This window comes from Pinus tabuliformis, chromosome J, assembly GCF_031772625.1.
Source record: "Pinus tabuliformis cultivar Carrire ecotype Pingquan chromosome J, CPIR1, whole genome shotgun sequence".
Taxonomy (NCBI): domain Eukaryota; kingdom Viridiplantae; phylum Streptophyta; class Pinopsida; order Pinales; family Pinaceae; genus Pinus; species Pinus tabuliformis.
In genome coordinates this window covers 635,202,102-635,346,280 of record NC_142295.1, presented here as the reverse complement: position 1 = coordinate 635,346,280, position 144,179 = coordinate 635,202,102, and the positions used below count along the sequence as shown (strand labels likewise).

At 39.5% G+C, this 144,179-nt stretch overlaps 1 protein-coding gene and 2 pseudogenes across 3 annotated transcripts; all 3 read right to left on the bottom strand.

Moving 5' to 3' along the window:
* Positions 1–31,793: 31,793 nt before the first annotated feature.
* Positions 31,794–98,540, bottom strand: LOC149228544 (RNA-dependent RNA polymerase 6-like). 3 transcript variants are annotated; one of them, XR_016247876.1, is made up of 6 exons: positions 98,188–98,540; positions 95,306–98,096; positions 67,902–68,762; positions 62,994–63,076; positions 62,799–62,890; positions 31,794–32,118 (listed from the first exon to the last, which is right to left on the bottom strand). XR_016247876.1 is itself a non-coding variant. In XM_089378256.1 (5 exons), the coding sequence occupies exons 2-4, from the start codon at positions 97,997–97,999 to the stop codon at positions 63,041–63,043; spliced, it is 3,591 nt and encodes a 1,196-aa protein (XP_089234382.1). In that variant the 5' UTR covers positions 98,000–98,096; positions 98,188–98,540; the 3' UTR covers positions 62,048–62,890; positions 62,994–63,040. The 3 variants fall into 3 exon arrangements, 2 of the variants coding, with proteins under 2 accessions (XP_089234382.1, XP_089234383.1); XM_089378256.1 differs by lacking the exon at positions 31,794–32,118 and having other exon boundaries at positions 62,048–62,890; XM_089378257.1 differs by lacking the exons at positions 31,794–32,118; positions 62,799–62,890; positions 62,994–63,076 and having other exon boundaries at positions 67,522–68,762.
* Positions 98,541–107,758: 9,218 nt separating this feature from the next.
* On the bottom strand, positions 107,759–110,437 carry LOC149228543 (RNA-dependent RNA polymerase 6 pseudogene; annotated as a pseudogene).
* Positions 110,438–122,580: 12,143 nt separating this feature from the next.
* On the bottom strand, positions 122,581–123,465 carry LOC149228542 (putative pre-mRNA-splicing factor ATP-dependent RNA helicase DEAH2 pseudogene; annotated as a pseudogene).
* Between the last annotated feature and the right edge of the window lie 20,714 nt (positions 123,466–144,179).

Below are 144,179 nucleotides of genomic sequence, written 5' to 3'. Positions count from 1 at the left end.
AGGGATTCCAGATTACGGAAGATTGGCAGACGTGCCCAGAGCGTATCAGAGGCACACGGTGGGAGTATCTACTCGCGTCCATCGTCTGTTGAGACGTTTGGTGCGAGCGGTGACATGCTATCATGAGCATCACCGTGATTAGACGCCTAGGTTTCATTTTTGCATGTTTTTGAGAGACATGTTGTCAGCGGCTGTATGAGTTTTGGACATGTATTATTTTTTGGATTATGTAATGCGCGAGGCGCAAACATTATGACACACACGTATATATATACATATGCCTATGGTTTATTATTGTGTTTTCATGTGCTTGCTTGTATACTGTTTTGGTTACAAATTACGCAAGTGTCTATCTAATACATGATTGGCCAATGCATCAGATAATGTGTTTGATTGTCGTGGAATATGTTGATATGTGATAAAATCAAAGTTCCTTTCTAACAATCTCACTCGTAAATACAACCTTAGAATGTGATGGTCTCTGACAGAATATTGCCCGTTGAGCTGGTGGACGACAAGTTGAGAGTCCAGGTTCACTACCAATGCACGAATGCCGAGATTAATTGCTTCAGCAAGTAGCTCGATTACAGCACAGTATTCGGCGACATTGTTAGTAGTACGACCCAAACACACACCTTGACAATCTATCAGCTCGCCATGAGGATCGTAGATCACCCACGCTGCAGAGGACAAATTGCGAGTACTGCGGCAGGCACCATCAGCGAAACCAACATAGGGTGCATCAGACATCTGCACAAGAAGCGAAAAAACACAATAAGTGGCAGTTACGCCTTTGAAAACTGACACACACACACACACAACACACTTGCTAGAGTACATGTATGTACAAAATAAAATGTACCAGCATCACGCATAGTACTTTTTTAGATATAGCCCATTTCGGGGCTTCCCAAGAGGGTTCCCTTCATAATCAATTAGCTCGTAAGCCCCTTTCTGCAAAACTTTCTTGACAATGTAAGGGCCTAGCCACATCGACTCGAGCTTTCCTGCTCCTAGCTTATCCTTTGCCTGATCGTAGAGCAGGACTAAATCTCCCTCAAAAAAAGAACGTGGACGTACGGTCTGATCGAAGTGAGTCTTGACTCGCTTCTTTTGTGTTTCGATGGCCAAAGAGGCCAGGCGACGAGTCTCATCTAGCCGCTCTAAGTAAAGAAGGCGTTCTTCTAACGGAGTGGTGTTGGGAAGTAATTCGACAGCTAATTTTAATGAAGGGATTTCACATTCAATTGGAAGGGTAGCCTCTAGTCCATAAACTAGTTGAAATGGAGTGAAACCAGTGGCATCCTTCACAGAGATTCGGTAGGCCCACAAGGCAGGGAACAACATCAAATGCCAGTTAGACTTATGCATGCCAACGGTTCGTTGAAGCATCGTAACCAAGATCTTATTGATAGCTTCAACTTGGCCATTGGACTGAGGGTAGTATGGAGTTGAACTATCGTGCTGCAAGCCTAGCTGGGTTGTTAATTCCGACATCATATGATTACGGAAATGCTTCTCGTGATCAGTGACGATGGCTTGAGGGACGCCGAATCGCGAAATAACATGATTAAATAAAAATTGTGCCGCTGTGTGACCGTCTTCAGTTAATGTAGGCATCGCCTCAGCCCATTTAGTAAAGTAATCGATGGCAACGATAATAAACCTATGCCCCCCGGTCGAGCGAGGGTTACAGGTCATATAATCAATGCCCCATTTGGCAAAAGGGCCGACGGAAACAACAGGGTGCAATGGAGCAGGAGGCACTCGCATTTTCCGCTGGTATATCTGGCACTCATGACAAGAGCGGACGGCAAGGATGCAATCCTTGAAAATAGAGGGCCAAAAGTAGCCAGCGCGGAGGATTTTTTGGGCAGTAGCATATCCGGACATATGACCGCCACAGGCACTGGAGTGGCACTCATTCAAGACCCGCTCAGCCTCCTCGAGAGTAAGACAACGGCGGAGAACAGAGTCGGCGCTGAGACGATATAATGTATCGCCAATGATACGGTATGGTTGAGATTGATGACGAATCCTTCACCGAGCGTCTTTGGACACGCCCGGACGAAAGGAGGACGTTTGCAGATATATAAGGATATATCCGTACCATGGATCGAGGGTGCTAATGAGGAATAAGGTCTCATCCAGAATTTGATCCTCTATGTGAGAGGAATTTGATCCGGAAGAAGATGGCAAAGAGCAAATTAACTCAGCAAACACAAGGGATTTCTTGGACTTGGCAGTGGTAAATTCCAAGTCAAACTCTTGGAGGATAACAATCCACTTTGAGTACTTGCCCCCCAGCAACTGGCGTGATAATATATACGTCATGGGGTTGCAGTCAGAAATCACAGTGGTAGTACGCAGCAGAATATAATGACGGCAATGTTGGACAGCACAAACAACGGCCAAAGCCAACTTCTCGACGTAAGCATATCGAGTTTCCGTATCTAAAAGGTTGCGGCTGAGATAATAGATAACATGCTCAGTGTCATCATCGTCAGTTTGGACAAGAACCATGCCGATGGTGGTGTCGGCGGCGACCAAATACAGAGTGTAGTCGCAATAATAATTCGGAGGATGAAGCAATGGAGCAGAAACAAGGAGGTCCTTGAGACGCTTAAAAGATTCCTGAGCAGTGGTATCCCAATGAAAAGGGACATCGTGCTTTAGTAATCGTGTAAAACCTTTGGCCACCTCGGCATAGTTTGGAACGAAACAACGTAAAAAATTTGCTTTACCCTGCAAGCTTTGCAATTGTTGTAAAGAAGCAGGAGGAGGAAGATTCACTATAGCCTCGACTTTAAGGGGATCCAAACGGATGCCCTCTCGAGAAACAACAAACCCGAGAAGTCGGCCAGATTCAACGCAGAAGACACATTTGTGGGGATTAAGCCTAATTCGGTAGTATCGACAGCGAAGAAAGATTTCGCGAAGGTGCTTAGGGTGGTCCTGACGTTTGGTTGAATGAGCAGGGAGATCATCCAGGTAAGGTTGTACAATGTGTCGAATGTCATGGAACGCATAAGACATTGCACGTTGGAAGGTAGCACCGGCATTTTTAAGACCGAAAGGGAGCTTCTTATAGGCAAAAGTGCCCCATGGACAGATAAAGGCAGTTTTGTGTTGATCACCGGGAGCAATATTGATCTGGTTATAGCCAGAAAAATTGTCCATAAAAGAATACATTTCACTTCCGGCACACTCGTCAATAATTTGATCAATGAATGGTGTGGGAAAATTATCTTTAGGACAGGCCCGATTTATATCACGATAATCGACACAAACACGGATTGTACCCTGTTTTTAGTCACAGGGACGATATTTGAAACTCAATCTGTGAGCGGAATAGGATAAATGAAACCGGCTTTAAGAAGCTTCTCTACCTCGGCCTTAATCGCTGCAGCCTTTCGGGGGTGTACAGGGCGTAAACGTTGGCGAACAGGATTAGCACCTGGGTAGGTGATTATCTCATGCACCACTATACTATGATCAATGCCGGGCATTTCTTCATAGGACCACGCGAAGACATCACGAAATTCGCGAAAAAGATTAGAATACAGTTGAATCTCCTCCGGAGTACAAGTGACTCCAATGTGAAGATGCTCGACAATCCCTGGTTTCACAGAGATGTCGATGGGCTGGGTTTGCGTAATATTTTGCCATATTCCCTTCAGAAGACACCTGATAAATCTGAATAGGTGTTTGTAATGGGAGGCAAGGAGCAAACCGCTCAAGGCAAGTGAGAATATCCTGAGGGGCAGGGAGAAATGAGGAACGACGGTGAAAATCATGCCAAGGAAGTTCCTCAAGAGACATAGTCTCAATAATGGCTTCATCGGAAGAGAATGTTTCTTGTAAAGGATCCGAAGAAGTTTTATCTACAAGCCCTGAGGATGGATCAAATGAATGGAGAAGCGTGCTCGAAGGAGCAAATTCAGAAGAAGGAGCCAATGCAGCAATAATTTCAACATAGTTGAGTTCAGCAGGACTCAACGGCATCTGGTCGCCCCAAGAATCTACTTGGTCGGTGGGAGGAATGATCCACAGATCAGAACAAGTAGTAATCATATTAACAGAGGAGACATTAGGAGGTGGGAGCGGAAAAACACCCATACGAGCGGGATCTTTGAAAAGTCCGGCTCCCAAACTCTCAGATAATTGCGAGGTATGCTCCACAAAAGGGATGTTACCTTCGGAAGAGGAAGCGAAGAAAGATAGCTGGTCTAAGCTAACAATCTTCCCTTGATGAGGGAAACGAATGATACGAAACAGAGATGAAGCAATAGCTTTCATCGCGTAGATCCAGCTACGTCCGAGAAGGAGGTTATAGGTAAGAGTAGCGTCAACGACTTCAACTTCCATTTCGACCGTCTTCCCTTCCAAACTGATGGGAAAACGTTGGAGTATACCATAAGGACGGGATGCTCTTCCATCAAAGGCTTCCAAGGTTGTGGGAGACTGGCTCAGTGTCGGAGATCCGATGGCTTTCCAACAGGAAACAGACATGATGCAAGTAGAAGCATCTTCATCAATGACTGTTCGATGAATTGTTTTGGAATCAATGATAACCTGTATAAGGAAAGCAATTTGGGGAGGCAGTCTCTGTGTATGGCGTTCTAAGTCAAAAGTAATTAAATCCGAATCGGCCGGGTCTATGCCACCAATAGCGGATAGCAAGGACTTCCTCTGAGAAGGGCAGCTCTGGAGAACTTCTAAAGCGGACATAGCCGACGGAGTCTGTGCTAAGTCCTCAACGATATTGTAGTGCTGTGCAGCACGAGCATTTGGGTTGTAAGAATATTTCCGGAGTACTCCTTTTGGAGGGGGTCGAAGAGGCGTCTCAGTAGTAGGTCTCTCAATGTGGAGTGGAACCGAACTGAATGGAGGATCACTAGAGGGTATCTCAGGCTCCTTCCCGGCAGATGGCGGATAATCTTTTGTTCGAGTACTGATATTAACAGGTATCGTTCTAGCCATAAACACTTGAGAACCGAAGGAAGAGGGAGGCTGAGAAGGGTCAGCCACCATCTGAGTTTTTTGAGTTTGTTGTGAGGGAAAGGGTTCTTTAAGCACCGCAGGAGTCCCGGGGGTGCCTTTCAACAAACGACTAACTTCGGACCGCCTCGGGCAATCCTTGGTATAGTGATCCTCATCGCAGATAAGACAAGGATACTTGGGTTTGTGTTTAGCACCGTCCTCGGGTGGAAGTTTAGGGGCTTCCTGTTTAGGTGGATCTGGTTTATTTTTCGCTTTCCCTTTCTTCCTTCCTTTCGAGGCTTTGTCTGCCGTGGTGGATTGGACGACATTAACCTCGGAAGTCACATTCGAAATGGGTGCTACCTGGGAAGGTTGTTCATTCGAAGCAGTCGATTTTTGCTTCCGAGGGTTCGCGGGATTCTTTTTTGAGGATGAACTAACCGAACCAATAATACCGTCAACAGTTGGTGTTGGCGGGGCTTTAGATGTTCCTGGTCTTGGGGAATCAGGCAGATAATCATACAATGTACCTGACTGAGAGTAAACCAAGTCAAGGTACTGAGCGCGCGCGATAGCTTGCTCTTCAGTGACACACGCCCCCATGGCAATGTCCCGAGCTATTGGAGGAACGAACGAAGTCGTAAACCAATCGGTAAGAAGTTGGTCGGGAATCCAAAACTTAATCATACGTCTACGCCGTCTCCATTCATGGATATGATCAGAGATATGCGTAGCTGTCGTTTGTCTTAAGGATGTGAGGAGGTGTGTACCCGTTTCATATCGAATGGGTAACTGAAAATGCGTGAGAAATTCCATAGCCAAGGAGTTAAAATCCTAAAAGGATCCGTGATTGAGTTCAATATACCACTTAGCTGCAGAGCCAGTGAGAGTCCGCTGAAAAAGGCGAAGCCGAATTGAATCGTCAAGCCATGAATTGGATGAGCACCAAAGGTGATAAGTCATGACATGGGCTCGTGGATCTTCATTAGCTTTACCATCAAATTTCGGACAGTCACCGGGAATTTTCATTGGAACCGGAGGCCAATATGGGTTATGAAGAATAGGATCATTGGTTAATTTAGACACATCCGGTAATTCTAAAGTTGCTAAGAAAGGTAATTGAGGATTAAAGGACATCTGGGGCTGCTGTTGGGATGGAGCACCAGGGTTCCAACCAGCTGGCGGTTGCCCCCAAGGGCTTGGTCCGGACAGATTTGGCCCCATAGGGTTTTGTCCATAGGGACTTGGGTTCTGCCCCCCAGCGTTCCATGGATTACCAAATGGTCCTGCAGAAGCACCATATGGTTGCGGATAAGTCTGATAAGGATTCGTCTGCAGTTGTTGGTAATTTTGATATGGGGCAAACAACGGTTGCCCTTGAGGTTGCTGGTGACCATAAGATGGCTGGACTCCAAACTGAGTTTGAGAAACAGGCTGAGTTTGATAGGTCTGTTGAGATTGAACTCCAGCTTGCATTTGAAAACCGGATGGGGTATGGGGTCCAGCCTGGGGGAAAAACCCAGGTTGAGCAGTGCTAGAAGGATGTCCTGTAGGTTGGGCTATCTGGCCGGAAGGATAACCTTGTTGATATTGAGGTTGACCTCCCTGCCCAGAAGGTTGTACCTGCTGGGAAAGGAGTTGTTGTTGCCCAACTGAAGGTTGTCCCAACGGACCAGATGGCTGAGTGGGCTGGGCAGTTGGCTGGCCTGATTGGATTTGAGGCTGACCGACTTGCCCAAAAGGTTGACTATACTGGACGGTGGGTTGACCATGTGGTTGAACAGCTTGTCCAGATATTAGACCATACTGGACATTGGGTTGGTTTGGATTAACAGATGATTGACCAATTTGTCCAGTAGGATAACCTTGCTGCATACCAGGTTGGACTTGTTGAACAGAAGATTGACCTGAGTTACCAGAAGGTTGAACATAAGAAGAGAAAAACGGACCACCAGAAGCAAAAGGGTTTCCATGGAAGGACTGCCCTTGTTGGTCTTGAGGAGGTTGTCTGGGAGATTGCGCAGACGACACTTGGCCACCATGAAAAGAGGTGGAACCCCAGTTAATTGACAATGGAACTGATACCTCAACAATCGGTTGAGACGGAAAATACTGATTGTATGGCCCCTCTGTTGGGACATTTGACGTAGGATTAAAGACTCCGAATAAAGAAGCCGAAGGACGACTAAAAATAGGAGTCGAAGAGGCTGCACATACCATTGGAGCGGTTGTTATTGAGGTAACAGACGCACTGCGACTTTGTGGAGTAAAGGGCTCCGTGGTGGGAAAAGTAAGTGGTGACCAAATAGAACCCGTGAAAGGAGTTCCAGAGGGCATAGTATCCCTTATTGCTTTATAAACTGGTGGTAGGTCGCCAGTAGTAGGAGTACTACTGATGGGTTTAGGGTCCGTTGCGGTGGGAATTTCACCGCTCGTCGCAACGGACTCGTCAGTCGTAGTAGGGGAAAAGTCTTCCATGTCAGAGGAAGAAGGTGGGACTGAAACACGAGGAGAAGTATAGTCCCAAAAAGGGACACTGTCCTCAAAAGGTTCCCAAACAGGGTTCCAATGAAACTCGTAAGTCTCGTCGCCGTGGGCACGAGAACTAATTGTTTGTATACTTGGAACCAGAGAAAGAGTTGCACTCACAACCGGTATCTCAGAAGACGAAATTGGTAATTCCACCAGGATGAAACTTCACAAAACTTAGGGAATCTACCGAGACAAAATCCCTACTCAAACTAACGCAAACAAAATCTAATCGGGTAAATGTTATCGTGGCCGAATAAATTTTAGGACGCAAAGACACAACTTGACCTTTTCATGTTTTAAGAGTCAAGAAAAGGACAAAAGATGACTCTAGTCTCCTTTGAATGTTTAATGAGCACGAAGTGACAAGACGCTCACAGGCACCTTTTCTTTTAAGGAGTCCGAAAAGGATCAAAAGTGACTACTCTGGAGACTCTAGGCAAAAGTTTTACCAAACAATCTGTAAAACTGCTTATACACCTTGGCAATCAGATGAAAACCAAGGACTTCCCCTACTGCAATCAATCTTCCCGAATGCTGTGTTCAGTGCATTACGGCTTGTAAGGCGGCAGACTCGGCTTCCTGTGGATAAAGGATGATAACCTAGTGGGGTCTCCCGTATATACGCGACGGTACGTGGGAGCTCAGTCCGTACTGGTACTTATTGTCTCTCAAGAGGAATCACCCAACCATCAGTGAGGCAATAGTTACCAGGTTTTACGACGCCGGAACACATCTCTAGCCTAGACCTCTAGAATGTGTGCGTTAGGTTCCAATGCATTGTTAGATTCATTCGGTTTATTTTACAGTTGATCTTCACTTAAGTTTCAGTTTTTTGGTCCTGCCGTATGTGATCTCTCAAAACTTCCTAAATGCAAACTATATGCCAAAATTATATCATTTCGTTCAATGAATTCTAACTACAGGAGAGTTGAGATTTTCAAACAAACAAAATGAACAATAAACAATCAACAAAGATCCTAATGCAGCTAATAACAAGAAATGAAACTTTTTCTTTTCTTTTCTTTTTAAAAGCAACAAATAACAATAAATGATAACTAATATAATGCAAAAAGATCTTTTGTTTTTTCTCTTTTTAAAATGACATAATGCATTTAAACAAATCTCAAGAGATATTAACAAGCATGAACAAACAAAATTCACTCAATGCAAATAGAACCAACTCTGAAACACCAAGATGAACTGTCAAAACAAAGAAAAACGCAAAGACTTTCAATGAACCATGTGATCTAAGTTCAAATGAAGTCAAGGAAAATCCAAACAAGCTAGAAGTGAATCGCTCGAAGCACAGAATAACAAGCTTTAACAACCACTAGACAGGTGCGGAAAACAACCCAAGAGTTGACTGGACAATCAAATAACCGAAACTTCCCACAGAAGGCTTGACATGCAAAGCCACTAGGTGCTCTAGGGCTGGGATACAAAATCGATAGAAATAAGCAAACAACTGAAGGATAAAGGTAACAACCAGTCAAACAGAGGTCCAACACACTTCCAGAAGCTGCAAAAGATATACAAAGACAAAAATCTGAGTTTGAAGAGCTTCCAACAAACACACTAGCAAAATTCACAGGACTGGCGCGACTGTCAGCCTGCAACTTGCGCTATTCAGGAATTGGCGCGAGTTGCTGTGGTGCAACATGCGCCAACTGGCGCGACTGTCAGAGAGAAAAATGCGCCAACACAGTTTGTTGCCCCAAAAAATAAATAAAACAGCCCAGGGTCTGGTCAATAGTACTCAGATAGATCTAACAGCAAGAAACAACTTTAAAGTTGACCCAGAAAGCTCATTTATGCAAGCAAGCAAGAGAAAACTAACATGCAAGACAAACTCCAAGCCGTTCCGTTCATAAACCAAACCGGAGATCGACTGAAGTGGCGTTGATCTACTCCGCTAATGCAAAGCAATAGCGTTTCAAAGGCTGCCTAGCCGTGCTTCAGACTCCGTCCAAGGTTTATGAATCAAACAACAAATAGCTCCTCCCCAGCGGAGTCGCCAAATTGTTGGAGAGGTAAATCCCCTCTGCGGACAGAGGCGATCCCACTAGCCCAAAATGGGTCTAGCAACAATCAAATCACGCTACTATGCAAGTTCCTAGTTGCATACTGAAAATGGATTACGAGAACCAACCTGGAGTCCAACGCTAATGTCGAAGAAAAGTTGATACTCCCATTCCCTTACTCCGACAGGTCGCAATCCTTGCGATCCCCGCGTATGGATACCTGCACATGCAAAGAACGAAGCGAATACAAGCATAAAATCCACTAAAATACAACTATATTTCAGTCAGAAAGGAAATAAATCAAGCATTATCATGATGAACAATGAGATTGGAACCATAACAGTAGTCGTTTATTAATGAATAACCAACATAGAAAGATACAACCAAGGTTCTGACGTTGAACCTCTCCTCTGGCTGGGCGAGCAACTATGTATATCTTGCCATAGACCTTCTCTCTCTCAGACTTCCGGCAGCATAACCTCCCTATGCTTCAAGACTCTTACTATCACTCAAGACAAGCATAATCACAACTAGCATTACTCAAAAACTAGCTTGTCTAATGCATGAGGACAGACTTTTATAGATGGAGAAGGGAGGAAGATACAATGCATCAGGACACCCATTGTGGATTGGCATTATCTCCGAAAAGCCTCTGTGGATAGATGTCAAGGATAGATGATGACTCTCGACCTCTATCAGATAAACTTTATCCTCAAAAGACTTCGTGATTTGAAGGGAAAAAACATCTGGGCGCGCGTTTGTCAAAAATCATTACCAAACTTGGTTGGCGCGGGTGTTGTTCTAAGACAGAGCGCCAATGGTCGAACCCTCCTTTGAGGATCTCAGTGATTGGCGCGGGTAAGACATGGTGGACCCGCGCTAATGGAAAAAGGGCACTTTTCAAGGATAATTTGCAGAAGGTGTCTTCAGGGAACATGAAGTACATACTCAGGGGAACATAATGCAAGTGTTTTCAGGTTATGTCACTGCTCACAGGTCCCAAAATGCGTCCTCCAACGTACGGAAACAGGGGTAACAGGGACGGTGACCAATGGTGACAAATTACTGTGTAACAGATGGTGTGATGGACCAATGGTGATATGACCAGTGAATGGAACAACCCAACCCGACTTGGATGCGGAGTGAAAGTGTCATGTTCAAGAGCGACTTGCTACCAATAAAGTTTCTTCAAGTTTTCTTCCCAATTTTTCCCCAGTAATTGCTTACCAGTACCTCTTTATTTTTGTCAAGCTTGAGGAGGATAACATATGCTTGTTCTATAATTTGCCCTTCGGGCAAACCCGTCGCTATATTTTAACAAGCCTAACGACAGTGAAACTCGTTCTTGTCTGTATGGACAAGTTTGTCGCTATTCGGTTTTACCGAGTTTAACGACAAAGATAACTCGGTCCTTTTCAATTTTAGAGAGTCTGAAAGGGACGTAAAGAAAACTCCAATAATCCTTTTTCGTCATATAATCCCTTAGGTCCGAAAAAAGTATAAAATAATAGAAAAGGGATGAATTTTCAGTAATTTTAACGAGCCGAACAAAACAAGCGCTCGATCGTTTTGTGTAATAATCTCTCAGGTCCAAAAAGATTAAAATCTAAAGGATGGATAGCACTTCCGGTCACTTTAACGAGCTAGAGAGGCAAATCGCTCGGAAATCTTTTCATATTTTACGAGTCAGATGAAAAGAGCTTAAAGGAGACTCATTTTTTTAGGAATGAGTGATAAATTTGGGTAGCAACTGATTCCAGGTAAGGTTTGGAATTTTCCAATCATGGCAGCGTCACAAGGATGGCTAATAGGATCACTCTTCGCAGCTGCTCCTCAAAAAGGGTAAACAATCAAATGGAGGTGAATGGTCGGTCAAAATGGAGTGGAGGTGATGATGAGAACACGACCAAGGCTCAAAGTCTGATGATAATGCATTCACGATGGTTATTTACCGGGAATTGGTTCATTTTTTAATGAATGAGCTTAAACTCTGGGGGAAACATTTGCTCACTGATTATGTTTAATTTTTAACGAGCTTGAACTCCACATAAAAACTGCTCAAGGCGGGTTTATTTTTTAACGAGCTTTAACCCTGCGGTAACACTGCTTGTGATAAGTTTGCATGCCCCTAGCATAATGACGCAAATCGAGGTGCATGCCCCCCAAGCTTCATTGCATTCAAAACGGTGATTGGAATGAAGGTTTACCTCCGAGATCTTTGAAAGTCTCGACTTGGATTTTACGAGATCATAATCAAAGACTCGATTTCGAATGGGAGTTGTTTCATTTTTTAATGAGGTTGGCACAGTAAAAGAACTATCCTTATGACTCCTTGTTTCATTTTTTAACGAGGTCGACACGAGATAAGAACCATCCTCGTTATCCACCGTATTTACAGTATTTGATAGAAAATCAAAAACTGAAAGATGATTAAGGTTGTTGGAATAATCTTCGTGGTAATCCGGAAGACAGGAACGATGGTGGTGATTTTCCCATGGTGCCTCTCCTATCATCATTGACTGAATGATTCCTTTGTCTGTAGAACATACATGCGACCAAGGATCTAAAGAGGTACCATATTCCTTAGACCTATCTATCCAAACACTCGATGAGCATTGATTTGGGTCTGCCCCTGGGCCAAGAATATTGATTGCTACAATATTTCTAAAATGGTGATGATCCATGCTGTCAAAATGTTCAGGAATCTTCTGAATCCATTAGATATAGAAGATTTCATATTGCAGGTTTCCACTGTGGCCACTTCCGCCAGATTACTCGGAGGCGGTAGGGAAAAAGTACCCATTGAAGCAGGGTCTTTTAGGAGGCCTACTCCGATATTTTGAAGCAAATGATTACTTCCATGGATCATTGGAATGTTTCCCGTAACTTGTGAACTGTTGGGGAGAAGTGTTTTTTGGTCGACGATTGTAATTCCTCCTTGAAAGGGAAAAGCAATCTTTCTGAAGTATGTCGACACAACTGTAGCCATAGCATAAATCCAGGGCCTTCCCAGTAGGATGTTGTAATCGAGGTTTTCATCGATAACCTCAACATCAATTTCTATTGTTTTCCCCCCCAGTTCAACTCGCAAGTTACTTAAAATCTCGTATGGAGTGTATGATCGTCCATCAAATGTTTTAACGTCATTGATGATCTCGACAAGGGTGATGAGCCTAAATTTTTCCAGCAACTCATCGACATAATACATGTAGATGCCCCCTCATCAATAATTGTTCAATGAACAGTTTTGTTGAGGGCTTTCACTTGAATAAGGAAAGCTAGTTGAGCTGGTAACTGAGGGTCATATCCTTTATGATCAAAGGTCCAAGATTGGAATCCATTGGGTCAATCCCACCTATTGCTGATAATAAATCTTGCTTTGGGAGGGGCAATTTTGCGGTACCTCAAGTGTCGACATAGCGGACGGCGATTGGGCCAAGTCCTCTACTATATTATAATGTTGTGCTGCTCTAGCACGAGGATTAAATGTCGATTTGTGTACTACTCCCTTTGGCGGCTTTATCGTTAGCTCAGGAATGATGGGTGGCACAACTTCGGTCGAAGATGTTGTCGAACTACTAGGTTGATCTTTATCCTTGTTGTTCGACAGCTGTGGATTCCCGTAATCTTTATTCCTTGTTGTTATCAAAGCATCATTTTGCTGCTTCGAAACCGACAACATCAACACTTGGGACGGGGAAGCATTGTCACTGGCAACCAGATTTGCTCCTGGATTTGGAAACGGATCAGTTAATACCGCCGAGGTTTTTGAATTCTTGAAGAATTTTTTAAGCTCAGCTTTATATGGACAATCTCTTATCCAATGATCCTCATCACATATAAGACATGGACGATTTGATTTCTTATCTCCATAAGCGTTTGCAGAAGATTTTTCAGGTGATGATTCCTCTTGTTTCTTCTTCTTCCCTTTTTTTTTCTTCTTGCCTCCTGGTTGCTTGGTTTCTTTTCCTTTGTCAGTTGATACGCCATTTATTTCCGAGGTGAGAAGTTCCTCATTTTCATTTTGACTAGAAATATTACGGGCCTTTTTAGATGTAGCCTTTGTTGATTTCGTGTCTGTCGTACCAATCACGCCATCGCCGGCATGAGAGTCATTGTTCGATTTAGGAGGAGGAGGAACGGAAAATTCCGGTCTGGGAGCATCAAGGATTTTATCGTAGAGCGTGCCAGACTGAGTATAAATCAAGTCTAAATATTGCGCACGAGCAATAACTTGCTCTTCAGTGACGACTCCTCCCTTTGCCACATCTTCTGTAATGGAAGGTAATAATGACTTAATAAACCATTCAGCTAAAAGCTTATCAGGAATGTACGTTTTTACCATTCTACGACGACGTCGCCACTCATGAATATGATCGGATATGTGAGTGGTCATCGTTTGCTTGAAATTGGTAAGAAGTTATGTTCCCATTTCATACCTTATGGGTAACTAAAAATGGGTTAAAAAGGTTGTGGCTAGGGTACTGAAGTTATCAAACGAAGCTCTAGGTAATTCGATATACCATTTTGCTACCGGACTAGTCAACGTTCTCTGAAAAATGTGAAGCCCAATCGAATCATCGTTTAGGGTGTTTGATGAACACCACAGATGAAAGGTCATCACATGATTCGACGGGTCTTCACCTGGATTTCCATTAAATTAAAGAATATCTGACGGAAGTTTATGCGGAATCGCTGGCCACCAAGGGGCGTAAGCAATTGGATCATTCGTTAGCCGATTTAGATCCGGTAACTCTAAAGTCGCCACGAAGGGTAACTGTTGATTCAAGTTTGGCGAAGTATACCCAGGATAAGATGGAATTGCCTGAGCAGTTGGTCTTTGCATACTAGCATAATGCAATTGATGTTGGTAACTTTGGTAAGGTTGATGGGCATAACCATTATGGAATGGTTGATATTGACCATTTTGAATATACGGTTGCCCATTATTTGCAAAGATTTGTTGCTCAGATCCTTGGTAAGCTTGTTGGAATTGCGGTTGATATTGCACCAGCCATGGTTGTGAAGCCATATGCTGTTGTCCAATACTAACTCTTTGACCAAGATGAGGGGTAATTGTACCTGTTTGGGCCTGTGTCATTCCACTAGTTGGCGATTATGGTTGAGTCGCAGGGATAAGAGGTTGTTGCATTACGACCTGAGAAACCTGAGGTTGGCATACAATAGGCAATGCTTGTACTTGCGACACCGTCACAATAGCCGGCGTAATTGGTATATTTGACATAGGTAAACATTGTTGCATCGAGTATACAACTCTTGGTTGTTGAAGCAGTATTGGCACCCAACCGCTAGATGTAATTCCAGCATAACCTGAATTTTGTTGTGAACTCTCGTATGGTTGTTCTCCCGGAAGAGACAATGAAAGAGTATATTTCCCCCCATACGGCGGTAATCAGGTACTCAAAGGAATGATTTTCCCTTGAGGACCGGACTACCCAAATTGACACCGTGAAGGATCAATTTGTTGAGACTCAACATAAGAGCTCCTGGATATTATTCTGGATGAACAAACGGGAACAGACCATACTGTCGAAATAGCCCCTGAGTGGGCCCCATCTAGCAATTGAGAGCTAGTTGGGACAGGTGGTATGCCGACGAACATTGTCGGAGTGACAGCAAGAAGTTCTGTCGTCGTTGTGTCAGATGACACAGTCCTAGATGTCGACGATTGTTCAGACATTTCTAGTCTATGCAAAAGATTTCCTAGCGATTCTACAGGAGCTTCCGATAACGGTAGACTAATTTCTGATGAAGAAGGATATAGGGTGATCCCAACTCCAAATTGCGATGAAGTACTAGATAGATGATCCTCCACAATCTCTTCTATAGCAATCAAACCAGGTGGAAGAGGTAGACTGTCAGGTCAGTAAAATATTTATGGTGTCGAAGAAGGTATAGATTCTGCAGCGACAGATGTTTGGGGAATAACACCTTCCAAATCAGTTGTAGATGGAGCTGGTTCAGTAATACAAGTGTTTACCTTCACACTAGGATCAGCTCTACTTTCCTTTGGTGGTTGCGAAACTTCTTCTGTAAAGGCAGGGATACCAGAAATGTTTGGAGTAACCGGAGTCTCCGATGGTGTCGGAACACTTGTTCCAACTTTACCAAGGGATTTTGAACCGGTTAAACGAGTTCGCTTCGTCCGTAACAGTTTTGATTTTGGAGACAAAGACGGTTGACTCATAAGCCTTCGCGAACAACAGGGTTTTAATTGACTTTCTTCCACGATTGCGGATTACTCGATCAACTAAAAATCAAGGGGAAATATGTTTCTAAATTAAATGAATTTTAGATGCTTTGACACAACTTGTTTTTTCAATTTTTAAGAGTCGAGAAAAAACAAAAGATGACTCTAGTCGCCTTCGATTTTTAATGAGCTTGAAGTGACAAGTGCTCAGATGGACCTTTTCCTTTAAGGAGTCTGAAAAGGAACGAAAGAGACTACTCTGGAAGTCTAGACAGAGGGATTACCAAACCAATCGCAAAACTGCAGAATACTTTTTACGGTACGGCAGTCAATCTTCTCGAATTTTGTGTTCAGTGCATTGCGATCGATAGGGCGGTAGACATGGCTTCCTATGGATAAAGGATATAGCCTATTGTGGTCTTCCAATATATACTCGACGGTACGTGGTAGCACAAGTCTGTACTGGCACTTGTCGTCTCAAAGTGGAGGAATCACCCAACCAGCAATGAAAACAACAGTTACCAGGCTTTACGACACCGGAATACATCTCTAGCCTAGACTTCTAAATGTTTTGCGTTAAGTTCCAAAGCATTTTTAGATTCATTAAATTTATTTTACAGTTGATCTTGTTTAAGAAATTTTCCTTTCAAGTTCACCGCGTGATGTAGATATACAATTCCTAAAATGCAATCTAAGATGATAAACAATCATTTAATCTTATTTTTGCAATGAAAATCCTAGCTACTAAAGAAAGAGAGATGATATTCTTTCAACATAGAGCAGAGAGCACACACTATATGCACTATCCTAAATCAAACCAACAAACAGTCTAAATGCAAATGCACATGCATGTATTTTTTTCAGCCTTCTTAATGTGTGAATGATAAAAAGAAAGCTAAGCGCAAATCTGAATTATTTTTTAAAGCGACATTACTAACAAGCTTATTTTCAAGACAAAATGAAGACAATGACGACATTTTGCGGTTTGGAATTGAAAACGTGCTTTCGACACTTGAAAACTACTAATTCAAATCAAATACAAGAGTAACAGTGTAATCGACTATCAAGAACAATCGGATTCTCTTCTATGACTGAAAACGACACTTGCGACACTTCCAAATCAAAAAACGACAGTTCAATTATGCTACTTCTTTGTAAAAGAGAACTGAAAATGGCTCACAATACATAAAACATTTATAGTTCTTTGCACGATGGAGGCGGAATAATGGCAAGGAAGGGGGTTTCCACAGAGGTATACTGACTACAGACAGTAAAACTCCTGAATAGATCTGAAAAGCGTGAAGAATAACCAAAGTCTGGAGGCAAAATTAGCCTTCTCTAACCATTGCACCTGTTACACAGGGATTCCAGTATGCATCCCACCTACAGCACACGGGAAGTGTGATTCATACTGATATCCTTGAAGAGAGGGTGCGATGGTACAATGCGAGACTTTTGATCCAGTTCTTGATCACAGTTTGCAACACAGTTCAGGGATTTAGGCCGAGCAAGTGATAATCAGTAAATAAATCACAGGGGTAGATCTAAGGAGGTTACTAGAGCCACCACAAGGGCAATTAGGATGCTTACAAATAAATTGTTCAGTTTATAAACAAAACCCGGAGATAGACTGAAGCAGCATTGATCTACTTTGCACTTGCATAGCAAATGCAGTTCGAAGGCTAGCTGGCTTGACTTCAGGCTCTGTCTGTAAATTTATAAAATAAACAAGTATAGAAAAGCAAACAAGCTATTCGCTCCCCAGCGGAGTCGCCATTTTGTTATCGGGAAATCTAGTGTCCATGCAGAGCTGCTAGTCCCACTAAGACTGGTAGCTATCTTAGAAACAAACAAACTAAAACTACTTTTGTTTTCCTTTATGAGAAGTAGATAAAAGGGGAACAAAGGAGACCAACCTCTGTCTTGCGCTTGGTTCCTTGCTTGATTCCTCTCCCTTCTGATAGATCTTTGCCACTCGCTTCCTCGTCTACCCAGCTTCAAAGAGCATTTGTGGAATCAAAGCAGCATAACACTATCCAAAAACAGAGATCGACTATCACAAACAATATAGGACCAGATATATATTGACCACACAAATGCATATATCATCAATCATACAAGAATGTGGAGGAAAAGTTGAATAGCTTTATTAATATCAAGAATAGCAAAGAGGATTACAACCAACTGTTCTGACCCAGTGTCATCCTCTCAGCAAGAAAGCCCTTCTTCACCTCATGAAAAGCTTAGATCACCCAACACTATGATGTTACACCAAGAAACCAACAGCACTTCCTTACAAGATACAAAATTCCAGCCTCCAACCCCCTGATCTCTGGGATGAGAGATCTATATATAGATATTTGCAGAGGTGTGAGTCAGCTCTGGGTTTTTTATTAGTGTCTTCTCTCTAATAGTTCTTGATTCCACTTGGAGATCTCATTGATCTCTTACTCATCCTTGGGCGATTTTGAGAGGCAAGTGTCACAGGAGAAGTTTCTGGAAGATTCCATGATCATCCCCCTCGCAAATTGTCTCTGCCACTTGTCTATTCTCGTCTATCGCACCCTATAGAAGGAATTTTCAGTATGCATCGCACCTCCCATGTGTAGTAGGTGCGATGCATCTCACCCTCAGCACTGAGCAAGCAGTGTGGTCCAGTTTTGACCATTTCTTAGTAGTTTTTCATGGAGAACTTCTGGGAGATGATGTAATCAGCTGACCTTGTTCCTTTAGGGTATGAAACAACACTTTTAAGGACTTAGGAGCCCTTTTTTTATGGACACGAATGATTGGGGTTGCAGTGCCCAAAAATGTCTATAACGCGCCCCCCCCCCCCTCCCTACTGTCTCACCCCCCTCCATCCATATGATGGAAAATTTTAACTCTATGTAATCAATGTTATATGTAATGTCTAAAATATTTTACATTTTAATTTTTTATTGTGAAATGAGTTATGTTTTTTGGCATATGTTATTGCTAATCCATGGTGTTGTCCCATGGTATGGAAAACAAGGAGCATCCATAATTCGTACGAAGATACCTCATGCAATACAAAAAACATACAAAGGACCAACTAATCCACAATGTCACCAAAGATGAGAACAACAGACAATCAATTCTCCACAATATAAGCACCAAGATGACAACCAGAATGATCCATCAATTCAACTCCAAATAAAATTATGCCTGCACAAAAACAAAGCGGGGAACACAACCAAGAAACCATACCTTGTTGGTCATATTAGAGACCAACCAAAATGAACTACAAAAAACATGATATCCCACCAACACTAATCATGTTTTGAAGAGGAAAATGTGATCGACACCTTAACACTAGAACCCAGGGGGTCCGTAAGATATCCAGTGTCAGAATCACTCACTATATATCCCTCAACATGACCCAAATGAGAATCAAGACTATCTAGACAAAACATTTGATTACAAAGCATTCTTTTAATGTCCTTCAGTGAGGAGAAGGCATTACAATTCTCCACCTACTTGTTTTCGAGGACCAATCATAACAGGTTTAACATTTTCTAATGTAAAGGTAGTGAATTCAGAAATTGTTTCTTCATGCTTCTAGTTTTCCCAGGGTCAAGAACCCACTTCAAACCTTCAACAAGCAACTCAGAATCTAAATGGTATTGGTGATCCACCCCATCTTGACTCTCCAACACCTGAATTTTCTTTCTTATCTCTCATGGGACCACATTGAAGAAGGTAGCCACTAGATCATAGGAAAAGGGATGAACCCTCCTCTGCCTTGGAGTTGTATTACCACCTCCACCCTGCCTATTACTCATTTGTTGTCTAAGAGGCATCATCACTGCATATAAGAAACACTTTGGGCAGCAACTGAAAACCCCACACCCTACAAAAAAGCAAGAAAAGGGACTGGACACACCACCTTGACAACCAAACCAGAAACCCACTAAGTCATCACCAAATCTCCAAACCAATGGTTCAAAATCCACAGATTTATCAAGTTAGGCGAGAAACTCCCCAAAACCTAGCACCATGAAACACAAGACTCTCAAATGCCCTGGAATAACGTAAGACTCAACTATACTCAGATAGTACACAAAACCCTATATATAATGCACATACAAAGCAGTGCCACCATCAATTAAATGGCCCAACGCAATTCAACATCACCTCAACAATAAGAATCTTCTCTTTCTCAAAACAACAAAATATTTACAACTCATGGCCTCCCATAGACCAAAACTTTGTAAACAAATACCCCAAAGAACAAGGATAGCCCGACAACCATTAAACGCGTCCAAGAACTGAGTTGTAAGGGACTGGAAAACTAACCCCAACAACACAAAATGACACAGATATTGAAAAGACAAACCAAACAAATAACACAATACTATCAAACTGGAAAATTATACAACATACCATATATATCTTTCTCACTAACCCATTATTTAATCCGAGACTACGCACTAGACAACAATCTAAGCACCAATATTGCTCCTCTGCAACGAACACCCATTCCAAAATACCATCAACACACTCTCCATGAAATAGATTGTAAGACAACAATTGGAGGTCAAGGGCCTACCCTCACTTCCACTCTCACATGCTCCTACAAACCCCAAACCCTTCATAAGGGCAGCCATTCAAAAACACCAATGCCACTTGTATTCTTGCATGCTTCTTCAATCTGGCACCTACTACGAACATAAAGCCATTAATGCTCAATACACTTGGGAGGTGGTGGGCATATCCTCCAACGATCTTGTCGCATCAACTATAACACCCCCATCTGGGACTACCCTATCTTTCTCCAGCAAACTCTGAAAAGACTCTACCCATTCCAACTGAGAAGAGAGAGGCCAACTCGCATCTAACTATATTTCTCAAGATTGACATCCCAAATTAGCCATAAAATTCGCAACCATGTTTCCCAATCTCCTATAATGAAGGATTATTATGTATTACAAATTTCTGAGCAATCCATGAATACTTCCAACTATACACACCAACCTCCAACTTTTTGCTGACTTACACAGGGCGTTGACCATTTATTAGCTTTTCGGCACAACGGATAACAATCTAGGAGTCCATGTTGACCTATAATGATTTATAACCTTCTCGAATGGTTACCTGAAGTCCTTTTTCCAACGCAAGAAACATTGCCACATTATTGTTGGTCGATCCACAGCTCTGCGCAAATATCCTCAAGGTTGAAGAATTAGAATCTCTAAATACACCTCTGAAGCCAACAAGCTCAAGGTTACCTTTCGACGCTCCATCAAATAATTTGATGAAACCTCTCAGTGGTGGAGTGAAATAAAGTTGTGATTGAGTACTTAGATCTCTGAACGATTCCTTTTGTGAGAAACACATCCAGCTCCAATTTCCTCAGAATCTCTGCCTCAATGTTATCTACCTTCCAATCGACAGTCGACCATGATACTGCTAATATTGATTCTCTTATATTCTGTGTGATCGCATATTTGATTACTGCTACATTCCTTCTTTTCGCCTTAAATATTCTGGCATTTCCCTCCTTCCACAAATTCCAAAGAATTAAGCCTCCCACCAAGATCTAAGCCCTATTGGTGATGGGATTCACAAACAAGGATGAATTCCATTGAGCAAAGGATGACACTAAATCTTCTTTATTCAAATTGTCTTGTCCAAGAATGAATGAGAGAAGAGACCATACTTCCTCAGCGAACGAGCAAGAGTTAAGAAAGTGCTCCATGGTCTCTTCTGTCGAATTACAAAGAAATCATAGGGAAGGGCCTTCAAAACCTTTTTTCCTTATACAATCCCAGGTGAGTATTTTGTGCCTCCCCACCAACCATAGAAAAAGCGATACTTTAGGCCAAAGTATTCCAGACTAGACCTTTCGCCAAATTAATTCCTTTTCTAGGCTTATAGGACCTACAAAAAGGGAATATGTTACATTTAGAGTGAACATCCTGATAGGATTCAAGCCCCATCTCAGCTTATCCTAGTCTTGTGTAATTCTTATCTTTCTTTCCAACAACTCCTGCTTCAGACTTTCCCACGGCAACTCCAGGAGCAATGAAGGCCAATCTTCTTTGAATTTCCACGACCACCATAACATTGAGTCCTGTGTTATTTTCCAACAATCCACTACCCTAATATCTCCCAAACCAGTGGTAAAAGATTTCAGATTTTGAATATCTTCCCTTTTTGACAGACTTGGGAGTTGTTTCCAAGCATCGTCCCAAAATAGTGAAATTTCTTTGTTCCTTATCTCCCAAAAAGCATACTTTTTCATAACATCTCGATTTTCCTGAGCCCACAACCATAGGGCCAACCCTAATATGTTCGAATTATATTTGAGCCTTTCCTCCTGAGACATGAGAGGAGCATATTTCCTTGACGATATTTGCTTCCATAGTTCATCTCCCGCTAACACCCATCTCCTCCATAATTTAGCTCCTAAGCATTGGAAAATGTAACTAGTTTCGATCTTCATAATTGTCATTGTACTCGTGTCAATATGTATATCTTATCTAATAAGCAAAACAAGAAAGAAAAATTATTAGTTTAAAGCATGGGTTTCATGCTTCTTTTGATTGGTCTTCTAGGTAAAGCATGTTCTTCATGCTTCTAGGGTTTGTCGAGCCATAATATTTATTGGCATGAGTCAAGAGAGTCAATGTTATTTTTATTTTTGTGGAAAAACCTGTGAACAATTTTGAAACCAACGTTTTGGACTAGCTTAGTGAGTCCATCATCAGGGCAATGGGATTTGTATTTTGAGAAGAGAGAGCGCGAAATTATGGAGCTTATTAATAGTTAATTGAAAAAAAATTGATGTCTTCTTTTATTGTCAGCTTACAAATGACTAACTGATTAATAATTATTTATTTATTTATATAAGTATTTATTTATTTATTTATATATATATATATTATATATTTATATATATATATATATATATATATATATTTAATTTTTTTTTTTGAAATCTATGTTATATATTAAATGTTTTATTAGAATGTATATAATTTTAAAGTAAAGGATTTTTTATGTTAACTTATTAAATTTTACTTAAAGGAGAGTTAGATAGGGTGCTAGCTATGATAGGTTATATTTATTTATTTATTAATTAAATAACTTTATTTATTTATTTTATTATTATTATTATTATTATTTTTATTTTTTTAATGAATGTTTATAAATCTGTGTTTATTGCTTTTTTATTTTATTTAATAAGGGTTTCCAGGTGTTACTTAATTTTAGTCCGTCGTCTCTATTCATGTTGTTGGAGGATTTTTTTGATTTCAATTGCCTCTTTCACCCTTCTTTTTAAATAATGGTCTTTTTTGTGAATTAATTTTGCTTGTTCCATGCAAATATAGTGTGAGGAAGAACATGCATGCTCTATCAAACCTGATTTTTCCGACCTGTTTCTTGAAATATCATTAATGTGTTCTTTTAACCTTATGCCAAAGGATCTCCCTGTTTCACCTATGTATACTTTGCCACATGAGCAGGGAATCGAGAATACTCCTTTGTGATTTTTTGGGTCTATTAGGTCTTTAGCAGAATCTAGCATGTTTTTGATGGTGTTAGGGGTGTGAAGGCAACCATGATGTTATGCTTGGTGAGAATTCTGGAAATTTTGTCTGTGGTTCCTTTTATATAGGGTAAGGAGATTCTAGGGTTTTCAAGAGTTTTTCTTTTTTGGGTATTGGTTGTGGATTCTTTAATTATTTTTTGGATAATGTTTTTCTGATAGCCATTGTTTATAAAGACCTTGTAGAGATGGTTAAGTTCTTCTTCTAAATGTTCAGGGTCAAAGATTCTAGAAGCTCTGGTAGCTAGGGTTTTGATGACACCGACTTTTTGCTTCGGATGGTGGTGGGAAAGAAGCCATCAAAAAATTTTCAATTAACTATTAATAAGCTCCATAATCTCCCGCTCTCTCTTCTCAAAATAAGAGTCAATGTTATGATTATAAGACCCATCTAGGCAAGATGTACCTTCTAAAAGAATTTATTTTGAGTCTAGAAAGTCTTGGAAACCTCCAAAGTACAAGTCAGCGCTGGCAGCTACAAGTCGGCCTAAAGAAGGGAATTCAACCCCTTAGAAACCCTATAAATAGAAGCAGATTTGACCTCAATTGATACACTCACTCATCAAGTTCGATCTGAAGCTAGGAGAAGCAAGAAAGACATAGCGAAGATAAAGGAAGCAAGAGAATTTTTGAAAGATCTATTTTCAACCTTATTCTCTGATACGAGCAAAGGTTAGGATTTTTGTTGCAGCAACTTCTAGAGGCCAAAATTGTAGGCCTGAATTGTTGGAAGTAGAAATTGCAGATTCAAGTTGCAAAAAGGTTGAATACTCCAAGATGATCTAGTTGATCTTGGAGAGATTATCTTGCTCAGGGAAGGAACTCTTGAAGAACTATCTTGTGCCAAAATTAGGGTTTCTACAGCAGCTACAATGTTGAAAATTACAGGTCGAAGTTGAAGCTGCAAGCTAGTTGAAGCAAGATTGAGCCTTGTTGATGTAATCTACTTGGAAGAGCTTCTTGGAGGGTTGAATTGGTGCATGGAGGACTTGGTCTAGGGTTTCGGTCGTGTTTGTCTCATTTGACGCAGATTCTGAAGGAAGAGAAGAGATTTTATGGGTTTTCCCCTTAGAGGGGTTTTGCTCTGGCTTGGAGCCTAATTTATGTGTCCATTGTCTTTACTATTTTTCTCTTGACAATTGTTTGATGAAAAGATCTAATAAATAAACACAAGAAGATAAATAAATTTCACAAGCAATTATTAAGGAATAAGGAGAAATTGAATTAATAGTTGCCCTTCTGCTCTCTCCAACATGGTTTCAGACCTAAGGTGAACAAGAGAAGGCAGTTGGAAGGACACAAAGAAGGGTTTTATTTTCAAGGGGAATCATTTGCAGAAGGACACGAGGAAAGAAGAAGAAGACCTATTGATATTGGAGGATTTCCACATCAAGCTTTTGTTGAAGAATACCTCATCATCAAGGTCTCATTAAAGGGAGGACAAGTATTTGTTGAAGATTCTCTAGTGCATCATCTTGAAGAAGAGGAAGCATCAACGGATCTTTATATCATCATTCACTCTTTAAATTTGTTTGAAGACATCTATCTAGGGCATCTTTCAAGTGTTCTTGGATGTCTTGAAAACTTCAATATAGTTGGCGACATCATCAAGAAAGAGGACCCTTAGTTGGAAAGTAAGTTCTATATTGTTTTTCTCTGTCTACAGATAACATGGCTACATTTTGCAAGGAAAGCAAAAAACTCATTGGATTTGCAAAATTCATAGCATGGAAGAAGAGGATTGACTTGGCACTCACATAGAATGAAGTCATGGAGTATGTCCTTGGAGAAATAACCAAACCTAGCAAAGAGAAGACTCAAAAGATAGCAAAGTACAAGAAGGGAGAAGTAAGGGAAAAAGGGATCATTGTTGAATCCATTAAAGATCATCTTGTTCCCTTCGTTGCTAATTTAAAGACATCAAAGGCCAGGTATGACAAGTCGATAAAGTTGTACTCCATAAGTACACAAGGTCAAAAAAATTCCTTGAGAAATCAACTATATAGAATAAGGAAATCAAAGGATGAAGACATGGCCACCTATCTGATGAAGATCTCACAAATAAGAGACTAGTTGCAAGGGCTTAGGGAGATTGTTTCCAACTCTAAAATGACTCTTTGTGTACTAAATGCTTTGCCACCTGATTGGAGTAGTTTTGCAACTAGCATATACTCAAAGAAAGATACTACACCTTTTGATGAATTGTGGGCTCAATGTATCTTGGAAGAATCTAGGATCAAGGCAAAGGATGATACTGAATCAAATGAAAGATCTCAAGCCTTCATTGCAAGAACCAAGAAGTTGAGGAAAGGAAAGTTTGGAAAGTCCAAGAAGAAGACAAACATGTCCAAGATTCAATGCTTTGGATGCAATGAGTATGGACACTATAAAAGGGATTGTCCAAACATTAAAGTGAACAACAAAAGGAAGGAAATAAGTGAAGCTCACATAGTTGAGGAAAGGGGAGAACCTGAGAAGAATCTGAAAAGAGAAGATCCCAAGGATCTCTATTATTGAAGGAAGTCTCATCTCTATCAATTTCTTTATGAATTTTTTCCTTTCTTTTATTAAATACACAGTAGGGTAACATGCATTATTACTCTAGAAGAGTCTTGGTTTTACACATGGCATCATAGATAGAAGCACATGATAGTAGAAAGAATAGAATCTACATAATGTGCTTTAGGAAAGATCATCTAGTTTAAATAGAATGAGAAGTTTGGAACCATATTGCATATTCATCCAAGCATTTTCTAACATTCTGTTAGAAGTAGTCATTATGCAAAAAGATATCATCAAGATCCTATAAGAATCATCATTTTGGAAGAAGCATTATGACTAGTATGTATTCCATCTAGTATGGATAATGGAAAAAATACACTTTGAGGGATAAAGGAATGTAGATGGTCAAGTATGAATTACATAATGAAAATCTCTCTTCTTGGAAAAGAAAACCTATCTTTGACAGGTATAAGAAGCAAGCTCGTTCAAAGGATGGCTAGATTATTATATGAAAGCAAAGGTATGCATATTCTTCCCTAGAGCATGGTTCATATATATAAGAATTATGAAGGAAGAGTTAGTTATGAATGTTCTTGGTAAGTATTTCTTTTGGCTACATGATGCTAGAAAGAATAAATTTGACATGCTTTGGAATAGATTGAGATCAAGGCTCTCTCACAAAATTGCATGGTATATGACAATGTTGATCAGCATCAAATATAGTCTCTGAAAGAAGGAAAAGGAGTTAACAATGACAATTCCAAGAAAGATATTGTAGCTTGGTAATCAAGCCCGATCCATGGGCACTCTGATTAAAATGAATGCATAGAATAATGTGGAGATGGATTATATGAAAGAATGTTGATCTCGAAGAACTCAAGTAAGTTGATGTTTTGATGAGAAGGGCCAACATTACAAGGTAAGTTTGATATTCAATATTTTGCTACGTGGTAAGATATTGCAAGAATGCATGATGACAATTGAGGCAAGTTCAACTATGGATGCTAAACTCAATTCAACGAACATATGAATTGAGTATATGGTTTTGGCAATTAGGAAGTGAAAGGTGTTCACATCATCACCTTGGGATTGAAAGGTAGAAATGAAAGAAGATAACTTGATGTTCATCAGCAAAGATCACTTTCATGTTAAAAGGGAGCTATGACTAGCTTGAAGTTTGAAAAGGCTCAATATAATGCCTTCATTAATGATGACTAGAGGAAAGTGATATGCAAGATTGATGGCCTAAACCCTGTCACAAGATTGAAGGAAGAATATGGCTCCATGATACCCAGGAAGGAAGAAAGCTCAATATAATGAGATACAAAGGAAAGAGGGAGCCATGCAACTATCTCCATGAAGAATTGATAGTTGATACATTTATGAAGACAAGTTATAAAGCTTGTGGTGATGACTTCCCAAATTGGAAGGAATTCAAGGATCTCCTCTATATTTGAGAGGGAGAAAAAGAGTCTCCTTAAATAGGAGCAAGGATCTATTCTCTAATCAAAAGGGAGTGGGGATGGGGATATACTCTCTAGTTGAGAGAGAGTGATGGTGGAGATCATATTTGTATTATCTTCTTCATGTGTCATGCAATTGACCAGGACTAACAATCATAAGTCTAAGTGAAGGCCATGGAGAGAGAATGGTGGATGGAGGATTGGATAAGCATCTGTGATTTCCTTGAGGATAGAAAAATCCAAGATAGGAAATGGATCAACACGCTTTGAGGATTGGACAGGCATCCAAGACAATAGTGGTCGAAGAGGACCTATATCCTTTGAAAATTGGGAATCCAAGATAAGAATAGTCCTAAAAAGGACATACCTAGTAAACATCTAGATGGGGTATGTGCCTTCTAGAGCTAGTGTGGTATCTCACGTAAAGCCTCCCAACGGTGTGTTCTTGTATAATAAAGAGCTTGTCAAAGTTAATGCCTTACTATGTTGACAATGTTGGTCATGATGTTGATGCTTAAAGATGACTTACCAAAATAACTCTTCTTATGAGAACTCTTCCGTTTGAGAATAATTGTATACCACGATGTGCAATTATGAATACCTCCCTAGTTAAGAGGGAGTGTTGGAAAATGTAACTAGTTTTGGTCTTCATAATTGTAATTGTACTCATGTCAATACGTATATCTTATGTAATAAGAAAAAGAAGAAAGAAAAATTATTAGTTTAAAGCATGGGTGTCATGCTTCTTTTGATTGGTCTTCTAGGTAAAGCATGTTCTTCATGCTTTTAAGGTTTGTCAGGTCATAAGATTTATTGGCATGAGTCAAGAGAGTCAATGTTATGATTATAAGACCCATCTGGGCAAGGTGTACCCTCTAAAAGAATCTATTTTGAGTCTAGAAAGTCCTAGAAACCTCCAAATTACAAGTCGGCCCTGGTAGCTACAAGTTAGCCTAAAGAAGGGAATTTGACCCCTTGGAAAGCCTATAAATAGAAGCAGCTTCGACCTCATTTGATACACTCACTCATCAAGTTTGATCTCTCAAGAATAAAGTCCAATCTGAAGCTGGGAGAAGCAAGAAAGATAGTGAATATCAAGGAAGCAAGAGCAAGTTTGAAAGATCTATTTTCAGCCTTATTCTCTCATATGAGTGAAGGTTAGGGTTTTTGTTGCAACTTCGAGAGGCTGAAATTGCAGATCTAAATTGCAGGAAGGCGAAATTGCAGGTTCAAGTTACAGAAAGGTTGAATACTCCAAGTTGATCTAATTGACCTTGGTGAGATTATCTTGCTCAGAGAAGGAACTCTTGAAGAACTATCTTGTGCCAAAATCAGGGTTTTTCCCTAGAACGTTTCTTCTATCTGGCAGATATTTGCAGGGTTATGTCCGGAATGAAGGATCCGGGAACATATCTTCGGATCCAAGAGGGAAATATTGACCTGAGTCTAATGGCCTTTTGCATTGCTATTCAGATCTAATGGGCAAATATTCTTGTAGATGTATTGCTATAAAAGATCCTTCAACTATTCGAGTTGATAATGTAACGAATCACACTTTTACCACTAAACTATACCCACCATGATCTGATTGTAACATATGGATCGATCTTTTGTCCAACCAATAGGAAGATGAGGAGTTATCAATCAACCTCTATTGAAAGTTTCTATCAATGCAATAGCTACAAGACCGAAAATTGCAGGTCGAAGCTGGGGGTTGAAGTTGAAGTTGCAAGCAGGATTGAGTCTTGTTGATCTGATCTACTTGGAAGGGCTTCTTAGAGAATGACTTGGTGCGTGGAGGAGGACTTGGTGTGTGGAGGAGGACTTGGTCTAGGGTTTGGGTCTTGTTTTAAGCATATTCTATAAGAAGAGGAGATTTTTTGGGTTTTCCCCTTGGAGGGGTTTTTCCCAGGCTTAGAGCCTAATTTATGTCCATTGTCTTTACTGCTTTTCTCTTAACAATTGTTTGATGAAAAGATCTAATAAAGAAACACAAGAAGATAAATGAAGTTCACAAGCAATTATTAAGGAATAAGGAGAAATTGAATTAGTAGCTTCCCTTCTGCTCTCTCCAACACTAAGGCTCCACTTAATGTTTCTGGATCTCATAGACCCAACACCTCTGCCAACTTAGGTAAAAAAAGTATCTCCCACGCCAGTAGTGACCATTTCTTCACCTTATTAGATCCCCACCACAAAAAGTCTCTCCACTTTGAAATAAAATCCTTCAAGATGGCTTTTGGCACTAGCATAGCTAACATCTGATATATTGTAATGTCCTAAAGCACCGACTTAGTGAGCATTAATCTCCTTACCAAATTCAAAGCTCGAAACTCCAAATTATTGATTCTATTGGTGATCTTCTTGAGAAGGTCTTGCAAACAGGAAAAAAAAAATCGAGTTTAGAACTAAGGGGACCCCTAAGTACTTAGAAGGGAGACAAGTTATTTTTAACTCCATCACTCGATCCAAATGACATTGAACCAATTCTTTGCAATTGAAAAAGAAGGTATTTGTTTTATCATTATTATTGAGCGTAAATGAAGCTTACATAAAAATTGAAAGCAAAGAATGAACCGCTCTCACTTATATGAGATTAGGTTGGCCAAAACACAAATTGTTGGTGAGTCATAGGGAGATTTCTCCAAATAAACGCAACCCTCTAATCAACCCTCTGGAACAAGTATCCTTGAAGAATCATCCCAACCCCACCACAGCCAAAATAAGCAAGAAAGGGGATAACAGATCTCCATGTTTGAGCCCATGAGACGAATTAAAAGTCCAGAGGGAGATCCATTAATCAAGATAGAAAAAAAGGGTGTGGAAATGAGAGATCTCACCCAAGAAATCCATTACCAAGAGAATCCAAATGCATTAAGGACCTGCACTAAATAATCCCAACTAATCATATCGTAAGCCTTAAACAAGTCAAGCTTTATCAGCATACATGGCTTATTTTGACTCTCCATCAAATGAATAATCTCATGGGTTGTAGTAGTTCCATCTGATACCTGACGACCCTCCGCAAAGCCTATCTGTTCATGTGAAATAAGAACCTTCAATAAAGGTTTCAGCCGATTAACAATGGCAAAGGAAATTATCTTGTAAATCGCATTGCATAATGCAATGGGCTTGAATCCGCTGGGGTCTTCCGATTTTTTGACCTTAATAATTAAATAGATAAAGGTGGCATTCAAACCCCCCCCCGCCTCCCCCACATAAATTGAATATTTCTATAATTCTCCACAACCTCATGAATCTCTGCACTTAGAAAACTCCAGGACACCTCGTAAAAATCAACTTTATTGTCCAAATTCAACATCAACAGAATTTGGAAAAAAAATCAATGCAAAATAAGTATGATAAAATTCGCTATTATGTTTGACCTGCTTCAATCTTGCAGTGTGTTTCTTGTCACTTCTATGTAGGAGATTATGCAAATTTATGAGCCCTGGAAAAATCTAGACCATGACATATAGTGATTTTTGGTTGAATTTGGAATATAGCAAGGTCTACTCTGCTAATAAATTTACCAAATCCGGTAAACTTTAAATTGGTGATCTTTAAATTCACCAAAATGCAAATTGTTTCAATAAAGATATACAAATATAGTATAGATGAAATAATGTAAACTTTGAAACGAGAACTCATATTGTTACCCATTTTGTAGAGATAGCAAAAAAGTGACCCGATATTGAAAAGGGGTGATGCAGAACACACATGTTTTTTAGAGCTTAGTTTCTGGCACTATAAAAAAATTTATGTACATTGCATTTTAGAATGGTAGTGTTTTTTATGCTGATTTAAAAACGTGGTAATTCTACACCAGGCCCTTTTTCTAAAAGGCTTTTTTTTATTTTTTTTTATTTTCTAATGTATGAAATGTAAATAATTATTTTGTAAATTAAAATAATTTTTTAAGTAGTCTTTTTCTTCATATTTTCTTGTTTTTATTTTAATTTTTCATTTTTGTAGTGAAGTTTTTATTGTTTTTCATATTTAAAGAAGAAGGTCGATATTTTGAATTTTCGATATTTTACAAATTTATATATCGTTAATTAATTTTTCAATCCACAAGAAATAATTGTTTCTAAAAAACAAATTTTTTTAACAATGGACATAAAAATAGCCATTTTTAACATAAATATAACTAAAAAACTACACGTCTTGATAATTTTTTGCTACAATTGACATGCGAAAATCACAATTTTTATACTGAAATTTTAACCAAAAATAGTTAAATAATAGTTTTTTATGAATTTCATGTCAAAAAATAATAATAATCACTTTTTTTTTCAAAAAATAAAGATTAACTTAAAAATTAATGCGAAAATCACATATTACAAATATTGAATGCATAACAACCTTAATTGAGTGTATATTCTTTTCATAAAATGTCAAAGTCAAAACATTGCAAGTATAACTACTTAATACTTACAAAAAATGAGCTTGATTTCCAAGCATAACTTAAATTTAATCAACAATGTCACGTAATCCAAGCTCTTCGTCCTCTAAAGTTTCATCATTGTCTTCTTCCACAATATTTTCTGCTTCCTTTTGCTCATTTTCGTCTTCTAATGGATCTTTGATGTCTGTGAATCTCCCAATGTATGTCTTTCCAAACATTCCATATAATAGTGGTTGAAATTCCTTTGCGTTTTTTTGCCACACATAATTCACTAAAGTCCCATTTCTTCAACCCAATTTCTTGCATTGCATCTGGAAGAAATTGAAGAGCATTAATTCTTTACTGAATGAAATTGCACTGTAATGGATCTTTTTCAATTGCAATGCAATTTCTTCCTTTTTGAAGGCAGCATGCTAGTGTTTTACCTAATTATCAAACACAAAAGAAATAATAAAATAAATTAGTACAATGACATATTAATTAAAAAATAACATATTGAAATTCAATTCCATATAATAAAACTTACCTGAGCCAGAAAATAAATCCAGAACCCAATCTCCTTCTTTTGAACATATGTCTATAAGATAGTTAATCAATAATTGTGGTTTTTTATAAATGTTAACTCTCTCATTTTGCTTCTTTGTCTTCATATGTTATAAAAATCATAGACATATAGCTATCATCTTTTGCCCAACTATCAATATGAATGAACTCACAATCATTTATAAATACTTTATCTTCACAGTTAAGAAGATTTGACTTTTGCATGTAACATGAAATAGTAAAAATTCAATCAACTTTTACATAAATGAATTTTTCAACATTAATCAAATATACATTTTAAACGTCTTACCATGTAAGTTGCATCCTTGAATTTGTTTTCTCCTTTAAGCTTGACAATATCATTGTCAATTGTGTGTCTGAATGAAATGTCACAAATCTCCATAATGGTGATGACGTGACTTCTACAAATCCCGCAACCACTTTACTAAGAGCTTGATAAGTATAAGGGTCACTATCATAGTCAATGTTTGGAATATTGGAACCATGGGTAATATCTGCAATAACTAAGGCATACTCCCTTTTAAGTATGAGTTTAGCAATGTCTTCACAGTCGCCTTATATTACTTGATATTGAATAGTGTCTAGCCCATTCGAAATGAAATGAATAAGAGTTGGATCAAGTTCAACATTCTTAATATGTTGCTTCCTCAGTCTTTCGATCTTTATTTTTTCAATAAAGGTTCTAAAGCTAGTTGGCGCTCCATTATCATCCTTCTTCATCTTTTATAAAATAAACAAATATATGTGAAAGTTATAAATTAAAAATAGTACACAGATAAATAAAAATGAATATGTAAATCAAGATACATTTTTAAATGCAAGATAAAAATCTTTTAATGTTGATGTAGAACTTGAATCTGGATAGTTGCGTACAACATCATCCTAACTATCTTCATTCAACAATTTAACCATTTGTTCTTGAATTTTCATGTAAACTTTGTGACTGCATAGATAAAGTAACAAAAAGTTAATATAATAATATGTGTAACAAATACTACCAAGAACAACATGTTTTATTTAAAAGAAAATTATAATCTAGAAATAAATAAAAATAATTCAACAAACTTACTTTTGAAATTCCTCAGACATTTTCTCCAATGATAATTCCCCTGACTTCACACAAGATAATATTGTTTTGACAATTTTTTCATCTTTCACTCTTTGCATTGCTCTCCAAGGTATGATAGTCATATCTTCTGGAAGCTGCTTCAATTCAAGAGCTGATTTGCTGCCGCCACATATCAATGGCTTAGACTTTTTGACCTTCTGGTTTTTAATTCCAATGTTTTCCCACATGCTAAAAATCTCATCAATCAACTTCCAAACATCTCTAGCTCTAAATGCCAATTGGAAAATGTTAACACCTCTGAATATATCACTAGGAATGTTGCATTTTCCACCTTTTGAATTGGGTTTCTTTTCAATTTGATAGCCTATTTCCATACAACATTCCCTTCGGAAATCTGCAGTAACATTTATCTTATCCCCACCACATTTTTCTTGAAATTCGCTATGAATAAATCTAACCCTTTGGATGAAAGTCATAAACATCCTATATTCATTATCTGAATTATGATCCCATGCCACTAACTTTGTTTCTGTATATGATAAACTAACATAAATGATACATTTCATTGTTTCAAAACGTGAGTTATTGGGATATTCCTCCATCAATTGTCTTTGAGCTTCTACAGAATGGTTCCCCCCAAGCACATAATATTTGTATTCAAAACATTTTGACTTATCAAATACTTCTTTGTTGGGAACTTGAACTGGATCAAAAAGAAGCTCATAATTAACCACATGAGCATATGGATTGTACCTCATCAATGTCTTCAAGTTGTGAACATGCAGATGGTGTGGCTTTCTGACTTGATATTAACATTGTCCTTCACTTGCCTTATAGGTTTGTCTGACATTAAGCTGAAATGTACGACCACCATCAATTAAGTTTCTCTTTGTCAAATTCTGTCGAATGGCATTTTGTTTTGTTTTGATAATGCCATCCTCTAAATCAACTCCTAGTGTAACGATTTCTCTGCTTTCTTTTGAAGTTTCACTAGGTTCTTGATTGCTGGTAATGACTACTTCAAAATCTTCAACTTTATTTTTCTTTGTCATAACATTCTCACAGATTTATTCTTGGGCATTGTTACTTTTGGTCTTTTATGGCTCTTCTCAGTTCCAATGTCATCTTCAGTAATGGAAACATATGCTTCACTGTCAGTTTCAACTTCATCGTCCTCAAAAGTAACTTGTCTACCCTTGCTAGATTTATCCACTAGAGGCCTTTTTTTTCTGATCCTTTGGATGTAGTTTTGTAGCATCATCAATTACTACATTTTGTTTGTTTTCCATATCTTCTTCTGACACTGAGTAAAAACTGCTGACAACTTTCATGATATCATGTTCTATGAAATGAATGCCTCCCAACCTAATTGAACAACTTTCAACAAAATTCTGCCAAACAAAATATCATATGTCAATAAAAACAAAGTTAAAAAAATATAGCGAGACACTTTCAAGAACGCAAAATACAAATATAAATAACAATACTTACGATGTTTTGTTTCATCTCATTTACGATTTGTTTACACAACTTTGTAGATACCTCTCTCATGTCATACAATGAATATGATAGTCGATATTTAATCATTTCATGTGACTTGGGAGCTTTTGTAAATATGTAAACAACTTCCGTGTCCGATACCAAACACATATCTATGACTCTTCCCATCAGCTCAAAAATTCCATTATCATTCGGTATATCAATATATCGATATATATTCACATTTTGGCTTTCTCTTTCTTTCACATACCAGATTCTTGATCGGAATTTCACCTCTTTTGAATTCTTCCAGTCTGAAATCATCTTCTTATCATTTGAAGCACTTGAAAGATTTGTAGCCATGAGCTTAGGTGGAATTCGTTCACCAATGTTTTTTAAAGATGCACCTTTAAGAGCCTTCGGTCCAGAAATATTCACAGAAATCTTCTTTGATGCCATTTTCCTGAAAAATAGAAACACATAAATCAGTGAATAACGAAAACATATTAACTTAAATCCACAACGAAAATATATCATAAATTTTTAATTTGTATAATCAGATAATTGAAATTAAAAAAAAATTAACACTGAAAAATGGCAGAAGCCCACCGACACCACCCCGTCCATCCATGGAGTGGCGGGAAATTCCGAGAATCGTGCAACCTTCACTGGCGGATGGGCGGGCCGTCATGGTGGCGTAGGATGGGGTTGCGGCAGCTCCTCACCGCACCACCCAGGCGGCCCGCCCGCGCCTTCCGCCCCCACACCCACTCCCTACACGCCCACCTCTCCCCCCTCTTTACATGCCCCCTCCCCTCACCCCTCACGCCTGCCCCCTCCACCCCCCTCATCCCTCATCCTCCTCCCTCTTGCCCCTTCCCCAACTCCCCAACTCCCCACATCCCCCGACCCTCTCACCCGCCCCTTTCCCCTCTGCCACCTCTCCCTCCATCCCCTCATGCCCGCCCCTTCCACCCCCTCCACCTCTCACCCCAGCCCCTCACGTCCGCCCCTTCCCATCTCCCCACTCCTGCCCCTTCGCACCCCCCTTCCTACACCCTACACCCTCACGCCCCCCAACCCTCATCCCACCCCCTCACGCCCCCCAACCCTCATCCCACCCCCTCACGCTAGCCCCTTCCCACCTCTCCACTCCCCCCACACTAGTCGCCCCCTCCCCCCACACTAGTCGCCCCCTCCCCCTCACGCCTCGTCCGCCCGCCACACCCCAACGCACGCCAACCCACCCGCTAGCCACCTACACCCTAGCCACTTCCCCCCCCAATACCCCTCCAACCCACCGCACCCTACCCTTACCCCCCTACACCCCCCTTCCACCCCTTCCCCCCACGCCCCCACCTCGCAACCCCCATTCCACCCCACTCCTACCCCCTTCCCCCCACACCTCCTCCCAACCCCTCTTCCGCACCCCAAGCCCCGCCCTCCAATCCCCACCCCACCCAGCAATCAGACGGCCATCACACCCCACCCTCACCCCCCTTTCACCCCTTCGCCCTCCACCCCCTACCCCCCCACACCGCCACCCCCTACCCCCCATGCCCCCACCTACGCCCCACCCAGCAACCCCTATTCCACCCCACTCCTACCCCCTTTCCCCCACGCGCCGTCCCTACCTCTACCCCATCCCACCCCACCCCACCTTGCAATCGGACAGCCACCCCACACCACCCTTACCCACCTTCCACCCCTACCCCCCACGCCCCTCAACCCCCATCCCACCGCACACCACCCCTACCCGTTCTTCCCTCACCCCACCCAACCAGCCACCCATACCCCCTCCGTCACGCCCCCTCCACCGACTCCACCCCTTCCCTCGCCTACCCCTACCCCCACGCTCCCACCCACACCACCCGCGCCTCCTCCCCTCCCTCGGCCACCCCTACCCCCGCCTTCTGGCCTACCCTTTGCCACCCCACCCTCCGCTCCACCTTCCCACACCCCACCCAACCAACCACACCCCCCTCCCTCGGCCACCCCTACCCCTACCCTCAGGGCCCTCCTCGCGCCACCCCAGGCGGGCGGGCAAGCGAGCGGGCATGGTGGCTGCCAGGGTGGCGTGGGGTGGGGCGCGGCCACCCACCCCGAAATCGGACGGCCACCCCGGGCGGGCGAGCAGGCCGCCGAGGTGGCGCGAGGTGGGGCGGCGAGTCGCCAGGGTGGTCCCGGGCGGGCGGGCGAGCCACTGGGGTGGCATGGGTGGGCGATCGCGCCCCACCCTGTGCCACCCCGGTGGCTCGCCCGCCCGCCCGGGGTGGCCGTCCAATTCCGAGAATCAAACGGCCACCCCGGGCGGGCGGGCGGGCTGCCGGGGTGGCGCGGGTGGGGCGCCGGGAATCAGCCGGCCACCCGAGCGGGCAGGCGAACCGCCGGGGTGGCACGGGGCGGGGGCGGAGAGAGGGGGTAGGGATGGGCGAGGGAGCAGTTGGGGGGGGTGTGAGGGTGGTTGGTTGGGTGGGGTGTGGGAAGGGGGGCGAAGGGTAGGGTCGGGTGGCATGTGGTAGGGTGGGGTGGAGAGGGGGGTCAGGGCAAGAGTACGAGTGGCCGAGGGAGGGAGAGCGGCTGGGGTGCAGTCGGGGGGAAGGCAGGAGCAGGGGTGGGCGAGGGAGAGGGGGGAGGGCGAGGGCATGAGGGAGGGGGTAGAGGTGGGTGGTTGGGTGCGGTGCGGGAAGGGGGGACCAGGGGTTGGGGGGGGCCGGGGGTAGGGGGTACGGGTGGGATGAGAGGGGGGTTAGCAGGCGGGGGTAGGGGGGCGTGGGGGGGTACGAGGGTAGGAGTGGAGTGGGATGGGGGTGGAGGGTAGGGGTGCAGTGGGATGGTGGTTGGGGGACGGGGAGTAGGGGCGGCATGTGGGGGAAGGGGCGTGGGGGAAAGTGGGGTAGGGGGACGGGCATGGGGGAAGTGGGGTAGGGGGCGGTGTGGGCGGTAGGGGGAAGGAGTGGAAGGGTGGGCTAGGATGGCCGGCCGATTGCGGGGTGGGGTGCAGCGAGGTGAGGGGTAGGGTAGCGGTGGCGGGCAGGGGGTAGAGGGTAGCGGTGGGAGAGGTGGGGGTGCGATCGACGAGGGGACAGCGTGGGAGAGTTTAGGGAGGGGGCCAGTAGGGTGTGCGGAAGGGGCGAGTGGGTGGCCGATTGTAGGATGTGGGTGCCCATTTTTGTTGGGCCCACCATGCTCACAACGGAAATATTGGTTAATTTGACTGACAAAAAATATTAATCTTAAAAAAAAAAAATCTATTCATTAAACTAATTTAATACGAAAATTTTCAAAGAAAAAATTTAACTGACCTTTCAATTGCGAGAATTCTTCGTTGAATATGTTGTTGATAGCAATGTAGTTGCTCCACAAATTCGCTCCAAATCTTTCAACGAACCTCAAAAAACCTTGATGTAATGTGAGTAATAGTGATAATGGAATTTAGTATATAGGTGAAATTACAAAGATATTTTACCATACGGTGAATGCGAGATTAATTAGTTTTAAAAAATTTTAACATTTTAATTTTTTTATGGCAATGAAGGAAAATATGATAAAGCGAATATTATGGAATTGTTTTACAGCGGGGTGAATGTGGGATTAATTTGTTTCAGAATGTATTTAAAAAAAAAACATTCAATTGTTTAGTAAATATTATATACTTTGACTATTAAAATAATTTAGGTAGAAGTTGTAGTTTACAATTTTAACTTTAATGATTTATTTCATAAAAAAATTAAATTGTAGAATAAAATAACGAAGAGAAATAAATCTCACAAACTTTTAGGAGGGAAATATTTTTTCGAAACTTTTTGGGGGGGGAATTTTTGGAGGGAAAATTTCATTTTCTAAGCTATATAATATCTTTAGGAGACTCTCCATTTGTATCATTCAACATCTTCTATTTGAAAAAGATGGATTGTCCTGATAGTGAAGTTTCGATTTATACAGCATCAACATCTTCATCACATAACAACTCTATTCATATGGATGAATATAGCGGGAATTCTTTCACTATGAATAGAAAGTCAATTCTTCCACTTAGTCTTGATCCTAAGGACTATGAGAGCAGCGCTGTGAAAGAGGGGATGGAGAATTTCAAATAAATAAAGAGTCGCATATTCCACTTAATCCAAATTCGAATGACTATGAAAGCAACAGTGATGATGACAAATTTCAAAAGAATAGTGTCACGGTGTCCACATAGTCCTAATTCTAAGGACTATGAGAGCAACAGTGATGAAGAGCATGATGGTGAATTTCAAAAGAATGGAGTGTCACGGTGTCCACTTAGTCTTAATTCTAAGGACTATGAGAGCAACAGTGTTGAAGAGCATGATAACGAATTTCAAAAGAATGGAGTGTCACGGTGTCCACTTAGTCCTAATTCTAAGGACTATGAGAGCAACAGTGATGAAGAGCGTGATAATGAATTTGAAAAGAATTGAGTGTCAAAGTGTCCACTTAGTCCTAATTCTAAGGACTATGAGAGCAGCAATGATGAAGAGCATGATGATGAATTTCAAAAGTATGGAGTGTCGCGGTGTCCAGTTAGTCCTAATTCTAAGGACTATGAGAGCAGCGTTGATGAAGAGCAGGATGATGAATTTCAAAAGTATGGAGTGTCACAGTGTCCAATTAGTCCTAATTCTAAGGACTATGACAGCAGCAGTGATGAAGAGCGGGATGATGAATTTCAAAAGAATGGAGTGTCACGGTGTCCACTTAGTCCTAAATCTAAGGACTACGAGAGCAACAGTGATGAAGAGCGTGATGATGAATTTCAAAAAAATGGAGTGTCACAATTTCCTCTTAGTCCTAATTCTAAGGACTATGAGAGTAGCAGTGATGAAGGACATGATGATGCACTTAGTCCTAATTTTAATGAGTATAAAGGTAACAGTGATGAAGTACAGGATGATGCACTTAGTCTTAATTCTATGGACTATGAGAGTAGCACTGAAAATGCACATGAAGAAGAATATCCAATAAACATAGAGTCAAACCATTGAGTCCGAATTCTAAGGACTATGACAGTAGCAATGAAGAAGGGGAAGATGAAGAATATCCTCCAAGTCAGTATTTGAAAAGCACAGCTGATCATAGTGTGGATAACATTCCTCTTAATGATGATGAAAATCCTTATACAAATGATGATCCAATGATGGAGATGTTGCCAAGAAATATTGTATCGAGGAGTAGGAGCAGACCTTTTCGTATCAATGCAAAATGTTCTAGTTTTACAAGGGGTAGAGCAGAATATCTAACAAGAATAAGTTCTATCAGCGCACTCATTTCAAGTGAATGTTGCCAAAAAGATTGCTTGAAACATATGGATTTCAAATTTGCATTAGAGAGCATGAAGAGATATTTGTCAATGAATAAAAGCATGCAAAATTCGTATTTAATTGGGTGCATGCAATCTACATTGTCAGGTTATGATTATCATATTAGGACTTTATTTATCTGTAGAAAAGCTTTCAAAATGTTTCATTCGATTGGGAATTTTCGTCTCTCAAGAATTCAAGAAAATTTGGAAAAGGATCCCACATTTTATTCTGAAGTATGTCATAAAAGACAGTTTGGGCCATTATCAAATACTGCAATGTCATAGATGAAAGATTTATTTTCAAAGCATGGAGAGTGTATGCCAAATAGAGAGAAAATACATATTCCAGATAATTTTTCAAGATGAGAAATCTAGAAATTATACAAAGAATATGTAGAAGGTGCTGAAGGACATGGCCGGTTTATTACATATCAATATTTTGTGAAGGTATGGAAGAAAGAATTCAACAATGTCCGTATTCCTAAGAAGACAAGGATGGGGATTTGCAGTACATGTGCTTCTCTTAAATTAAAAAGGGACAAATGTGAAGAGTCAAAAAGAGGGAAGCATTCATAACTTTAACTTCTAAAATTGTATATTCATCAAGTATGAAAACATATTTTTTAATGACTTTCTTTTATGTTGTGTAGATTCAATTGTCAAAGAACTTCAAGAGCATCGCAAACAACAAACAAATGAAAGGAAAAAGTTGTACAAGCATCGAAAGAAGTGTTATGATAATTTGAATAAATATCTGGGTTTGATAATTGATGGTATGGACCAAAAGAAAACACTTTTACCACATTTTGTTTGCACACCCAAAAATTTACAGGAGGAAAATTTTATTCAGTATCACTTGGTCGGTTGTATGGTCTTCAATGGGAAAATGTTGCCAAAGGTATACTTCACAGCTCCAAATATTCATAATGATTCAAATCTGACCATAACCATAATTCATGATGTGCTTTCTCATTGGTCTGGTAATCTTCCTAAAGTTTTATATCTACAATTGGACAACACTTGCCGTGAAAACAAAAATCAGGTTGTTTTTGGATATCTAAACATGCTTGTTGAATTGAGAAATTTTCATAAAGTAAAGGTTGGTTTCCTTCTTGTTGGGCACACTCATGACCATATTGAGCAAATGTTCAGTTGTTTTTCAATCACATTGAGGAGAAAGGAAGTTGGGAGCTTGCCATCATTAATTGAATGTATTAAAAATCATACATGCCAGACCCTACTTTTGATGTGTTGTAAGAAACTGTTGACATGCGAAGGTTTATTATGGGATCATATAGTGAGGGGAAATGCATTGAACAACTTAATGACATTAGCTTCCAACATCAATTTCGTATCAAAAAATTGATGGGAAAACACTAATATGGAGCAAGAAATATTCAACTATTGCAGAATGGGCACCGTCATCAGGTTTGCAATTTTTGAAGTTCATTCTAGATCATCCAATATTTGCATCAAAAATATTGTTATTACAATCAGTTGGTGAAGTTCATAATGCACGCAAACAAAATAGAAATATAAATTATTCTGATTGCCTAGAAGAAATTAAAAAATGTATTAGATATACATATGAGTACTTTGACATTGCTGATTCAGTTTGGTAGGAGTCATTTTTCAATAATCAAAGTGATATCATTTCAACAACAACAAATGAAGATATACCTTTGAAAAATCCATTTATTTGGCCACAAAATGTGTCGAATGCACATGAGGAAATAAACATTGTTGAACAACAACAATCTCAAGGTATTATTAATTCTTCACAGGCAGAGGAAAGAGAGATGCATATTGGTTCCAGAAGATCTCGTGCACAACATGAAGCCGTGGAAGACCTTTACAAGGGTTCAATACAAGATATTAAGGAGGGTTGCATGATCGCATGCTAGCAGATGGAAATCCCAATGGCTATCCATTCTGGGTTGCTAAAGTTATAAAGGTCTTTACAGAAAATGAGGATGTTACAAGTGTTGAAGTACATTGGTATGCCACAAATACACACCCATTCAATGGTATGTATAAGCCAAAGATAGTAGTTGACAAAAAAAATGGTGGAAAGAGAAAAAGAAAGGGTACGAATATAAATCGTCACCGCACAGACATATTAAAATTGGAGGATGTTGACATACTTGTTTATGACTTCAATTTAACAAAGAGAGGAACTATTTGCTTCAAGACGATAGAGATTCTGAAAAGGTTGTTACTAGAAGGAACAATGTTGAGATGGGAATCCGCTAAAACCAGTGGTAGATCTAGAAGAATTTTGAAACCTGAAATGATGGGCATGAATGTGGACTCAGATGGGGCACTAGTTGATGAAAGAGAAGAATATGGAACATCTTCGTCAACATTCAGTCACTCATCTGAAGATGTGAATTCTGATGGTGTGCAAGAAAATATGAGTGATTTTGAATAATTGTTTAAGACAGTTTATCTAACTGATGTATGCATCGTATCTTGAAATAAAATTTTTGATTTCCATATGGTGTTAAATGAGAAGTTATGAGTCATTTTTATGTTGTTGGATCATTTTACTAGCATTTTTTTTAATTTTGAAGATTGACCCTAAAAAGAAAAATCATCGTTCCAGTGTAATCACTTTTTCGTTTTCAAGCTGTATTTTTGCACGAAAATTTCGTTTTCACTGCCATTTTTAAAACATGTTCAAAATTGTCCATAAAAAAAAAAAAAAAAAAAAAAATTCCAGTATACATACTTTTCGTTTTTAACACTGTTTTTTATGTTTTTTTGGCCTTTTTTGCCAGAGTTCCCGTTTTGAGTTTATAGTTCCCGTTTCAAAGTTTACATTGTTATGACTTATAACATTTTTTACATTTTGTAAATTTTAGCGAGAATTAAACTATCTTCAAATAGTTCATTTGAATATTTAGTAAGAAAGGGTTGTGTTGACAGTGTTGGACCCGCCAACATTCAAGGGATATCCCCAATATGAAGTCCCAACTAGACCTCAAACCGTTTGGAGTAGGAGTCCCAGCCGTTGGTAGTAGTGTAATATCTTGACCGCGGTACAGAGGTAAGTAAGATAACTTTGGGTGAGAGCAAGTGTGTGACCCTATGGAGATTCAAGTGTGATGCATGAAAGTTCTAACACGCGGAGGGTAAAAGGAAGTGCGTCCCTTAGAAGTCTGTAATAATACGCAGATTGAAAGGAACACGCGAACAGAATGATATCACAAACTAAAATGTAAAATAGTCCACAAATTAAAGTGATGAGTTAATCCAACAACACGCATTCAACAGGATTCGTACAATTGCAAACAAAGTAATTCATAAGCAAATGTGTAAATTAAACAACATACATCGCTAAAGCAACCAAAATAGTCCAACTACATTAACAACATATGCATGAAAGCATGTTGACTTTAATATTATCATTATAATTGAAAGTTCCATCCATACATACACCATTGATAACCACTAGCCCCAATAGTGGAACATTACAGACAAGAACACCTGCTCCTCCAAAGAAGTATACTCGCTCTACACTATGGAGAAGCCAAGACTCGTCACAAACATAGTTACAGATGAAACGGGAACTATTACTTCAAAACGAGTACTCGAGCCCAAAAACCCCAAAAACACATGAAAAAACAACCAAATAATGAAAATTGTTTATTCCAGAACGATGTTTTTTTCTAGGGTAAATTTTCAACATTTTTTTTAATTGAAGTAAAAACCAATTTAATTTTTTTTAATGGATGAAAAAACACACTTAAAAAAATTTGTTTAATCCAAAACGATGTTTTTTTAGGGTAAATTTTCAACATTTTTTTAAATGGAAGTAAAAACCATTTTTTTTAAATGGATGAAAAAAACACCCTTAGAAAAAAATTGTTTATTCTGGAATAACAAACAAAAAAAATCAGGTTACAATTTTGACATTTTTTAGCAATGGAGTTAAAGAGAAAATATCCGGACTTTGAAAAACTGTAAAATTCCAACAATTCTCGGACATGATGTTAAAGATAAAATATCATGTCTCGAATTGTGATAATTCCAACTATTTCCATCCATGTTAAAGATAAAATATCTTGACTCTAAAAAACCTTGAAATTGTAATTGTTTTTTACCATAGCATTAAAGATAAAATATCACGACTTAAAAAAACATTAAAATCTTGACAATTTTTCAACCATGCAATTAAAACCAAAAATTATGACTATACAAAATATTAAGTTTTCAAAATATTTCAAGCATGACATTATGAAAAAAATTACGACAAAAAACTTTAAAATGAACACTCTAGAGTAATTTATTTTTTAAATGCAAAATACATAACGATTTTAAAATCTTAGCCTAAAACAACTCAATACATTGCCAAAAAAAAATTATAAATCAACCATCAAATTGACACGCAGTGTAGATGAACTCGAGCCATTGTGATGAAAACTTAAAGACTAACCATGAGATTGATACATTGTGGGAGCAGCCTAAATTCATTATAACGAAAATTTTAAAATCAACTATCAAATTACTCATAATGGGATCGGGTTGTTAGACAAGCATCAACACAGACCCTATAGAAAAAATATAAATAATAAATAAATGTATTAAAAAAAAAAATAATAATAATATATATATATATGAGATTGATGAAAAAAACACTAAAAATAACAAAAAGAAAGCACATTTTAAATATTGAAAATAAAAAACACAAAAAAATAAAAAATATATATATATATATATAGAAAAAAAAACTATACAAATAATACCAATAAAAATAAATAAATAAATTTAAAAATAGTAAAATTAATACAAGAACACCAAAAACTCAAATATATATATATATATATATATATATATATATATTATAAATAATAACAATAAATAAAGTAAGCAAAAAAAGAAAATCAACTAAAAAAAATTAACTTGTAAATATAAAAAAATAGACAAAAATAAACATAATTTAACAAAATAAAAATAAAAACATTTTTTTAATAAAAATCATTTTTTAAATAAAAACATTTTTTTAAAATACAAAACATTAAAAAAAAAATACATAACTAAAAAACAATTAAAACAAAAAATCAAAACAAAACAATTAAAAAACACACACACATTAAAATTTAATTAAACCCCGGATGCGGGTGCTGACGTGCGGAGAAGGGGCGGGCCACATGCCCAGCATGTGCCACCCCGTGTTAAACCCACGGCTCCTTGAAGGAGGCCGTCAACTGGCATTCTATCTCCTCATCCGCGCAATGCAGCAGTTAATGCCATTGATGGCTGAGGAAAGAGGTAGATGGAGGAGCAGAGCGCAGGTATGGAGCGCCTGCAACGAGGGAATGAAACAGAATATGAGGAGCTTAATGTGTCGAGCAGGGAATATTGGTCTGCCGAGTACTGGAGGGTGCAGACGCACAGTGAGTTCAGGCCGGTGGAGATTTCATCACCCCGCGGCTCAGCTGAAGCCTGTCTCTGTGGCCATCCTTGCCGCTGGTCCGAGAGAGGAAGGCAATTGGCATACCACCAACGACAATTGGGAAAATGGAATGGTCTGGAACCAAGAGGGAGAATTCAATCTGAGTTCTGTGCACCAGAGGACAAAAAGGGAAGGTATTGGCACTGCTACCGAGTTCAAGTTCATTCTCAGGCAATCAGAGGAGGCATTAGGGACACCATGGTTAAGGTACGAGAACGACAGCCCAGCAGAAGGGGACCATGGAGAGGCTCCTCCTCACGAGCCCCTGCAGCAGATGAGCATCATCATTGTTGTTGCTGTTACTGTCATCGACGAGCCCGAGCAACCCAGCTCCCCATTAGACAATTCATGGAGGTTGGGAGTTCCAGCGAAGGAAAGCCGGTGCTTCCAGCCTTTGGCTCTGTGGTATTCACTCTGGGCAACTCTGCAGGGGTCAATGCAGGGGTCAATGCCCACATTTCAGTCTTATTCACCAGAATTCCGGAAGGAATTGAGGATGGAAATCCTCAGGGCACATTGGAGATGCCAATGGAAGACTCTGGAAAGGAAATTGATGTTGGAGAAGGCACGACGGAGATGCCAATGGAAGGCTCTGGAAAGGAAATTGAAGTTGGAGAAGAACCAGCTGTGGAAGAGGTCACTGAAACTGAGCCACCATCGTCTGAAGTCGGAGGCAAGGAGGACCAAAATTCGCATGCCCTCTCACCTCCATTGGGGCCAGCCCCTCCAAGCGTCGACGAAGAGGTATGGAGGAAAATGTGGGAAGGACGTGAAGAAGGTGACGGGTGGGCGTACGTGGTCGAAGACAAAAGCCTCTGTGACGAGACGGAAGAACATCTGGCAGCCTGCCTTCCATCCACCGCCCGACTCCAGGATTAATGCTTCCACGGGTATTCTGATTTTGTCATTCGGTTATGTTTGCTGGCAGTCGTTACTTGTGTCTCTGTTATGTTCAAATTTGTCTGGTCTTTGGTTTAGTCTCACTTCTGTTAGGTCTATGTGGGGTTACAGTAAATGCATTAATCGCCATGGCTATCATGCGCTCTCAGAAGCTAGCCCCTGCGTGGGCAGTTATATGTTTGGTCTAGGTAATGTTATTCCCCAGAGTTTCTGATAGATTTTGCCCCTGGGTGGGGGCTTTTGTTGTCATGAGAAGTTATGAGAAGTCTTGTCGATGCTGCCCCTGCGAGGGAGCTTTCAAGTCTACAGTCAAGGTTCCCAGGGTGCTTCTGCAGGCCCTGGAAGACATGTCTTTCTGTTTGTAAAGTTTTTTGTACATATAATTTGATAGTTTAGCTAGTTTTACAGAGAAAAAAAAAAATTAATTAAAAATAATTAAAACTAAATTAAAAATTAAATTTGATTAAAAAAAACTAAATTTTAAAAATAACAATTATTTAAAAAAAAAAAAAATTTCCGCCACCCCCTCAAGCAAGGTTGGTCGTGCGGGCGCAGAGGCAAGCTGCTGGGAATCGGCCAGCCACCCCCCAAGCGGGGTTGGCCGCGGGCGTGAGCGAGAACGTCGGCTGCACGCAACTGCCTCCCCGCCCGCGCCCGCAACCAACCCCACCCGGGTGTAGCGGAAATTGTTTTTTTTTATTTCTTTTAATAATTGTTATTTAATAATTTTTTAATAATGGTTGTTAAATTGTGTTTTAATAAAAAAAATTAATTGTTTTTTTTATTTTATTTTTTCATTTTTTTTATTTTTATTTTATTTTGTTTTTTTAATTTTTTTTAATTTTATATTTAATTTTTTTGTTTTAAATATTTTTTTAAACTTGTTTTTTATTATTTTTTATTTACTTCTTTTTATTTTTTGGTTTTGATTTTTTTTTCCTAATTCAATTTTTTTATTTTTTATTTTATTTTTATTTTTTTGTATTTTTATTTTTCCATTTTTTTGTTTTAATTTATTTAATTTTAATTTTATAATTTTTATGATTTTTTTTTAGTTTTTTAATTTAATTTTTTTAATTTAAATATTTAATTTTTTTTCATTTTATTTTTTTTTTAGAATTTTTATTTAATTATTATTAAAAGTAATACACCCTATCATATTCTCCTTATAGAAGCAGGTCTTTCCCCTATTGAGAGCCTAGCTATGATTAGGTTTCTGTTGTACAAGCACAAACTCAATAACATAGACGATTATAGACTTCCTAAGCTAGCTTTAAATTCTAGCCAAAACCACCTAAGGCTCAATCGGAGGTGGCATAAAGACACAAGGAACTGGTTAAACTATTGGGATATCAACGAGAATGATGCATTGCAAAACATTAATAACATTAAAGATATTGTTACTTCTAAGTTCAAAGAAAAAATGTTGTGTGAGAAAGATTTAGTGGCCAAAAGAAAATTAAGTTATTATAAGAAGGTCATCAACCCCACCCTAGAAGATCAAAAGTATCTCTCTATTTTAACTAGCTCAAAGAAGAAAATTAATATAGCGAGGATTAGAACGAATTCTCATGAGCTCCATAGTGAAACAGGTCGTTGAGCAGTTCCTAAAACACCATAGATGGAAAGGATGTGCCATATATGTGAGAATATGAACATCGAAGATGAAAACCACTTCCTCTTAGAGTGCCCCACGTACAACCACATTAGATCTCAGTTTCACAATCTTTGTTACAACACTGACCTTCCTAGCCTTTTACAATGTCAAAATTATAGTGAGCTCGGGAGGCTTCTCTCCAAGTTTTTTGGGCATAGCAATAAAATCTTAAATCAAAATAAATAATTTGTTTCATTAGGTCTGATAGACCAATGTTTGGTTTTAGCGAACGTTAACCACCATCATCATCATCATTTTATTTATTTAACTTAAAAAAATCTTTATGGATGTATTTTTTTTATTAATATTCAAGAAATTTCCTTAAAATTTATGTTTTTTGGAAATATTTTCATTTTTTTAATTTATTTTTTTATATTTTTATTTACTTTTAATTTTTTTTATTTTTACAATTGAATTTTGTTTTATTTTTACATTTTTATGAATGTTTATTTAGTTTTTTTATATATTCTTTTATTATTCGAGTTTTTTTGTCATGTTTTTTAATTTTTTTTTATGTTTTATTACCAACATGAAAATCACAAACATTTAAAAAACATATCCATACTTAATACATTACAAAATTTAAAGTGTAAAAAATAAGTCCTCTAAACAAAAAAGGTTGACGGTGCATCAACCATTTTCAAAATCAAAATTAAATTCACTAACATTTAAAAAAGGTGTTCATACTTGCTACGTAAAAAAAAATTAAAGTGTCAAAAATCAACCCTCTAAAAAAAGGGGTTGATGCTGCATCAACACTTTTCAAAATCAAAATGAAAATCACTAACATCGAAAAAAAAGGTTCATACTTGATACATGAGAAAATTTAAAATGCCAAAAATGTGCTAAAAAAAACGTTTATTCTAGTATCACCACTTTTCAAAATCGGATGATTTTTGTTACCTCTAAAAAATAGGTACCAGTTCACTTTCTCGTTTGATCGGTAATTATGTTCACAATACTCCCAAGCCTTTTCTAAGCCTAAGCCTAGCCAAAATCTTGGCTCCTCAAAAGCTTTTTTTATGAATTATGAGGTTCTATTTATAGCAAAGGGTGGGGTGACCCTTGACCTTTCCTTTTGTGACTCTTTGACTACCCTCATGACTCTTCAACTTCTTTACAAATAACTCATTACATAACATGATGACCTTTCACATTCCACTAATGACACTTGGAATTTCACTTACAACATATTTACAAATAATATTACATTTTACACATGTACCCATGTAAGACAAAATAGGCTAGAGACAGTCTAACAAGATAAAACACTATGACTCTGAAGTTTGGGGAAAGACCAACTCGGCAACCTCCACTTGGTGCTTCTCGGTCACATATTGATGCCAAGATTGGTATTGTGTGATGATGTCCCCAAACTGCTTGATGGTGTCTTTCTGATAGCGGACTCTTGCCTCCATAGCATCTGGGTATATGGTCTTGGAACCTGTATCCAACTCGTCCTGAAGCATGTGCAGCATGGTGTTGACCATGACCAGACCACCAATGTACTTTTGCATGTTATGTGTGCTCAGCTCCAAGTCTTCCCTGGTGGCCTCTCGCCTTAGTTGCTCCATGTACTCATCGATCTCTAGTCGGACTTGGTTCTTGGGTCTAGCCTCGGTGAGGGAACCGATTGATGGGATCATGTTTGTTCTCACCATGACATCTAGACTGTTATACAACCATGCATATGAGGCTTGTATGCTGCTAACGAATGGGACGAGCTACTCATAGTTCTGGATCAACATCCGAACCTTTGTTTTCTCCAGCTCTGCGTGTGGCTTCATCTTCTTCAACAAGTGAAGCGGGGCCCCTTTGTATCGCATTGTCCACTCTTGCACATGGACGATGGCGGCATGTATGTTCCTAAGAGTTTGAACAAACTCTTTGATCTGTTGTTGTAAGCCATGCACAAGGACAACTGCTTTATGCATTGTTCCCAAAGACAGCGTCGGATTGCTTACAAGACTAGTGCCTGGGCACATCTAAATTTGGAGTGTCTCAAATGGTTCTCAGTAAAGGGAGACCTCACTTATATTCTATATGTATATATAATGGGTTGATTCATTCACCTAAAGGAGTAAGACATGAATTTTTGGTAGTTCTTCACATATACAAATCTCATAAATATGCATAAAACAATGGAGGCCGAGTAGTTCAAGGACTTACAGTTTAATAAGCTTTTGTACAGCAATAATAGAAGATAAGGAAAATGAGCAACTCATCATATGCAGCTTACAACATCAAGAATTCTATGCTTAACACATAGAGCTTGCAGTTTTAAGAATTCCTACACTTATTTGAGTTAGAGGCAGATATATTGGATGAAGGATGGACTGAAAGTTATGATTCATATAGCGTGGATTTAAAGATATAATTTCAACAACCCATACAGGCACACGCATTAACAATGTCGATACAAATTAATCTGTGATATAGTTACTGGGACTTGCATTAACATAGCGATACAAATGAATCTGTGAGGAAGCTCAAAATATTTCTAACAGTTATAATGCATGAATTCAGAGAAGAAACATGAACATAAAATGGTTTTAACAGAGGGATAACATAATGTAATACTTGAAGGGGGAATCACCACCATTTTCTTTATATTCTGAAAGATCTATATTACAAAGCCATACAATCTGAAAATTACATGTAGAGTTTTCTTTAGCATTTTTGAACCTTTGTTAAGTGTTGTTTTCCCCTATTTATCTGGAGAAGGGAGCATGGACGTCCATTACAGCGAAAAAATCTTTGGTCGGGTATCAATTGTCAGGTTGACTAACTGTCTCGGTCGGGATGGCTCTGTGGCCCAAAAGCATTACGAAACATTAATTGCCTCATTAAAGGGAAGCACCTTACAGGAAAACAAATCAGTGAATCACATAAAAATGTCAACAAAACATCTTCGTGCTCATCCTATGCTCATTCCTGCTTCACGCTGTAATTTTCTCACGGTATGGCCTCATATGTTGCTCAGCTAACTCACGTAGCTTCTATCGTTACTAATTGAACCATTCATCCATTAAATTTAGAAATTGGGCACTATCAGTTTCATGTTGCAATACTAAAACCAGGGACTCCAGGGCAGTACTTCGTTTCCCCTCTGTATGGGAGACCATTTTGGATAATTAAATCCTCCCGAGCTACTAAGTCCCTCTTTACTCCCGTCAGCGCCGACCCTAGTTCTATGTCATAATGGGCCTCCCTAGATCAACCCATTTCGGGTTTGAATGCACCATTTGTTTTCTTAAAAGCCACAGCTACCGACCCATCATGTCTTTAAAGCTATGCAAAACACTATTTGGCGCCCTGATATGCTTGATAATGCACTCATGGTGTAATAAGGACTTTCCTATGCTGGCCCTTATCACTAAAACCTCACAAAACAGGCGAGTTCCGATCCCCTTTAGCCCCCTTTACTTCAACCCCTTTCTGTAATTTTCTTCATCTGACCAGGGGCTTGAACTAGGTGTTTAGCCCGAAGGAGCTAGAGCCTTTAAAATCCTGTCTGAGGGCCTTTTTCCTTTAATACATGAAATCTCGCATACTAGCGGAAATCAAGCACTCATGGTGTAATAAGGACTTTCCTATGCTGGCCCTTATCACTAAAACCTCACAAAACAGGCGAGTTCCGATCCCCTTTAGCCCCCTTTACTTCAACCCCTTTCTGTAATTTTCTTCATATGACCAGGGGCTTGAACTAGGTGCTTAGCCCGAAGGAGCTAGAGCCTTTAAAATCCTGTCTGGGGGCCTTTTTCCTTTAATACATGAAATCTCGCATACTAGCGATTTCCGTTGTTTGCCCTTTATATTTCCTTTTGACCCCTGTGATCGCCGACATGCGGGGTCGGGCCCACCGAGAGCATCGCATATCGCAATCGGGAGAGGAAGCCTCTTTACCTTCTTTCATAGCGTTGGCCAACTTGTCCGGACATGAGATCCTTATAAGGTAGAACACATGAAATATCGCATCTGGGAGGATCCCCCGCATATCGCAATAACAAACTGGAAGGGACTTCGGTGGAGGAGAAACTTTGACCTGTGCAATCGCCGATCTGCGGGATTGCTAACATCATCAGTGCCACATGGCACCTCTTGAGTGGTGACACGTGTCGCCCGAAAGTGCCCCCATAGGACCCTGAAAACGCCGAATCAACATACCACGTTTCTTTCGTACTACCACGTCATGCTAACGTCAGTTGCCCCGTAGATTCCTAGGACCAATAGGATTCTGCGACATGGCCCCCAGGAGAAGAGAGAAAAGGGCCCATCCACCCTTGGTTTTTCCGTGAATTCCTTTGTTAAATAGAATCGGCCCCTCCCAACACTTTAACACTAAAGCCCAAATTCTCGGTGATTTTGCGCTATCGGCCTATTTCGCCCCCGCAATTCCTTAAGAATGGTCCATTGGGTCCATTGATCGTCGATTCGTTGGTACCACGGGATTACGGAACTATGAGATTGCAGGACTACAAGATGCGGGATCACAAAACTGCGGGATATGGTCGATATGCAATGAACTCCTAGGGTGCGAGACTGCACGGTTCGATATTGCAGGACTGCGGAATCTGCCCACCGCTGATCGCCGATTTGCTGTGCCCGGGGCCTTCCGATAAGCTCTTCCTTTTCATTTCAGGGGCAACAACACTCCTAATCTTCAATAGGCCATATCTTCTGATCCAGAAGTCCATTTTGGGACTTCCATATACCGTTGGAAAACTCGTTCCGAACACTATGCAATGGAGAGGTTCCGATTTGGCTTTAAGTGCTCATGCGGCCTGGAAAATAGCTTCAAACTTCACTACTCTTTGGAAACTTTGATCAACTGAAAACTCATAATGCAGTGAGTGACAACATGCACAGTGACTAAATTGTCATAGAGCTTCTGCATGGTAGTCTCAAGTGTTGATACTTCAGCGAGTATTTCTTTCCTCATTTCTCCCATTGCAGAAACTACACTCTGCTCTTGAAGTTGTTCTTCCTCTTGCATGGCAACATGCAAGTTCTTTGCCATTTGTTCATTCTCGGCCAACAGGAACTTAACATTTGAGCTTGTTGCTCCTGCATAGGCCAAGGTGGCATCGACAAGGGCAGTTGGATGCTTCCTTATGTCTGGCACTATCACCCTTTCCTTGATGAATGCAGGTGATGCATGATCATCCGAAAAGTGCTTCCTCCGCGACTGTATAATCCTCTTATGCAACTCATCAAATGATAGATTGTACACATCCATGACCAGATCATCATCAAGGAGAATTGTTTCTCCTTGCTCGCTCGAGACTGGTTCTGACACTAGAGGTGGTGAAAACTGAGAGATGACCTCTGGTGCTCTCAATATGAGGTTAGTGTCTTCATTTTGTGGCTCTTGTTCCAACTCCATGTTTGTCACTTCAATCAGTTGCTTAATATCTTGAGCAAGCTCAACATAGTTACTAATCAAACGAAAACTATTACATCAAAACGGGTACCCGAGCCCAAAAATCCCAAAAAAACATTAAAAAACAACCCAAAAATAAAAAGTGTTGATTCTGCATCACCAATTTTTTCAAAGTAAATTTTCAATATGTTCTAAAAATAATAGTAAAAAACAATAAAAGCCATTTTGTTTGGTGCAAAAAACACTTTCAAATCAAATAGTGTTGATGCCGGAATAACGCCTTTTTTTTCAACGTACATTTTCAACATTTTTTAATAATGACGTTAAAAATAAAATATCGTGACTCTGAAAAACTTTAAATTTCCAATGATTTTCAAGCATGACATTAACATTAAATATCTCGTCTTTGAAAAGCCTTAAAATTCCAACGATTTTTAACCATAACATTAAAATTAAAATATCACTTCTTTGAAAAATCTTAAAATTCCAACAATTTTCCAGCATGGTGCTAAAAAAAAAATTTATAATTGTTTTCAACCATAACATTAAAGATAAAATATCACCCCGGGATGCAGGTGATTGAAAGGACGGGACGGGCGATTAACCGCGGACACATGCCAGCAATACGCAAAGGACTAGTTAACACATGGGGGCAGGATCATTATCAGTCGCGCGGGAGTGGGATGTATGGCATTCAGTAGGAGAGCATAAATGCTCCGTTCACCTTAGCACGCAAGCCAGGGTCCGGCTCCTCAGCTCCCATGAAGGCCGCAGTAATGGCGGGAGGGCCTCGAGGTGCAGGCAGGTATGATATATACGGTTGTGGGTTGGGCTTCACGGCGCAAATTCATGGTCTGTTCACTGTGCAAATTCATGGTATGTTCATGCAGCCTCTGGAGCTGCGGGCCGCTCCAAGTGTTTGCCTTTCTGTTTGGGCTAATCCCCCGCCTGCTTTTGGTCTCCCCGTGACTGTTCTGGAACTCAATTTAGCGTTGAGCTCTATTCAATTTGGCCCTGCAATCATGGTTCGGCCTCGACAGCGAATGCTCAGCCGTCGAGGCACCTCCCGTGGAGGATCTTCGCGCCCCCCTGTCGACGAAGACTCTCCCCATTGCTGCCATTGCCATTGCCATCGCACTCAAGGTGCAAACCCCCTTCGGTCCAGTCAATTCCTGAATACCAGCACTCCTGAATCCGCTTCTTCGCCCGCCTTTGGCTCTGCCATTTTCAACTTCAACAGTTCTTTGAACTGTCCCCGGATCAACGCCCATGTTTCGGTGCTCTTCATTGAGGAGACCCCTGATGAAAGCGATTCTAGAGACAGTCGGGGGACGATGCCAGCTGATGGCTCCGCGAAAGCCATGGAGACTCCCTCTGCAGATCCTGTGAATGTTTCAAAAAGCCCTCTTGTTGGTCCCTCGGGAGCTCAGGAGGCGATGATTAGCCAAAATGAAGATGTCAAGATGGAGAGCGTTCCAACAGCGGCGGAGGTGGTGGAATTCGGGTGGTGCAGGGTAGTGGAGGAGGATCCTGAAGACTAGATGCGACTTCTTACCAGGTCTCTACGGCCCGTTAGTAAGGGCATTCGGCCACTTTTGTTGTTTTTGGATATGTTTTTGGATATGTTTTTGTAACAAAAATGTGGTGTTACTGTCTCTGTGTCAATGCTGATGGCAAATTGTCTATCTCTGGGTTTTGAAATTTTTTCTTTGTGGCTGGGAAAGTGTTTGGTTCCCCTGCGCGGGATTAATTTGATGTTCCACTGGCGCCCCTGCGTAGGTTGGTTTTTTGGTCTGGTTAGTCCTCGGAGACTGTGGTCTCAGCTGTTCCGAGCTGCCATTACTTCCAGGCAGCTGATTCTTTTTGCTTTGTAATGATGTAATTGTTCTCTGATTATGTATATAATAGAATAGTTAAAAAAAAAAAAAAAGGATAAAATATCACGACTTAGAAAAACATTAAAATCTTGACAATTTTTCAACCATAGAGTTAAAACCAAAGATTATGACTATAAAATAATCTTAAATTTTCAAAATATTTCAAGCATGACATTATGGAAAAAAAATTATGACTAAAAAAACTTTAAAAATTAGCATCTGAATGGAAGAGTTATTATACCAAGAGTAATTTTTTTTTAATGCTAAATGTATAGCGATTTTGAAATCTTGGCCTAAGACAAGTTGATGCATTGCAAAAAAAAATTAAAAATCAACTATAAAATTGACACGCAGTGTAGGTGAGCTCAACCCATTGTAATGAAAATTTAAAGACCAGCCATGAAATTAACAAATTGTGACGCAGACTCTATTCATTATTACGAAAAAATTTAAATCAACTATCAAATTGCACATAATGGAATCGGGTTGCTAGACAAGCATCGACACGGACCAGGCCCTTGTGTCTTTATGCCACCCTCGATTGAGCCTTAGGTGGTTTTGGCTAGAATTTAAAGCTAGCTTAGGAAGTCTATGATCATCTATGTTACTGATTTTGTGCTTGTACAACAGAAACCTAAGCATAGCTAGGCTCTCAATAAGGGAAAGACCTGCTTCTATAAGGAGAATAGGATAGGGTGTATTACTTTTAATTTTCAGGTTATAAGTTATAAAACGCTTCTGGATTTGCTCAATCTTTCTCCATGATTCTCTGGAGATGTTGCAACCCCAAACCTCACAGCCATATAAGATAACAGGAGTGACTAAAGTTTCAAAGAGGAACTTCTTTTTATCCCACATTACAAGGTTTGCTATTTTACAATTATTTTCAAGACCAAAGTAAGCTTTCCACCCCCCATTAATCATTTTCTCAATGCTATGGTTCCAGTTGAGCTTGTGATGAATATCAATTCCTAGGTACTTGTAAGAATACACTTCCTCCAAGTTATTATTGTCATACATAAAATTAGCGTACGTGTTCTTGGATTTGATAATCATAACTTTTGTTTTGTCAGTGTTAACAGTCATACCCATGGTAGAGCAGAAATATATATATATATATATATATATTGTAAAATTAAAATTAAAAAAAAAAAAAAAATTAAAATTAAAATTAAATATATTTAAATTTTAAAATATAATTAAAAAATAAAATAAACTTTTATATATATATATATATTAAAAAAAAAAAAAAAAAAACAAATAACCATGCCTCGCCCCCCTCCTCTCCCCACACTCGGCTCTCCCCCTACCTCCCCCAACCCCCTTCTCCCCCCCCCCCATCCACCGCTCACCCCCCTCCCCTCCCTACCCGAGCCCCCAGCCAACGGCCCAGATGGAGAGGGGAGGAGGGTGAGCAACAGGTCGAGGGGGAGAGGGGAGGCCCGAGGGTGAGGAGGGGTCGGGGCAGGAGGGGAGAGGTCGAGAGGGGGAGAGGGGAGGGCTAAGGGTGAAGAGGAGAGGGGGGACAGGTTAATTGATTTTTTTTAATGTTTTTTTAAGGTTTCTTTTTAATTTTTAAATTTTTAAAATTAATTTTTTTCAATTTTAATTTAATTTTTTTTAATTTGCTTTGAATTTTTTTATTTTGTAATATGTTTTGAAAAAAAATTATATATATATTTTTTAATTCTTTTGGATTTTTTTTTTAATTTTTTTTAATGTGTTTTTTTTTTTAAATTAAATTTTTTTTTCTGGTATGTTATTTCTTTATTTTTATAATTTACGTAAAAAAAAAAAAAACAAACTCTTAAATTTTTATTTTATTTTATCTTTTATTTTTAATTTTGTTTATTTAAATTATTTAATTTAAATATTTTTTATTTTTTTATTTTAATTTATTTATTTTTAATTTAATAATAATAATAATAATCTTAATTTTTTTATTTTAATTTTTTTGTAATTATTTTAAGTTTTTTTTCCTAATGAGGTTTTTCGTTTTTATTTGTTTTTTTAACTTAAAAACGATGTTTTTTAAATTTTTCTTTTGTGATTCAATTTGTTTTTCTTTAAGTTATATATATATATATATATTTAAATCATTTTTTAATTTATTTTTTTATATTTTTTATTTTGTTTTTTTCTTAATTCAATTTTTTTATTTTTAAGAGTTAATTTTGGTTTTTTTTTTATTTTTATAGGTTTTTTTCCCTTTTTTATATATTTTTTTGTATTTGATTTTTTTGTCATGTTTTTTTTATTTTTATTTTTTATGTTTATGTTTATGTTTTTTTTGTTGTTATGTTTTTTTTTTTTTACTAACATGTTTTATTATTTTTATTTTTGTCATGATTTATGTTTTTTTTTTATGTTTTATGTTTTTTTTTTTTACATTTTTATAGATTTTTTGTTTTTTTTTTATATATATATTTTTTGTATTTCATTTTTTTTTGTCATGTTTTTTATTTTTATTTTTATGTTTTATTTCTAACATGAAAATCACCAACACTTAAAAAAAAAATTATCCACAATTAATTCATTAGAAAATTTAAAGTGTAAAAACTAAGCCCTTTAAACAAAAAGGGTTGATGCTCATCAGCGCTTTTCAAAATCAAGATGAAAATCACTAACAAAAAAAACAAAAAATTGTTCACTTGATACATAAAAAAATTGAAGTGTCAAAAATAAGCCCTCTAAAAAAATGTGTTGATGTTGCATCAACACTTTTCAAAATCAGTATGAAAATCACTAACATTTAAAAAAAATGTTCATGCTTGATACATATAAAAATTTACAGTGGCAAAAAAATGCTCAAAAAAAAAAGTATTTTGAATCACCATTTTTCAAAATCGAGTGATTTTTTGCTACCTCAAAAAAACGAGTACTAGGTCATTTTCTCGTTTGATTTGGTAACTATGTTGCTCCAATCCTTCATATGTTCACCCTCTTCTTCAGCTGCAGGTTGTTCCGACTCCACCTGTATGGGTGTTGTTTGCTCCGTCATTGCGCCTTGCCTTTCTTCTTCCTATTGTTTCTACTTCTCTTCTCTCTCTCCTCCTCAGCGCCTTTTCTTCCCTCAACTTCTTCTCTGTCTCCTGTAGCTTCAGTTCTGCTTCCTTGCAGCCTCTGCTTTTCTCTCTTCCTCCACTATGCTCTCTTTATCCGTTGCTTCCTCTTTGCCTCTACTACCAAAGCTACTCTCTGTGATAGGATCTGCCATCATCTTGCAACTTTGCTCTACCTCTAGGTTCTCGACAATCTTTCTATTTCCCTTGTCCTGCCCTGGATTGTTGCCTATTGTCGATGTTGTTGTTGCTTCCTGTGTCGCTGCTATCTGTAGATCATCTTTCCAAGTTGTTGCTATGCTGACTGGTTTATTGAGCCTGGAGGCATTATAACAGTACCTCCAAGGGTCTTCCTCCACCCAATGAAATGTCTCGTGGATCCATGGAAAGTACACTCTCACACAGTGGTCCTTGCAAATACCGTGAGCATCATACGAATTAAAGTCTTTGGTGCCAAACTCAAATCCCAATATCTCTTTAGCGTCAGCTTCTGCATCCTTCAAGCTCTTAATCTCGTACAATCTGATCTGCAAAGGAAGAGCGAGCCATGGCACTTTCTTCTTCCTATGCAGTCCTGTTGACAACCCTGTGGAGAGGTCATAAGAGACCTCTTACATGACCAGCTTGTCAGTGGCATACCTTGGTAGAACATGCGAAGGCTTATCTCCACCAAGCACTCTAATGAAGGTGCCACCTGGTGAGGCATACCAATCTACAATGTTAAGAATCGTTTCCATTGCTTCTCGAGACATGCATGGTGGAACCTGCTCAAAGATAAGCTTGTACAACGGGATAATGAAATGGTCAGTTAACCTTGCAATATATGTTGACGGCAGTCTCTTTTGGTGTCCATGTCCAGCTCATGCCAGGAAACTGTTGTTGGGCACAGATTGCATCCAGTAAGTATGCGAACATGTAGAATCTCGCTTGCTCATCCTTGGGTGGATTTTGAGCCTTAACCACATGGGTTTTCAACTGATGATCCAACAAGTCCGACCAGTTGAATGGCCTTCCATCACTCACCAACTGATCCAATAAGACTACCCAACCTTCAGGAAAGGTTTCTGTTCTCTTGACCATATATTTTGCATGCGAAGATGATCAAGAACTGATAAGCCTTCCCGAGAGACTTTGTCTTGTAAACATGATTGGGTGTCTGCCTAAACTTTGATGGCTCTTTCACCCAGCGCTTGACTATATCCCTTGTGTTCACATGGCTATGGGTGGCATAGAAAAGTGTGTCCATGCGCCTCACTGGCTCAGGTAAATGATACATCTGCTGAAAGTTCTCCACCCTAAAAGTGGCAAACTCTATCCCGTTGGCACTGCTCAATGTCATAGTCTCTTGATCTGTGTGTGAGATAATCCTGTTGATAACGTTCGCACATGGGAAGGCGGGGTACCTGCATACAACCTTGTATAAGCCTAACCGTTGGATACTGATATATACCTGTCGGTCTTCTAAGTCTTCCTTGAAGTCCTCTGCAAAAGTATCTTTGATTTGTTGCCATGTTAGCTTTGTGCCCTTCTCAATGAACAATTGAGTATCCGCATAAACTAGTAGATCAACTAATATCTGCTCAACTGCTTCCCGAGTACTGCTCTCGGCGGTTTCCTTTGATGCAGCTCTCTTTGATGCCATATTAACTATAACTGCTTGAGAGATGCTCAACAATTGTTGTAGCATCCTACTACTACCTCAGTTCCTTGATTCATAACCTGAAGCCTGCTCCAAATTGTATATGACTTTTTTGTGGGACAGAGAGGACACTCATGGCAAGAAAATGTCAGCTTGAAAACCAAAGCAACTTCAAGACAAGATCAAGCAACAAATCAGGCTCAAGATGGGAAGGACTGCGCAATTCTGGTTGGCAGAGGTCATAGGCTGACTATGGGAACTGCGCATTGCATAGTCCCAGCAGTCAGTCGAGAAGCTTGCTGACTGGAACTGCGCAATGTGCAGTTCAATCTGGGCACAGGCCGGGAGAGAGTAGCCAAGTTGGGAGGCTGGCTCTTGAAATTGCGCAGTGTGCAGTTGGAACCAGGCCAAACAGTCTCTGCGCAATTCCAAAAGCCAAGGCAGAGGCCTTGAGCTCCCAGAATGCGCAGTGCATGCAAGGATAAACAAGATCCGAGCAAGGGGAGCCCACATCTGCCCAAGGGGAGTGTGAAATCGAGCAGATCTGAGGGATAGTGTGATGTTGAGTGCATATCTGACTAATTGATGATGCGTGCAAGTAAAACAAATGCAAGAATCAATCAAACTGAAGGAAAATGAAGCATGTGAAGGGAGTCACCGCAACGGCGACCGTTGGTGCAAAAATAAGAAAATACATGCAACACTTGGGAAAGGCAATCTAGAACTTGAAACAACACTTCTACAAGCTAAAACAAGTTAAAACACAAACAGTGGTTCAAAGAAACAAGTGAAACATCACTCTCACAAGCTAAACAAGCAAAAGCGATAGAAAAAATGGCAAAAGACTATAAAAAGTGACGACGATCGCACCAAAGGTTCCTTGATCTCCTCAGGAATGCCAGAGCTCCAAGATCGAATGTGCAAATGAGCTTTGGCGACGTCGATTAAATAGATTTGGTCAATTTAGGGTTTATGATGTGAAAGCCAAAAATCAAGGAAAAGGCAACACTTGGCGGTAGTTTCCGAAATAACTCAAGTGCCTCCTTCGGACTGCTAAAAATAAATCTCTATTTTTTAGGGAAGCTTTTTCTCTTTTTCCTTTTTTGCTTTTTCAAGAAAAACTGTCATGCATTGCCCGTAGAGATTGCGCAGTTATGGGAGGAACCAGGCAACTCTTTGGTTCATGCATTGCGCAGCGTCTGAGCAAAAAGACTTCTACGCAATTTCTGAGCTAAGTGGCTCTGGGTTGCCTGTCATGCTCTGCGCAATTTCCCAGCTCAAGGCTGGCTATCCTCTGATGCTGTGCAATTCTTGAGCTCAAGGCTCACTGTCAACTTGGACTGCGCAATTCCTGAGAGCAAGGCTAGTTGCCCTCAAGGATTGCACAGTTCTCTAAGGCAAGCCTGGAACTGGATGAAAACCAAGTCAAGATATCAGCTTGTGGGTTAGACAGTAAACCAAGTAAGCAAACACAAACCAAGATGCAAAGGATAAGGCTCAATCAAAGCACAAGTACCTGGATCAGTGCAAGATGAGCAACTGTAATTTAGAAGGGAGGCTCCAAAACAAAGCATAGGCAAAATTTTGGAAGGTGGTTGTAGCCGCTACAACACGCTGGAAGGAAATAACTAAAGGGATGATGCAGCTCTGAAACAGATCTCCAACTCAAATCACTGTAGCAACTTTTACCCCTGGTAAATGTTTTTTGAGACTTGAATATAAATTTAGCAATAATTACACTGGCAATAATTTAACAACAATTTAGCCAACAAATTTACCAAATCTGGCAAATTTTAAATTGTGAGTCCCTAAAATTCACCAAAATACAAATTGTTTCAATAAAAATACACAAATATAATATGGACATTTTAAAATAGTTCATTTGGAGATTTAGTAAGAAAGAGCTGGGTGGAAATAACTAAAGGGATGATGCAGTTCTGAAATAGCTATCTCCAATTCAATTCACTGTAGCCGTCATTACCCATGTTAAGTGTTTTTTGAGACGTGAATGGCAGATGGGCAGGCAAGCTCAGTCAGAACAGGGGCCAAGTATCTGTGTGGTATCCCCATAACACAAGGAGAATATTGCATGCTTGTTTGTTCTATCTTGATTTTATATTGTAATTAATCTACTTACAGTTTGAGCTTAGCCATGAAACCCAGCAGACACAGCTTCTATTTTTCCTGCCTAATGTTTAAGGTCCAGCATTTATCTTTTTTCACCTAAATAGTCCCCTTTCTTTTATACAGATACTGAGAGACGGGGTAATGGGCATTTATCTTCTGCCAGCTCTTTTTGCATGGATTGAAAATTCCTTAGTGGGGAGAATGGAACTCCCAAACCATAATGGCCACATAGGTTCCAATAGAATTTGACTCTTGAGCCTTCAATGTTTCCAGCTCAAAATTATGAAAAAAATACCAAAAAGAAATGCAAGGAGTTGTCTATCTCCTAGTGTTGGGAAAAGACAAGGATTTGTGTACCATTGTTTTAAAGCCTCAATGCAAGGCGAGGCCTCACTGTAATGAGTTGCACCCAAAATTTTACATACTTGCATGCAGCAAGGTCCCATTGATTGCTTATTTTTTTCCGTTGTACTCCCAACAAAATCTGAAAATAAATAAATAAAACGCAGAAGATTTAAGGAACACAAATTCTTCTAAATATTAAAAGAACTTGAGGAGGAAGCTCACCTTGATTGGCTGCAAATACCTCAAGAGTTACTTAGGATTCAATGAGTCTTCTTGTCCATAGATGTTAGATCACATCCAATCAATAGTGGTGCCTGAAACCATGAATTCAAAGAAATAAATCTATGACATTATATTTATGCTTGCATGCATGAATGAGTGTTCCATAAATAAACATGAGAATAGATGTCTAATCACCTTCATCAGAGCCCAGACACTGAAATGTGAACCATATTTCTCAGCGATCATGCCGCCATTTCATACTTCCAACATACCTGGATCTGCTCCAAAGAAAGCAGAGGACAGCAATAATGAAGAGTTGGAATCAAGAAAAGGAACTGAATGTCCACTTGCAATAATGTATTTAATTGCTTTTTATTTTTATTTATTTAAATATTTAATTTTTATAACCTTGACATCTCTTTTTCTTTAATCACTCACTCAAACTTCAGTTTATTTTCCAATTCTATTTTATTAGTTGGTTCTGGGTCTTACCTGAGCTTGAAGAGTTAATCCTACGCTGGTCAAACCTTTGCAAATAAAGTAATGGCCTGTACCTTATTTGGTCCCTCATTCCTGCTCTGGCCTTTTCTGGTGACCTGGTCTTTTCAAGTTGGAATAACCTTATCTTTTAGGTCAGGACAAATAGGTGACTACCATAAGACAAAATTGGGGCTATGTTAAACACACCCACTGATCTAGATTCTTAAATAATTGTATCAACGTGCAAGATCTGTCCACAGCAATTTACACAATATACATCATAGCATCCAAAATTTAAGGCTCTGTAGGGCAAGCTATGAAATAACTCAGGCAATAAAATCTAAAATTCTAACCACCAGTTCAAGCACATGAAGCCGCCAGGCAGCAAAAGGTGGCAGCTCATCAGAATTATGTTTCTGAGGCCAGCCAATGTGAGGTTCCTCTGGAGTCAAGGGCTTCCTTACCTTTTGATATGGCCAGAGGTGTGCAAGGGATCATGTCATTAGTGAGCAGGCACTATGGTTCATGATTCATCGCGGTGGCTATGTGACCAGCTCTATCTTCTCTCCCTGATTGCTCAGCCATCGCGTGGTTGTTGCCATAGGTACAAACCTTCTCTGGATTACTAATACCAGGCTAGGAAGATGTATGGTGGGATCTAAGTTTCTAACACCTACACAGGGTTTTTGCCTTTCCTTCAAAATTCTAGTTATTGGAAAAAGTGTTCAAGATTAATCGCCACCTTGGGTGCTATCTAGCATCATCATCAACAAGAGCCTTGATGCCAAATGGAAACTTTGAAGCACTTGCAACCAATCTCTCCTCTGTAGTCACAACAGAGAAACAGATCAATAAACCTATTTTAAAAACTGCTCTTCTAAAAAATATTGTTACAGAAAGGAAAAGGAAAAGGAAACAGATCAATAAATCCATTTTAAAAACTGCTACTTGCAAATATATTGCAATGCAAAGGAAAAGCTAAGGGAAAGACGGTGTACATTGCAATCACGATTTGGCTCTGCCCAACAGTGATCTATATGCACAAAAACCAAAACCAGACAATCGTGACAATTCCCGAATTTATGACTTACTTGCCCCAGTTTAGGGAGACCAGTTGATACCAATGCATAAGTTGTAAATATATACAACATTTCATTAGATTCTCGTCAGTAAGCAACCATAGTTCTCCCAAAAATAGATAGTAGTTGAAAATGGATTTAAAAAAAGCAAACATTGCAATACCTGTTGCTCGTATAACATTCTCATTGATGCTGCAGTTGAAGCAATTGCTATGGCCAACACCGTGTAATTCGTGCACCTAAAGAGGCTGCCCATTTTCATAAATAAAAAAATAAATGACCTGTAAGTATGTCCCTGCAAAGACCCAAGTCATAGGTTTTTTGACTTAATCACCTTGGAATGGCCGCTGTAAACGCGTCGCTGATGGCGATGAATGGAGCATCGCTCTTCTTAGTGGAGAGGTCAACAGACGGCAGGCAGATTCGAGCAAAATGCATGGCAGGGGTTAGTAATTTTGCTGCTGTTTCGATCTCTTTCGCCATGGCCGGGTCCCCCTTGTCGAAGTGGATCAGCAGACTGCATGATCTCCCCATTTCGTTTGGCTGCGAGGTTTCGGGGTTTCCAGCGGCGGCAGATCTGAAGTGCGGTAGCCTAAAGCCTGTGTTCGATGGGAAATGCGGAGAGCACATCAGATCCGGCCTGGATCTACCTGATCTAGCCAACATTCGAGAACAGCCAGATCCCAGGCAGCAGATCGGTGGCAACAAGCATAGATCAAGCAGAGGGTTTGTAGATCTAGACATGCACAAGGAAAAACGACCCAATACGAGGCCAGATCTGGAAGATTGTTTACAGCCAGAGCAGGTAACAACAACTCGTTTTCAGATTTTTATTAAAACCCCTGAGGGGAAAACCCGTTTAGTGTGGGTTCATGCAGGAAGCACCATCTTGCAGCTGAAACAGCAAATATGGGCAGAGACGGGATACCCAGTTCAGATCCAACATTTGGTCAGTGGTAGGTGGTCCCTCCAGGATAGTAGAACGCTGAAAAGCTATGAGATTAGTCCAGGAACAATCATTGCTTTAAACCTTAGGCTGAGAGGAGGGGCTCTGCCTCAAGGACAGCCAAGCTCCTCAGGGGGAGACAAGGGGAAAAAGGCAGCACCTCAGCACCAACCCAAGGGAGGTTCCTCCTACAAAAACATTTTACAGGGCAACAAAGACTCAGGGTCCTCTCCAGATCAAGGCGGATATACACCTAGGCCATACATAGTAGATCAGCTAGGGCAAACCCCAGCCCTTAACTTTGATTCTACAGGGCTTGATGATTTCGTTAAGTCCTATGAAACGCAGGCCCTAATCTGCCGTTTTAACAGTTTTTGGCCAAAACCAATGGATCTATTCCACTGGATCTTCACCAGTTGGACCATGGAATGTGATATACATCTATGCTCCAAGGGGTTTTTTATAGTAAGATTTGCTTCCAAGGAAGTCAGAGATACAATCATCAGTGCTGGGCCTTGGTTTTGGGGAACATCGGGGCTGTTTATGACCCCATGGTTTCCAGATTTCGATCCAAACAAAATGACTGTATCCAAAGTGCCGGTCTGGGTCCGCCTATACAACCTTCCCCTTCACTTTTGGAGTGAACGAGTACTGGAAGGCATTGGGAACAGCATAGGGAAATATATCAAAACAGATCTAGAAAGGATTGATGAAAGGGTCTACACTTTCACACGCATTTGTGTGGAAGTAGATCTACGTAAAGGGTTGCCGGACAACATAAGGCTGATCTACAAACAACAAAATTGGCTGCAAGCACTAGACTATGAAAACACCGCTTTCAGATGTAGGCTCTGTAGGCAGACAGGACACTTGCAAAGTACATGTCCAGAAGACAAGAAAGTAAACAATAAAAAGAAGCAGAAAGGGAAGCAGAGGAAAGGATGGCAATTCCCCCCCCCAGACTCAGAGGACGAAGAATCAGAAGCAGAGGAAGAAGAGACCCCCGCAGAGAATGCTGAGGTTTCTAAAGAAATGGAGACTCAGAAAGGAACCACATCAGACAACAAGGCTTCACAGTTTCACTCAAATCAGGCAGAGAAGGTAAGCGAGGATCTGAATATGGGAGGGATCAAAAGGCATCACCACTCAGACACTTCAGACTAAGACAAGGAAACAGCGTCACAAAAAGCAGAAACACAGTTAGTCATAGCTTCGATTGAGCCCACTCAAGGAGAGTGGCGCAAGGTCGAAAAGAAAAAGGGGAGAAAAACTTGAAGGGTGAGTCATTTACTCACTACCGGATTCCAGTTTTTCTGCCTTTTTCTCCCTTCTTCTCTCTTTCTCTTTTTCTTCTTCTAATGCAAGTTAGTTTTTGTAATGTTGCATGGGGTGCGAAAGCACTTGAGCCCAATGGGCATCTTACGGAAATGCTTCAATGCATCTGCTAGTGTAACTTTTCATTTTTTAAATAAAAAGTTACCGATTTTTTCCTTGGAAAAAAAAAGTATGTCCCTGCAAAGTCCAAACAGATCAAACAGAGAATTCAATGGCAGGTGGACGCATTAATGTAGATGGGAAGATGTTAAATCTCTCATTGATGTTGCAGCTGAAGCCATTGCTATGGCCAACACCATGTGATTTGTGCACCTGAAGAGTTTCCACGTATAGAGAACCGTGATTTCCTTTGCAGAGAGATTTGACATCATCATCTCTGCATTAATGCATCCATCTACCATTGAATCCTCTGCTCGATCTGTTTGGATTTTGCAGGCGCGTATTTACAAGTCAAATAAGTAGTATAGTACCTATGTGTCATGTTACAGAAAAAATATTTTTTTAAAGTTCTAAATATCTGTAATTTGAAATTTCTGAAAAATAGATTTTAAACCATATAAAATAGTCATACCATTTGTCTTTAAGTAATCAAAGTGAAATATACTAACTGGAAACTTTGAAAATTATTTTTAGACTCGTCAAATATTTGATTTGCTATATGTATATTTAAAAATTTTAAAAACCATGGTAAAATTGTTATATTTGATACAACAAATTGAAAGTCAAATCAATTTACCAAAGTAATTACAATATAATCTGTCATAGGCAGGTATAATACTAAACAACTATAGACATATGCATGTCAAAGGTACACAAGATAAATCGCTAACATTTAAACTGGACAGAAAAATAGAAAATAAACACAATCAATAGAGATGCTGAATGGTAAAAATTTGAGACTTCTAATTAAAATGAAAGCTCAAAGTACTATATTCACACTATTTCTACTCAAAGTACTCAAATTCCAAAACACTAACTTGAATACAGCTGTTTGCAGTAATTTACTGACTCGTATTGGACTAGTATCTTTCTTCTGCAATTTGCCAATGCAGAAGGGCCTTGCTGGCCGGGGGCTATTAAGAAGCAAAACTTTCCACAGGCTTCAAGATCTAAGATGATAGCAAATATATTCAAGTGTGCAGAATAGTACATATGGTATGGAACTCTCTACAGACTACAAGTAATCAGCAACCCTCAAAACTAAGGCTTTACTGACTACAAGAAAAGACAAGAAAATGATTTGGATCTTTATGCTTTACCAACCAGGAAATTTGTAAGGAATCCGTCAGTTGAACTATAGTCTACATCTGGCCAGATCTTTTGCAACTTTATTTGGCATAAGTAATCAACAGAAATCCATGGAAAGCTCAGAAGAGGAGCACTGAAATAACCATCTGGTTCTGTTAGTTCCCTGGCCTTCTTCACCCATGTTGGATAATAGGTTACATGGTACCATGCAGATGCTTTGGATTTATATTCAGAATGTTTGCAGGGCTCAAAATTATCACAATCTTTCTTTCCCTCAAAAATTAAACGAAACTCCTTTCTCAAAGCTCTATAAGCATGCTGCAATCTTTCTTTGATTTCACCCTGTCGCCTGCTATTATGCTTGGAGAGAGAAGAAATGTGTCCAGTGACCACTTCCCCCTCTTTTTTAACATTGAATTGGCCTAACAAAGCACGAAGTTGTTGATCATATAAACACTTGTAGTTCCAAGCTTCTTTGATATATTCCTCAAATCCAACAGCTTCCAAATCATTATCGTAAGGAAGTGCTTCAAATATATTCTCAAAATTAGCACCACTTTTCCATTTCTCTACCTCTTCCCCAAACATATCCTTGATTCTCCGATACAAGACACCCAAAATCTTCTCTGATTTATAAGAAATTAAGTCCTCTTTATCCATGAAATCTGGATATAGCTTAGGTTTCAGATCTTGAGGCATCACTGCTACTTTTCCTGTTTTAGGAAAATCAACAGCCATCGCTGCCAACTCTGCAAGTTTGAGACAATTTTCATCTAAGGCACCATAATCACTTTTATCTGCATAGACAACATGGGCATTACAGATAACACCCAAACTATCATTCACCATGTGTCGCACAAAAAAGTCAATAATGTCCTGCAAAGCATTATTTTGTTAGCAGATTATTTAAGCATAATCTTCAAAGTTCAAAGTTGTTCTTTATAACCAAAACCTCACTGTTACTTTAAAGAAGCAAAATATAAAGCAATATAGAAAGTAAAGACAGTTCTGACAAGATATTTGGATAACAGACATAATTACTAACTCATGCTACACAGGAAACACTCACATGTAAGCAAAGAAACCTACACACTCGGAATCGGACATGGGATGAAGAAATTAAAGAAACCTTAAATACAGAGAATCTGCCTAGCTAGCCATAGCGATCAGGCAGAGAAAAAGGAGCTCTGCAGATGGCCTGCATAGCAAATCCACTCATAGTACACAATTAAGATGATCATCCTAGATTAGATGTTAAGATATAATAATCTGAACACTAGAGATGTAATAGAATATTAATATGCTGATATGTGACAAATCACATGTGAAACAGGATGTCAGAGTTCAATATATTCTAACATCTTGGGGTATCACGTTAATTCAGTGCCCAACACTACAGGGTGTTACAAGTACACGTCTAATTTTTCAAACACCATTATATTTTAATTTCTGATCCTCCATTTGGAAAAAAAATCCACTCGATCTCCAATATTGTTAGTCATGTGCAACATGGTGCTACAGAGAAAATTGTGACAGCAACAGAAGAATGTTGGGTTTTCATAGAACTCAGAATTTGGCCAGTTGACACAGGTTGCAGTTGCGATCAGCAGACTGCCTGACAGAGAGAAATAAGCTCGGAGGTAAGTCTGGAATTAGAAAAGAGATGAATTGGTTGTTCGGTTGTTGTTAGGGTATTTTGTTTTTAAAGAAAATAGAAAGTATTTAAAATTTAATGTTGTCCAACTCCCAGAAGTTCAATGGACACAATTACAATGTATGGAAACAGAGGATAATAGAGATATTTGAATACCAGGAGTTAATAGAAGTCATGAAAGGTAAGGTGACAAAGGATAATTGTGAAAATGAGAAGCAGCAAAAAACATGGGAAACCAAGAATCAAGAGGCTGTTATGCTGATAAGTTTATTAGTTACTGATGATATGCTTCCCCAATTGTACGATACCACCAATGCATATGACACGTGAAGATTGCTGAACCTGCATGAAACTTCCAAGAAATGTAGGGCTCTCTAACTACTTTATTCCACAAAGCTGGAACAAGGGGATTCAATTTTGAGAATATCTGTTGCAAGGGAAGAATATCAGAGATCAATTACTTTCCATAGATTGGGAGAAAGATGAGAAGGACATGGTAGTAATTACTCTAAAGAGTTTGCCTCAGTTCTTTGAGGACTTTGTTGAGATATTGAATATTATACCTAAATCCACTGGTATTACTTTTGACAAGTTGTCAATCTAGTTGTTGCAGAAAAAGCATCAGATGAAGCAATTCAATAGTTCTGAAGAAACTTCAGAGAGTGCTTTTGCTGTCAACACAAAGGTAAAATCAGGCAGCTGCATAGCAGAGGGAAAAACAGTTCACAGTGCAACTACCACAGGCAACTTCAATCCTGATTCCTAAAACATTAAGTGTTACTGTTCTGGCAATTTAGGGCATATGAAGAGAAATTGCAGGAAATGATTGTAGGAAATGGAACAAAATAAAAAGCAAACTTACAAAAAGGAAGTGAATGTTGTAGAGCATGAAGAAGAAGAAGAGTTGTATGCTTTCGTTGTTTCTTGGGTGAGAGTTAAGTCTTCAGATGATTAGTTCTTTGACTCTGGAGATTCAAAGCATACAACAAACAGGAGGGACTGTGGTTTGTTTCCATAGTAAAAAAGGAATCCAAACTGGATATTCAACCTTACGTGATTGCAGGAAGCATTTTGTTGAAGGCTGTAGGGGACTGTGGTTTGTTTCCATTGTAAAAAAGGAATCAAAACTGGATATTCAACCTTAGGTGATTGCGGGAAGCATTTTGTTGAAGGCTGTAGAAATGTTAAAATTAAATTGTCCAATGGTTAAAAACGCACGTTCCAAATGTAATTTACATCATTAGTATAAATAGAAGTCTTCTTTCAATCAATGAATGAAGTAAAACCCACATTTGGAAGTCCTATTTAGAAATTACAAATGTTTTGTGAAGAGCAAAAAGAGTAATAAGGTGCTTGCATCAGAAATAAAGGAGCATGGATTGTACAGATCTATCGAAGTTGATATGGCAGAATCTTGTGCTTTGGTAGCCAGTCTTGATACTAGCAACAACTGTTTATAGCATCAAACATATGGACACCTAGACTTCCAATGTGTTTGTCTTTTCTACAAAACTAAGATCGTATACGGATTGCTTTCAATCTAGGGAGAAAAAGGAATGTGTGTAGCATGTTTGGCTGGTAAACAATGCAAGGCCTTTGATCAAGGTAAGACATACAAAGGTAAAGGGTGTTAAATTTCACTGAAAACTAAGCAGGCCCATCAAGATGGTTCCTATCTATGGTGCAAGGTATTTTATTCTCTTTGTAGATGATTTTTCAGAAAGCTGTGGGTTTTCTTTAAAAAAAAGGGTTTACCGTTTGATGCATTTGTCGAGTTCAAAAATTCTAAGGCAGAGATGGAGAATGAATCTAGTAAAAGAATTAAGGTATTTTCGTCCAATAATGGAGAGGAATTCACATCAGATGAGTTTGACATTTGCAATAGAGAAGGGATTCAGGGGGAGTTCATGACACCTTACACATCTCAGTAGAATGCGGTGGTATGGAAATATGAAAGATAATAGTGATGGAGAAGACAAAATGTGTGTTGCAGGGCAAGGCAATTCCAAATAAGTATTGTGCCAAAGCAGTACATACTAATGTTATAAACTAAAAGAGTCTTACAAAGTCGCTTCAAGGCATTGCACCTAAAGCAGTGTGGTCCCATGCAAAACCACATGTAAATCAACAAGGTTATGCTGCTTATGCTTTAACTCCTGAAGAAAAAAGAAGTGAATTACACCCAAAATGCAAGAAAATATTATTTATTGGCTGTAGTGATCAATCTAGGGCCCATAGGTTGATGGATAGTGTCCCTAATATAATAACTATCAGTAGGGATGTTTTATAGATGAGAAATCACCTCTGTTTTAGCCCATTCTAGTGTTGGAAAAAAAAAAGAATATTCACTGGTTTGAGGGTAAAAAATCTGCCTGGATGAAACAACAGTAATAGGACCATGTACATGCATCAAAAGATGATGTGCATAAAGCACATAAAGAAACTAAGGCTGAAATTGTTCAAGGAGCAGGGGATGTGTCTGATTTGAGCAACAAAACAGCAAAGCATATAACTAAACAGTGATGTCACACTAGAGGATGTGGGAGAGGATGAGCTTCCACATGCTAGACAAGAATGGCCCAGTTGGAGACTGATGAGGAAAGATATAACTTGCTCAACAACTTACACAAAACCTAGGTCGTCTTCTCTTGCATTACACAAGTGCTAAGACCCAAGCCCATCCCTAGTAGTAGCATTCATCTTCATGTTTGGATTTACATCGCAAACCCTGGTTCTTGATCCCTACAAGACTTCCCCAAGATAAAAATACAGAACAAGGAGTACATCAATAGTAAGTAACAACAAAGGCTCTCTCCTCCTCCCTTTATATAGAATAAGTGAGGAAGACCAACATAAAACATGGGCTAGGTCCACACAAGTGACCCTAGACTTAACAAGGCAATCCGACATGGAACACTCCACTAAACAACAATATATAAGTGTCACTCTAGGGGTTTACCCAAATCCAAGGTGGTGCACCCTCCAAGAATGATGCACCTTGGGCTCAATATCACTCCTCCAAGATGGTGCATTATCCAACAACTTGTTAAACCAATGCTCCCTCTTACATGGTGGTTCATTATCATCCGAATGTTGGAATGGGATCTAGACCAGCAATGCTACTAAGGTCTGTAGAATGTAGCGATGGTCCCTCAAGTATAAATTGATCTAAAGTAGGAAGCAAAGCCACTATCAATCTCTCTCTTAGTACCCCTAGCAAATGAAAGCACCATGAAAATGAAGTGATCCTCTATGTGGAAGCTACCTAGGAGGTGGTTGAAGAGTATGGGAACGAAGCCCGAGGGCCTCCTACATGTATAAGGCCAGTAATATTTAGTCATGGTACCTAAAGAAACTAGAGAGGGTTTATGACTCCTTGAATAGATAATGGAACTTCTCTCAGATCTCATAGTAGATAGGGCAGTGGAAGATGAAGTGCTTCTTTGTCTCAACCTCTAGAAGATGGCAAAATTGGAAGATCCTATCCGACCAGTGAATTTGGTTATCCGTCTCTACTTCAAGTCTATGTGAACCCACTCTAAATTAGTGTTCCATGGGGACACATCCCCTAGGGTGGGGTGCACACACCTCACGCTTCCCACGCACCTGGGACGAGGGATGCGTGGGGAAACGTTTCCTCGTGTCCCCCTTTTGGGGAGACGCAGGGAGAAGCAAGGGGAAACATTTCCCCAAGGTGGGAACATGTTTCCCCAAAAGGGATGCTTCTGGGTGCATCCCCTCAAAAGGGGGACGCCTAGAAGCACCCCTTTTGAGGGGGGGCACCAAGAAGCACTGATCTGGATTTAAACAGGAATGCAACAAATTACAGATATAACCATAAATACAAAGATGCAGTAGAAATAACACTTCATTTCATTAATTTCAAATACTAAAATATGCTTACAAACAAAATGGAAATAAAACTAACTCGAGCGATGGTAGCTTATCTCTCAAAAGAGATGTGGCGGCTACATGCCTTTGAACTGTGTTACAATGAGACTCGAAGGCCTATTTATTGTTGAGAAACAATGGAAAACCCTAAACATCCAAAAACCTAACCCTAGGAGATGAAGCGCCAAACTATGGGCCCCATTTGGGTAAATTGGTACATCAACTTCCCGAGGTCGTAACTTTGGCATACGATCTTCGTTTGACGCGCACAATACCTCATTAGAAAGATCTATCCGAGGACTACAAATTTTGAGTGATCAACATCGGTCATCGGTCCACTACCGATGTTGCTCCCGATTTTCCCAAAAAACGTCATTTAGGGCCTCAAAACAGCTCCGAAAGTTCAGGACCTGAAAAACTGCCAAAAATAGTAAATTGTGCTACAAATAAGGAAACTGAAAAACTGAAAGAAACAATGGTGGGGATCCAAGTGGAATAGGCGGGTGGCCACCAATATCCACCTGGATCATTCCTCCCCCCTTAGGAGGCAATGGTCCCCATTGCGTTGAGTTCCTCCATGAGATGAGGAAACTTCTATTGAACTTGGTCCTTGGTGAGCCACTTGCCCTGGTGAAGGAGTTGGCCTGCTTTGACAACTCAATATAGTTGGATCCTTTGCTATCGGGTGTTCTTGATCTGCATGTCCATGATCCAATCAATTGTGGCTTGCTCCATGCAATCTAGCTTTAACTCTGTAGGTGTGAGTTGTTCTGCAATGTCTGATGTGTCCAGCAATGGTGAGAAGTATGGTCAAAGGCGGTCCACATTGAACACTGTGTGCAAGCCAAGGAATGGGGGAGCTCAAATGCATTGTCACCCACGACCTTGGTAATGGTGTAAGGTCCATATCGGAGTGGTCTGAGTTTCCGATAGGCTCCGGTAAGGCATTCCTTCTGCAAATGCAACCAAACTTTGTCACCCACCTGAAACTTGTGTGGCACCCAATGTTGATAATGTCTTTGCTTGTACTTGGCATTTGATTTCTCCAGAATGTCATGGACCTGCTGGCGGATATGTTGGATGTGCTCAATGAAGTTGTTTGCCTTATTGACTTCCGACTAGACATGAGTCGAATCTGCCTGAGTAGCTGCAAATGGTATGGCCACATCAATGGGACATAGTGGTTGGAATCCCAAACCCACCTAAAAAGGGTTGTGGCCAGTCGAGCTGAGGAGAGCCCAATTATAGTTGTGTTGGACATAGGGAAGGCTCTCATCCCATGTGCGTGGATGCTTTGAGTTGTACATGCGCAGAATGTGTACGATCATCCTGTTGACTACCTCTGTCTAGCCATCAGGTTGGGGATATAGTAGAAGGAAGGCCCAACATGTAATCCATGGAGATGGATTCCCAAGGTCGACTAAGGGTAGGCAACAGAGTATAGAGGCCTTGCTTCTTGATGGTTGGTTTGGCAATGGCGCAGGCAGTGCAGGATCTGATGTACTTCCTGACATCCTATTGAAGATTCGATCAGTAGAAATACTTCTGCAGTACTGCCATTGTTTTCTCGACCCCGAAATGCCCAGCAGCCAGACTGTAGTACGCTTCCCAAATCATCTTGGCTCGCTCGCTTGAAGGAACACAAAGGTGTCCCAGGTGGCATAGTAGGGCATCCTGGAGGTGAAAATCTGGAACTTGCTAACCCTCCAAGAGTATCTAGTATGTGAGGCCGAACTCTAGGTCACTTTTGTAGAGAAGTGGCCAATCAGAAGTCTCGTGCCCACAAGAGTTGAGCACGATGGTTAACACCCTGATCGGTGGTCGGCTGAGGCAGTGTGCAACATTATTGGTGCTACCCTTCTTATACTTGATATTCAAATGGAACTGTTGCAGGTAAGTGGACCACTTTTGATGTCAATCGTTCTGCAACTTCCCTTGCATCTGTATGAACTACATGGGTCGGTGGTCTGTGTGGATGACCGTTTCCTTCCCCAAAATGTAATGCTTCCATTGTCGGCAGGCCTACACAATGGAATACATCTCTTTGTCATAAGTGGGATACTTCTGGATTGTGTCTGAAAGTGTCTCACTGTGATATGCCACTGGATGCCCCTGTTGAGTAAGGACTGCCCCAATAGCATAGTCAAAGGCATTTGTCTCGATCTCAAATGGTTGTTGCAAGTCTGGTAAAGTGAGCACTGGTGCAGAGCAGAGGCGATGTTTCAACTCTGCGAATGCCTTCTGTTGAGATTCAGACCAAAAGAATTTTGCTTTCGCTCCTCCCCGGGTGACTTGACTCAAGGGCCAAGTGATATGAGAGAATCCCAACACGAAATTGCAGTAGAAATTGGCAAGGCCCAGAAAGCTACGAAGCTTTTTCAGAGTGGTTGGGACTAGCCAATCCCGAATGACTTAGATCTTGGTTGGATCCACATGCACCCCTCGTTCATCAATAATGTATCCCAGATATTGAACCTGGGTCAGGCCAAAAGTGCATTTCTCCAAATTGACACACAGCTTGTGTTGCCACAGTGTTTGGAGAACCTGTCCGATGTGGTGGAGGTGCTCTTCCCAACTCTAGCTAAAGATCAGGATTTCATCCAAGTATACCACTACAAATGAGTTGATGAATGGCTGCAAGATGTCATCTATCAGCCTCATGAAGGTTGCAAGAGCATTCGTCAACCCAAAAGGCATAACCAACCATTCAAAAAGGCCCTCCTTGGCTTTGAAGGCAGTCTTCCACACATCGGAGGGTTCGATTGGTACCTGGTGATAGCCGGACTTCAAGTCGATCTTGCTGAAATATTTTGCCCCCTTCAGTTGGTCCAGAAGGTCATCAATCCGTGGGATCGGGTACCTATTCCAAACAGTGATCTTGTTCAGCGCCCGATAATCAATATAGAGTCTCCAAGTCCCATCCTTCTTCTGTACCAACACAATCGGGCTCCCACAAGGCGATGAACTCGGACGGATGTGACCTTTCTGCAGCAGCTCCTAAATCTGCCTCTTGATTTCGTCGTTCTCCAGAACGGAGCACCGATAGATTGGTCCATTGGGCAGCGGCACACCTAGGGTCAGATCGATGGAGTGCTTGACCTGACAGTGCACAGGCACCCCTATGGGGGAGGTGAAGATGTCCTCGTACTCCTCCACGACCTTGTCCATCTTTTGTTGCCATGTGGAGGGGCCTTGTTTGGAGGTCGTGGCCACTGTCTTCTTCTTTCCCTGAGGGCGTATCATCAAGAAAACAAATTTCCCGATTTTGGAAGTAAGCTTATTGCATTGTTTTGCAGTAACCAAAGAGATGGCGACAAGCAGTGCTACCTCTGGTATCTTATACAACTTATTTCCCAAAGTAACAATAGCAGCATGAGGCCTTGACTCATACACAGCATGTCACTTCCATAAGTATGGTTGGCCTAATAATACATCACAAACATCAAGGGAGCAACGTCACATAATACCTCATCCGTGAAGGGTTTGATGTTGTATGGAAGGCAACACCGCTAGCTCACGCGAAGATCTCGTCCTTGGTGAAGCCACCCGATGGTGTATGATTGTGGATGTGTTGTGGTCGGTAAGCCCGTCCGCTTCACGACCTCTGCCGAAATGAGGTTCTTTTGGCTCCCGCTATCGACAATGAACTGTAGCAGAGAACCCTTTACCCACATCTGGGAGTAGAAGAGGTGCTCCTCCTCCTCTGGATCTTCGGGTTCCTCCTTCTAGATCTTCGTGGTGGCAACGGTGGCGTTGAGCTTCGCATCGATAATCTGCTTCCCTTTGTCATTCCCCTTGTCGAGTTCTGACTCATAGTCGAAACATGCATCTGATTCCGAAGCTTTTAACTCGGCCACCAGTGACTGCTTGGGCTGACACTCACTTGTGTTGTGAGTGGAGCTCTTATGGAACTCACACCACTTTCCCATGTCCTTCTTCGGCTTCGCGGCGTTGTTCTTTGCTTGCGGCTTTGGCGGGTTGTCCTAGGTCACCTCGCCTTGACTTTGTCCTTTGTTCTACGGTTTGGGGGCACCTTTCCCTTGCTTTGGATTCGCAGATCCAAAGTCTCGCTTCTTCTGTTTAAACTTTTGCTCGATCTTGACTGCATATCGATATGTCGTGCCGAGCGAGGAGATGTCCAAGAATTCCATCTCGTCCTGGATGTACCTGTGCAAGCAGCCGCAGTACTTGAGAACCAAATGCTTCTCAGAATCCTTGATACCCAACTTCGTGCGAAGGGTATGAAAAACATTGGTAAACTCCGGCACATCTTGGTCCCTTCCCTGTCACAACATTGTCCACTTTATGTATTTATCCTCATAGCTCCTGACAGGGTAGTACTGCTCCTTGATGGCATCCCGGAATGAGTTCCAAGTGGGTGCGGCTGAAAACAGTGAATTCGTACTTTCATCCTTCTGCTCACAGTAGGTTTCCCACCAGTGCTTGACATGGGGGGCTGCTTTAAGAAGTGCAAAAGTGATATTTTCCCGGCTAGAAAAATCATGAACGGAAAAATATCCTTCTAGCATATTTAACCATTTATCTACAACGTCTGCATCTATCTGACCCTCAAATATGGGAATGTCAAAGTTAACTTGTACCTTAAAGGGTGTGGCGCTTCCAGAGTAGCTGCCGAAAGTAGATGCATCGCCCTTGGGTAGCCACTGAAGGATCTAGGCAAAGTTGTCCATCATCACGTTCCTTTGTCGCTCGAGGGCTTCTTTGATCAAGATTTTGATAGGATCTCCTGCCCCCTCGTCTTTCTTTTCATCCGCCATGGGAGGTCGTCAGGATTTGCGAGGCTGGTCTTGCAAAGGTTCGACCAGTTCAAGCCCTAACTCCTTATATCCCGACCTCGTTGGGGACATGCAAAGAAAAAACAGAGAAAGAGCAGACAGCTCTGATACCACTGATCCGGATTTAAACAGGAACGCAACAAATTACAGATGTAACCATAAATATAAAGATGCAGTAGAAATAACACTTCATTTCATTAATATCAAATACTGAAATATGCTTACAAACAAAATGGAAATAAAACTAGCTCGGGTGATGGTAGCTTATCTCTAAGAAGAGATGTGGCAGCTACATGCCTCTGAACTGTGTTACAATGAGGCTCGAAGGCCTATTTATTGTTGAGAAAAAATGGAAAACCCTAAACATCCAAAAACCTAACCGTAGGAGATGAAGCGCCAAACTATGGGCCTCGTTTGGGTAAATTGGTACATCAACTTCCCGGGGTCGTAACTTTGGCATACGATCTCTGTTTGACGCGCACAATACCTCGTTAGAAAGATCTATCCGAGGACTATAACTTTTGAGTGAGCAACATTGGTCTACAACCCATGTTGCTCCCGGTTTTCCCAAAAAACGTCGTTTAGGGCCTCAAAACGGCTATGGAAGTTCAGGACCCGAAAAACTGCCAAAAATAGTAAATTGTGCTACAAATAAGGAAATTGAAAAACTGAAAGAAACAATGGTGGGGGTCCAAGTGGAATAGGCAGGTGGCCACCAATATCCAACTGGATCAAGCACCCTTTTTGAGTTTGAGTTATATCAATTTACTATTCTAATCTTCAGACTTCAGTATCTACTATAGTCTATTTTGCTTAGTACTAATTAGATTCTAGAATGATGAATGATGAATTTAAATTTTAAATCAATTTACATTATAGAATGATGAATGATGAATTTAATTTTTAAATCAATGTAGATTCTAGAATGATAAATGATGAATATGGATCAATGTATTTCATTATTGAATCTCGTGGTGTATGGATGAATGATGAGTATGAAGGATATATGTATCGGTATAAATGATGAATATGGTTATTTAACTCAATTATGTATGGATCAACATATTTATGCTTTCATTATTGAATATGAATTTGAATTTTATATATATATACCCCGACATCTTCCCGTCCCTCCTAAATTTCCCTAAATTTTGAGGGTATTCCCACACATCCCCCCTATGTGTCTCTTTGCACCCGCACCCCCCTCGTCTTGGAGTCTTGGTGGAACATGGCCCTAAATTGGTCCAAGGGAATACGAAGAGAGTGCACCCAATGTCAAAATGTGTATGAAGGCTAGACAATGAATCTATCACTCGACTATAAGAAGTGCTCAACGAAGAAAGATATATTCGAACATAACCTGCTCTATGGGGTTGCCCAACTGACTTGTACAAACTGCTTATAAATGTCCTCTCAAGTGGTCTTGTTCAACCTTTACCATGTAGGTAAGAGGTGTCCAGTTGTATCCAGGGAGAATCTAATTCGAGAAAATCGGTCCATCAAAATACCCACAAAATCCAAAAGATCGGAGACCCTAGCAAACCAACAAGAAGCACAACCTGGAAGGCTAGCTAAGGCGATGGATTCCAACAAACAATAGGCCAAGCATGGATATTGGTCCCATTCCTTTGTCAAATTAATGAAACTCCAAATACGATGCAAAAGAAGACCAAAAAAGAATGAACACAATCTCAAGCTGGAAGGGTCAAGGATCAAACTCTACAAGGATGATCATTTGAGGGGCTATCTATTTGCATCTAGTGATGCATCAAAAGAGATGGGTTCACACTCACTCAGCTAAAGTCCAATCAAACCTTTGAACCATAAATAACAATGGGATTGATAAGGGTGTCCATGAGAAACATCTTGGCTAGTGTGTCCTACAAATAGTGTTGGAAACATTGTCCCTCAACAAAGACTAAGGATTCGTAGCCCTTGACCTACAGTTGAAGGGAATGCCTCAAACTAAAACAAGGCCCTAACAATAGCATTCCAAGTAATTATAGGTGATGGTGATCTCAATCTCCTCTGTTTGAAAAAGAAATGATTCAAGATGACCTTCTTCAACCAGTCGAAGATCATGACCTTGGTTTCACTCAAGTTGACTATCAATTGTTGAAGGTCACAAAGAAGAGCCAAATCATCTAGCTACCTCTACAAGCCCTCCAAGGATGAGGCCAAAGGGACCATGTCATCCATGAAAAGAAGGATAGATATCAAAACATAGTGGAGGAGCCACCTATAGATCCCAAACAAAGTGGTAGACAGGAAGCACCCATATTTGACAAGGGAACAGCGGTGGCAATGGCAGACAATGTTGCAGGGACGAGATTATGCGAGTGGTGCAGATGGCCTTGGTTTTGGGTATTGTATTGGGAATGGATTGCAGTTGGACTGTGTACAACAACGAAGGTACAGTGACAATCATACGGTTGCACTCGGGAATGTGGAGGGTGGTAGCTGCAAGCGGCAATAGTTACAAAAGCAACTACAATGGCTCCAAAGGTGGCAACTACAACAGAAAGAATCATATGATACAGACATGGGCGGAACGACGGTAGTTTGTGATGAGGCCAGATTTTACTGGCTCTAATACCAATGTAACAAACAGTTCCTAACTTCTTGTTTTTATTTAAAGACAGAATATATTTGTAAATGTATAAATGTATTTGTTACCCACCAAAAGTGGGTGACCCCATAGAAGAAATTTTCTCCTATATCTATCTTCAACCGACAACCAGTAGCCCCTGACAGCAACCAGTGTACCCGATACGTTGTGGCATTTTATCTATGCGCCCTGCATCAGTCATATGTCCCCTCACCCATCCATCGAGAGCATATGTTTGAAGATGGGCAATCCAACTCAAAAGGCATGTTTTCATTATGCAATCGGGTGCTTATGCTTGTTTTTCTTTGGGCATATTGGGCATGGATTATCGAGTGACTTGGAAGAAGGAAGGGTTTTGACTATAGTTTTGTTCCCTCACCTTAAATGGGCAGTTAATCCTCAATCCTAGTCCTATGGGATCTCCCCTATCAGCCTATGGCTTTAGGAAAGGCGCTACTTGGGAAACCCTGAGTTTGGTAGTGTGGTCATGTTTTCCCATTCCATATTTTTCACCCCCCTCCGCATATTACAAGCCCTATTTCATCATTTTGCTTCTTTGGATCCCACATGACCACTGGGTCCACAAGGTACTGGTACACCCCCTCCCCTTGTCCACATGTCTGGGTCAGACTTGGAAATGTTGCCCCGCAGGTTGATGCATCATGCAGCTAAAAGAACATTATAAGCATATCATGGCCGCAAGCAAGAAACAAAAGAAAAGAATATTATAAAATGCAAAAGATGGTCGAGACATTAATATAGCATGTGGGCAAAAGCCAAGCATGAGATCTACCCCTTATAATGGCCATCACCCTGGTTCCTAAGGCCCCATAAGTGCCCCTACATCATTGAGGAACCCATGCACGTCCCAACCCCTCGTAGGCGATGAACTACCACACCTTAAGGGGGTAATTAACTACTTTTATCATACAAAGAAAAAACAAGAAAAGGCAAAAGGCAAATAAAGAAGGGTGGAAAACAAAGGTCGAGGTAACTTATGCATCCACGATTGCTCCCTCCTACATCTATACACCCAACTATGTGGACATCCATCATCATTTCCATCCTTGAACCCATGGCATTTGGCCTTGAGACCCCCATGTCCCCATCCATTCATCATCATTCACATGACACCTATCAAATGAAGGATGTACAAAGGAATTGTCTTTCCCCTTAGGGTCTGGGAACACCTAATAGGGTTGTTTATTAGCCACTCCTACCTAAGGAGGTAACACTATTACGAGCTTGAAGCCCCAAATTTGGAAGGGAAACCCACTATGAAGTCTCAGTGTACCCTTGATTAACAATCTTGGTTCACTTAGATGCACTAATGAATTATTGTACCTGATGGTGTGGAAGCACATTGGATCTTATATGTAATTAGCAGGGGATTTCATCATGGGTTGGGCAACTTAATTGGGGCCCAAGCCCACCAGAGTATCATATTGACACCCCCGGGGGAAGCATTGAGAACCATGGGGCTCCATCATGTGTTATAGAGCATATCATTTCATGCCATGGGCACCTTTAGCACCCTCAACAGTCTGCTCATTGTCCCACATTGTTCACGAGATGATGCACATAGACCAATGTGCCCCGATCAGCTTAACGTACTATGGCAGTTGAACCAAGTCCCAAAGGAGGTTTGTCTTAGCCCTTGAGACACTAGAGGGAAAGCACAATCGTCAGAGCCCTCCGTATTGGAGCATTACAGGGTTTTCTATCATCAGGAGACACATGAGACTAGTTCTTGTGCCCCAAACCCAATTTGGGGCCCCATACGATGACTTGCATAGAGATTAGGGGGTCATCCCTTTGTTCGAGATTTATAGAGCCCTCTCCCACATTTGGGCACAAAGAGGACTCAACATGGCCCTCCAACAGCCCTACATCAGCATGATGTCATCAATTCGGCTAGCATTTGGATAGCTAATTCATAATTTGTGAAAGCTACTTGGTCAACTCATGACCAAAGCTTGGATTTTGCACATTTTTATAATGTTAGGGGGGCTTAGGCTAATAATTCGACCTCCAACGTCTCATATAAATAGAGCTCACCCTCATTTGTGAAGATTTGTCACCACACAATCTAGCAGGGCCATAAGAGGGGAAAACCTAAGGGACAACTACTAGACTAAGTGACAACAATGGGACAATGACCCACTGTCACCTCAGTCAAGGTCCCCTGCTCTTTACGAACTTTCACCGATGGGAGGAGTCTTGGTAGGAAGGGATCACTTAGAATGAATAAATCAATGATTTGGGTGTGATATGATTCCACAAGGCCCATTCAAGGAGAGACACAATAATGGCTCAATGCTTCAAAGAAGTTAAACGCTCTCGAAGAAAGGCCTAGGAGGAGATCAAGACTTAGGGTTTGAGATTTATGATCATAATATGTATTCTTAAAGATCAAGACTCCAAGTGATTGGATAGGACCTCTCAAATAAGCTCAATGTGACAATTTAACACTTCAAAGGGATTCTTCACTTCCTTTGAGAGACCTCGGAAAAACATGCATTAGACCTAGGGTTTTATGAATAATCATGGGAAGAAATACTTCCAAGGTACTCTCTAGGTAAAGGCAAGGGAGGAAAAAGGGCTTCTTATGATTTATTCCAATGAATACTAAGCTCATACAACCTTCAAAGAAGTCCTTGAGAGAGAGACCTAGGTTTTCCCTCTTAGAGTGGCACCCAGGGCAAGAGATTTTATGAATGAAACTCTGGCAGGGATGCCCACCTAACTTGGAGCATAGGTAGCCTAGACCCTAAGCTTGATGTGTGGGCCCTCGGATTCCCAAAAAATCACCTCCCTAAAATTTCATTACAAGCCCTAGATTTTTGCCCTACCTTTAAGGGACCAAAATTTAGGAGGAGAAAATGTGGAGAAGAGAAGAGTTGATCACCAAACTTCTTGGACTAGTGCCTAGCCCTTTGGGCTATGGAATCTTAGATGACTTAAAATTGGCCAAAATCGTAGTTAAGGAGGCTAAAGATTGATGCCCTAATAGCCAAACTTTAACATTTACCCACTCAAGATTTATGGAGTTGTATAGATGAAAGACAAAACTAGGAACATTCATCATTTGCCATACAACGAGTAACATATGCAATTGCCAACCAAGAAACTTTCCAAAAATGATTTTCAACAAATAGGGCACAATAACATTAACCTAGCTACAACAATTCCATACATTAGACATAATTCCAAGAAAATATTCAGCAAGCACTTACAAGATGAGAATGTGATATGTCCATCCACAAATCATGAGATAGCTCCAAAGAAGATCAAAAATGTCAATTCCAAATGTCAAAATGCATCAAAGAATTTCTAATAGTCTCCGAAGAAAAGTCTTTCTTTTACAAGAGAAGAATCCAAGTGATGATGATGAGTTCACACAAATGAGACTCTCTTCTATTTATATGAGTCTCTCTAAATCGAATTAGCCTAATGAGCCCCCAAAATTATAAAATAATGTGCTAAAAACAAGTCTTGGTCACAAGCCGACCAAGTAGCTATCACAAGTTATGAATTAACCATCCATATGCAAGTTGAGTTGATGACATCATGATGAAGTAGAGCCACTGGAGGGCCACGTTGAGTCCTCTAAGTGCCATGATGAGAGAGAGGACTCCAATAAAGATGAATTAGGGGATGGCCCCTAATTTTCCATGCAAGTCATCATGTGGTGCCCCATAGTGGGTTTGGGGCACAAATGTTGGTCTCATGGGTCTCCTGATGAAAGATAAGCCTATAAACTGCTCCAAATGAGGGCTCTAATGATGGTGCTTGCCCTCCCAAGTCTCAAAGGTGAGACAAACCTCCTCTAGGCCTTGGATCAGTTGCCATGATCATGCTAAGTCGATTGGGGCACACTGGTCCAAGTGCATCATTTTGCAAATAATGTGGGGCAATGAACAAACTGTTGAAGGTGCTGAAGATTCCCATGGCATGAAATGATCCTCTAACACATGACAAAGTCCCATGGCTCTCAACGCATCCCCTAGTAGTGTCAATATGATACTCTGGTGGGCTTGGGTCCTAGTTAGGTTGCCCAACCCATGATGAAACCGCCCGCCAATTACATATAAGATCCAATATGCTTCCTCACCATCAGGTACAATAATTCATTAGTACATCTAAGTGGACCAAGCTTGTTAATGAAGGGCACATTGAGACTTCATAATGAGCTTCCCTTCCAAATTTGGGGCTTTAAGCTTGTAATAGTGTTACTTCCCTAGGTAAGAGTTGCTAATAAACAACCCTATTAGGTGTTCCCAGCCCCTAAGGGGAAAGACATGTCCAAGGTACATCCTTCAATTGATAGGGGTCGTGAATAATGATGAGATGGATTGGGACACAGGGATCTTAGAGCCAGATGCCATGGGTTCAAGGATGGTAATGATGAGGGATGTTCACATAATTGGGTGTATAGATGTAGGAGGGAGCCATCATGGATACATGAGTTACCCAGCCTTTATTTTTTCACCCTTCATTATTTGTCTTTTGCCTTTTTATGATTTTTCTTTGTATTACTACGCAGGGCTTTAGGAAATAAGAGTATGTTGTGTGAGATAGGCAGCAACTATTACCCCCTTAAGGTCGGGCAGTTCATCGCCCACCAGGGATTGGGGATGCATAGGTTCCTTAATGAAGTGTGGGCACTCAAGGGACCTAGGAACCAGGGTGATGGCCATGATGAAGGGGTAGAGCTCATGTCAGGCTTTTCCACACGTGTTATTTTAATGTCCCGACCATCTTTTACATTTTATGATATTCTTTTGTTTTGTTTCTTGCTTGTGGCCATGATATGCTTCTATCGTTCTTTTCGCTGCATCAACCTCCAGGGCAACATTTCCAGGCCTAACCCAAACATGTGGACAACGTGAGGGGGATACCAGTGCCTTGTGGACCCAATGGCCGTGTGGACCCAAAGAGGGAAGATGATGAAAAAGGGCTTGTAATGTGCATAGGAGAGTGAAAAGCATGAAATGGGAAAACGGGACCGTGCCACCAAAATCCAGGTTTCCAAAGTAGTGCCCTTCCTGAAGCTATAAGCCAATAGGGGAGATCCCACGCGACTAGGATTAAAGATTAACCCCCCACTTAAGGTGAGGGAACAAAACTACAATCAAAACCCTTCTTCGAAGTCACCCAATAATCCATGCCCAAAGTGACCAAGAAGAAACAAGCATAATCACCTGATTGCACAATGAAAAACATACCATTAGTATTAGATTGTCCACCTTCAAACATATGCTCTCAACAAATAAGTGAGGGGGCATACGACTAGCTCGGGGAGCAGAGATCAAATGGCACAATATATTGGCTACATTGGTGGCTGTCAGGGGCTATTGTCTGTCGGCTGAAGGCAAATCTAGGAGAAAATTCTCTTATGGGGACACCCACTTTTGGTGGGTAACATCTGGCTCTTTGTAAAGTGCACGAACCATGTACTCAAACAAGAGGTCATGAGAACACCAGCAATCCTCTGGGACTGTAAACTTGTATCCTGCACATCGCAGAGAATATTGGAAGCATCTATCCTAGGTGTACTTTTATCGCCCATGTTTTCTTCAAATAATAAAACCATACATAAAATAAAATCTATTCTATGACGTAAGTCTAATCTAAATGCATCTATTCTAGCCTGAGAACATGATATGATGGTAGTAGTTATGTAAAATCAAAATTCAATGCATCCTAGTCTAACATGCATGCTACATTATGCAAGTGCTAAGTATAATCATATAGCCAATGTAACCAGCATATCATTAGATCAAGATCATATTTCCTATCCCTATGATCAATTATGATATACATTTGAAAGCAAACATGACAATCATGACACTCATATGCAAGGTCACAAGGGTGGGAGGTGGGAAAATAAAGCAACCATGAATCATGTAAAGGAACAACGGACAAAGGAGGGGAACATGAGTCAGGTCTGCACCATCGGGTCTTTCCTTTAATCAAGAATATGGAGAAATCAATGATCAAACCCCATAACTTTTTCTCAAAGGTTCTTTTATTCATGAAGTTCCCTTTTATATCCTCATGCTCTGGCTGAGAAGGATAGGAGGGAAAATAAGGCAGGTAAGGGAAATTAGATCAAGTTGACTATTGCAAGGATCATGTTGAAAAGGGGAGACCACCATGTGTTCATTATCTTTAAAACTAAGGCCCAAGGATTGCTCAAAAGTGATCATCGTTTCTTGATGACATGTAATACAAAGCAAATCAAGATCCTTATCAAGTTCATCGTCAACATCATAAATGGGGTCTCTGTCAAAGTGGCAACTAATAACCTCTCATTTCCCTTCTAAAACATGCAAGTAGTCTTCAATGTCAATTCTCAAAGGAGACATGGGATCACCTTTCTCTTCAAGGTGCTCAAAAGGCGTATTATTAAGAATAATATCCTTGACAGAAACAGGGCTAGCCTCAACTTCACTTTCCACAAATTCCCCTTCTTCATCGATGTCATAGATACGATCTTTGTCGAAATGATGGCCCATAATCTCCCATTTCCCTTCTTCAATATGCAAGAAATCACTAATGTTCAAGGGATTAATGGGATCATCCTTCTCAAGTTCTTTGATATGTACAATGTCAGAGATAATGTCCTTGAAAAAGATGGGGCTATCTTCAATTTTACTTTCTAAGGAACCTTCTTTATCAAACTCTTTATCTTGCTTCGATTCATTATCTCCCTTAATATCTTTATCAATGATCTCATCTTGATGATCGAGAAAAGGATCCTCTTCTTCCTCACGATCCTCTTTATGTTCAATGAAGGCTTCTTTTTTAGAATCAATATCTAATGTGGGGCAAGCCTGGTCCTTAGTTCGATAATTCTCTAGAAAGTTACCAAAGAATGCTTCAATTGATGAAATACCCTAGGATTGCAATTATACAACCATCAGTCATGACCTTGAAGGGTCCTTATGAACAGCATTATGAACACATCATGATGAACCACATCAGCTTTTGTGGTATATGTAACAAATCTCGCCACATGATCAATAGCAGAAGATGGATCACCATCAAACTTGGGCACCCTGAGTATTGTGCATAAGGTGACACAGTTCGGGTACCCAAGAATGTTAGCGATGTCCAAGGCAGGTATTTTATCAAGAGAAGACATCCTACTAGGTTACACATATCAATCATGTAGGAGTCACCAGGGTGTATTCAAAGATGCCTTGAGAGATGTTTGCTTCACCCTACAAACATTGACTTTGGGGTTCAATGAAGAACAAGGGCTCCGTTCTTCCAATGGAGTCGCCAAAAGAGGGTCTATATGGTTTTGAAAGAGCCACTTCTTTAAATATTAGACCAAGGAGGCAGACTTGCTTCCTCCCCGACAATGGCGCCAAAAATGTTACCACACAATATAGCAGGGCCCTAGGAGGGGAAAACCTAAGGGAAACTACTAGATTAAGTGAGAACAATGGGACAATGACCCACCGTCACCTCAGTCAAGGTCCCCCGCTCTTTACAGACCTTCATCAATGGGAGGAGTCCTGGTAGGAAGGGAATCACTTAGAATGAATAAATCAATGATTTAGGTGTGATATGATTCCACAAGGCCCATTCAAGGAGAGACATAACAATGGCTCAATGCTTTAGGGAAGCTAAACGCTCTCCAAGAAAGGCCTAGGAGGAGATCAAGACTTAGGGTTTGAGATTTATGATTATAATATGTATTCCTAAGATCAAGACTCCAAGTGATTGGATAGGACCTCTCAAAGAAGCTCAATGTGATGTTTTAACACTTCAAAGGGGTTCTTCACTTCCTTTGAGAGACCTAGGAAAGACTTGTGCTAGACCTAGGGTTTTATGAATAATCGTGGGAAGAAATACTTCCAAGGTACTCGCTAGGTTGAGGCAAGGGAGGAGAGGGGGCTTCTTATGATTTATTCCAATGAATACCAAGCTCATACAACCCTCAAAGAAGTCCCCAAGGTGAGCGAAAAAGACCTAGGTTTTCCCTCTTGGAGTGGCACCTAGGGCAAGAGAGTTTACGGATGAAACTCCGGTGGATGCCCACCAAACTTGGAGCACATGTAGCCTAGACCCTAAGCTTGATGTGTGGACGCTCGGATTCTCAAAAAATCACCTCCCTAAAATTTTGTTGCAAGCCCTAGCTTTCCGCCCTACCTTTAGGGGACCAAAGTTTAGGAGAAAATATGGAGAAGAGAAGATTTGATCACCAAACTTCTTGGACTAATGCCAAGTCCTTTGGGCTATGGAATCTTAGATGACTTAAAATTGGCCAAAACCGTCCTTAAGGAGGCTAAAAATTGATGCCCTAGCAACCAACCTTTAACATTTACCCGCTGAAGATTTATGGAGTTTTATGGAAGAAAGACAAAATTTCATCCACTAGGAGCATTCATCATTTGCCATACAATGAGTAACATATGCAATTGCCAACCAAGAAGCTTTCCAAAAATGATTTTCAACAATTAGGGCACAATAACATTAACCTAGTTGCAACAATTCCATACATTAGACATAATTCCAAGAAAATATTCAACAAGAAGCACTTACAAGATGACAATATGATATATCCATCCACAAATCATGAGATAGCTCCAAAGAAGATCAAAATTTCAGCTCCAAATGTCAAAATGCATCAAAGAATCTCCAATAGTCTCCAAAGAAAAAGTGTGAGTTCTTTTACAAGAGAAGAATCCAAGTGATGATGATGAGTTCTCACAAATGAGACTCTCTTCTATTTATATGAGTCTCTCTAAATCGAATTAGCCTAATGAGCCCCCAAAATTATAAAATAATGTGCTAAAAACAAGTCTTGGTCACAGGCCGACCAAGTAGCTATCACAAGTTATGAATTAACCATCCATATGCAGTCGAGCTAATGATGTCATGATGAAGCAGGGTCATTGGAGGGCCACGTTGAATCTTCTAAGTGCCATGATGTGAGAGAAGGTTCTGATAAAGATGAATTAGGGGATGGCCCCTAATTTTCGATGCAAGTCGTCATGTGGTGCTCCATAGTGAGTTTGGGGCACAAATATTGGTCTCATGGGTCTCTTGATGAAAGATAAGCCTATAAATTGCTCCACATGAGGGGTCTGATGATGGTGCTTGCCCTCCCAAGTCTCAAAGGTGAGACAAACCTCCTCTAGGCCTTGGATCAGCTGCCATGATCATGCTAAGTCGATCAGGGCACACTGGTCCAAGTGCATTATTTCGCAAATAATGTGGGGCAATGAACAAATTGTTGAAGGCATTGAGGATGCCCATGGCTCTCAACACAATCCCATGGCTCTCAACGCATCCCCTAAGGGTGTCAATATGATCCTCTAGTGAGCTTGGGTCCCAGTTAAGTTGCCCAGCCCATGATGAAACCACCTTCTAGCTACATATAAGATCCAATGTGCTTCCTCACCATCATGTACAATAAATTCATTAATGCATCTAAGTGAACCAAGCTCGTTAATCAAGGGCACATTGAGACTTCATCATGGGATTCCCTTCCTAATTTGGAGCTTTAAGCTTGTAATAATGTTTCCTCCCTAGTTAGGAGTGGCTAATAAACAACCCTATTAGGTGTTCCCCACCCCTAAGGGGAAAGACATGTCCAAGGTACATCCTTCAATTGATAGGGTTCATGTGAATAATGATGAGACGGATAGGGACACAAGGATCTTAGAGCTAAATGCCATGGGTTCAAGGATGGTAATGATGAGGGATGTCGACATATTTGGGTGTATAGATTTAGGAGGGAGCAATCGTGGATTCATGAGTTACCCGGCCTTTATTTTTCCACCCTTCATTATTTTCCTTTTGCATTTTTATGATTTTTCTTTGTATTATTGCTTGGAACTATAGGAAATAAGAGCATGTCATGTGAGATATGCAGCAACTATTACCCCCTTAAGGTGGGGCAGTTCATCACCCACCAGGGGTTGGACGTGCAGAGGTTCTTTAATGATGTGTGGGCACTCAAGGGCCCTAGGAACTAGGGTGATGGCCATGATGAGGGGTAGAGCTCATGTTTGGCTTTTGCCCACATGCTATTTTAATGTTCCGACCATCTTTTGCATTTTATGATGTTCTTTTCTTTTGTTTCTTGCTTGTGGCCATGATATGTTCTTTATCGTTCTTTTAGTTGCATCAACCTTCGGCGCAACGTTTCCAAGCCTGACACAAACATGTGGACAAGGGGATGGGGATACCAGTGCCTTGTGGACCTAGAGAGGGAAGATGATGAAAAAGGGCTTATAATGTCCAGAGAGGAGTGAAACAAGTGAAATGGAAAAATGGGACAGCGCCACCAAAATCGGGGTTTCCCAAGTAGTGCCCTTCCTGAAGCTATAAGAAAATAGGGGAGATCCCACGGAACTAAGATTGAGGATTAACCCCCCATTTAAGGTGAGGGAACAAAACTACAGTCAAAACCCTTCCTTCTTCCAAGTCACCCAATAATCCATGCCCAAAGAGCCCAAGAAGAAACAAGCACAAGCACCTGATTGCACAATGAAAAACATACCTTTAGGACTGGATTGCCCAGCTTCAAACATATGCTCTCGACAAATGGGCGAGGGGACATACAACTAGCTCAGGGAACAGAGATCAAATGGCACAATATATCAGCTACACTGGTGGTTGTCATGGGCTACTAGTTGCCGACTGAAGACAAATATAGGAGAAAATTGTTATGGGTCACCCACTTTTGGTGGGTAATAAGATCATCAGCACGCTTGGGATTTTCGACCTTATTGGCTAATTCACACTTTTTCTTTAGAGAGCTTTTGGAGTATCTTGGATGCACTTTGATGTTTGGAGCTGATTTTTTATCTTGCCCTGTAGCTACTTCTTGAATATGGATGGATATATTGCATGATTATCTTGTAAGTTCTCTTGTTGATAAAATCTTTCTTTGAAATTGTCTAATGTATGTAATTGTTGCAACTAAAGTAAATGCTCTTGTGCCCTAATTTTGTTGAAGAAATTTTAGGAAGCTATTTGGTTGGCTCTTGCATATGTTATTCCTGGTATAACATGCAATGACTGTTCCTACTGATGAAATGTTATTTTCTTCATGAAACTCCATATTCTAATAGTAGGTAATTGTTGAAGGTCAGTAGCTAGGGCATCAACTTTTGACCTCCTTGAAGACAAATTTGGCCAATCTAAAGCATCTAGGACTCCATTAGCCCAACGAAGAAAGCACTAACCCAAGCCATTTGGTGATCACACTCTCTTTTCTCCATAATTTCCCCTCCTAAAAATTTAGTCCCCTCTTTTTGGGCTGGGGTATAGAGCGAAATTCATTAGAGGGAGTTGGTGGATTCTGAGAGCATAGTCTTCAAGCTTAGGGTCTTATCTACAAGGTCACAAAGTTTGGGAATCATCTCTCAAGTTTTCATCCATAAAAACTCTTGCCCTAGGTTTACCCTAGAAGATAAACCCTAGTCTGCATTCCTTTGAATTGGGGACTTCTTTGACGGTTGTATGAGCTTACTATTCATAGGAATAAATCACAAGAAGTCCTTTCCTCTCATCGCCATGACCTTGGGAGTACCTTTAGCCATGCCAATTCATAAAACCCTAGGTCTTGTGTGAGTTCCTTCTAGGTCTCTTAAAGGGAGTGAAAGCCTTTTTGAGCTTCCATATTATCATATAGAGCTTAACATGAGAGGTCCTATCTCATCACCCAGTACCATTAACCATAGAACATCTATCAAAGGTGACTATTTATCTTACCGGGACTCCTCCCATCGGTGAAAGTCCAGAAAGAGCAGGGGACACTTGCTGTGGTGACAGTGCGCCATTGTCCCATTGTTATCACCTGGTCTAGCTCTTTAGGTTTCCCTTCCTTAGGGTCTGCTAGATTGTGTGGTAACAATATTGATAGATAAATAATTGATAGAATGATGATGGTTCAACAACACTCCTGACGATTTACTTATAGCATTGACTGGTCATGAGGTGAAAGGGTACATGCCCCTTGCTTTTCATTTAATTAATTAATTTATTATGTTGATGTTTATTATTATGTTTATAGCAGTTACAAAGATTATGTTAAGAACAAAATGAAAGACAGCATCATACAGAAAAGAAGCGCAGCAAATACCAAACTGAAACAATGTTGAAAAACAATATACAAATACAATTGCCAGAATGTTTGTAGTCATCTCTAAGAAGAACAATGTCTGCAATACTCATTCGCAAAAGGCCCATAAGAAGAGAATGAAACAAATTTTTATAATAATTTTAAAACCCTGCTAGGAAAATACCATAAGATGCAAGAATCCTAACCCTAAGATGAAGTTATGGTTGACTGTGACAAAGCTGAAATGTATGGTTGACAAAGAATCCTAACCCTAAAAGTTATGGTTGACAAAGCTGAAATGTATGAAAAAAAGGGGAGCCTTGTCGAGACCATAATTTTTTGCTCATTTCTCAATTTTAGGACTTATTTAGCTTGTTTGAAAGTGAATTTGCAGACTAATCCAAATGCCCTTCTTAAGGCATAAAAATTTTGAAAAAATGAATGTGAAGGTGCTAAAAAATGCACCAAAATTTTGAGGCCCTAAAGATGCCAGTGTGAAGACAATTTCTGACGTGGTCTAGGATGGCCACTGTAATATCCCCAAATAGAGATACAAGAAAAATAATAATATTTCCAAAACGAGGGCACAGCAGAATCTGAAATTTTTTTGCATATAAAAATAAAAAAATTAGAAATATGAAGATTATTTGTTGAAATAAACACAAATCTGAAATTGTCCTGTCAAATTTATCTCCAAATCGACCTCCAAGCCTGATGAATGATTGCAGCCCACAAAAGATGATATGCTACAGCCTCACAAACCGAAGCTCTTCCACTGAAACACACCCTGCTTACTAGGGGGGTGCCCAAATGTCTCTTTGAAACCAGGGATACTCAAGGTTGTTGGATCTTAAGCCCAAAATTGCAGCAGCATAGAATAGAAAACTCACGACATACAGCTCACAGCTACCACAGCGACCTTCTCCTTTTATCAACTATGGATGTCAAATTATCCATGCAAGATTTTGTCTTCAACCCATGGGCATTAGAGAAACTCAAGCTGATGTGCAGGTGTGCTTTGTCGACTTGAGGACAACCCAAAGTAAAGTGTTCAAGCGTTGGAGTTAAGAGAAGGTTTCAAGGAGATGTGCATTGTTAACTTACTAGTCTTCTTGGAGTTCTCTTCCATGCATTTCATTAACTGATGGTGAACTAGGATGAGATGGCCATGCGTAGGGCTAAGGGAGTACGCTTGAGTTCAACTGAAGTAGAAGTGGAGAAAGCAAGCATGTGCTCGCCGCTTAGTCTAGTGGAGATACTCTGGATCTAACTCATGTCAAACTGTTGTGAAATGAGAGAGAAAAATGCATGCGCGTAGTTAACTGGACTACACTCTCAGTTATCTCCCGAGTCCCCATGCATGCATGCATTGTAGTTAACTCCAAGAAAAGTGTCAAATCATTCCTAAATCAGTGCATGCATCCCAGTGGTCTTTAATTTACTTATGCATGTGCTCAAAATAACTCCCAGTCGCACTCAATATTATCTATGCGCGCTAATCCACATGCATGCATCCTAACCCAATGTGGTTCTATATCCTTTTCCTCTCGGGAGCCAAGGAAAGGACAGCCGATTCGCTTTTAGTTTTCGTGGTTTGCATTGGGGACATTACCGCCACCTAGATCAACACACTTGGCTTCTATGTATAAGTTAAGATAAGATATTTTTATTAGTTTCCAACAAGTGACACAAAAAATTGGTCAATGAGACTAAGTACAATCCGCAACAAGAATCTGTGGGACTACAAAGGCTACTTCAAAAGCATAATGTAAGACAATCTAACAAAATACATGAGGCATGAACATGTGCAGAAACAACTAAAACACAGCAAGGGCAAGGTAAATAACATGGTGAGAAACCTTAAGAGGCACGAGGCCCTGGCTCAACATCAACATCAGAAAAAGGAACTAAGAGTATATGCAAAAGGAGAAGGGACTAGAAGTTAAACAAGTAAAGTAGGATGAGGATATGTCTAAAAGGAAAGTCCTAAAAGTTATTTACAATATTTACAACCACTTCCCATTTGTGGACATATGCACACTTTTGACTTTGACTATGAAATCTCATCAACAATACTAGGGTTGACTACATTCAAGGTAATTAGAAAGTCTTAGAAATTCACAAATGCCTCCTTGTCAAAAAGGAAATAATTCAACATAGACTCTAAAAGTTTGCCCTGACTTTAATGTTAAAAACTTAGTGCTTCAATTTTCAACCAAAAAGGAATGAATGCCTTTTATATGGTATCTAGACCCTTTATTTTCTAGTGACAAGAATAAAAATAATGGAAATCCCTGATTGAATCATTTATGCAGCCATAGCTATGCAATGTCTGACTAAACAATGCCAGCAAAGCCAAGGAAGACAAAATTGCTATACCTCATTTTTAACAGGCTCTTTTGATCCTTTCACTTCACCTGCATTATAGTCCATTGGCTCCCAACTCTCGCCACTTGGAGGCACGAGGGTAGAGTCCCAAGAAACAAAGTAAATATCATCATCAAGATCACTTCCAGAAGCTTCATTTGGATGTGGCCTATGCCCATTCTGTGGGAAAACCAAGCAATCAACTAAATGATGCAAACTAGGAGCATCTACAGCTTCTAGAATCCGAACATCACCTGGATGCAGGCAAGGGTTCTTGGCCACAACCACCTTCCCTCTTACAATTGTTGAACTTGTTTTCCTTTCTCCAGAGCTGGAGCCATGTTTGAGAAAGCAACCCTCCAAGGGTGGCCCTGAAACTTTGATGAAACACTGCCCATATTCCAACTCCCCTATTTCATCCAGACAACCCATTAACCATCTACCTTGGGGGACAAAAATCCTACATTTTGTCAAAAGCTCTTCTAACTGCACAGCTCTTATACAAGAAAGCATGTCTTTTAAATGAGGTTCGCTTTGGGATGTAAAACCAGCACTAAGCATTATGGCAGCAGTGTTTTGCAAATCTCCTGTGCATGATGTTGTCAATACATCAAATGCCACTTCGACATTTTCAAGCATCTGACTGAGCTTTTCAACCATTGAATATTGTAAATTTTGAAAAGCACTGTCAGGCACCAACAAGGATGACAGCAAAGTAATAATCTGCTTATTCAAAAAGCATGGCAGGAAACGTGTCCAAGTAATTATTTCAAGCATTGTATGTTCAGATTCAAATTTCTTCATACTCGGTCTCAATGAGAGCTTAAATTTGCATCCTGATTCTGCTGCCCAAGTTGCAACCACACCTTTGTATCCACCATACCTGATCTGAAAGGCTGAGGGAGGGTTGAAATTCAACTGCAGCATTTGAGCAACTTCCCTGGCAAGAACCGGTGTAATTTTTCCTATGCCATCAGAGAAGTCGTAACCTTTCCTTTTAATATCTGGAAGGTCCTCAACCTGTTTTGATGGAACTTCCACCGTGCAATAGGTGGAAGAAAAGCATTGACCCATCCTTGCCGCATGCTTGGCAACATTGTATTTAGGGAAGTTCCCCATCCACTTCTTAATTTGTTGGACTGTAATATCCTCCCCACTAGCAAAGAACCATGCAGAACGGTCTCTCAACTGATTTGCAGAGAATGCTAGAAACAAGTAGTAACGTCCACATAGCTGAAAACCTTTATAGAGTATTTGCTTCACTCGCTTAAAAATAGCTGTCCTATATGCAGTAGAACCAGAAGAAACATCTTTAACGATGGGTGCTATAGGCACAGTTAGCACCATCGAAGACATTGCTTGCATGCTATCATCCATGAAAGTTACTCGCAGAAATCGATCTGCAAACTTCTTGAAATGCCTTAAGACTCTGTTTGACAACTCCACTTCTGGAGGAAGACAATAAGCTTTTGTAGGAGTGATGACCAATCTCCTCACCTCAATTGTTTCCTCGGCTATCTTTGGGTTCTTCAGGAGCTTCAGGTTCTTTGAAATCCAGCTAAGAACAGCTTTAAATCTTCCAAAGGCGTCAAAAACTGGGTTGGTGTAGGCAAGCATATGCCTGAGTGCCAGGATACTCAACTTGGCTGGTGTCACAGAGGGATTTAACATATTATAGAACTCGGGAGTTATTCTGTGATAATTGACAATACCCTTGTGCACAAGAGCATTCAGAAGGAACATGGTCTCAAAATGAATTCTTGGGCGGTGTGGCAAGGTGAAAAAAAATACCCTTCTCGACACATACACATTTGGCTCCTGGTTAACCTTCAAATTACGAGAAGGGGACTTTTCATCTAGCAACCTATTCTGTCTGAAATAATCCATGGCCTTTTCCATTGTATAACCCATGCGAAGAGACAGGACAATTTTGTAGGCCAGGCATCTGCCCAATGCATTGTTAGGGGTGAAGTCCAAGGTTCGAATCCAGGGATCCTCATCATCCAACAAAGCAAAAGGGACACCCACATAGATATCATCGTCTGCGGTTCTGTAATATATCCAGGGAGGCACCCAGAGCTGTAACAGCATAACTACAGTTCCTTTCTCATGGACAATCCTCACATTCCTAATGTCTCTGACAAGAAATTCAATCTTAAAATCACATTTTATCAGTGTGTCATTGCCAAACAACTGATCCCGAACAAGGAAAATCCTGCACCTTCTATCAAATGGGTCCACATGAAAATCGACACCAGAAGTGGGTGCTCTCCAGGCTACTGAAAATTCATTGAGATTTAGAAGTGAACCGACCTCAAGCAGAACAGGAGAAAATCTAAAGGGGGGAGTTGTTCTTCTTCTGTGTAATCTAGAGGAGGTTTCAGCACCAACCTTGACCTTGAGAGGATGACCGCGGAATATGAGCCTCCCGCGATCACTGAGAGTTACCGCCACCTTCACAGCACTGGGAGCTGCAAACTGAACAAAGGCGTGGGGAGGGACCTTAGAGATGCCACTGTTCTTAACGAAGTAATTGTAATTGTCATTAGTGGAGTTTGTGAAATTTGGATATGTAAATGGTGGAGTCCATGATGTCTTCAATCTGCATCTGCAAACCACTCCAACATTGTTTTCTAGGAATTCTGTAAGCTCTTTCGCACTCACACCCTCTCCAAAGCCACCCAAGCTTATCTGAGTTGGCTCCATCCAATACTCAACAAGATCACAAACAATTCATTTCATTAAGCATCTTTTGTCAACCTCCAATCCATCACAATTCATCAGGGGTCACCCCTATATAAACCTAAGGAAAATTGTCATCAATTATCAGTCATCATGGGTCACCCATATATAAATCTAACACAAAACTATAAATATTACTATTGACCTAGTACCTGCTGAAGTAGGGAGTATCACTGAAGCAAGAGTACATATAACCAGCCAAACTGAAGTTATCTGACAGCAGACTGCTTGTCAGGCCTCGCCTTGCCTGAAATTCCAAACGTGTTCGCCATGTTAGATCGATCCATAATTGATAAGTGGCTTGTGAATTGATAAAGCAGGAGGTGGAATTCGTCCCGCAGGCGGGCAGCCTGGCTGTTTCAGCGGCCCCGTTGTCTACGGCTTGTTTTTCTCTTTCCAACAATCCGGAATTTCGAGGGAAATGTAATGTTCATGGTCGATCGAAAAGTGTAACTACCCCGTCCAAACTCGACCTCATTAAAAACTTTTTTCCAACGCAAAAAGGGGTGTTTTCCAGAATTAAAAGTACAATCCATATGATACATGATTTTCATTTTAGGAGAATTAAAATCACATTTCGTTTCATGTACAATTTCTATTTTAAAAGAATTAGAAATACATTTCATTTTACGAGAATTAAAAGTACATTTCATGCGATTTTCATTTACGGAAAACTTAAAATATATTTGACATTGATAAGATGCAGGTTATTATCTAAATATTTTTCAATCGAGTATTATATTATATTTTATCAAAATATTTGAAGTTTATTTGCAAAATGTTAATAAAAGAGAGTGAAACTATATTTTATAATAATTTTAAAATACTAATAAGAAGATTTATAAGATACAAGTATCTTAATCCTAAGGTAAAGTTATCGTTGAGTGTGATGTTGAGATACATAACAAAGTTATCGTTGAGTGTGATGTTGAGATACATAACGTTGAGTTGTACATGAGAGCCTTGCTAAGACCATAAATTTTTGCTTATTTCTCAATTTTATGATTTCTTTAGCTTGTTTGAAAGAGAATTTGCAGATTAATCCAAGTGCCTTTCTTAAGGCATAAAAATATTGAAAAAATGCATGTGAAGGTTCTAAATTGATCTGAAAATGAGATCTAAGACAATTAATAAGGTATTACATACTCATGTACATGGATTTGTCTATGACATTTTATGCAATGGATCGATAAGATTGCGAAATGCACAAAAAATAAAGCAGTAAACAAAAAACATAATAGACAACACATAACACAGCAAATTTAATGAGCAGTTCACCCAATACTCTTGGGTTACATCTCCTAGTCCAGCCTTCAGTGGTGGCCTCTCTATTATGTCTTCAAGCAAAGTTTTTACAACAGTGAGCTCAATTTGAGCCTCACACACAACAGATGCAACAACAAGAGCTTTACTTGAACCTCTCAATCTTTTCCAGAGTACACAGACTCCCCCAACGCTCTCTGTCTCTGTCCTAACTCTGTCTCGGCATTTGCCTGCAATACTACCCCCTCTATTTTCTCTTTGTCTGTGGCTTTTAAAGTCAAAACTGTGTTGCCTGTTCGTTTCAGGTTCTCGGCTCTCAGTCTCCCTGGCCTTTGTTCGCTTCAAATCCCTCTTCCAGCATTATACAATCATTGCATAACGCCTAAAGGGGAGGTGGCCACCTATTCTGTAACGTAAGAGTGCCTCGGGCCTCTAGAACTCCTGAAACAGCCACTCTCTATTTAACACAGTGAAATGTATTTGAAATTGAGAAAATCCGCCAAAACTCTATGTATCGGACTTCAAAAGTCCTTAAATCCACCTTATTCTCCTATTGGGTCCACCTGTAAGTCGCCATCGCATATCGAAATGGCCCGTCCCTTTGTATTTTGGAAATACATTAAAAACTACGAAAATGCATTAGAAATGGCTTTCCTCTGGACTTGAAACTATATGTAATAGCCTTAAGGTACCCTTTCGGGTCCGGCTTATCGCATCGACGCTTTCTCCTTCGCATTTCGTTTAACAAACGAAACTGCGAAAATACATTAAAAATGGTGTTTGACGGATCTCAAGATCCATATATTATGGCTTATAATGTTATCGGGTTTGGTCCATCGGATCGCATATATGCATATGTACATAAACCCCCGCTCCTTTGTATTTGCTAATTGCGATTTGGTGATGCAACATGGGCCATCGATCTGCACGCTTGATCAACGGTCCTCATTGACCCCACCAGTCGCCATCGCATCTCCTATGAGGTCTACGTCGATTGTCATCACAAGTCTTATGTGGATTCTACCAATATCCGCCGATTGTGATCCGCTGCTCAGATCTGGACCGTTGATCGGCCAGATCTGACGGCTACTGTGAATTACATTGTTCCGCCTCCGATACTCTGTCTTTTCACGAGTTTTTGCCTCTCGCTAGTGTTTTTTGCCATTCTAAAAGGTTTTCTCATGCGATCTTCTTTGGTCTTTGGCATGATTTTTCGAGTTTTTGAAGACTTAGAGAGTGTTCTTGGATCCATTTGGATCATGCCTTCCCACTGAAAAGGCTTTTGGACCAACAAAAACTGGTTTTCAAGCATCGCTCAAGTGAGGATACAGCTGCCTCACTTGTCCAATCTCTATCCATTTGGCACTACTGGGTTTTGAACCTTTGAGCCTAATCTTAAGGTACTCCACGTCCCCTCTGGGCGTAGTCCTCACCTTCCTGTCCAAAACTGTATCTTCCTGCAGCTCATTGAGGTATTCAAGCAACGGATCACCAATGGAAGGCAATTGACTTTGCTCTTCAGGATCTTCAATTAATGAAGGTTCAAACAGTCTTAAATTTTCTGCATTTACTACTGAATAAATGTGCATGTATGCTGGCAAATCAAGGTGGAAAGCGTTCTCGCCAATTTATTCAACCACCTTAAAAGGCCCATACCTTATTGGCTTCAGCTTCTTTCCTTCACCTTGCATTTTGTCCTTGTTGATATACAACCAGACTTGATCGCCAACTTGGAAGTTGTGCCCCACCCGGTGTTTATCATGCCTTGCCTTGTACTTGGCTTGGCTCTTTTCCAGTTGTTCCTGCACTGCCTGGTGAATTTCTTAGATCTGTTCAATGAATCTAGTTGATTTGTCCACATCACTATGTCCATCAACTACTATGTCTTTTTCAAAGACAAAATCCAAGGGAGACCTTGGTATAAAACCAAAACAGGTCTCAAAAGGAGATCTTTGTGTAGAATAATGTTTAGCACGGTTGTAAGCACGTTACACATAACGTAAATGTTCATTCCAAAGCTTGGGATGCTTGCTGCAATAACCCCTGAGCAACTGGATCACTGTCCTGTTGACTACCTCTGTTCGGCCATTTGTTTATGGATGAAAGGTTATGCTTTTCTTCAGTCTGGTGTCCATCAATTCCCACAGACTTGACCAAAACTTCCCAACAAATCGGGAGTCTCAATCAGATACTATGGAAGTGGGTAACCCAAAATGCACCCAGACATGCTGAAAGAACAACTTCGCTGTTTGTTCAGCTGTAATCTACTTATTACAGGGTATTAAAATACACATTTTGTTGAACCTATCCACAATAACATATAAATAGTCATGTCCCTTTCTAGATTTTGGCAATCCCCCAACAAAGTCCATGGAAACACTTTCCCAAGGACGGGAAGGAACTGGAAGTGGAGTGTACAAGCCTAGTTTTCTATTGTTGGGCTTGCTTTTAGCACACATGGTACACCCTCTTACATATCTAGAAACGGTTTCATGCATTTTTTGCCAATAGCAGTATCTTTGCAGCTGCGCAACTGTTTTACTTACACCAAAATGACCTGATATCAGAGAAGTATGTGCCTCCTTAATTATGTTAACTCTTTCTATTTGTGGAATGCATAGCTTTCCTAGATGATACAAGAGTTGGTCTTTAACATAATAATCCAATTCTTCTACCTTTTTGCCATTACTTAAAGCTGCGTATACATCTTTAAAGTCTATATCTTCAGCATATTGTTCAATGTAGCTTTCATGCATTACTGACTTATGCTTAAGTATAGTAGATGCATTTATGATTGGTTTGGACAACATATCTGCAACTTTATTGTGTATGCCCTTTTTATATCTGATGACTAAATGAAACTGTTGTAGGAAACTCATCCACCTATAGTGTCTTGATTGTTGCAATTTAGTTTGTGAGTGCAAATACTGAAGTGGCTGATGATCAGTATGTATAACTGTTTATTTGCCCATTAAGTAATGTTTCCACTTTTTTACACTCTGTACTAATGCATACAATTCTTTATCATATGTAGGATAATTAACTACTGCGGAATTAAAAGTCTCAGAATGGTAGCATATGGGTTTACCATGTTGCATCAACACTGCTCCCATGGCATAGTCGCTGGCATTAGTTTCGATCTCAAATGGTTGTTAAAGATTTGGCAATGCTAGTACTGGTGTTGTACTAATTTTTTCTTTCAAGGTGTCGAAGGCTTTCTGAAATTTGCCTCCCCACTGAAACACCTTGTTCAATCATGTTAAAGCATGTAAGGGAGCTACAATTAAGGAAAAGTTAGCAATAAACTTTCTCCAATATTGTGCTGCTCCTAAGAAGCTTCTACCTTCTGTAGCAGACTTGGGTTTAGGCCAGTTTACAATGACTGCAACCTTAGAGGGATCTATCTTCAATTCACTAATTCAAAGATGTTTTGCCAAATTCACATTTTGGTAATTTAACATAGAGATTTTCTTTTTTCAAAACATCGAGAGTCTTCTTTGCATGCTTTAAATGTTCTTCCATGTTTTACTGAATACAAGAATGTCATCTAGATATACAATTACAAAATCATCAATAAAAGGCCTGAGTACATCATTCATAACTCGCATGAAAGTGGCAAGAGCATTAGTTAGGCCAAAAGGCATAACTAGCCATTCATATAACCCTTGCTTTGTTTTGAAAGCAGTCTTCCATGCATCTTGCTCTGCTACTCTAACCTGATGGTAACCACTACGCAGGTCCAACTTGGAAAAGTAAACAGCTTCCTTCAACTGATCCAATAGATCATCAATGCGAGGAAGGGGATAATGATTCTTGATCGTTATTTTATTCAGTGCTCGGTAATCAATGCACATCCTCCACGAACCATCTTTCTTTCTCACCAACACGATTGGAGATCCACATGGTGATGTGCTTGGTCTTATGAACCCTTTCTCGAGCAGCTCTTGTACCTGCTTCTTGATTTCTGCATTCTCTAAAGCGGATAACCTGTACATTCCGATGTTAGGCAATGGAGCATCTTGCTGCAAATTAATATCATTTACAATTTCCCTTTTGGGTGGCAGACCTTTTGGTTCTTGAAATAAAATATCATATTTTGAAATAACTTTTTCTAAATCAGCTTGTTGTTTAGCATCACAACCTTCAAATACATTGGTTTTATCAGGTTTCTTTTCCTTTACAACCATCAGTAAAAATTGCTTGCATGAATTTACAATTCTTTTCATCTGCCCTGAGTTTATGAGAGTATAATTACTCTAGAGTTTATGAGCTCTCACAATATATTCAATTCCATCTTTAACGAGTTGATACTTATTTTCAGCTCTATAGAAAATGGCTTTTCTATCATACAAGTAAGGACTTCCTAAAACAATTCCACATATATCCAAGGGAACGATATCTAACTCAACCTCATCTACAAATGTTGACCCAAAATAAAACCTAAGTTTACATTGTCTAGTCACTTGTAGCTTTGCTTTATCACATACCCAACCTAATGGATATGGCTTCTTGTGAGGTGTGGTTAGTAGTCCCAATTTCTTTACAATTGCTTTAGAAATTAAGTTTACTTGTGAGCCACTATTAAACAAAGTATCAATCTTTTGATGCTTGGAAATAACTCTAATATGAAAAAGCTCATGTCTTTTCCTCTCATTTTCTTCACTGTCAATAGTTTGGGCAGAATTACTAGTAGATGCTTCAGAATTTTTACCTTTTATACCTGTGGGTGCGATTGTTGCTTCATCACCTGAGTCCGACCCCAAATCTTTCTGTATAGCAGCAACAGTCTTCTTCTTCTTGCCATCGAACTTCTTGGGTTTCAACTCCGGATGCAGAGACCAACAATGTTCATCATCATGTCCATCCTTCTTGCAGTGAGTGCATGAAGGGCCTTTTATACAGAATTTGCCTTCCTCTCTTTCCATTTATGCTTCCTCTTTTCCTTGTTTTTGCTTGGAGTGGGTTTTGATGATTCCCCAATCTCTAGGTTCACATTCTTGCCTTTAGCCTCTGGATGGGTAGGCTGGACAAATACCTCATCTATGATAGTAGGGTTAAACATGAGAATGGTATGCCTCAAATAGCTGTGTAGACCACCTATATACTTCAGCAAAGTTTCAGGTGAGTCTAAATAAATGCCTAGAATCAAAGCTCTTTTTCTAAATTCTTGGGTGTAGCTTTGTACACTTTTCCCTTTTAATTGGTGAAGAGTTTGCCAACTCATCATAGCTTGCTACATATAAGCTAGTGGATAGAATTGTTTTTTAATTGCAGAAACAAATTCACTCCAGATAGAAAGAATTTTACCATGCTTCTTCAAGTCAGCTTGTGTCCTGCCTTCCCACCATACCAAGGCAGTTCCTCCAAGGCGTAGGCTAGCCAGCTGAATTTTACTCCTGTCTGAATCAATATTCTGCACCCTGCAATACACATCAATCTGTCTGATCCAGTTATCTAGCTTCTCTGCATTTAATTCTCCATCATATATTGGCAAATCAAATTTAACATCTAATTTAATCAAAGATGTTTTCTTCTTTTTATTTTCAGGGCTATCAGGAGGTGTGGATAGAGGAGCCTCTTTTCCTTTCCCTTTGCCTTCAGAATGGCCATCTATAAGAGATTCTTCTATTCCTTTGTCTTGTTTGGAAGTGGAAGAATCTTCACTTCGACCTTTCTTAAATTCTCTATACATTTCTTCTACCATGGCTCTCATGGTCATGAAACTGTCCATGAACTGAGAGTCTGATTCCAAGGGATTTTCTTCTGCCATTTTCCTCCTAGGATAGACTCTACCAATTTCTGGGTTAGTTTCAACCAATTCTTCTTCTCCTAGTTTGATCTTTGACCTAGTTATCATTCACCAATCCAGCACAAGCTTGTCTAACCTTAGTAAACCTAAAGCTTTGATACCACTTGATCTGAAAATGAGATCTAAGACAATTAATGAGGTATTACAGACTCATGTGCATGGATTTGTCTATGACATTTTATGCAATGGATCGATAAGATTGCGAAATGCACAGACAATGAAGCGGTAAACAAAAAACATAATAGACAACACATAACACAACAAATTTAATGAGGAGTTCACCCAATACTCCTGGGCTACATCTCCTAGTCCAGCCTTCAGTGGTGGCCTCTCTATTATGTCTTCAAGCAGAGTTTTTACAACAGTGAGATCAATTAGAGCCTCACACACAACAGATGCAACAATAAGAGCTTTACTTGAACCTATCAAGCTTTTCCTGAGTACACAGACTCCCCCAACGCTCTCTGTCTCTGTCCTAACTCTGTCTGAGCATTTGCCTGCAACACTGCCCCCTCTGTTTGCTCTATGTCTGTGGCTTTTAAAGCCAAAACTGCGCTGCCTTTTTGTTTCGGGTTCTCGGCTCTCAGTCTCCTTGGTCTCTGTTCACTTTTAATCCCTCTTCCAACATTATATATTCATTGCATAATGCCTAAAGGGGAGGTAGCCACCTATTCTGTAACGTAAGAGTGCCTCAGGCCTCTGGAACTCCTGAAACAACCGCTCTTTGTTTAACACAGTGAAATGTATTTGAAACTGAGAAAATCCGCCAAAACTCTATGTATCGGACTTCAAAAGTCCTTAAATCCACCTTATTCTCCTATCGGGTCCGCCTGTAAGTCGCCATCGCATATCGAAATGGCCCGTCCCTTTGTATTTTGGAAATACATTAAAAACTGCGAAAATGCATTAGAAATGGCTTTCCTCTGGACTTGAAACTATATGTAATAGCCTTAAGGTACCCTTTTGGGTCCGGCTTATCGCATCGGCGCTTTCTCCTTCGCATTTCATTTAACAAACGAAACTACGAAAATACATTAAAAATGGTGTTTGACAAATCTCAAGATCCATATATTATGGCTTATAATGTTATCGGGTCCAATCCATCGGATCGCATATATGCATATGTACATAAACCCCCACTCCTTTGTATTTGCCGATTGCGATTTGGCAATGCAACGTGGGCCGTCGATTTGCGTGCTTGATCAACGGTCCTTGTTGACCCCACCAGTCACCATTACATCTCCTATGAGGTCTCCACCGATCGTCGTCGCAAGTCTTATGTGGATTCCGCCGATATTTGCCGAAGGCCACCGCCGCTCAGATCTAGACCGTTGATCGGCTAGATCTGACGGCTACTGTGCATTACTTTGTTCCACCTCTGATACTCTGTCTTTTCATTGATTTCACGAGTTTTTGCCTCCCGATAGTGTTTTCCCCATTCTAAAAGGTTTTCTCATGCGATCTTCTTTGGTCTTTGGCATGATTTTTCGAGTTTTTGAAGACTTAGAGAGTGTTCTTGGATCCATTTGGATCATAAATAATGCGTCAAAATTTTGAGGCCCTAAAGATGTCAATGTGAAGACTATTTCTGAGGTGGTCTAGGATGGTCACCTAGATCAACACACTTGGCATCTATATATAAGTAAAGATAAGATAAGATATTTTATTAGTTTCTGACAAGTCACCAAAAAGATTAATTGTCCACTCTGGTTGGACAGGAAGGGTCGGAGAAGGGAAATCATTCTTAGGACTAAAGAGTTGGGTGGAAAAAGGGGAGAGCTCTCCTTTCCTGGTTCTCTTGTAGCTAGATAGCCTAGAACTACGAGAATCTCTAAAATGGGATTTCAACTCAACACCTTTTTGGAAGAGTTTCTCTTTGGATAGCATAGTACGATGAAAGTTGTCAAAGGGACTAAGTACAATCAACAACAAGAATGCATGAGATTACACAAGGCTACTCCAACAACATAATGTAAGACAATCTAAAAAAATACATGAACGTGAACATGTGTAGAAACAACTAAAACAAAGCAAGGGTAAGGTAAAAAACATAGTGGAAACCCTAAGAGGCACAAGGCCCTATCTCAACATTAGCATCTGAAAATGGAACTAAGAGTATACGCAAAATAAGGAGAAGGGACTAAAAGTTAAACAAGTAGGATGAGGATATGTATAAAAGAAAAACTCCTAAAAGTCATTTACAGTATTTAGTATTTAGAACCACTTCCCATTTGTGGACATATGCACACTTTTGACTTTGACTATGAAATATCATCAACAATACATCAGTTGACTACATTCAAGTTAATTATAAAGTCTTGGAATTTCAGAAATGCCTCCTTGTCAAACAAGAAAAAATTCAATATAAACTCTAAATTTTTTCCCTAATTTTAATGTTAAAAACTCAATGCTTTAATTTTCGACCGAAAAAATAATGAATGGGTTTTATATGGTATCTAGACGCTTTAACTTTTAGTGATTGGGATAAAAATAATGGAAACCCCTAATTGAATCATTTATGTGGCCATAGTTAATCAAATGGTGCCAAAAGTAAATTAAAACTAGTAATTACAAGATTAAACAAATATAGCTCCTAACATATTGCAATGTCTAAATAAACAATGCTAGCAAAGCCTAGGAAGATAAAATTGTTATACCTCAATTTTAACAGGTTCTTTTGATCCTTTAACTTCACCCGCATTATAGTTCATTGTCTCCCAACTCTCGCCACTTGGAGGCACGAGGCTAGTGTCCCAAGAAACAAAATAATTATCTCCATCAAGATCACTTACAAAAGCTTCATTTAGATGTGGCCTATGCCCACTTTGTGGGATAACTAAGCAATCAACTAAATGGTGCAAACTATGAGAATCTATAACTTCTAGAATCCAAACATCACTTGGATGCAGGCAAGGATTCCTGACTACAACCACCTTGCCTCTTACAATTGTTAAACTTGTTTTCCTTTCTCCAAAGTTGGAGCCATGTTTGAGAAAACAACCCTCCAAGGGAAGCCCTGAAACTTTTATGAAACGTTGCCCATACTCAAACTCCCCTATTTCATCCAGACAACCCATTAACCACCCACCTTAGGGAACAAATTTTCTACATTTTGTGAAAATATCTTCTAACTGCACAACTTTTACACAAGAAAGCACGTCTTTTGAATGAGGTTCAGTTTGTGATGTAAAATTAGCACTAAGCATTATGGAAGCAATGTTTTGCAAATCTCTTGTGCATGATGTTGTCAATACATCAAATGCTACTTCAACATCTTCAAGCATTTGGCAGAGCTTTTCAACCATTGAATATTATAAATTTTGAAAAGCACTATCAGGCACCAAAAAGGATGGAAACAAAGTAAAAGTATCCTTATTCAAAAAGCATGGCAGGAAACATGTCCAAGTAATTATTTCAAGCATTGTATGTTTAGATTCAAATTTCTTCATACTTAGTTCAATGAGAGCTTACATTTTCATATTGGTTCTGTTGCCCAAGTTGCAACCACACCTTTGTATCCAATATACTTGATATGAAAGGTTGAGGGAGGGTTGAAATTCAACTGCAGCATTTGAGCAACTTCACTGGCAAGAACCAGTGTAATTTTTCCTGTGCCATTAGAGAAGTCGTAACCATTCCTTTTAATATATGGAAGGTCCTCAACCTGTTTTGATGAGACTTCCACCATGAAATAGGTGGAATAAAAGCATTGACCCATGATTGTGGCATGCTTGGCCACATTGTATTTAGGGAAGTGCTCCATCCACTTTTGAATTTGTTGGATTGTAATATCCTCCCCATTAACAAAGAACAATGCATAACAGTCTCTCACCTGATTCATAGAGAATGCTAGAAACAAGTAGTAACTTCCACAGAGCTAAAAACCTGTATGGAGTATTTGCTTCACTTGGTTAAAAATAGTTTTCCTATATGCAGAAGAAACATCTTTAATGATGGATGTTATAGGCACAGTTAGCACCATCAAAGTCATTGCTTGCATGCTATCATCCATGAAAGTTACTCGCAAAAATCAATTTGCAAACTCGTTGAAGTGCCTTAAGACTCTGTTTGACAACTCCACTTTTGGATGAAGACAATAAGTTTTTATATGAGTGATGACCAATCTCCTCACCTAAATTGTTACATTGGTTATCTTTGGGTTCTTCAAGAGCCTCATGATATTTGAAATCGAGGTAAGAACAACTTTAAATCTTCCAAAGGCATAAAAAATTGGGTTGGTGTAAGCAAGCATATGCTCGAGTGCCAAGATACTCAACTTGGTTGGTGTCACAGAGGAATTTAACAAATTATAGAACTCAGGTGTTATTTTGTGATAATTAACAATACCCTTGTGCAAAAGAGCATTCAGAAGGAACGTGGTCTTTAAATGAATTATTGGGCGGTGTGGCAAGGTGAAAACAAATCCCCTTCTAGACACATACACATCTGGCTCCTAGTTAACTTTCAAAATACAAGAAGGTGACTTTTCATCCGACAACCAATTTCGTTTGAAATAATATGTGGCCTTTTCCATTGTATAACCCATGCGAAGAGACAAGACGCTTTTATATGCCAGGAATCTACCCAATGAATTGTTAGGGGTGAAGTTCAGGGATCCTCATCATCCAATAAAGAAAAAGGGACACCCACATAGATATCATCACATGTGGTTTTGTAATATACCCAAGGAGGTACCCAGAGTTGTAACAACATAGCTATTATTCCTTTGTCATTAACAATCCTCACATCGTTAATGTATATGACAAGAAAATTCAATATTAAAATCATATTTTATTGGAGTGTCCTTACCAGAAAAATTGACCCCAAATAAGGAAAATCTTGCACCTTCTATCAAATGAGTCCAAATGAAAATCGACACCAAGAGTGGGTGCTCTCTAGGCCATTGAAAATTCATTGAGATTTAGAAATGAACCGATCTCAAGTAGAACAGGAGAAAATCTAAAGAGGAGAGTTGTTCTCTTTTTGTGTAATCTAGAGGAGGTTTTATTACCAACCTTGACCTTGGGAGGATGGGCATGAAATATGAGCCTCCCGCGATCACTGAGAGTTAACGTCTCCTTCACAACACTCGGAAGTGCGAACTAAACAAAGGCATGGGGAGGGACCTTAGAGATTCCATTGTTATTAACGAAGTAATTGTAATTGTCATTAGTGGAGTTAGTGAAATTTGGATATGTAAATGGCAGAGTCCAGGTTGTCTTCAATGTACATCCGCATACCTCTCGAACATTATTTTCTAGGAATCCTATAAGCTCTTTTGCACTCACGCCCTCTCCAAATCCACCCAAGCTTATCCAAGTTGGCTCCATCCTATACTCAACAACATCACAAACAATGTGTTTCATGAATCATTAACCTTCAATCAATTATCATTCATCATGGGTCACACCTATATAAACCTAAAAAATAATTGTCATTAATTATCAATTGGCATGGGTTGCCCATATATAAATCTAACACAAAATTATAAATATTACTATTGACCTAGTACCTATCATAGAAGTAGCGAGCTTAGATTTGATCCCAAACCAAAATGTAGCAATGAAGTAAGAGAGCATATAACCAACCAAGCTGAAATTATTTGACGATAGAGTGTTTGTTAGGCCTCGCCTTGTCTAAAACTCTAAACATGTTCACCATGTTACATGATAATTGGTAAGTGGATAGTGGATAGTGATTTGATAAAGCAAGAGACAAAATTTGTCCTGCGGGCCATCTAGTTGTTTCAGCGACCCCCTTATCCACTACTCATTTTTCTCTTTCCAACTATCCAGAATTTCTAGGGAAATCAAATGTGTAGATTTTCCTGTAGATTCACAACTCATGTAATGTACTAAAACAAAAGGCAAGAATCTATTGTACTCTTTAAACAACGGAAACTAATGATCGATGAAAACAATAATCGACAAGAGGAAGATAATCAAATACACATAAGACAATTTTTTCTCTGGGGAAAGCCAATGCTCAAAACCCTGACTATCTATTGCATTAATCATAAATCTGAGTGATAATACAAAGCTTGTTCTCACTAGAACAATTCCTGCACAAGTATGATCAACTCTCTGCCTCACAAGCCCGCTCTAGCCAACACTTAGCCAATTTTGTTGCCTTCCAAGCCCCTATTTCCTTGCAAAATTCCTGTGAGGATCATCCCATATTTAATTGGGAAATCCTTCCTCCATAACTGTGCAATCCAAACTAAGGTCCTTCTCTGATTGCATGCATGACCTGTACAACTCGGATAATTCTACAATTGATAGTACATTGTCCCTGCACTCTAGTCTCAACTAGGTCTTTCTTTGAATTGACATGCATGAGTTTCTCAGGAGGGAATCTTTAGTTAGCTAAAGTAGGACTGAGGATGCACCAGTGCACCAACTCACTACTAGACCTCTACTGGTTCCACAAACAGTTAGAACTAGTTTAACTGTCTATAACTCAGTCAAACTGAGTTATCTAATTAAAACTCAAATAAACTCATACTGGACCCCTAGGGAGAACATATACATGACTACAGAAAGACTTCAAACTCGAAATTCCTAAGCTAATTAAGTTAATTAAACTTAATTAACTATTTACAAGTTGCTATGAGAATAGAATTTGATTTTAATTCTCAGTTTAATTCAAGGACAAATAAAACTAGAATTTCTTATTGCCATTTTTCAACAGAATGATCATCCATGTATACAAAGTGTAACCACCCCACCCAAACTCCACATTATAAAGTGGCGATAAATTCTTTTTTCCAACCCAAAAAAGTGGGTATATCATTTCGTGACAATTAACGTACATTCCATATGATGCATGCATAATTCTCGTATCAAGAGAATTAAAATATATTTCATTTCATATGATGCATGAATTATTCTCGTATTAGCGAAACTAAAATACATTTCATTTCATAAGAATTAAAAGTGCATTTCATATGATTCATGATTTGAAATAAAAATAGCTTTCATTTAATCATAATAAAAAATGTATTCTATATGATGTTTTTTCTTTTCAAAATAATCAAAAAATATATTTCATTTTGTACCATGCATAATTCTCATTTCAAGATATTTCAAAATGTATTTGATAATGATATGGTGAATACATTTGATATTGATATGATGCATGATGTATATTGGTCAAGTTGGTGTCATTATCTATACATATCAATCAATTTTCTATACTTCTATAATTTTACTAACCATTCATTAGAAATTTTAATTTTTTTATCAAAACATTTATCAAGCACTGAATCAAAGTTTAAATTTTTTTATAAAACATCAATTACAAAAAAAAATAAAGTTTAAAAATATTATTGGACTTAGAGGAGATTAAAAACTCATTTGGTATTCATCTTCAATGATATGATTTTCAACCAACTATAAATCATTTTTTGAAATAGAATTACGGTGACATTGAGCTCTTCGTAAACATGTTTGAAAGAAACTCCCTAAAACTACCTTGAAATCTCCTTCAAATTCTTAGCCAATGGGGATAAACTGGTATCATGTGTTGTCACTCCCAGAAACAGCCTTGGATTGCTTACAAGACCAGTGCCTACGCACATCTAGATTTTGTGTGTCTCAAATGATTCTCAGGAAAATGGAGACATATATATATATATATATATATATATATATATATAGGGAATGGGTTGGTTCATTCATCCAAAGGTATAAGTCATGTATTTCTGGTACTTCTTCACATATAAAATTCACATAAATATGTGCATAAAATAGTGGAGGCTGAGTAGTTCAAGGACTTACAGTTTAATAATCTTTTGTAGAGCAATGAGAGAGGATAAGAAGAAAGAGCAACTCATCACATAGAGCTTAAAGCATCAAGAATTCTACCTTTAACACATAGAGCTTGAAGCATTAAGAATTTCTACACTTATTTGAGTTACGGGTAGATATAATGGACCAAAGAGAGACTGAATGCTATGATTCATGTAGCGCAATTTTAAATATATAATCTCAATAATCCATACAGGCACATGCATTAATAAATCAATACAAATGAATCTGTGAGGAAGTATGAAATATTTCTAGCAGCTATGATTGCATGAATTCAGAGAAGAAACATGAACATAATGGGTTTTAACAGAGGGATAACATACTATAATACTCGAAGGGGGAATCACCACCATTTACTTGATATTATGAAAGATCTATATTATAAAGTCATACAGTCTGAAAATAACATGTAGCATTTTCTTTAGGATTTCTGAACCTTTGTAAAGTGTCACTTCCCCCTATTTATCTGGAGAGGGGAGCGTTTGAACATTCATTACAACAAAATATCTTCTGTCGAGTCTCAGCTGTCAGATTGACTAGCTGTCTCGGCCAGGGATGGCTTTGTGGCCCAAAAACATTACAAAATATTAATTGCCTCATTAAAGGGTGACACATCACAAGATAACAAATCAATCAATAATCAGATGAACATGTTAATAATTATCGCCATGCCCATCCATGTGATCGTCGCTGCTTCAGATTGAATTTTGCTCACGGTCTTGCCTCCTGTGTTACTCAGCTGACTCTTGTCGCGTCTGCCTTTACTGCTTGAACCATTCATCCTTCAAACCTTGGAGTGGGCACAATCAGTTTCATATTGTAGTACTAAAGCAGAGGACCCCTGGGAGGTACTTTGGATTCCCTCTATATGGGGGCACCATGCTGGCTAATCAAGTCCTCTCGAGATACTAAGTCCTTGTTTACTTCTATCATCATCGACCCTAGTTCTATATCATAGTGGGCCTTTCTATATCAGCCCATGTCGAGTTTGAATGCTCCATCTCCCTTATTAAATGCCACAGCTACCGACCCACATCGCCTTTAAAGTTCTACACTACCTGGTCGTGGCAGTAGGGGAGTGGAATGGAATGGAAGTGAGGGTGACGTAACCAGGAGGATGTAACGTTCAGTTGACGTGGAGCCAAGTGATAGGTGGAAAAGGGCGCGGGATTTTGGCGGGAGAGAGTGTCAGGATGAGTGTTTTTCAGAGTGGGGCATGAGTGGTAAGTGGTAAGTGAGGGGGGTGCGAAATAATATGAGAGGGACACGTAGCGGCGGGGCCCAGTAGGGAAACCAATTTTTTGGACCCCCCCCGCTGATAAAGGGAAACATGCAAGGTTGGGGGGTCGAAAAGGCCTGGGAGTCGTCGATTTTAGTGGAGTCAATTTGGGTTGTCTAGAGATGGGGGGTGTTTAATTAGTATGTGGCCTTCGCCTGACCTTTCTTTTTCGCTGAAATCCTTTGTTAAAATGGTTTTCGTCTCCTCCCGACGCTTTACACTATATCGAGACTCCTCCACTTCGATGTCTTTTTAACCCCAATCCCGTCCAGAATCGTCGATATTGTGGGACCTCCGATGTTGCTAGAAGTCAGATATGTAAGACCTCCCCACCGCCGATAAGCCGATAGACTATGCCCCGGGCCCTCCGATTTGTGATTTGTGATATCGACGATTGGTTGATCACAAATGTCACCGCCTTCCCTTGCTGTTGTTTTAGAAAAACCCCGCTTGTGATTTGCGATGAACCTGACCCTTATCCATTTTTCCTTTGTTTTCTAGCTTTGAAAGGGTATCTTCAATCTGCTCTAACTTCTGATCCAAGAGTCTGTTTTTGGACTTCCACCTACCATTGGAAAGATTATTTTGAACATTATCCAGTGGAGAGAGTCTGATTCAGCTTTGAGAGCTTCTGTGGCTTGGAATATGGATGCAAAAATCTATGTTCTTTGGTACTCTTTGTACAACTGGAACTCTATTTTCAGAAGGTGACAACACCATGGATTGGAGTTTTTCCTACATCCAATTTGTAGTGAAAGCCAAATCCCCGTAAATATAAAGTATGGTAATACCTTTGTTAATTGGATATTCATATGGAAAAGAAAAGCCTTTAATTCCCTAAGGTCATCTGTTTCTTGTCCCGACTTAGCTTTTGCAGTGAAGAAACGAAAATCTAGTAGAAATAAAACATAACCCAAACTGCATGTATATCGTGGCCCTTGACAGGCCCCATCAAAGAAATTCCAAGCATACAACCTATCCATTGAAAGTGCTTGCACAACTCTTTGTTTGTAAATCAACAATAGGGCCAATACCTAAGCATAGATTTGAAAATATGGGATTGATTTATCTTCAAATAAACTAAAGTTGAAAACCAATCATATTCACCAAGTGATTAAGAAGTGAATTTCGCTAAAAGGATTTAACTCTCTTCATATATTCTAGTCTTGAAAATTCATATCCATAGTCTCTTTAAGCCACAAATCGTAAAAACCCAACAAAATGTCCAAATACTTCCAAGCTTGTATAAATAATGTACAAAGCAAAAAAAGATGAGTAGTAGTCTCCTCATTTGTTTTACACATTCAACACCTTCCTAGGGAAATTTTGTTCCTCTTTTGAAGCATTTTCCAAGTCAATACTTTATTACTGAAATTTTCCACATGAACAATATACTCTTGGATGGAGCCTTGACCTTTCATAATTTTGAATACCACCATCTAATCTTAGTCAAGCTTCGCAATGTAATCACCCTAGTCTAATTCATTTCCCATACTAACGTATCAAGGTCCTCGTTCAACCTTATATGGGGTCTTCCTCGTTCAAACATAAATTTCTCCCTTCCTCAACTCATCTCATCAATCAACCCTAATTCTTGAGTTAACAACCAACCTTGGGACATATGGTGGTTTCAGATGGATTATTGACCTTATTTAGTGTGCACCTCCCCAACTCCTGCAAACTTAAGACTATATTTTTAGCAATAAAGGCCTCCTGACCACATCCCATGATTGCATCAATTCATATTCACCCTTATGCCCTATTTCCAATAATCCATGCTAAGTATTTAACAATCACAAGGAAGTTTGTTCATCCATGGATTTCATTGATTACACCTATATGAATACTTTTCCTCTCCATTCTTACACAATTCAAAGTGAATTTGGTGCAAAGTATTTTCTATGATGACCCTTCTTTAAAGAGTATGTTTGTAAGTAAATTCCATGGGGACTTTGTAGCAAAGGACTAGCCAAACAAGCGAATATATTTGAGCCCCAACCCCCCTAAGATTTGGGTGTAGCTATTAGCTTTCATCTAGTTAGGTGAAATCCCTTATACTCACTTGTTCCTTTCCATAAAAAGCTAAAACAACATTTCTTAATCCTTTCAAAAAATCCCTTTGGGATGTGCACTAAAGTGTGCTAAAAGATTGCAATTACCTCTAATACACATTTTACAAGAACTAACTAGCCCCCTCTATAGAGCCACCTATTGCACCATAAATAAATGCAATTTCTAATCCTTGTTAAAAACCATTCCTAGCGAACTTTACCATAATTATTGGATTTTAGAGTGAAACCAAGTTTACTCAATTATTAATATCAAGATGCTAAAGAGGAAAAATTATTTCCATCTTATATTTTGAGTGTCATCCAATCTCGATGTGGATAAAGCATGTTTATTCTCATTTATCTCCATATTAATAGAAATACAATAAAATTATAAAATATCTTTTAAATCTCGGCCTTCAACATCATACCAAAGCAAAAAAGAAATACATCATCAACAAAAGGAGATGTGTTAATAATTCACTCCTCCCCACCTTGAGGCATGAAAGTTGTCTTTGTCTCTTAGCTTCTTTTATTAAATTCTGTTATCCACCAATAACAAGAGTATGGCGATAGAGGTAAACCCAACCTAATTAATATGGAAGGCTTAAAGAATAAAGAGGTAATCCCATATATCAACACAACAAAGAGAATAAAGGAGACACACCCTATAATATATTTTACCAAAGGAAGAGTAAAGCTTAAATGAATCAACAAATGCTGAAGATACAACTAGGAGACCTTGTCATAAGCTTTGGATAGGTCCAACTTGATAATTATAGTAGGAGACTAAGAGAGCTTGATAGTGTGGAGACCCTTTCAAGCAAATCTTATGGCTTCATAAATTTGCCACCCATCAAAAAACACAAACTACTAAAGGGGGAAAAACCTAGATAAGATAAGATAAATATATGTCCAATGAATGACCACAACAATAGGTCAATGGGATTGAAATGTGGGAGTGCAAGAAAAAATCACGAGTTGAAAATAATATAAATGAAGAAAGCTACATATGTATAAGACCAGGACATATGTATAAAGCTGTGACAAAGGTACAATGATATGAAACACTAAGCGAGTTTGGACGACTCAAGAACCTTTAAGAGAGAGAATGAGAAAGAGAGATTGGAAAATGAGGTTAATGATGTCAAGGTCTCTTTAGTCTGATGAGTGAGTACGATGGGGGAAAACAAAGCAGTAGCTCACTATTAGAGTTCTCTAGAACAATTAGTGTAATAGCCCTAGTGAAAATTCCATGTAATAAATGTTAAAAACAATAACCACGGATGAATGGGACACTTATTCCAAGCTGAATGTTGGGCAAGACATCCTAGGGGGTGTTCATTTGGTTGTTTATGGCTAAGGAAATTGGCAAAGGCAAAGGCTAAGGCATTAAAAGGCATTTTTGCACAATTATTTATGAAAATAATGGAAATTAGGAGAAAAATGAGGTGAAAGGTCACAGGTTGCATGTGAGGAGAAAATGAAGGAAAATAATGAAAATAGAGGCCTCATTCATAAAAAGGATTTTGAGGATCAATTGGTAACATTTTTTTCAGTTCAGTGTTGGAGCTCTCTCATTTTTTCTCTCTCTCTCTCTCATACTCTTGGATACTTAGAGTTTTCTGGGAGAACTCTCGGAGGGTGTGGCATAATTGGATTCTTGGAGCAAGAAGGCAAAGGAAGAGTAGGAAAACACAAGAAGGCATCGGCATCAACAGATACATTAGAATTACTTGTAGGTACCAAGTTGCATGTATGATTTATTCACTAGTTTGGACATGCATGGCATATGCATGTGGATTCTTGGCCATGATCTATCATTAGCATGGAGGATTTCCTGGATTGACATTAGATTGCCTAGCCTTGCCATTTCCTGGATAGCCATGGTGATTGTGGTTTTATTTTCATTGTTTTGTTTTGGTTGGTTCTCATGTTTCCTTCGCTTGGATTGAGTTATTAGTTCTTGGAGCCTTGGTTGGACAAACTCTCTGGAGCCCTGTAACAACGTGGGTTGAGTTATTAGCCTTGGAGCCTTGGTTGGACAAATTCTCTAGAGCACTTGGTGGGTTGAGGTACTAGTCCTGGAGAATTGGTTGGACAAACACTCTGGAGCTCGATGACAACTGTGGGTTGAGTTACTAGTGCTGGAGCCTTGGTTGGAACAAATGCTCAAGAGCCCTGGATGGCTAGGATGGAGACCAATCTGGGGATGATTTTGGTGATGTCTATCCATGAGGTGGAATCCTTGTTTGATGGGTTGAGGTGGAGGGCATATGGAAGTCCAGGATGAGTTTAGATTGACGTGCTCTATGAGATCCCACATTCATGCTTGGAATATTGCACGGGGGTGAATTACTAAAGAGAGATTTGGCTCAGTCATTCTACGGTAGGGTGGAACATGGTAGTCCCATCTCTAGTTGGTTCATTGCATTCATTAATGAGAAATCCATTCCCTTGATTTTCATGTGTAAAGGTATTGATGTATTTATGGATTTGATGGTTGATATGTTTATTGTATTTATGCTCCTATTATGCTGGTTATATGCACATTTTATGACAACATCTATGTATGGTTCTCAGCATGTTTTTACTTGTATGTGAATGGATAATGTGCCTATGACCTAATAGATGATAATGCAACAAATGGCATGAGGGAACAATGGTTCATAGTGATTCTTAGATAAGTATGAGATCCCTACACTTAATTATGTTGTTTACACTTGTAGATTACATGTCGATGATATGTTTGATGAAATGCCTGTCATGGCTAGTAGGGATCCAATCAAGGTCTTGAACAAGTATTTGCTTTAGTACTTTCATTTCCATGTTACTTTATTGATTTGAAGAGATGGATTAGTTTTGGGCAGTGTCCTGAGCTTTAAGCCTGAGAAAGTGGCTTAAATCTTGGGGTCGTTGGCACAACACTGACAATTTTGGTCCACAGTCGCTGGTAGGCAAGCCTGTGAGAGAGACTTTAGGTTGATGGTCGCTCCCTTGCCCATAACATGAGAGCGACTATGGCCTAAGAGACCTAAAACAATAGTGCGACATAGGGACAGGCTGACTGAGTGGATGACTTGTCTTATGAGGGTTTGTTGATGTTGTTGGATCTCTGTATGGTGTCTTTCCGTTGGTTCCACTTCCTTAATGTGACTTAGGAGGTTGAATCATATCGTAGTGGCCTCTCGTCACATGTTTACCCCGGCTGGCCGGTTGCTTGGGTGGACGTGGGAGGAGGGCGTTATAGTGTAGTATCATAGCATGGTTCACCCCTCGGACTGGATGGGCTATGTGTTGGTCATGCATGCATGTCAATTGCATGTGTGTCTCTTGCACTTATATACTTGTTGCAATGGCTTGATGTTGGATCAGGGGTGTAGTATGGTTATCATGGAGAATTTATTATTGATTTCATGAAATTTATTTGAAATGAGTATGTGACTGACTGTGTATGGATTTTGTTTCACTTACATGTTGATTTCATGGTACCTACTTACATCTTTGTATGTTAGGTTACATTCTGAATATTTTGATTACATGCATCAGTCTTGTAGGCTGATTACAAGAACTGATCGAGTATGTTCGACTACATGCAGTTATGTGTATTTGTAGTTGGTTTGGCATTGCTTATGCATACTTCTAGTGGCATGTGGAAATGTGTACAATGGAATAATGGTTGTTGTCATGCATGAGGTCATAGCATGCATTGTTGATATGGCCTTGCATTGATGATTGGATCCTATTTAGAGTGATGTTTATGTGTTGATATATTTATTGGTGTATTTCTATATGTTGCTATGATTATGTTATGCATGTATCACACTGATTTGGTGATCTTGCAGACAATGTATCCTCCCCAAGCTACACTAAGGTACGTTGGTTTATTGTAATTGGTTTATTTGACATGCTATTCCTTGTAGGAAGAAATACCAAATGGCTAGCAAGATGGTTGACTATAGAGACTCCCTACGGATCCGAAGAGAAGTATGGTGTTGGGAAGTCTTCGAACTTGGAAGTGACATTGGGAAGTTTAAAGGAAGAGATCATGAGTTGTAAGGCGGATAATGAAAGAAACATGCAGTCACAGGAAAAGTAAGCATAGGTAAATGCAATCATACTTCAGAGCATGTTAGATTTGCAGCGACAAGGATCGCTCTAGATTAGTCATGAGTGTGGAGTAGTAGTATCCTCTTTGCAGACAAAGACAATCCCTCTAGCCCAAGAGAGTGGCTCTAGCCGCAAACAATACAATATAATGTAAATTTCCGTAGATTAGAATCGAATAAGAGGGTCTACCTCTTATAATGCTAATCCACTTGATGGTGATCTTGCTTCCTTGCTCCAGCTTCCTTTTGTTCAAATACCTGAAACAAACATGCAAGAAACAACAACAAACGTGATAGCATAAAATCGAATTCAATCTACTTAAAAGTTCAAGGAGTTCTAAGCTATCAAATGTAATATTACACACGATATAGGAAATAAACCATTAGTTGTATTAATATAAACTTCAAAGAGAAATACAACCGAAGCCTTGACGTTGCAGGTTCCCTTTGGCGTGTTTGGGTTCCAGCACCACTATAAGCATCTCATGATTCACCCTCAAAACAATGGAAGTTCAAGGCCTCTTCCCCTTTGCTCCAAACCAAACACTACAAGCTTATTCTCCCTTCACACACAAACTAGAAGGCTAAGGTTCTCAAGATGGCTATCAAGATTTGCAGATTATTTCAACCCTTTCATTAGCTAGTTGAGGTTGTAAAATGAGGAGTTTATATAGCTTTGATAGAGGGGAAATGGATCCTCTTATGGTGGGAGAGGCCTTATCCCTTTTGGTTTGTTCCATTTTAATAGGGGAAAGGAGCCCAAACAGTCTCTCTCGGCTCTATCTTGCTCAACCATTTACCAGACTTCCATTCACGAAGCTTCTAGACCTAGAAGCTTCGACTCCATTTTTAAAAACTTGCCAAAAGAGGGTCGGCGCGGGTCATGAATGGCTGACCAGCGCCATTCGGCGCTAGGCCCAGTGTTAGACTCTGCAAATCGGCGCAGGGAAGAAACTGAGTGCTAGCGCTAGTCTTGAAAACTGAGTTTGAAGGAATATTCTTGGGAAATGATGTAAGAGGGAAATGTTCTGCAGATGAAGAGGGATGTAGGGACATGTTCTTCATGGCAGGAAAGCACATGAGGGTCACTGTAGAGGTCCTCCAGGATCGAGGAACGAGGAGTATAGGGACAGTGACAAAATGTTGTGTAACAATGAGCAGGAGGTAAAAACTAATGGGGCATATGGAAACAAGTCTCGTAGTATACACAGGTTGAATCGATCAAACACCATCCGAGATGGCAGATTGTGAAGCAACAAAACTTATGGCTTGTTGACTTTTAATGTAAAATACACAAAAGGTATTTGTAATAATAATTATATATATATATATAAATGTACAAGTGATGTTCAATGTTATAATGAGGGCCTGCTTTCTTTATATACCTAAGCAGACGTCCCTTAATGAACGATCATGTCTTTTAGGGACACACCTCTTCACTAAACTAATCACTAATTAATCATTGTTTTGATATAGCGTTATTATCTATATTTACATTATTTATATCTATTTTTTATTCATAACATTGCCCCTTTCTTCGAAATCCTTTGTCCTCGAAGCTTAATTGCTAATAATTCCTTCAGTTGACCGCATCACTTCGACATGTGTAATCATTGACAGTTTTCTTAAATTCGAACAATCGCCTTCACTTTTCTCACGTCATTTTTGATAAATGTGTCAGCCACTAGTACCTTAACAACTATAATTCCCCGATGTTATTATTTTGGGACTAGGGTTTATTTTATTTTTTTTCTTATTTTTCACTTCTGGTTCACGGATACCCGGGTCAATGGGTAGCCGCTACATCCAGAGTTGTTCAACACTGAGTGGACGCACCCGAAGGCATCAACACCCCTCGGCCTATTTACTGACCTAACCCCAAGAGCTTTCGGGATTCGACCCTGTGACCTCCCATTGGCGAGGCACTTGATTTGACCAATTGAGCTAACTCTTGGGGCTTGGGACTAGGGTTTATATATATATATATATATATATATATATTTTTATTTATTTTATATATATATAATATATATATATATATATATATATATTTTTAATTAACTAATTAAATAATTTAATTAATTAATTAATTATATAATATGATTATTATAACTTTATACTATATACGCACTCAACTCCACGCAAATGTCAAGTCACGTTTCCACGCATATGTCAAGTCTTGTTTTAATTTGACCAAACGTTGTGACCCTTGGCAGAGTGCGAATTTTGTCAGCCGACAACATAAACAGTAAGGATGGGACGACAAGGGACTCGACAACAGAGGCGCGTTTGGGCCAATGCAGAGCAATGTCGGTCAAATGAAGAGTGATGGCGAAAGATGGAGGCGTATTCGAGCCAATAAAGAGCAACGTCGGCCAAATGAAGGGTGATGGTGGAAGATGGAGGGAGGGTTGTGCACTGAACATGGATTAATGTACGAGGTTTACGCAGACTGATGCTTGTTAATACATATCCGTTGTATATGACCCATTCAGGTTGGTGATCAAGACAATTAGATGGATGTAAATGGACTATCTGATTGTATTTAACTGTTAGATAGTGGCCTATATGCTCCTTGTCTGCTGCATGGAAAAAATCCCCTGCTAGCCTTGCCTTTCATATATTCACATAATAATCACGACTATTGAAGTCAGTGCTACACAACTTTAGGTTGTGTCTGTTCATTATGCATACAAGTTGCTCTCTCACATTTTCTGCAGAATTGAGGGCTCTTGTATTGATAAAAATATTGTAACACCATGTTGGATCCTCATTATTCTGCTTATAAGCATGGTACACATTTAACATCGTCAAATGATCTCCATCAATGTGCGCAAATCGAGCTTTTGCTGCATCTGCAGCTTCCTGAGCTTCCCTAGGCCGCATAAAGCAATTGTGGATTGATAGTATTGCAGTGATGGAAAGAATTTCATTGGAGCAGATGAATTTTGGACTGACAAATAACATCTTTTACATTTGAGGATCGAAAGGATACTCACTCATTAGATCTCCCCATTTTGTTAGATTTCCATCATCATCTAAAGCACCCAAATAATTCAACTTTTCTAATGCTCTCATCAGATTTTCTGGAGCAGCTTTATATATATTATCCATACCTTTTAAACCACAATATTTAGCTTATCATTGGGTACCTTCTTACCATTGCTTGTATAAAAACTCTTTAAGATGCTTCCTGGTGTGTCTTGGATTTTGTTGTGACACTCCCTTGTCCCATCTGTTAAATCACGGCTTACCTCTCTTTCACCTTCATTCCTATCAGAAACAGGGGCTGCACATATCTCATGAAAAAAATTATGATCAATCTCGACCTTTGGTGCAGTAATAATTGAATTGTCTTCACACACCATGCCTGCTTTCTCGAAGGAATTTACATTCTCCACATCTTCAAAAGCCCGATTTTGTTCTAGAGCACAGATGGTAGTTTTTCATTGACAACATATTCTTCATATTCTTGTTTCGTTTTTTCACTGTCGCTATCATCTTCCTTATTATCAATTTCTGCATAACTTTTCTTAAAACATGTTGTAACTTCTGCACATGATATTTTTAAATGCTGAAATGCTTCTTGAATTTTACTAAACTGCTCCATGAATTCAGGACGTGAACGTAATGGAAATTTGTGTGGCAAGCAATGTTCAGAAAGTTAGATGATTATATTTTGCGCCATGGCTTTGATATCACTGAAGCAACAAAACTTATGGCTCTTTGACTTTTAATGTAAAATACACAAAAGGTCTTTGTAATAATAATTTATTATATATATAAATGTACTAGTGATGTTTAATGGACAATGAGGGCCTACTTTATATACCTAAGCAGGTGTCCCTTAATGAACAGTAATGTCTTTTGTGGACACACCTCTTCACTAAACTAATCACTAATTAATCATTGTTTTGATGTGATGTTATTATCTATATTTACATTATAGATTATTGGACAAGTATGATTCTAGTTCTGATTCAGATAGGCACTATGATCGTCATCGGTATCATCTTTACAGGAGGAGTGATAAGGGGTATTTGCCAGATGAATTTAAGAAATAAAAGCCACGGGATGCAGAGGCATGGTTGCTTGGCATGAGGAAGTTCTTCAGGTTGCATGGATACTCAAATAACATGAAAGATAGAGTAGTTACCTTCAGTCTCAAAGATAAAGCGGACATTTGGTGGGAAAACGTGAAGAATGTCAGGTGTATTCATGAGGAAGATTTGTCTTGGAGTGAGTTTGAGTTGTTATTTAAGAAGAAGTACTTGTCCGAAAGGTACTTTGATGACAGGGCAAAAGAATTTTATGAACTAAAGATGGGTTCCATGACGGATGATGAGTACATTAGCAGATTCTTGAAGTTGCTGAGGTATGTGCCTTATCTTACTGAGGAAAAGGCCAAGGTTCAGAGGTGCACTAGTGGATTATTGGTTTCATTCAAATATAGGATCGAGTTCGATGAGCCTAGATCATTGGAGGATGCCATTCAAAAGCTAAGACATTGCTATGAATAATCGAAGCGTAGAACTGAGACTAAGTAAAACTAGAGAGGCAATGTAAAGAACAAAGGCAAACAGGATAAAAAGCAAGCAAGGCCAGAGGGTATAGATTACAAGGAGAATGTTGCACCGCCTAATAATTTCAATGCATTAGATAGAGGACAGAGACATCGGCCTGAGGAGCAGAGTAAGGAGCTTGTGTGTTATTGGACTCGTGGTAAGGACCACCTTAGGAGAGATTATCCACAACATCAAAGTGGTAGACGTCAGATATACAGTGCATAGGAGGCAGAGACTGTTGGAGATGTATGCCAGATTATTCCCCGTATGTATGCAACCGTGGACAACAAGCAGGTAGAGCATCAGACATCTATCATTGAGAAGGACGGTAAGCTCTGTGATCAAGTTATTTCTATTTTTCTTGACCCTAGATCTAATTATAGCTATGCTAGTCCTGACTTGGTGGATAAGTGTGGTTTGAATAAGGATTTGCATGCAGAGTCTTGGTTAGTGCAGCTGGCTACAGGTATGGAGAAGCGAGTTCATCATTAGGTAATATCTTTTGAATTTTATTTGAATGGTATGCCTATCACAACACATTTGAATTTTTTACCGTTGGGTTCATTCAATATGTTATTGGGCATGGATTGGTTGTATTTACATAAAACCAAGGTTCACTGTTATGACAAAGCTATTGAGTTTGTTGATGACAATGGAGAACCAAGAGTCTTGCAAGGTAAGAAGAAAACCACATCAGTTAGGATGCTGAGAACTATGCAAGCAAAGCGTAGCCACAAGAAAGGGTGCAAGCTATTTGCAGTACATATTTCTAGTGATAAGGGTAAGGAGATTAAGGATGTAGATGTGTTGAATAAGTACCCGGTTTTACAGCAGTTCAGGGATGTATTTCCTAAGGACATTACAATATTACGACCTCATAGGGAGGTAGAATTTTCTATTGAGTTAGTGCCAGGGGCAGCTCCAGCATTGAAAGCACCTTACAGGATGAGGACACCTAAGTTGGTTGAGTTAAAATTGCAGCTGGAGGAGATTTTGGACAAGGGATACATTAGGCCAAGTGTATCATCTTGGGGCGCACTAGTCTTGTTTGTGAGGAAGAAATATGGTACCCTCAGATTATACATTAATTACATGCAGTTGAACAAAGTGACTATCAAGAACAGATACCCTTTTCCGACGATTGATGACTTGTTTGATCAGTTGAAGGGAGAAGTGGTGTTCTCGAATATTGACTTGAGATCTGGATACCATCAGGTACGCATCAAAGAGGATGAAATATACAAGACTACATTAAGGACATGTATGGGAATTATGAGTTTGTTGTGGTTCCATTTGGCTTAACTAATGCTCCAACTATATTAATGTGTTTGATGAATAGTGTGTTGCGTTCATATTTGGGTAATTTTGTATTGTGTTCATTGATGATATACTGGTATATTATAAAAACGAGGAAGAGCATGCTGAGCACTTAGCAACAGTGTTGAGGTTGTTAAGGAAGCATCAATTGTATGCTAAGCTCAACAAATGTAGTTTCTTTCAGACCGAGGTACACTACTTGGGACATGTTGTCTCCAAGGAGGGAATTCCAGTGGATCCAGAGAAGATAAGGGCCATCATGAAGTGGGTAGCTCTTAAGAGTGTGGATGATGTGAGATCTTTCATGGGTCTGGCAGGCTACTATAAGAGGTTCATCAGGAACTTCTCACAGATTTCTTATCCTGTCACATCATTGCAGAGGAAAGGTAAGAAGTTTGAATGGACTGAGGAGTGTGAGGATAACTTTGAGCAACTTAAGAAGTTGCTAACACATGCACCAGTACTAGAGATTGAAGATTTGGACAAAGAGTTTATAATATGTACAGATGCTTGCAAGAGAGGGCTTGGTGGAGTCCTTATGCAGGATGGATAGGTGGTATGTTATGATTCCCAGAAAATAAATGAGCATGAGCAAAACTATCCCATGCATGGTCTTGAGTTGGCAGTGATTATACATGCATTGAAGATGTGGAGACACTACCTTCTTGGTAGGCGGTTTGTGCATATGAGTGATCACATTGGGTTGAGGTATTTGTTTGACTAGCCGAATCTGAATTACATGAAGGCTAGATGGTTGGCCACGATCAATGAGTTTGAATTCGAGATCAGATACATTAAAGGCAAGGAGAACCGAGTGGCAGATGCAGGCAAGGCAATAGGATGTCAGATATATGGAGATTGTGCACAGGTTGCAGCAGGGTGATAGTACAAGTACACATACAGGTCATGGTACAAGTATAGGTGCAGGTGGAAGTACATGTATATGTAGTGGTATAGGTACAGGTGGAAGTACATGTACATGCATAGTTACAGGTACAGGTACAGGTATAGTGGCAGGTGTACAAGACTTGGATTATTGTCTTACGACAAATGGATTGGTTAGGTTTCGACACAGGATATATGTGTCGGATAACAATGAGCTCAAGAAGGTGATCTCGAGGGAGTTTCATGCGAAACCATATTCAAGTCACCCAGGTTATTAGAAGACATTCACGACGGTGAATAGATATTACTATTGGCCGAATCTGAAGAGGGATGTAGCAGAGTTTGTGTCTAGATGTTTCGATTGTCAGCGAGTGAAGGTAGAGTGCAAACATCCAGGTGGACTGCTACAACCGATCGCTATCCTGGAGTGGAAATGGGAGGTCATTTCCATGGATTTCATCACAGGGTTGCCAAAGACAGTGAAGCAACATGACTCGATCATGGTCATTGTGGACACATTGACAAAGGTTTCACACTTAATTCCAAAGAAGTCTACATTCTCAACTAATGATGTGGCATAGGTATTTATCATAGATGTGGTTAGACTACATGGTATCCCGAAGAAGATTGTGTCAGATAGGGATGCGAAGTTCACTTCCAAGTTTTGGAAGGAGTTATTTGCAGGTTTGGGCACTGAGTTTGCCTTCAGCGCAACTTATCATCCATAGACAAATGGACAGACGAAAAGGGTCAACAAGATTTTAGAGGATGTGTTGAGGATGTATGTGATGCATCAGCAGTTGAAGCGGGAAGAGTATCTCCCTTTGGTCAAGCTTGCATACAAAAATGATTATCAGGAGTCATTGAGGATGAGTCCTTTTGAGGCATTGTATGGGCGGAGTTGTAACACTCCCATCAGTTGGAGTGATCCAGTTAGCAAGATATTGATTGGACCATATATGTTGGCAGACATGGAACATGAGATGCAGGTGATCAAGAAGAATCTTAAGGCAACACAAGATAGGCATAAGAGCTATTCTGATAGGAATAGGTTGTTCAAGGAGTTTCAGGTTGAGGAACAAGTGTACTTGCGCATCAAAACAAACAAGATCTCCTTATGGATTGGATCATGTGCCAAGCTGGCACCATGGTTTTATGGACCCTTCAGTATCACCGAGAGGATTGGGCCAATAGACTATCAATTTTCACTGCCTCAGACAGTGAAAGTCCATGGTGTTTTCCATGTTGCATTTCTTAAGATGTATGTTCAAGATGTTGATCATGTGATTGACTTGTTTTTATTGTAGGTGGAACTGGATGGAGAATTCTAGCCTGGGCCTCAATGTATATTGCAGAAAAAGGTGCTCATGCTCTAGAACCAAGTAATAGAGCAAGTTAAAGTGCAATGGAAGCACTTTGGGCCTGATGAAGCTACATGGGATATGGCTGATCAGATGCGGGCTATGTATCCTTCCTTATTTACCGGTTGAGGAAAACCAGCTTGATATGGTGGTTTGGTAGTTGCTTTATGGCGGTTTAGTATTTACTTATGATGGCTTGGTATATGCTTCAGGGTGATTTAGTATTTGCTTTATGTTGGTTTAGTATATTCTTTATGGTGATCAATATATGATTTATGATGGTTGATATATGTTATATGTTGTTTTTGATATATGCCTATATATGATGTTGGTATATGTTTGATATATGTTTTAGTATATGATTTGGCATATGTATTTGGTATATATAATTTTGATGATGTTTCTATATGTACACCCGTGTATGGATGTAAATACCATAACGAGTTGTGTTATAAAGCTCCACGATGCGGTATGGGCGTTATGTTATTATGCTATCATGTGGCTATGTTATCATGATGTTATGATTTCATGAGTTTGTCTTGAGCAGGACTTCATTGTAAACGTTGAACGAGCTGTGTTATAAAGCTCCACTATGAGGCATGTTGTCCTGGTGTCATGATGTTATGTCTTGAGCATATATTTCCTTGTAAATAATGCATTGAGATGTGTTATAAAGATCCATAAGTAATTTGTCTTGTTTCAGTAGGTTGCTGAGGTATAGGTGTGATTGAACACCGAGGACGGTGCCCCCCAAGGGGGAGGGTTCTGTAACAACCCTCATGAAAATTCCATGCAACAAATGTTAAAAACAATAACCATGGATGACTGAGACACTTATTCTAAGCTAAATGTAGGGCAAGACATCCTAGGGGGTGTTCATTTGGTTGTTTATGGCTAATAAAATTGGCAAAGGCAAAGGCTAAGGCATTAAAAGGCATTTTGGCACAATTATTTACAAAAATAATGGAAATTAGGAGAAAAAGGAGGTGAAAGGTCACAAGTTGCATGTGAGGACGACAATGAAGGAAAATAATGGAAAATGAAGAAAATGGAGGCCTCATTCATAAAAGGGCTTCTGAGGATTAGTTGGTAACCTTTTGTCAGTTCAGTGTTGGAGCTCCCTCATTTTCTCTCTCTCTCTCTCTCTCTCTCACACACACACATACTCTTGGATACTTAGAGTTTTCTTGGAGCACTCTTGGAGGGTGTGGCATGCTTGGATTCTTGGAGTAAGAAGGAAAAGGAAGAGAAGAAAAGTGCAAGAAGGCATCGACATCAACAACTACATCATAATTTCTTGCAGGTACCGAGTTGCATGTATGATTTATTCACTAGTTTGGACATGCATAGCATATGCATGTGGATTCTTGGTCATGATATGTCATTGACACGGAGGATCACCTAGCCTTGCCATTTCCTGGATAGCCATGGTGATTGTGGGTTTATTTTCATTGTTTTGTTTTGGTTGGTTCTCATGTTTCCTTAGTTTGGATTGAGTTATTAGTTCCTGGAGCCTTGGTTGGACAAACTCTTTGGAGCCCTGTAACAACTTGGGTTGCGTTACTAATCCTGGAGCCTTGGTTGGACAAATGCTCTAGAGCCTGGAAACAGTTGTTGGTTGAGTTAATAGTCCTAGAGCCTTGGTTGGAACAAATGCTTTGAAGGCCTGGATGGCTAGGATGGAGACCGATTTGGTGATGGTTTTGGTGATGTATGACCATGAGGTGGAACCATTGTTTGATGGGTTGAGGTGGATGGCCTATGGAAGCCTTGAATGATTTTTGATTAATGTGTTTTATGAGATCCCACATTCATGCTTGGAATATGGCACATTAGTGAATGTATGAAGAGAGATTTGGCTCAGCCATTCTATAGTCGGGTGGAACGTGGTAGTCCCATCTCTGGTTGGTTCATTGCATTCATTAATGAGAAATCCGTTCCCTTAATTTTCATGTGTAAAGGTACTGGTGTATTTATGGATTTGATGGCTGATATGTTTATTGTATTTCTGTTCCTATTATGCTGGTTATATGCACATTTTATGACAACAACTATGTATGGCTCTCAGCATGTTTTTACTTGTATGTGAATAGATAATGTGCCTATGAACTAATAGATGATAATGCAACAAATGGCATGAGGGAACAATGTTTCCTAACGATTCTCAGGTAAGTATGAGATCCATACACTTAATTATGTTGTTTACACCTGTAGATTACATGTCAATGATATGTTTGACGAAATGATTGTCATGGCTAGTAGGGATCCAGTCAAGGTCTTGAACAAGTATTTTCTTTAGTACTTTCATTTCCATGTTACTTTATTGATTTGAAGAGATGGATCAGTTATGGGCAGTGTCCTGGGCTCTGAGCCTGAGAAAGTGGCTTAAATCCCAGGGTCATTGGCACAACACTGACAATTTTGGTCCACAGTTGCTGGCAGGCAGGACCGTGAGAGCGACTTTAGGTTGTTGGTCGCTCCCTTGCCCATAGCATGAGAGCGACTATGGCCGAAGAGACGTAAAATAATAGTGGGACCCAGGGACATGTTGTCTAAGTGGATGACTTGTCTTCTGAGGGTTCTGCTAATGATGTTGGATGTCTGTATGATGTGTTTCCATCGGTTCCACTTCCTTAATGTGACTTAGGAGGTCTGTTGGGTCCCTATAATACTAGTGATTACCCCATTACTATTGTAGTTATACCCCTTATTAATATTGTTGTGCCCCTATTGCCCCCATATTGTTATTACTGTGCCCCATAGAATCCCTCTATTGTTATTTTTGTGGCTTTATATTATTATTGTTAGGTCGGCTGGATTATATTGTGACTCCTTAGACTCCTATATATAGAAAGGAGGTTTTGTCATTTGAATCATCCAAGAATTGTTAATTTATGTAATGTAAAGGAGGTTGCCCCCTCGAAGAGGCTGAATTCTAAGGTGTCGATCTATCTTTTCTATCTTTTCTTGAGCTGGTTTCATAACATTTGGTATCAGAGCTTTGGATTCTAGGGTTTCGCTGCTCCAAACAGGTCATCGTGGCATTTTCGCTATAATTTTTTTTTTTTTCTGCGACGTTTTAGAAGTTGAAAAAAAAACCCATTTGAGAAGAAATCGCGTTGAACCTTGGTTCCAAATTTCAGAGCTTTTTGCACTATATTTGCGGAGATATTATCTGAGGAAGTTGGTCTTTTTGCAGACTCCTGAATTACATTCCAAACAGGTGACCTGGGGAAAATCGTCATAACTTTCTCTCGGGGGATCAGATTGAAATTTCGTAAGAAGGTACAGAAAGAGGACGAACTATAGTTTCTTGTATGCATTTTTCAGATCCAAAGGTCAAAACAGTGACTCGTGCCATGTCGTACAAGTTCGCTCTACTGAACTAGTCTATAATCAAGTCACTGTGGGAGATTCCGCATAACTCTTGCGTGGAGAATCCAATTTGGGTCAGACTTGTGGCATTGGAAAGAGGACACAGAGGGCTACTGCAAGTCACAAATTCAGAACTAGATGATTGAAAAGTACAGAGATACACCAGAGGCAATATCAAGCTCCTACAAAGTGAAAAAAGGTGTGTAGATTTTCTTAAATTTTTGCTTAAGATCGGTTTGAAAATTATTTTGAAGGAATTATTATCGGTAACTGATGGCCCAAGGAAAGAAAATGCAAACACCTAGTAAGGAACCTGAAAGCTCTAGCATGACTCATGAAGAAGAGGAAGAAATGCTACATGATATATCAAAATTACAAGAACAAGTGCAACAAATGTCACGCTCACAAAAGCTAACAGAAGCTAAGATAAATGGCATGGACTCTAAGATAAAGGGGATGGAAGCTAAGATGGATGATTGGAAGACAGATTTGAAGACTGACATGGAAGAATTGAATATATATTTGAACACAAACTTGAAGACATGCATGACAGATATGAAGATAGATTTGACAAATTTTCTACAAGAAATACTTACTAATGGTGAAAAGGTAGTAAAGGAAACTCATGCTGCGAACAAAAGAAATGTTAATCATGATATCATAGACTCTAATGTTGGATCGAAGACCCACCATATTCCAAAAATTGATATGAGGAAGTTTGATGACAAGGATCCCGCAACATGGATATTACAGATGGAGCAATTTTTCGATCTCAATAATGTGCAAAACACACAAAAGGTACGTATGGCAACTTTATATTTGGAACCAAATCAGTTTGTATGGTATAAATGGCTTTGCTCTCGTAAACAATTTATCACTTGGGCAATTTTTACGAAAGAATTGATAGCACATTATGAGGATACAAAAAGCAACACTTTTTTTAGCCAATTGATAAGTCTCAAACAAAAGGGTTCAATAATGGAGCACATTGAGGAGTTCCAAAAATTGAACATAAGGGTAAAAGATATTCCAGAGGAGCATAGGATTGATGTGTTCATAGGGTCTTTAAAGGATAATATCCAACATGATGTTCGCCTTTGGGAACCTGATTCACTAGAGAAGGCATTCAGGTTAGCAAGAAAAATGGAAAGCAAAATTATGGCAACCAGGAAGCATACCACTCACAACTATAAAGATGGAATTGTTGTTGCCCCTAGTCTTCCACAACCTATAAGGTTGACAACACAACAATTAGAAGAAAAAAGAGCAAAAGGGCTTTGTTACAGTTGTGATAGCAAATACACTAAAGGTCATAAGTGTGCTGAGAAGAAATTATTCTACATAGATTGTGAAGAGGAAGAAGAAAAGGAGCAAGAAAGGTCAAAGGAAGAGGATATACTCCAGGAACAAAGCCTAGATGAAGAACAAATAAATCCAACCATATCTTGTAATGCATTGGCTGGAATTACCACTCCTCAAACCATCAAGATAGAAGGACAAAGCAAGAAGAAAAAGGTAATAGTGTTGATTGATTCAGGAAGCACCCACAATTTTATTCATTGTAGGGTAGCAAAAGAATTGAATTGCTTCCTATATCCAGCACCAGAGTGTCAAGTGATGATTGCAAATGTAGGAACAATAAATTACTCTGGAAAGTGCCATAATATCAAGCTATCCATGGGAGAATATGTATTGACTAGCCCCATGCTTTCCATTCCAATGGGAGGTGCTGATGTTGTACTAGGAGTCCAATGGCTACAATCCTTGGGTACAATAGCTTTTAATTTTCAAGAACTTTTCTTCAAATTTTCTGCGGAAGGAAAGGAGTTGAATTAAGGGGTATTGCAGGGAAACCAGGAAAGATAATCAGCTCTAATGGTATGACAAAACTTCTAAAAAAGGAGCAAAGAGGTGTAATTGCACAATTATGTTTGCTAGATGTTTCCACATCAGAATCATCTATTTCTCCAGATCTCCAAAAAGTCCTGGACAATCATTCCAAGGTATTTGAGACTCCCAAAGGTCTCCCACCTATGCGTGATCATGATCATGCTATTCATCTGATTCCAGGAAGTGTTCCTCCAAACATCAGGTCGTACAGATATCCCTATGTCCAAAAGAGTGAAATTGAACGTATGGTTGCAGAAATGCTAGAGGCTGGTATAATTCAACCGAGTCAAAGTTCTTTCTCTGCTCCAGTAGTATTGGTGCACAAGAAGGATGGATCATGGCGCATGTGTCCGGATTATAGGGAGCTCAACAAGCTCACTATTAAAGATAAGTTCCCCATTCCTGTCATTGATGAATTACTGGATGAATTGCATGGATCAATTTACTTCACCAAGTTGGATCTTAGTTCAGGATATCATCAAATTAGAATGAAGATTGAAGACATTCTGAAAACAATATTTAGAACTCATGAGGGTCATTATGAATTCTTGGTCATGCCTTTTGGCCTTACCAATGCACCTTCAACATTTCAAGGTTTGATGAATTCAATTTTCAAACCATTCCTTAGAAAATTTGTGTTAGTATTTTTTGATGATATACTAATCTACAGCAAGTCTTGGAAGGATCATGTTGAACATGTTGACAGGGTGCTACAACTATTGGAGGAGAAACAATTATATGCAAAAAGATCCAAATGTTTCTTTGGAGTCCAGGAGGTGGAATATTTGGGTCATATTGTATCTCATGAAGGAGTTAAGGTAGACCCTAGCAAAATTAAAGCCATTAAGGAATGGAAAATCCCCACATCCATAAAGCATCTGCGAGGATTTCTTGGGTTGACAGGGTATTATCACAAGTTTGTTAAGAATTATGGGAGAATAGTAGCACCTCTAACAACATTATTGAAGAAAGATGCATTTTCATGGACTCCAGAAGAAACAAAGGCCTTTGAACATCTTAAAGAGGCAATGTGCCAAGCACCGGTCTTAGCTACACCGGACTTCACAAAAACCTTTATTGTGGAATGTGATGCTTCAGGAAATGGAATTGGTGCTGTTCTAACGCAAGATGAAAGACCCATTGCTTTTGAAAGTCGTCCAATCAAGGGAAAGTTTTTAAGAAAAGCTATTTATGAGAAGGAAATGTTGGCAATACTCCATGCACTTAAGAAATGGCGACCCTACCTAATGGGAAGACACTTCAAGGTAAAAACGGATCATGATAGCCTTAAATACTTTTTAGAACAAAGATTATCCTCTGAAGAGCAACAAAAGTGGGTCACAAAGATGTTGGGTTATGACTTGGAAATCATCTACAAAAAAGGGAAGCAAAATGTGGTGGCAGATGCACTCTCAAGAAAGGATGAGGATGTGGAAGCATTTTTGTGCGCCATTTCTATTATCCAACCAGATTGGATAAACGAAGCAAGGGAGGAATGGAAGAATGACGAAGAAGTGTGGGCACTTATTCGAAATCTACAACAAGATTCCAGTACGTCTGATACATTTAGCTAGCAAAATGATTCGTTATGGTACAAAGATCACTTATACCTCTGTAAGAATTCCCAGCTAAAACAAAAGATTCTTATGGAATTGCACACTTCTCCCATTGGAGGGCACTCAAGATTTCTAAAAACTTACCATAGGGTTAAGAAGGAATTTTTTTGGGATGGCCTTAAATCAGATATTCAAAAGTTTGTGGCGGAATGTTTGGTTTGCCAACAAAATAAAGTGGAAACAATTAAGACACCGAGTCTATTACAGCCTTTATCCATTCCAAGCCAACGTTGGGAGGAGGTCTCAATGGATTTTATCACAGGTTTACCCAAGTCTGAGGGAAAGAGTGTCATCATGGTGGTAGTTGACAGACTTACCAAGTATGAACACTTTTGTGCATTATCACATCCATTTAAAGCCAGTACAATTTCTACTGCATTTAGGAAACAATTCAAAAGGTACATGGAAACCCAAAGATTATTGTAAGTGACAGAGATCCCATTTTCACTGGAAATTTTTGGACAGAATTATTTTCTTGTCTTGGTACTCAGTTAGCTCATAGCTCATCTTATCATCCTCAATCTGATGGGAAAACTGAGATAGTAAACAAATGTTTGGAAGGATATCTTCATTGCTTTGTATCTGATAAATAGACACAATGGGTCAAATGGTTGCCTCTGGCTGAATGGTGGTATAACACTTCCTTCCATACAACAACAAAAATGACCCCATTTATGGCACTTTATGGGTATCAACCACCATCCATCACATCATATTTAAGAGAAAATTCTAAGGTTCAGGTAGTGGAACATCACATCGAACATCAACAACAAGTCCTCCAACTCTTAAAGGATAACCTCGTGTTGGCACAGAATAGAATGAAACAACAGGCAGATCAACATCGCAGTGAAAGAAGTTTTGATGTAGGTGATTGGGTATTCCTATGGCTACAACCATATAAGCAAATGTCCCTCAAGCAAGCTAAGAAGGATAATAAATTATCACCAAAGTATTATGGTCCGTACAAGGTGTTGCAAAAGATTGGTACTATGGCATACAAATTGGAGCTTCCTGCAGCTTCTCAATTGCACCCAGTTTTCCATGTTTCATGTTTAAAGAAGGTTATAGGCAACAAGCTCCCAGTTCAAACAATATTGCTAGAACTTGACGAGGAAGGAAAAATTATATTGGAATCGGAAGCAGTCATAGAAACAAGAACTCGATAGCTACGAAATCGATCAATTTCAGAGTATCTTATCAAGTGGAAGAACTTATCCGCTGAAGATTCCACATGGGAGGATGAGAATTTTGTGCAGAAGTATCCAGAACTACTCAAGCGTTGAGGACAACACTTTTTTGAAGGCGAGGGGCATGTTGGGTCCCTATAATACTAGTGATTACCCCATTACTATTGTAGTTATACCCCTTATTAATATTGTTGTGCCCCTATTGCCCCCATATTGTTATTACTGTGCCCCATAGAATCCCTCTATTGTTATTTTTGTGGCTTTATATTATTATTGTTAGGTCGGCTCGATTATATTGTGACTCCTTAGACTCCTATATATAGAAAGGAGGTTTTGTCATTTGAATCATCCAAGAATTGTTCATTTATGTAATGTAAAGGAGGTTGCCCCCTCGAAGAGGCTGAATTCTAAGGCGTTGATCTATCTTTTCTATCTTTTCTTGAGCTCGTTTCATAACAAGGTCAAACGTATCATAGTGGCCTCTCGTCACATGTTTACCCTGGTTGGCCGGTTGCTTGGGTAGATGTGGGAGGAGGGTGTTACAATTAGGGGGTTCATGTTGTATGATCTTAGGGAAAATGTATGAGTGAGGGATACTCCTAGCATTCGAGGTCGATAGAAGAAAACTCTAAATGGATCTCTAGTTGCTTCTTTGGTTCCAGGGGGTAGTTTGGTAGGAGATAGGTTCTCTACTCTAAATATGTCTAGAGATGATCTCTCTAATGCTTTTGAGAACATGTGGCATGATGGATAGACCAATACCTCCAAAATGTTCATGATAATATCAATTGGCCTCCCCCTAAGAGAAAATTAGGGTCTCATCATTCCATTTTTTAGTGCACTCTAGAACTCTTATCCATCATTTGTTGCTCCAATATGATGGAATAGTAAGGATGTATGAGATGATTGGTCTAGTCATCCAAAGTTGGGGCATGGTGTGCAAGAACTTATTTTTGTGGCTGAATATCTCTCCGATGAAGAAGGCTAAGCATCTCTAGCCTTAGTACTATAAGAAATTGGAGAGGGATCCCTCTGAGTCCCTAGAGAGGCAGTGGTAGTGTCCTCTGATCTCCCAGTATAAGGTACACCAAAAAATAAGGTGCATCTATGTCTCCAAGGGTATGAAAAAGTTGTTATGTGGATGCATTTGAGTTAATCATCAAACCATGAATTCGTGGGATAAGAGCCAAGGGTGTGTTTTATTAGTAAAATGATGAGTAGAGTTGGGGGTAGAGTAAGGCATATTTCCTTAAGGATTGAGCAAAGTATCATATATTTAGCGATGGTTGTGTCCTCATGTAACTCAAAGTGCCTCTCCGAAGTATAAAAACTTTCGTAATAAACAGAATTAAGTAAATATTTTATTAATAATTGAATGATGTTTAGATTTTTGTGAGAGGCCCAGGCTATATACTGCCTTAGGTGCCTCTTGGTGAATGGGCATGATCTTTGATCATGCCCTTTTGCCTAATAAACTACAACTAACTAATTTTTACATAATATTAACAAATTTTTACATAAAATTCCCTTCCTCTCGAAAGAATGCTTTGTCCTCAAAGCATACGTAACGACGGATGTTGTTGACAAAACGCTTCGGTCTCCCAAGAAGCTTCTTCTTCGAGTAAGTCCTTCCACTTGATCAAGTATTCCTTGTTTGTACGACATCAAAGCTTTCTTTCTCTAGTAGATAAAATACCTTCTAGTTCTAGAATGACCCTTCCCTCATCATCCAGGGATGGAAGCGTTGTTTGTGCTGATTGATGGTCGCCTAGTGCCCTTTTAAGGCAGGAGACATGGAAGACGCTGTGAACACGACTTTTCTCTGGAAGGCTTAAACCATACGCAACTTGGCTGATCTTTTTGTTGATCTAATAAGGTCCATATAACTTTGGTGCCAATTTGTTTTTTCCTTTTTGTTTTAAGGACAATTGTTTGTATGGTTGGAGCTTGACAAACACCCATTCTCCGACTTCAAACTCTCTTTTGGTTCTGTTTTGGTCTACTTGTTGCTTCATACGATTCCTCGCATTATTCAAGTTTTCTTTTAGTATTTGGACGATTTTTTGGGTTTCTTCTAGTTGATTTTTATCAGTAGGTAGATTTGTCTGGACAATAGCTAGATCCTTCCATTTTGGGGGTTCATATCCATACAAAGCTTGAAATGGTGTCATTTTTGTTGACGTATGATAAGTATATTTATACCACCACTCAGCGAGATGCAACCATTGAGCCCACTTATTTTGTTTTTTCTGTAGCTGGCAACGTAGGTAGGCCTCCAAACAATTATTGACAACCTCTGTTTGTCCATCTGTTTGAGGGTGATAAGAGGAACTCATATTTAGGTAGGTTCCTATGTGGCTGAACAACTCCTTCTAAAAATTACCCTTGAATTTGGAATCTATATCACTCACAATGACTTTCGGAAAACCGTGTAATTTATATATATTTTTGCAAAATATTTCAGCAATTTGTTTAGCTGAGTATGATTTCTTTATTGCCATAAAGTGAGCATATTTGGTGAGTCTGTCGACCACTAGGAAGATCTTGTCCTTACTTTCAGATACGGGTAATCCTTCAATAAATTCCATAGAAATTTCTTCCCATTTCTAATTCAGAATGTTTAAAGGGTGAAGTAATCCAGGTGTCGTAATATTTTCACTTTTATTCCTTTGACATGTGTCACACTCTGCTACATACTTCTGAATATCGCGACTCATGCCTTTACAAAAGAATGATTGACGTGCATTGGTCCGGCTGACAGTGAATCATGTGACTCCTTGAGTATCTTAAATTCAAACTTGAAATTTGCATTTATATAGATTCTTCCCTTGCACCATAGAATATCATTCTTCCATTCAAATTTTGAGTTGTTGGGAAGGTTATTGATTATTGCTGTTATTTCTAGATCCTTGGCATACTCACTTCGAATCTCGTTAAGCCATTCAGGAACAACAACCGAGATTGCAAGTAGTGTTGGTTCTTCGTCTTTCCTGGATAGGGCATCTGCTACTACATTGTCTTTTCCCCTTTTATGTAGTATTTCCATGTCAAAGGCGACAATTTTTTCAATCCATTTTTGTTGTTCTCCAGAAAGTGTTTTTTGTTGAAGGAGGTGCTGGAGACTGTTACGGTCTGTTCGAATGGAGAACTTACTTCCCAAAAGATATTGCCTCCACTTAGCTAGTGTGTGCATTATAGCAAGCATTTCTTTATTGTATGTGGACTTGAGGCGTTCTCTTTTATTGTGCTTCCTGCTTTCAAAAGCTATTGGATGCCCTTCTTGAATTAACACTGCACCTATACCGAATCCGGAAGCATCACACTCGATGATAAATGGTTTAGAAAAATCTGGTGTTGCCAATACCGGGGCATTAGACATAACTTCCTTTAATTTTTCAAAACACCTTCCTGCTTCCTCATCCCATAGAAATGAATTCTTCTTTAAAAGGTTTGTCAGAGGCGCAGTTATATGTGCATAGTTTTTAATAAACCTTTGGTAATACCCAGTCAAACCTAAGAACCCTCTTAGCTTGGATACATTAACTGGTTTGGTCCATTCCTTTATAGCTTTGATTTTATTAGGATCCACCTTTATGCCTTCATGGGATATAATGTGTCCAAGGTATTCTACTTCTTCCTTTCCGAAGGTGCATTTGGATTTTTTTTGCGTAAAACTGATGCTCTTTTAGTAGTGTAAAAACTTTATCCAGATGTTGTAAGTGCTCCTTCCAAGTTTTACTATAAATTAAAATATCGTCAAAGAATACTAATACAAACTTCCTAAGATGTGGACGAAATAATTCGTTCATAGTTGCTTGAAACATTGCTGGTGCATTGGTTAACCCAAACGACATTACTTTAAATTCATAATGACCTTCGTGTGTTCTGAATGCTATTTTTGGTATGTCCTCCAACCTGATTCTGATTTGATAATAGCCTGACCTTAAGTCCAATTTTGAGAAGAATTTTGCGCCATGTAGCTCATCCAACATTTCGTCAATAAAGGGAATTGGGAACTTGTTTTTAATTTTTATTCTGTTTAATCCTTTATAATCAATGCATAACCTGAATGAACCATCCTTCTTCCTTACCAATACCATTGGCGCAACATACAGACTTTTACTTTTCGAGATGATCCCACACTTTAAAAGGTCTTGGATTAATCCCTCAATTTCCGTCTTTTGGTGATGTGGATATCGGTATGGCTTGATGTTGACAGGGTCTGACCCTACTTTGACTTCTATTGTATGCTCAATTTCCCTCTTAGGAGGCATTTTCATAGGTAGGTCTTGAAATACTTTTTCATGCTTCTGAATTAGATCTTGTATTTCTAGTGACTCTTCACTGGTCATATTTGCAGATAACATTTCTAATTGGTGACATTGTACTACATAAGCGGGTGCTCCTTTTCGATTCATCTTCATCATCTGAGATGATGATACAATTTGGTTCTCTGGTGCTTGGAATATGTGTAATTTGTACCTCTGACCTCCCCATTTAAATCTTATGAATTGTACTTGATGGTTGGCAACATAAGTGCCTAGAGTTCGTAGCCATTGGATATCTAATACTACAACTACTCCACCTAATGGTATCATGAAGAACAGAGATTCGAAATTAAAGTCTTGAATCTGCAATTTGACCTTATGGAATTTCCCTACTTTTTCAATCTTCTTACCATCAACTACCATCACCTTCATGTTTGGTAAGGGAAATGAAAAAATATTGAGTCTCTTTGCCACGGTTGCATCTAAAAAATTGTGTGTGCTACTAGAGTCAATGAGAACCACTACATTGTTCTTATTTATATGTCCTTTCAACTTTAAAGTCTGAGGTTGTGATATACCTATCATAGTTGATAGTGACACTTGTGGAATACTTCCGTCATCTAATCCTGGTGAGAATTCTGGGGCATCTTCTGTTTCTTCTATGTCAGAATCCTCATTGTTTGAATCATTAGTTGCTTCACAATTATATAGGTTCTTTGATTCTTTTCCTTTAGCACATTTATGTTTGGGGTCCCACTTCTCACCACAGCGTTTGCATTTGCCTTCTTTTATCCTTTGTATTTCCAGATTAGATTTTTCACCTTCATGACGATGTGGTGGAACATATCTTGTATTATTTGAATCCACAAACTGGGGTACTTTTCGTCTTGAATATACTTTTTCCGGTTTTGACCACAGTACTTGTTCAAATTTCTTTTCAGCAGTTTTTTCTTTTCGTCTTGCTACTTCTATTGACTTAATGTAATGAAGGTCAAGTTCTACTTGTAAATGAGTTTTAAGTCCGGAGATGTATGATTGAACTAGACAAGATTCTGATAACCCAAGTACTTGTGTCACTAAGGTCTCCCATTCTTGAGTGTACTCATCCACAGTTCCTTTTTGTCGTAATTTGATGAGTGATGAAAAAAAATCTTCTTCCCTTACACCTTGGAATCTTTTAAAGAATGCATCTTTAAATTTCCTCCAATTGATGGCGATTGTCGTCTTCTTCCACCACATATACCAATTATATGCTTCTCCTTCCATTTTTGTGGATGCATGCCTAAGATTTTCGTCATCATCATTGATGTCATAAATCTCGAAGTATTCTTCTGCTTTATTTATCCATGCAACACTGTATTTTTCGTTTCCATCGAATTTAGGCATCTCGACTTTTGTCCTTCGCTGATATGTCACTAATGGTTGAGCGAAAAAAGGGTGTTGATTGTTAAATGTATCCCAGAGTTTCTTATTTGAAAAAGTCGCGTTACTATTTCCTTGGTGGTGCGTCGCTGTTTTTTTGGAGATCCAGCTTTTTCTTGAGAATCTATTGGTTTTGTTGAGTCTGATGAATTGTGCTCTTGATTTCCTCCATCTTCTTGGAGTAGTTGTTCGGGTGTAATATCATTCTTTCTACACAAGTGGTTCAGCAATGCCAATGTCTGGTTTTGATTCATTTCGGATTGGATATGGTTCTGCCCCATCTGTAGTTCTATTCGATTTGTCGTATCCTGAAGCCTCTTGATATTGTCAGAATGCCCATTAAACTTATTCTCGAAATCAACTAATTTTTTATTGAAATCGTCGGAGTGGCTAGTAATCTTATTCTCCAATTCAACCAATCTTTTATTGAAATCGGCCATTGACATTGACATTGAGCGAGTTTATGGGGGTGTAAATTTGTCTACTAGCTTAAATTATTATTATTATTATTTTAATTAATTAATTTATCTATATATATATAAATTAAATTATATAGCATATAATTTTTTAACTATATAATATATGTATATATATAAATAAACTATATAATGTATATAATATATGTTATATAATATATATCTATATTATATATATAAATAAACTATATAGCGTATATAATATATGTTATATAATATATATCTATTTAATTTAATATATATATTATATAGCTAAAAAAATTATATGTTATATAATTTAATTTAAATATATATATATATATATATATATATATATATAATATGAAAATTTAGTATTGAATTTAAAATATTTGATCGAAATGAAACGACATAGACACACCCGAGAGTCAACTGCCACGTTGGTTGGCAGCATACGTCGGCATATAACACGGCGAACAGCGGACAGTGGGGATGGCGCTGGGACGGTCAAACAACGTGTGATGGGAAGACTGGCGCAGATGCACAGTGGGACGGCGCAGATGCACAACACTAATATTTAATAATAAAAATATTCTTGCGGCTTCTGTCTCTGGCAGTAGAATGGCAACGAACAGTGGTGGGGGGGAAAACGACAGTGTATGCAGCGATGACGATGGTGGCATACGTCGGGGAAAACAAGACGCGGAGGGTAGATTGACAAGGTTCGACTGTCGAAATGTCGTGGAATCAATATCATTGGCAGTGGGAGAAGTTAGTAGCAGGGGAGACAAGCGATGAAGAATTGTGTTGGTGGCGGATTGAATTAGGAACACAGGTGACAGGGATTTTACAGGAATGAAGGCGGAGTTAGTAGATGATGTCGGATCTCTGGAACAATGAAAGGATGGAATGATGGAAAGGGTGGTAGCTTGAACGACGGCTGGCAAAGGGAAATAGAAGGGACGCGGACGGTGCGGGGGTATGGTGTAGGGTATGGTGTAGCGAATAGGGAGAATAATGGAGAATGAAGTAGATGGTGAATGAACTGTTGGAGTTTCCCATGTGAGTGAAACCAGAACAAGGAGGATTCGATGCCTATGATACCAGATGTAGTATAAAAACTTCCATAATAAACAGAATTAAGTAAATATTTTATTAATAATTGAATGATGTTTACATTTTTGTGAGAGGCCCGAGCTATATACTAGGTGCCTCTTGGTGAACGGGCATGATTTTTGATCATGCCCCTTTGCCTAATAAACTACAACTAACTAATTTTTACATAACACTCTCCTAAAAAAATTGTCTTTCACAATTTTACCAGATCCTCACTTTCCTTGTTTCTATAAGCCCCCTTTTATCTCTTAAACTTACGATTGCTAGTTTGACGATCCTCATTACAATAAGTCTTATAATCATTTTACCACCTCAATTATTAAATTTGCTCTTTAATCCTCTTAAGAAACTTATTGTCACTTCACAAGTACCCTTTTACATACTCTCCTTCA

What these genes read in the sequence shown, in the direction of transcription:
- LOC149228544 (XM_089378256.1), bottom strand. Translation starts at nt 97,999, where the DNA reads ATGGAGCCAACTCAGATAAGCTTGGGTGGCTTTGGAGAGGGTGTGAGT. An exon ending in AAGAGCCTGTTAAAAATGAG is followed by an intron (nt 68,763 to 95,305) that starts GTATAGCAATTT and finishes AATGCTTTGCAG; the next exon opens with GACATTATTGACTTTTTTGT. An exon ending in GATTCCTTACAAATTTCCTG is followed by an intron (nt 63,077 to 67,901) that starts GTTGGTAAAGCA and finishes TCTTTGGAGCAG; the next exon opens with ATCCAGGTATGTTGGAAGTA.